Genomic DNA, 144,179 nt, shown 5'->3' on the forward strand with positions numbered 1-144,179 from the left:
GCCTACTCCTGCTCCTAATTCTTATGTTCTTACAATTGCCAAAAGAACCAGTGGTGACATGTTGCGGTCTCCTCTACATTGGGGAGACCAAACGCAGATTGGGTGACTGCTTTGCGGAACACCTCCGTTCAGTCCATAAGGGTGACCCCGAGCTTCCGGTCGCCTGTCATTTTAATTCACCGCTCCATTCCCACTCAGACCTCACCGTCCTTGGCCTCTTGCATTGTTCCACGGAAGCTCAACGTAAATTCGAGGAACAGCACCTCATCTTCCGATTAGGCACGTTGCAGCCTTCCGGACTCAATATCGAGTTCAACAATTTCAGATCATAACCTCGGCCCCTATTACATTTTTACTTACATTTTTTTCCACCCCTTTGTTTTGGGTCTTCCCTTCCCCCCCCCCCTTTCCTTTTTTTTTCTCTCTCCCACATGGCAGCTGTCTCTCACCCTGCCAGTACACTTCACACCTAATCTGAGCCGTCTTTTGTCTCCACTGTCCTATTACCATCTCGTCTGGTTTTGAATACCTCTTAATGTCTCTTTACTTCTTTTGTTCTATCGCAGCCTTGCCTTCGATCTATTTCATTTCCTTTCCAGTTTTGAAAAAGGGTTTCAACCCGAAACGTCGACTCTAATTTCTCTCCACGGCTGTTGCCTGGCCTGCTGAGTTTTTCCAGCATTTTCTGTTGTTATTTCAGATTTCCAGCATCTGCAGTATTTTGGTATCGTGACATGAGGAGAAATGTTTTTATGCAGTGAGTTGTTATGTGGAATGCACTGCCTGAAGGGATGGTGGAAGCAGATTCAATAATAACTTTCAAAAGGGAATTGGATAAATACTTGAAGGGGGAAAAAAATGCATGGCTATGGGGAAAGAGCAGGGGAGTGGGACAAATTGGATTGGTGTTTCAAAGAGCCGGCACAGACACGACGGGCCAGATGGCCTCCTGTGCTATGATTTTCAATGGTTCAAAGCAGTATTGCAGCCCAAGGGGTAAATCCTGACTGTGATAGTGTAAAATGGGCGATAGCGAGTCGGCAGCCCATTTTACATCGCGCTCAATTCGGGAGTGATGTAAAATAGGCTGCCCATTCCTAACCATCCGTTTTACACTATCGCACAAAGTCAAGCTGTACCCCCAAGACTGAACAGAATTCTACATTTTGCTCACCAGTTTCAACAGCAGTAATGCCTTTCAGAAAGATATTGAGCAAAGAATTGTGTAAAGACAGCAAAATTAGAGATGCTTTATTAATGGAGAGGACTTCTGATTACAATTACCCTTTGCAGATGTTGACACAATTTGAAATATTTACATTTATATTAAATGTAATTGGCAAGGATTCCAAGAGAGATTTCTGAGACTTTTATGCTTTTCATGTTAGGTGACATTATTAATCTTGGAGACCGTCAGCTCACTGTGCTACACATGCCTGGTCACTCCAGAGGTAGCATCTGCCTTCATGACCAGGAGAACCGCATTCTCTTTAGTGGAGATGTAGTATGCAATGGATGCATGATTGACTGGCTCCCTTACAGCAACATCAGTGACTACATCCATACTTGCAAACGTCTAATGACTCTAGTGGACAATAACCTTGTGAACAAGGTGCTACCTGGTCATTTTGACTCCTTTGATGCTGAAATACTTTACAATCTGGCTTCGAGTTACATTGCTAATGCTGGCGTGTGCCATAAAATTTCATCGTGTGCTATGAGATGCATTGCAAGCCTAGCCCTTTGGTTGAAGAATTTTGGCAGACGAGTGACACAATAAGATGAGTACCACAAAGTTTAACACTGTTTAAGCTTACAGGTTCCTTTTAAATAAGATTGATGTGTTAGGAAGGAGTATTTGTAAATCAAATGATGCTCTGTTCTTAGACAGCTAAGGTTAATACTTGCTAATTGAAGGAGGCAGTTTTGTAACCTATGCATAAGTAGGAGTAATGTCATGAAACAAAAATTCTACAAAACAATAATTTGGTAAAGTACATTGTGACTATACTGTAGTTATAAAAGAATAGAAATGAAAGTTGATTTAACAAAAGCTTTTTATTATAAAATTCATATTGTAGATCAATTTTGTATTTTATGAAAACCTGCCCTGAAACTTAGATCACCGTAATAACCATTCTTTCAATGCTATCCCTTTTTTTATTTGTGCAGTTTAATTTTAGAACATTAGATTGATGTAACATTTAGTTCCCTGCTAGAAACTCAATTTAAATGTGCCTTACCTGTTTTTGCAGGTAAGTGAACATAGTTATAAAAATGCCTGCTTAAATTTTATTAACGATTCTTTCTACTCCCCCCCCCCCCCCCCCCCCCCCCAACCATATAAAGACATTGTCCTGGAGAGGGGAAGGAAAATCTTGGTTGGCTTTACACTGAATATAAGAAAGAGCTGAAGATAACCACTTAGAGTCAATATATAGTGATGGACGAGGAAAACTGTGGTTCTACTCAAATAATCTGTGTCCCTATGAATTTCTCAATTGGTCAGGCAGCATACAAAGAATGACCTTGTATGATAAACAGCAACAATGAATGGCATGGTGCAGTGAGCTCAGTAAGCAGGCAGGCCCCTCGAACAGCAATTGGGTAAACTATTTTATAAATAAAAAACACAAGAAAAATTAGGGATGAGAAAAGACCATTCTGCCACTGAATCTTACTCCTCCAGTATATTAATTCTTTCATCTTTTACTAAGTAAATAGTTTTTCTTAATAGCTGTTCTAAATTTACCTTTTCACTACTTTTCATTTCATGTTCTCTGCTACTAATTTCTTGTCTTTCGATGATTTTGGTTTACCTGATAGGTTCTTCCCTAACTACTGCCTTTGATGAGTGAAGCTTCTGTCATCTTTCCTCATACAATTGAACCTCTATTATCAGCCTCAAAAGTTCCCTCTAGTAGATAATGGATTTTTGATAGATATTAGCTAATGGATACTAGTAAATAATGGAGTGTCCTTAAGATCTGATAGAGCAGTTCCCTAGGTATGGGATTGAAGACCAGTTTAATACAAATAATTTAAATTGAGTGTAATCTTTCTTGGGTTCTGAAGCTGATTCATGTTAGACAGGAGGAAATTGGTGATAACAGGCTGTAAAATGAGACAATGTGTTGTACAAGACTTTCTCCCACAAAACTGGATAATTTGGAAGGGAAATAGCTGGAGTGCAGATAATGGAAGTTCTGATGTTGTTCATCCCATTTATACTTGGGTTAGGTCTTGTTGCTTTTATATATACCTTTAAAAAAAAAACCTGAGTTCAGTAAAATTTACACCTTTGTGTTGTGACACTTGCAGATGTAAACCGAGGGCAATTTTCAGAGTTCAGTATGTTTTGTTAGTATTATTGAGTATTGTCATGGTCTTTCTTGATGCAGGGTGCTTAGGATGGACAAGGAGAATGGGTTAGGGCAGGTCAAGTAGTAGTAATAATAGTCTGAAAGGCTGGCAAGACCCTTTCTAGCTGAAGGCCATCCTGGAAGGGCTGGCTGTGAGAATATGACCAAAATGTGTGCAGTAGAGTCCCTGTTTGACCATAATTTCACCAGCATGCATCTGACAGCGTTGAGTGGAATTTGTCGAGTTGCAGTTGGGTAAGCTACATTTTGTTTAAATTCTGAACTGGCCTTTTCTACAATTAGGGATTGCAGCAGTTATCCTCTATATCATCCACAGTCCTTTCTCTTAAGCAGGTGACAAGGACTTACTCCCAAGGACTACATTGACTGTCAACATTGTATGTCAAAGGATAGCATGGAGAATAAGGAGGGGGTGTTTCCACGAGAGGAGCTCCGCTATAGAATAAGTCTAAATGGGATTGATTGCACTGTGTTTTGTGGAGAATAACAAGGTCCTGCAGACAGTGTCAGAGTTAAATTGTAATGGTAACTTTTATGATGTAAGTGCATCTCTGTAGTGTGGATACAAGGCTGAAGTTTATAATTTTGAATCTGACAGCACCTCTGCACACTGCCTGGCTGTGAATCCAGCTTTCTGGTCTGGGAAGAGCCCTGTGATACATTTAGAGCTCTGCTTCTGGCAGAGAACATTTAAATAAGCTCTGCTTCAGTTTATAAAGTGTCCCAGAGATACAACAGGCCCATCACGCACTATTTAAGGTTTAATTGACAAAAACTTGAGTTATACTTCATGAAGTGTTTAGCTGAAATGCTATGAGACTACCTCATCCTCTTTAATATTGCCTGGCTGTGAATCCAATTTTCTGGTCCATCGAAGCAAAGTTTCACTCACTTATGGATCATTGTGAAGTGGAAAGTGCTTTGCAGTGATGCAAAATGGCAGCATAACTTTGCAATAATATATTGCAAATATCTTGGCATACGTTCTGACTTCTACTATTCTGGTTATATATCCCATTCTTTAAGCATTTCAATTGTTTTTCCTCATTGTTTGGACATTTAAAGTGAAATATCTACTATTATTATTTCCAGTTGTCTTTCCAAGTCTTACTATGCCAATTCTATTCATTATATACTTGTGTGTATGTGTTTTTTTTACTGTTCGTACATTATCAGTGTTAAATTTCATTTGTGATGTATCTTCCTATTTGCATAATCAGTCTAAATAATTTTGCTATTCATGTTTCTCCACTGTTCTCGCTATTTTTGTTGAGTCGTGTTTAGGATGATGACAAGTGTGGATTTGAAAAGCCTATAGATTGGCCTATAGGAAAGGAACACAGGGGAAGGTGTGGAAAATCTGTTTTGAGATGCTGGGAAAGAATGAGACGTGGGAAAGAATGTCATTAATGACTTGATTTCAATATTGGATGCAAAAAAATGAAACAATCCACAGAAATTATAGATATTATTTATATTTCCCCTCTTGATTTTTTCAATTTTCATATTTCCTACAGATGGTATAATTGAAAACAAACATATTGTAAGTAAAATGAATAGTGTTCTGCAATTTGTACATAATTTTTTTCTTGTTGAAAATTAACATTTGCTTCTAGCTTTTTTAATTTAATTGTTATCCAAGCTGGAATAATCCAAACACAATTTGAGAAGCAACAGGGTAGTTGATCTATTTCCCAATCACATGATTACTATAATTCACCTGTATCTTTGTTGCTCATGAGTTACCAGTTCAGACTATTTGTGGGATATGAATCATTTCTCAGTCCTTCATCATCATGTATCCTGTACATACATAACATCAATATTTTAAAGCTGCAACCGAAAGTTCAACAGAAGAGTATTCTGGACATGTGATGCTAACTGATTGACTGATGCAAATCAAAACATGATTTAATATGCACTTGTGCTGCATCAGTGTTCCTTTAAGGGATAAAAAGAAAAATGGTTTCTCAAGTGAAAAGTAAAGCTTTGTCCCTCAGATTAAACTAGTTATAATAAATTCTCCAATGTTCTTTTTTTAACATGTCAAACATTTATAATAGTTCTGTTAATTAGGGCATTAATAAGTGTCATATACTGGTGTCTAATTTCTAAATTTATTTCATCTTTCAATGATTATTAATGTTGCAGTTTCTATTATTATTCAACTTCACTGTAGATGCTATATAAATAAATATTTTCCAGTCCAGTGGATGATATTTTTACCCATTTCTTTTCTCTCCGATAATACTGTTAGTTGTATTCATTGACTGCCTTATAGGAGATGCTTGGCAACTAAGTTAATGCTGAAAAAATATATAAAATGTACATTAAAAACATGTATTTTTAAAAGGATGGGGGTGTTCCTGCTTTGGTGTAGTGGGCAGAGACACAATGCTGTTATATATTGAACCATATGGACCAGGAAAGTGCTAGGTTAGAAACGTACTGGCTGGATTTTACTTACCGAGATGAATTGGGGGCGGGACTGCTGCCTTCCGGGTTCTAGTCCCGCCCTCAGTGACGTCTGATGACCTGACGCTATTTTGCCCTGATTGGCCTTGTTACGCTTGGTCTGTGGGCTTACCGGCCAATTAAGGGAAAGCCGGTGTCAGATGACGTAGTTGATGACGTTTCATCTGCCAGTTTTCTTAAAGGCATATGCACCACACTTGTTTGACAGATAATTTGACAGTGTTTGACAGCATTGAGGTGCTGCCAAACACTGACAATCACTGTCCTTGCACCCAGGCTCTCCACTTACTCCCTCCTTAGGATAAAACAGATGGCAGCTGCAGCTGAGATTGCAGAAGCCATCTGTCACTTCTCCCGATGAGTTGAGGCTACACAAACACTTCACAGCTTGTCACCTGCAGAAACATCTAATCACAATAAAAATTACTTTCATAACATTTCCTTACCTCTGATACTAACCATTGTCACTTTGCATCCTTCACACCACTTCTGCAGCTGTCATCCAAACACCAACATAACAACAGACCCACAGCTCGCCTCACTTACCCTAGCGGGGTTCCTTGACGTCGGGAAGCCCGCTGCAGCAGTGGAAAAATTGGAAAAAGCCTCTTAACTGCCTATTAACTACCTGTTAACAGGCAGTTAATTGTTATAATCCTCTTACCACTGCTAGGAGTCGGATCCCTGTGCAAATCGGGGACCCGACTCCCAGGAAGGTTGAATGGAGGCGGGTTGGGAGCGGGTTCGGAACCCGCTCCCATTCTTTTTGACTTTCCCAGCAGTCCTGCCTCCAAACCCACCTCCTCAGGCAGCCCCCAAAGTTTCAAGGTAGGATAAGCCCCATCAATTCTGCCTTCAGCTGTCCTAGCAGTTGCAACTGAGGATGCATTTCTAAGATGCTTGACCAATTTGACCTTGAAGAGATATAAGCTACTTCTATACCCACCCCATTGATAAGTTGTTCTAAAAACCAACCATTCTTAAGTAATTTTTTCTTGCATCTTGTTTGAATCTGCTTCTTTTCAGCTTGTACTGATGTCTTCTTGTTCTGCTATCCTGTACCAAATCAAGTATCCCTGTCATGTTTTGGGATTTTTTTTCACCATTTTTCCACAGAAAGGATTTGGAAAAAAGTTATATTTAAATGTTGGGGTTTTTAAAGTAAAGTGTATTTGCACAAGTTTAAAGAAAGCACTGACATAAAGGGTAATTAAGATGCTAATGCCCTAGGCTTCTAAATTTCCCTCAAGACTGTAGTTGATAATCACCTCACACCCGAGGAGACCCTGGTCCCAACAGGTGCTTGGCAGTGTTGTCTTCTGGCATTGGCCTCATCTCTGGATGTAAACAGAGAAAAATGGGAACAAAAACAGACATTTTTAAACAGAAAGTTGTTAGGGCAAGTTTTCGGCAATTTCAGAAGGTTAAGAGTGCAGGAGTGTAGTAGGAAGTTGTTTTGTTTAAGCTAAGAAGATGACCCACTGATGTGGGGAAGTGTAAAATTCTCGTTATTTTGTATTATTACTTGAAGTTAAATTTTACTGATTGAACTAAGTGAGTCAATCATAACTGTTGCTCTGTATGTTTGCTTGCTGTGAAATAAAGCAATTTAACAATTTGTATCCGACCTCATCTTATTAAATGTTTTCATGGTCTGCCTTAAGATTGGAGTGACTAGCAGTGCTGTACTTGAGAGAATATTTAAGATCCTAAACTTATGACACGCTGACTGATCCAATACATCCCTGAACCTTGTTAATTTGAATCCCTCCATATATCCTCCTCAGTCTTCTCTCCAGTGACAAGAGTCCCAGTTCTGAATCCATTCTCATGTTTTATTTTCTAGTTCCCTTATCATTCTAGTAGCTCTTCTGTATGCTTTGTCCAACTTAGCCGCTATCCTTCCTGTAGTGAGAGCTCCAAAACTGCACACAATACTCAAGGTGCAGTCTGTTCAATGCTCTATACAGTGGAAGGATAACATCCATCAATGTACACCTTGTTACTTTTTTATACAACTTAACATCCCATTTCCTTTCTTCACAGCAGTCAGACATTGACATATGTCTTGAAGATTTATCTACTATGACTCCCAGATCCCTTTCCTGATTTGTCTTTGTCAGTATTTTCCCATTAATCCTATAATCCCTCTGCTTAATGAATATCCCTAAGTGCATAAATTTGAATTTTATCTACCTTAAACTGCAGCAGCCAGTTGTTCGCTCACCTCCCCAAATAGCCACCCCCCCTCCCCCACATAGGTGTAATCCATGAACTTTGAGATGAAGCTACTAACTCCCTCTTCCAGATACTGAGTTGGTTTCAATCAGGATGGCAGTCCCCAGACTACAATGAAGAAAATGTAGCCATGGTTCCTGCTCCTAATTGTAGTCCAGAGATTTTCTGTAAGCTGCATGTATGTAGTCATTGGGGGAAGGACATTATTGAGCAGCCGTGATGTTCCTCATGGTTGAGTAGTAAGTGTACACTGTTCTGGCTCATTGCTGTGAGGTATCATAGGACAGCAGGCTCCTATATTTAGCATGAGTTGATGCCTTCAACATCAACAACAATTTGCATTTACATAAGTGACTATAATGTAGTAAAACATTCCAAGGTGCTTCACAGGAGTGTTAGCAAACAAAAGTTGACATCGAGCCACATGAGGAGATATTAGGACAGTTGACCAAAAGCTTGGCCAAAGAGGTGGGTTTTAAGAAGGAGAGGTTTAGGGAGGAAATTCCAGAGCTTAGGACCACAGCAGCTGAAGGCACGGCCACCAATGGTGAAGCGATTGTAATCAGGGATACTCAAAAGGCCAGAATTGAAGGACTGCAGATATCTCCGATAAATGGATCTTTTTCAGGTTGGTAGGCTGTAACTAGTGGGGTGCCGCAAGGATTAGTGTTGTGGCCTTAGCTATTTACAATCTATATTAATGACCTAGATGAAGGGACCGAGTGTAATGAATCCAAGTTTGCTGACGATACATAGCTAGGTGGGACAGCAAGCTGCGAGGAGAACACAAAGGGCTCAATTTTAATTCCCGAGGCGGGTTGGAGGCGGGTTGCATGGTGGGCGGGTTCAGGAGCCGCTTCCGGTGGGAACAGCTGCAGAGTTGTGATTTTTATTAAAGTACCTTGTTCATTTCATGGAGGCGCGCTGGCCGGTCCAATGAGTGAGATTGGGTCGGCTGGCCGCCTCTGATGACGTCATAATAGCAGCTGCTTTTAAAGCTGCCATCCAGCCTGAGCCATTCTATTGTGGTTTCCTGCACTTCTTTTCAAAGCTATGACTTCTTCCAGAGGGAAGGCAGCTCCTCGTTTTAATGATGAGTCCCTCCAAGTTCTTGTGGATGCTGTCAGAGGGTGCAGGGAGATTCTCTTCCCTCTTGATGGCCGGAGGAAGCCTCCTCACCAGACCAAGGCAGCCTGGCTGTGCATTGCTCAGGAGGTGAGCGCAAGGTTCATTTATGCACGCTCATGGATCCAGTGCCAAAAAAGGTTTAATCTTGTGAGAACATCAAAAGTGCGTATCACATCTCACTTGCCTTCACTCTGCTTCCCTTCTCATCACCAGCACACTGCGTTGTAAGCCTCCTCCTTCACATCCGACCTTACTCTTACTTCCCTTGCACCCTTTCCTATCCATCTCTGTCTCTGCACTGAATCACCTCAGCATCCTGCCTATGCACCCCTTAGACTTGCCATCCAGAAAAAGGGGTTCGTGAAATACAGGAACAAGTGCAGGTGTCTCTGGAAGGGTTTGCCTCCAGGATTAGTGAGAGTGTGGAGAGAATGGAGGAGTCAATCTCTAACATCAGCACTGCCATGGTGGAGGCAATGGTGCATCAACTCACCACCATGGATAGGATGGCTACCTTCGTGGAAAGGATGGCTACCTCAGTGGAAAGGATGGCTACAGCCATGGAGGAAATAAGTCGCCAGAGTCAGGAAAACATGGTGACTGTTCAGAATAGAATGACATCTCTGGAGGAGCGATGGGCAACTATTGAGCAGAGAGACCAGAGCTTCATGGACGTCCTTTTGAGGAGGACTGCCAGTGCAGATACGGGTCTTCATGGCCCCCCCTGAAGTGCAGCAAGGTGCTCTCCTGCCACTTGTCAGCACTGAGATGCAGCTGACCCATGAGAAGGATGTTGTTGGCAGGACAGAAGGAAGTGTGGGCTCCTCTCAAAGCGCTCACACGACCATGTCAGAGACCCACTTTGCAGAAACAACTGAGATGGCCATTTCAGCCCCTGCCCAGCCACAGGAAGAGCAGACTGTTGAAGAGCCCTCCCAAGCTCCCAAATCCAGAGGATGCCTGCCAAAGATGTCTAAGTAGGCGCAGCATCCTAGTCAGCAAGGTGCCTCTACATCTGCTGAAGCCACAGGGGAAGCACCACGTAGAAGCACGCGTAAGAGAAAGATTAAGCACCTATAATCACAAGGGGACTCACTTGGGTGATGCTTTTTTTCCTGACTCTTGCTGGTATATTTTGTCATGTGTTAAAGATAAATTATGTCAAACAGTTGATTGTATGGCCTATGTGTTCTGGGAAATGACAAAAGTGCATTGAGGGCTCAGGGCAACTTGCATTTGTAATGCTGATAGTAAAAGTGGTAGGAAATAAGAGGGTATAGCAGAGATGAAGTATGATGTTGGACAAGTATCGCCTGCAATTAAAGAGCCATATGGTGGCCACCTATGGTCGAAGAGTAAGCTTATCACAGAATCACAGAATCACAGAATCTACAGTGCAGATAGAGGCCATTTCGGCCCATCGAGCCTGCACCGACACATATCCCACCCTATCCCTGTAACCACATGTATTTAATCCCCTAACACTAAGGGTCAATTTATCATAGCCAAATCAACCTAACCTGCACATCTTTGGACTGTGGGAGGAAACCGGAGCACCCGGAGGAAACCCACGCAGACACAGGGAGAATGTGCAAACTCCACACAGACAGTCGCCCGAGGCCAGATTTGAACCCGGGTCCCTGGCGCTGTGAGGCAACAGTGCTAACCACTATGCCACCGTGCCCCCCTATGTGGCATAGCAGTGTGCATACCCTGGTTGATGGGCAACAGTGAACTGGAGGGATGCTGCATTGGTCACAACAGGGCACGCAAGGCTCCCCTCGTCCTACTCCTCTTCCCAGGAAGATCTGTGGTGAGCCTCGCGGCTGCTACTCCCCCGATTATGAGGACCATGATGAGAGGGCATAAATGTTTCCCATCCCCTTGCTATAGATTTCATTTGAGGTAACAATCTTGCAAGCGCACAGTCGAAGTGGCGTGACATTATTCCATTCATGACACACTGCAGATGGGTGTCAGCATGAACAGTCAGAAGGTCAGTAGATGTGCAAAATGTTATCCCATACCTACAACAGCAAAGTTGTTGCATTTGAATGTCAGCCATGTTTCAGGGGTGCTTTTAAAGCACTCCACCATGCATACAAATCATGTCCTCCAGCAACTTGTCTCCTTGAACCTGCCCTGTTTCTGACTAGTTGGGAAACAGGAGCCAGAAGCAGGAAAATGGGAAACCACTATAAAACTAGGATTAGCAAAGCAGTTAACAGGCTGTTAACTGCCTTAAATACTTGTCCCACCGGTTGGAGACGGGTCAGTTTAGGAGCGGTTAAACAGACACTCAGGAAAATCGGGTGGGGTGGCATGGAGGCGGGTTGGGTGTCGGAAGCCATTTTTCCCAACAGACCCGCCTCCTCAGGGCTATTAAAATCAAGTCCAAAGAGTCTGCAAAGGGATATAGATAGACTAAGTGAATGGGCAGTAAGATGGCAGATGGAGTCTAATGTAGGGAAATGTGAGGTTATTCACTTTGGTAGGAAGAATAGAAAAACAGAATATTTTTTAAATGGTGAGAAACTTTCAAATGTTGGTGTTCAGAGAGATTTGGGTGTCCTCGTGCAAGAAACACAGACAGCATGCAGGTGTGGCAAGCAATTAGGAAGGCAAATGGCATGATGGCCTTTATTGCAAGGGGGTTGGAGTATAAGAGTGAGGAAGTCTTATTACAATTGTACAGGGCCTTGGTGAGACCACACCTGGAGTACAATGCACAGTTTTGGGCTCCTTATCTAAGGAAGGATATATTTGCCTTGAAGGCGGTGCAACGAAGGTTCACTAGATTGATTCCTGGGATGAGAGGGCTGTCCTATGATGAGAGATTGTGTAGAATGGGCCTATACTCTCTGAAGTTTAGAAGAATGAGAGGTCATCTCATTGAAACATACAAGATTCTGAAAGGGATTAACAGGGTAGATGCTGAGAGGTTGTTTCCCTTGGCTGGAGTGTCCAGAACTAGGAGGCATAGTCTCAAGATAAAGTGTAGGCCATTTAAGACTGAGATGAGAAAGAATGGCCCAGTAATTCCGTTCCAAACGCGTGAGTACGGTCGGGGTACTCTCGCGTCTGGCCGGAGGAAATGCCGGTTTTCAGCATGCACAGCGCATGCGGGGAAAACCGGCATTTCCTGTCCTCTGAACGAAGGGGTTCAGAGGCACAGCGCGTGCGACTGCACAGGCAGCGCGTGCGCAGTGAACTTCGTCGATTTCATTCATGGATTCAGTGAGGTTAAGTCCTTACAACTTACACATGAAAAAAGCATGTGTAAAGTTGCTCCAGAGGCTGCGGAGGAAGATATATTTTATCGTGGAGCTTCTGAAAGGCAATATTTTTGTTTGGGAAAGGGAGGAAAGTTATTTTAAGAAATGATGAGGTAAGTTTTAAAGTTTAATTTTTTTTTATTTTTTTTAACGGGTTTTCAGTACTGTAGGTAGAAGGAGCAATTGTGGCTGTGTGAATTGAATTTGCTGTGTTTATTAAATGTGAAAATGACTGTTCTAAAATGAGTAATGTAACATTTCCAATATTTTTAAGAAAGAAACTTTTCATCAGTAATATATTCTTTTAAGTAATTATGTATGTATGTCCGTATATATTCCTTTACGTATATGTATATATTCCTTTACTTATGTGTATGAATGTATGTATTTAATTATGATTTTCCAATAAGTTCTCTGAAAGTCATAATTAAATACATACATTCATACACATAAGTAAAGGAATATATACATATACGTAAAGGAATATATACGGACATACATACATAATTACTTAAAAGAATATATTACTGATGAAAAGTTTCTTTCTTAAAAATGTTGGAGTCATTTTCACATTTAATAAACACAGCAAATTTAATTCACATAGCCACAATTGCTCCTTCTACCTACAGTACTGAAAACCCGTTTTAAAAAACAAAAATAAACTTTAAAACTTACCTCAGCATTTCTTAAAATAACTTGCCTCCCTTTCCCAAACAAAAATATTGCCTTTCAGAAGCTCCACGATAAAATATATCTTCCTCTGCAGCCACTGTACTCATGCTTTTTTCATGTGTAAGTTGTAAGGATTTAGCCTCACTGAAAGCATGAATGAAACTGGCGAATTTTACTGCGCACGCGCTGCCTGTGCAGTCGCACGCGTTCTGCCTCTGAACCCCTTTGTTCAGAGGACAGGAAATGCCGGTTTTCCCCGCATGCGCTGTGCATGCTGAAAACCGGCATTTCCTCCGGCCAGACGCGTGAGTACCCCGACCGTACTCACGCGTTTGGAACGGAATTACTGGGCCAACATTTTACATGTCAATAAAATGAAAAATTTAACAATTGCACGATTTGCCCCCTCGCATCTGCGACTGAGGGTCCAAGGAGGTGCATTGCGCAAGAGGTCATCGTCGTACATATCCTCACACTGTTCCCTTTCGGGAACTGTATGAAGTGGTGGAAGGATTTCTGGCCATGTTAATGCTCCTTCCGTGACCATAACCATCTTCATACCAGCCATTAGGGTGGTTAGTCCTATGGCGTGAGGGTTTTACGGGCTCCCATAACCCATCTGAGGGGGGGGCCACCCACACCCGCGGACGCAAGTATCCCGCTGGATGTCCACCCAGAATTTATAGTTGGAGCTCCGACTCCACTTGCCGGGACTGTCTGGAGCGGGGTTCGAAACCCTACTCCTTCTGGCCCAGCGGCGGGGATGCTTACCGCTACGCAAAAGGCCCACTCCGCGCAAAAGGTGACACCCATACGTTTCCTGCGCCTTTTCCCTCCCCATGACTGGAGCCCTATGCTGCCACTTGAAAGGCCAAGCTATCATCTGTCCTTTTTGCGGTGCCTTGGACTTCTCATTACCAATGATGAGCAGGCGCTGCGCCTCAACCTCGTTGAGGAGATTGCTGAAGTCATCATCAGTTCAATTGTGAGTTCTTTTAATGCCGTGAATTATGCTCATTCCAGCCATTTCACATTGCTAATCGGAGTGGGCCTTTGGCGTAGCGGTAGGATCCCCGCCGCTGGGCCAGATGGGGTAAGGTTTCGAACCCCGCTCCAGACAGTCCCGGCAAGTGGAGTCGGAGCTCCGGCTCTAAATTCTGGGTTGACATCCAGTGGGATATTTGCGTCCGTGGGTGTGGGTGGCCCCCCCTCCTCGTATAGCTTGTGGGAGCCCGTAAAACCCTCCCGCCATAGGACTAACCACCCTAATGGCTGGTACAAAGATGGTTACGGTCACGGAAGGAGCGTTAATCATGGCCATAAATCTTTCCACCACTTCATACAGTTCCCCAAAGGGAACAGTGTGAAGACACGTATGACGACGACGTTGCTAAATAAATAAATGGAATGAAAAAAATTCTTTCAGGGCTTTTAAAAGTCTTTAAATTGCTTTAATTCTGTTTAAAACTACTTCAGATTCTTCAAAATAATGTAAACGTTTTTAAAAGTTTATAAAAGTTACCAAAAGCTTCATAAATATACCAAAAACCTATTTGAAATGCTGCTCTGCATGTAAAAATGCTTAGCAGCTTGTGAGAAACATTGGGGGCATGTCCCATTAAACTGAGACCTCAAGGGGCGTGTCTCAGTTGCACAGTGCGCTACAGGCTTCGCGCTGGCTGCACTCCTGGGCGGCGTGACGTCAGACGCTGCCCGGGATTCTTCTGTTTCAAAAAGGAATTCCAGGCGTCCCTGGAGGTGAACAGCAGGCACGTCGGGTAAGTGCAGATCGGGGGCTTGCACGCGCGGCAAGCCCCCGATCCGAATTTCTGCCCCAATGTCTTCACTCAGAGGGTTGTGAATCTTTGGAATTCTCTGCCCCAGAGGGCTGTGAATGCTGAGTCTTTGAGTATATTCAAGGCTGAGATAGATAGATTTTTGGACTCTAGGGGAATCAAGGGATAAGGAGATCGAGCGGGAAAGTGGAGTTGAGGTTGATGATCAGCCATGATCTTATTGAATGGCGGAGCAGGCTCAAGGGGCCGTATGGCCTACTCTTGCTCCTATTTCTTATGTTCTTATCTCAGAGGGTTGTAGGGTTGAAGGAGGTTACAGAGATAGGGAGGGGCAAAGCCTCAAGAAAAGAGAATTGAAAACTGGGAGGTGGATGTGTGGTCCAAGTTTTGAAAGTTAACTGCAGAAAACATCTAGTTGGGTGGGACTTTTTCGAACTATTTTAAAGTGATGGTGAGAAATCAAATATCCATTGCTATACTCATTCTATTAATGAATTGATTTTGCTTCTGTGTTATTGCCACCTCTTAAACACTCATTGTAGTTTTCAGCCTGAAATATATAGGCCGGAATTTTCTGGGGGGGTCAGCGGGTTGGATTGGTGGCGGGTTGGGTGGGAAAGTGTTTTTTTTTGACAGCGGGCTGCGACCCCGCTGTCAACCCGCCGCAACGCGCCTTTCCCAATGTCGGGTCTGTCAGCGTTGAGCAGACCCGATGGACAGCGGCGGGCGACCTAGTTAAACTCATTATAATCTACTTAACAGGCTTTTTAAACTTACTTTTTAACTTCAACTTCATGGCCACGGGAACCACACTGTTCGGGGACCACATCTGTCAACCTGAGGCGGGAGTTCAGTGGCCATTGCTCCAGCTGATTACTTGACAGCTTCAAATGTACAGTAAAAGCTCCCACCTGACAGATCATTACCTTCCTCAGCCACAAGCTGTTTCTCAGTCCATTTCCAGCACAGATTCTGCAAGCTTTCCACTTTCCATCCACTCTTACCTCATTGGAAGAACTCTCTCACCATTGTCAGAATGCTTCTGTCATCTGTACTTCACCTGCCATCTATTCCACCAACATGGGTGCCCTTTATACTGTCTCACCTTGGTCCTCAGAACCCGACCACGATCAGCCTCAACACCAACAACACCAACCTTCTCTGCAATCACCTGATGCTGCACAGGACACAGGGCATCATCACCCGACCACATTGCTGCCTGGGAGGCCAGGGATGGCCTCACAATGGCCAGATTTACTTTACTTGATGCTGTACACCCTGGCTGCCACATGATGCACCAGGTTGGCACCACCCCACACCAATACGATAAAGCATCCCTACAATGCCCAAGCCATTCCTTTCACACCACCATTGCGGGGGGTACTGTATGCCTCACCATTCACTGCAACTCACTAAGTCATTTCCAAAGGTGTGAACAAATCTGTCCAAGAACGGAAAGTGTTGAAAATAAATGTTTCAATGTTTGACAGCACATTAACAGAAACTTTACATGAACTTTGGATAAAACAGCCAAGTGGCTACCCTTATGTGTTGTTAGTTGGTATGATTGCACTAGGATGAGGGTGAGTGTGAGGGGTGGCTAGTGAGATGGGGATGTGATAATCTAGACAGAGAGAGAGGGATGGGTGGAGGTGCAAAGTAAGTTGGTGTGAGTAAGGATGTGCAGGAGTAGGGTAGGTAAGGCAGAGTGATGGGGATGTGATGAAGGTGAGTGTGGCTTTGTACAAACGTTTTGTAATCTAATGAGATAATTGAAAGGTTTGCAGCACTGCACTCAGGTCCTCCTGATGACATCCCTGCTTGTGACCTTCTTTGCAACGTGCAATCAGGCTACGTTGTCTCCTGAGGAGGTCTCTTCCGCCCATGGGAAGGGAAGAGGACCTCCCTGTGTGCTGTGACTCCCTCCATAAGCATATGGAGGGAGTCATGGGAGAACCTGGGTGCAGCTCTGCACCTTTGTGCAGTGCTTGTCAGTGTTTGCAGGACCTCAATGCTGTAGAACACTGACAGCACAAATGTCAAAAGTAAGGTGGCCATGGTCTCTGTAAGGAAACCGGCTGATGATGCATCATGAATGACGTCACTAGACCCGCTTCCTCTAATTGGACCGGGAAACGCGCTGGGTGGGCTTAACAAGCCCTATCAATGGAAATTCATTTTTCAGAGCGGGATGGAGCCAGCAGTAAGGTTGGGACCTGGCACCGAAATCGCCTGCCCCGGACCCGCCGAGGTAAGGAAAATCTCAACCAATGCCTATTAATGAGTTAATTTCCCCCTATTTCACAGAGGTCAGGTGTTATGAGGTAATTTTTCTGTTCAATGCGACCAGCAAAACCAAAAAAAAAAGGCAGAACATGCATAGTTCAGGAAAGCTTTGATCTGCATGGTTTGACTGTTGTTTTTATTAACCTAATATCTCCTTATGTGGCTCGCTGTCAAATGTTGTTTTTGTTGTTGTACTTGGGTAGGGACATGTCCAGCAGGTTATTCAAAGTATTTAGCAAATATCAATAAATCAAGTCATTCCATTCAACTCAAAATGCTATGAAAGTAACAATCTGTCCAACTAAAGCAGTTGAGGGAAATACAATTTTAATATTTTATTTCCGTATATATCAAAAGGCCTTCTCCTGAGGTGTGAAAATTAACCAGATTGCAAAGTACAGTATATTTTATACAACTTGCAGAAACAGCTAGGAGTCACTGATCTTAACCCAGTGTGTGCAGTGACCAACAAGAGAGAGTTTAACAGACAAAAATGCTTCATTTTTTCATAGTTGCTTTTGCTGCTGGGACTCTGCTCCCACCTGATCTTTTGGACTTCACCACTCTGGGACTCTGCTGCCGAAACTCTGCTACTGGACAAACCTGGAGGTTACTGTCTATCATTGAAAGATAACCTTTATTTATTTGAAGTCAGTTCGTTTTCCTGGGCTATGATGGAAATGAGCATAGACGGAGCAGGGGAGTGGACCAAAGAAGCATTCGATTATGATTCTGCAATAGTGAGGAGTTTTGGCAGAAGACAGCAGGGCTATTTGTGCTCAGTAATATAGGGCTTCCCAACCCAATATGAGGCTGCTTGGGTAAAGTACTCCCTTTCAGGCAGGCTTCTGCCCTAAATACATTAAAATTGCTTATGTCCAAGTATCTTTCATGGAAAAAATTCCCACAGAATCCCGAACCATGACATTTTGCTTGACTAATTGATATTTTTGAGGAAATCATAGTATATATAGATAAAAGGAATATGATAGTAAGCTAAGTGCTTTTGTAAGCAGTGTAGTTTAATTAGGCAGCTAAAGATTGACACCTTGTCTAGTCAAGCCTGTCCTTGGATCATTTCGAGTAAGGAAGCACCCAGGCATTCTTGTTATCTTATGTTTTATGGGATGGTTTTAGGGCGACTTGCAAGGCAGAGGTCAGGTGTTATCTAGGAGTAGAACAGATGGCTATTAGGCAGAGACAAAGATCACAATTAATTGGAAGCCTTTCAGGGGAACATTTGATTGGAAGCCTTTCAGGGGAACATTTGATTGGAAGCCTTTCAGGGGAACATTTGATTGGAAGCCTTTCAGGGTGTATTTTTAATGTATTTAAGGAAGACGTAAAGCCTAGATTATTTAGAATGTTCTCCGAGCGGAACTGGACACGCTCAAGGCAAGGCATAGCAAGTTTGATCACTTTGTAACCTTGTGATGTTAACAGATTGTATCTGTCTTTAACTGACTATACTATAAATATAACTGTTGTATTTTAACTTCTTTATTTCTTGTATTGTAGTTTCTTTTATAACTGTAATAAAGATATATACTTTAGAAAAAGGTCCCTCTAGTCTGAATATTACAGACCAAATCTAATATAAATCACTTACAATGATGGATGTATATATGAAGCAGAAACTCTGCTCCTGTGAATCTATGAATGTTCATATTGTATAATAAAAATTTTAATCCAGAGAAACTACAGAAAGCTTAGAATTTAACAGCTTGTAGATTATACATGAAAGGGAAGATGGAGGAATGTAATGAGTTGCATAATTTTAAGGACCTTGCAAAGAATGAGATAGAATAAGAGAAGATGGGATAGGTATTGATTTCAACACAGTGAAGATGCAGGACAATTTCTTTTAAATCAACAGAAAAATATTTTTATTTATATTTCCCCCCTCTTTAGATTGCCTCCTAGACAATGGTATTTCTTGACCAAAAAAAGACAGGTGACTTGCCACAAGGCCTCTGCCGACATCACTCTGGTATCTGTGAAATGTACACAAGAGCAATCCTGTTATTACTGTCCCTCTAATTTTCCACTCCACACCATTCATTGGTTTTCCTCCTTCTGGAGAAAACCCCTTTATTGCAGACCTCCCACTAAAAGTCCAGTAGAGAATGGGAAAACATGAGAGGACACAGATTTAAGGTGATTGGTAAAAAGAACCAGAGGTGATGTGACGAAAATGTTTTAATGCAATGAGTGGTTAGGATTTAGAATGCACTGGTGGTGGTGGATACAGATTCAATAGTAGCCTTCAAAATGGAATTGGATAGTTTCTTGAAGGAGAAAAAAATTGCAGGGATATGAGGAAAGAGCGGGGGAGTGGGACTAACTGGATTGCTCTTCAAAAGAGTGGGCGCAGACTCTATGGGCCGAATGGTCTCCTTCTGTGCTGTACTATTCTGTGATTCTATGATGTGCAGGAATTGCAGGATCACATTTTCACTTCACAAACATGCTATTCTGACAGGTTACATTGAATAGTAAATGTAACCAAATCTATTATTTTAAGACTTCCAATCTTCTTAAATGTACATAAACTTCTGAAAGTGTAAGAAATTTGTTGGTAAGGTCAAATAAAAGAACTAGGATGGACCAAATTGTCTTCCTCATCAGTATACATCTTGTGAATTTGTAAAATGTTAAATGATCACATATAGTAGAGTAATGAAATGCTAAATGTACATAGAAGCAGTGCCATTCTTATTGTACTATTAACAAAATCTACCAGTTATATAGTCTTATAAAATTAGTCTAAATGTTTTTTCTGTGAAGGTCCTTACATAAATGCAATGAGGATGATATATAATAATTTTCATTGTTTTATAGTGTATTATTTTCATTCCATAAATTGCAACAGCAACAACTTGCATTTATATAGTGCCTTTAACATAGCTAATTGCCCCAAGGTGCTTCACAGGAGTATTATAAAACAACATTTTGACACCGAGCCACATAAGGAGAAATTAGGGCAGATGACCAAAAGCTTGGTCAAAAAGGTACGTTTTAAGGAGCGTCTTAAAGGAGGAAAGCGAGGTAGAGAGGCAGAGAGTTTTCGGGAGGGAATTCCAGAGCTTAAGGCCTCTGCAGATGAAGGCACGGCCACCAATGGTGGAGCGATTGAAATCAGGGATGCTAAAGAGGCCAGGATTAGAGGAGCGCAGATATCTCGGAGGGTTGTCGGCAATGTTCCCTTTAAGCTGTGTGGCTGTGCAGCACTCTGGAACTCCCACGTAGCCAGCTCACCGGCTTTTAAATGCAAAAACCGTGCATGTGTGGATTTTTGAATGGGCTGGGCAGCCCGTTAAAGGGGCCAGGAGGCCCAAAAAAAATTAGAGGGAGCATTGGTTGTGAAGCTGGAGGAGATTAGAGATTGGGAGGGGCAAGGCCGTGAAGGGATTTGAAAACAAGGATGAGAATTTTAAAATTGAGACGTCGCTTAACCAGAAGCCAATGTAGGTTTGTGAGGACAGGGGTGATGGATGAATGGAACTTGGTGCGAGTTAGGACATGGGCAGCTGAGTCTTGGATGACTTCAACTGTTATAGATTAGATTTACAGTGAAACCTTACTTAAAGACTATCTGAATGAAAAGGTGCACCCATCTATAATGACAGCTTAGTGACAGACTCAACAATATACTAATAATTTAGACTTGGTTGTGCATTGAAAAGTATTGACTGGAGGCAAGACCCTTCCTCACAAATAGGAAAGGAAAAGGTACTCATGACAGACGTTTTATTTTACTGTATTTTGTAGAAATAATATGTACATAGTTCTATGGTTTAATACAAGCAGAAGAAACCAAGCAGCAATTTAGAGTGTATGATGCCATGCTATTTTTCAGATTACTCTAACCCAACCACTCTTTTCCAGATGAGCTATAAAGCAGAATAAATGCAACTATTTTTTTTTGTAAGTGTTGAAATGATTAATAGACCTCAAATATAAGTTTCAGTTGAAATCATTCCACTTTTGGATCATCACCAAAAGAAAAGTAACATCTGGAGATGGAGACACTGCAATTTTCAAGTACTTTGATTTATCCTTCACTTTTGTTTGATTCCTTGCTCGGGTAATTTGCAATGAATTCATCTTGGCCCAAATTTGTGGTGGGTAATAACAGCGAACGAACAGCGTTTGTTATTACCCCTTTGAAACTGACCGCAACTTCAGGATGTAGTGCATGCGCATCTAAACGCGGAAATTCTGTGGTTGTGGTCAGTCATTCACTGCTCCGACACTGCGCTGCAGCACCCCCCACCCCCACAGCCGGCAATCAGTGTAATCTGTCAATTCAGGGAAACCGACAAAAACTTTGGCACTTCTGTGGTAGTACCGCTGTTAAATACACCACTAAAAGTTAGAGCTTTCTGGATTAGGTGTAACTAGGATTTTAACAGCGTATTGACTGCTAAACAAAGGTCCTGAAAAACGAATTTTAATTTTGTGGAGTGTCAAATTTATCCATTTGAATAAAAATTTAAATTTTTAAGAAACTTCAAAAAAAAATTAACTTTTTAAAAAAGGTTTGTTCATCTTTATTTCAGGTTTGCCTTTACCCCATGTGAGAGCCCCAATCTTTCTCTCTCTAACATTTAAGAAAAGTTAGGCCTGAATTTTTACCTTTACGACGTGTTGGCAGCCGTGGATCACATTGGGAACCCAGAAGTTGGCTTTTTAATGAGGCCACTGCAATTGAATCAGACTCCTGGGTTTCCCGACCAATTAACGGGAGCGGGCGTGATGACGTCACGTATGACTCGAATTCAACTGAGGAATTTAAAGGAGCAATTCACAGGTGACAGTTGAAGGTTGGTGCAGGTTGAAGATAGGTTGTTGGCGTAGAGAGTGGATTAAGGAAATGCTGAGTTGGTTGTTGGTAAATAATTTGATACTGCTGTATAATAAAAATTGCAGGCTCAATGAAAGAAAGCTGCCCCGAGATTCAGTGATGCCTCCCTGAAAATCCTGCCCCAAGGAGTCAGGGCCCGCAGGTGCGTCCTGATCCTTGCTGATGGGAGGAAGAGGCCAACTGGCCAGACAAAGAAGGCATGGCTGGAGATCTCGGAAGACGTGAGCAGCAGGAGTGTGGTAGGCAGGCGTGTGGTAGGCAGGTCCTGGATACAGTGCAGGAAGCGCTTTAATGACCTCATGAGGTCAGGAAAGGTGAGTACAATGCCACATCCAACTATATATTGATGCGCTTGTCACCCCAACCCCATCATTCTGCCTTCCCAAGCCTACTCCTGCACATCACTCCTCATACCAACCCACCTTGTAAGTGCATCCATCCCTCTCTGTCTATGCACCTACTCACATCCCCATCTGATTATCCACCACTGACACTCACCCTCCTCTTAATGCAATGTCACTCCTTCCCTCATAGTCACCCTCTACAGATGTTCCCCATCCATCCCACTCATTCCATGTCTCTCACGCAAAGGTTTCTTGTTTCCATCCTTGCAGGAGAAGAGAGAACACCCAGGAGAGGCAGAGAACTGGAGGTGGCCCTCCAGTCATGACCCCACTGACTGCAGCAGAGGAGGAGGCGCTGGAGATAAGCAGAGTTGCGGAGCTGCAAGCGGTGGAAGATGGAGCAAGGGGGATTGCCCAGCTACCTGGTGACAGAATAAAATATCACACAGCCACATGGCATATAAAATGTTACTCATGTTGATTTGATGTCAGCAGCCAGTGAAATATGATCATGCACATAATGGTAATTTAAAACATTCTTATCATAACAGTTCTAATTCATGTCTTTACTCACTCAGAGGCCCATCAAGTGTCCCCCCACTATTCAGCCAGAGGGGGAAGACGACTCCTCAGAGGAAGTCGCGGACTCTGAGGGTGCACCATCACAGGATCCATGTACATCAAGCACCAGTGCAAATAAACACACGTTGGTGGGTCTACCAAGTCAGAAAGTAGTGTTGTCACCTGGTGTCTCACACATCACGTGTGCAGGAGTAGATGGTAGAGACAGGGACAGTGGAGAGTCCTCATCGGAGTGCGCAGAACACTCCAAGCAGCGCTCACCTGGATGAAGATGCTGAACCTCGGGGGCTGTCGACAAAGCAACAGGAAATGAGGGAGGCTCTGGCAGGATTTTCAGCCACGATGTGCTTGCTTACAGGGAGAACGGAGGAGTCCATCTCCAGCATGATTGGCATGATGTCGCAGGCCATGATGTTTCATCCATGGAAAGGGTGACCACCTGCATGGAGCATCAAACGCGGCATTCAAACGAGTTCATGCTTGCTCTGACCAACAGCTTGCACACTCTGAATGCCACCTTAACAAGGATGGATAAAAACCTAGATTTGGCTGTTCACCGCCCCACAGATGTGCAGCAATGTGCTCTCCAGCTCCTCGTTAGCAGGGAATTGTGGGTGGGCCATGAGAGGGGACATGGAAGTGGGGACTCTGTTCAAAGTGCTCCCACTTCTCCCCCGTTTCCCCCCACCTCAGTCAGAGCCCCACATGCTGCCTCATGTCCCGATGGCCGAGTTTGTCCCTGCACAGGTGCAGGAGGAGCAGTGTTTGGCGGGGCGTGCTCCAAAATCCAGATGATGTTGGCCAAAAGTATCTAAAGAGTCAGAGCAGGGAAATGAGCAGCCTGCCTCTACCTCTGCTGAAGCCACAGAGGTTGCACGGTGTAGGAGTAACAGGAAGAGGAAGATTAAAGATTCTAGATGCACAAGGTTATGCACATGGGTGTGTAACAAAATGTTAGATTGTTAAGTTTCTGTTTACTTTTTGAGCCACATAGAATTATTTATTTGCAGCACTTTCCCGTCTTGTCCATTCTTGCCTGCTGCCGAGCGAGTGGCCTTGTCAGTTGGAGTGAATGGTAAGACATGACTTAAATTTGAGCAATGGGTGTGTGTGACAGGAATAGTTTGGTCCTTTTAGGACTGCTTTGTGGTGGTCGGGGGGGGGAAAGTTGGTTCAGCATCTAGGTGCCATATGGGTGCACTGGTGTACCTAACAAAATCGTGCCATTATGAGGCAATCCCAGGCCTCCCGGGCAGCAAGGTGTGCCACTGCTGGTCCCATGTCTACTTCAGGTTCCTCCTCCTCATCCTCCTCTGAAGAGACTCTGTGCTCTGCTCCTTCAGCAGCTCCAATCCTCACTGCTGTGCTCTGTATAACATACCACGATCATTCTGGAGACCCTGTGTATTGAAAGGCTCCTCCGGATCTGTCTAGGCATCTGAAGCGCATCTTCAGCATCCCGATTACTTGCTCTATTACAAGTCTCACCATCATTTGGCTTTAATTGTTATGCTCTTCGACCTCATTGCTTGGCCTCCTCAAGGGTGTCATCAGCCACGTCTTCAGCGGCTACCCCTTGTCGTCAAGCAGCCAGCCAGTAAGTCTGTCCAGGGGTGCGAAGAGCTGAAGGAGGGTGGACTGGCGCAGGATGAATGAGTCATGACAGCTCCCTGGGAATCTGGCACTCACATGCATGATGATCTTTTTGTTGTTGCAGACGAGCTGCGCATTGATGGAGTGGAAGCCCTTATGGTTCACGAACACTCCTGGGTGATCTGGGGTGCCTTGATGGCCACATGTGTGCAGTCAGTTATGCCCTGCACCTGTGGGAAGCCAGCCAGAGCCGCAAAGCTGAGCCCTCAGGCTTCATCAGTGGCAAAGTGTACATAAGTGCCTGCCTTGTCAAACATGGCATCGGTCACCTGGGTGATGCATTTGTGGACAGCCGACTTTGAGATCCTGCAAATATCTCCTGAAGATCCCTGGAAGGAGCCTGAGGCAAAGAAGTTGAGGGCGGTGGTGACTTTGACAGCCACTGGTAAGGCGTGTCCATCAGGTCCACTTGGCTACAAATGTCTGCCATGACCTGACACGATAGCCTGAGCCTCCTGAGGCACTGTTGTTAAGTCATGTCCAGGAAGCTGATCCTCTGCCTATATATCCTGTGTTGTGGGTATTGCCTCCTGAGAGCTGCACCCCTGTGCTCATCCCCTCTCCCCTGTGGATCGGCAGGTCAGTGAAGAGAAGGCTGCTGCTGCTCCTGCTGGTGTTTAAAGCAGGGACCAGGTACTGAATTTGGATGATCAGCCATGATCGCAGTGAATGGCGGAGCAGGCTCGAGGGGCCGAATGGCCTACTCCTGCTCCTATCTTCTATGTTTCTATGTTTCTATGTTGTTGCTGCTTGTGCTCATCTTGATCCTCATCTGAGGTCCAAGCTGAAATAGCATAAGTTTCACCCATGCTGATCTGGTATTTGACAGATGTAAAATGGAGCTCAGATGTACAATCCTCCAATGTAGTGAGAGTGACCTCCAATGTAGTGAGAGTGACTTCCAAAATTGTAGAAATCACCTGCAAACTCCTGAAAGCAAACTCTCATCACAAGTGGTGCCAGCAAAAACCTTTCCCTTAGGCAAGGCAGAGAAGTGTGAGTATTTACACGATTTAAAAAAAATGTCATTTGTTCAGCTCCCTCGCTGTCGCTGTGCTCTCACCTTACTTTCACTGGCGAGGTTCAGCAAGCCTGGGAATCCTGTGGACAGCCAGTAAAAGCTCCAACAACATGTAAAAAAAAGGCTCTCAATAGCCTCTTAACTATCTCTAAATTTTTTCAATTAGGTCAACCGCCTCTCCCAAGGGGGTTTCTCATGGGCTTGAATTAAAGGTTGAAGCCGGCTTCCTGACGCGCTGTCAATTTCAGTGCTTTTAACTACCCACCCGCTCCCAAACCCACACACTCTATAATGTTAAAATTCAGCCCTTTGAATCAAAGGAGCTTTTCATTTCCTGGTTCTTGATCTGTGAGAATTCTGCATTGTGTTTGGCTGCTTAGACAGATTGTTGACATCACAGCAGCTCATGTTAGGGATTCCCCATTAACTTACACTGCTCGTGGGCAGCACGGTGGCATAGTGGTTAGCACTGTTGCCTCACAGCACCAGGGACCCGGGTTCGAATCCGGCCTCGGGTGACTGTCTGTGTGGAGTCTCCCCGTGTTTGCGTGGGTTTTCTCTGGGTGCTCCGGTTTCCTCCCACAATCCAAAGATGTGCGGGTTAGGTTGATTGGCTATGATAAATTGACCCTTAGTGTTAGGGGGATTAAATACGTGGGGTTACAGGGATAGGGTGGGATATGTGTTGGTGTAGGGGTTACGGGGATCGGGTGGGATATGTGTCGGTGCAGGCTCGGTGGGCTGAAATGGCCTCTATCTGCACTGTGAGGTTTCTGTGATTCTGTTTTCTGTGATTCTCAACTGAGCATCGGAAAAGCCGAACTTCTCACCAGAGATCGCCTTTGCTTCGCCGCTGACCACAAATTATGGGCCACTGTTTTTATTGCTGTCACCCTTGTTTGTCCCCCACTGTCTCTTTGAAAACCTGCTGAATCATTTTCCTTCCCCCTGAACCATAAAGATAATGCAAAAAGGTACATGTTGTAAGCATCAGTGCAGGCCCCAAGGATTTTTTTTTGTATCAGACCAGCAGCCTGTTTGGAAGAGATGGGAGGGGCCCAGGTGTTTGTGATGGACAGGAGATGCCAGCCAGGCCTACAAACTGATTATGGGAGAATATCTGAGCAGACAGAGTTCTCTGGGAAACAATGGGCCAGGTAGGTGACTCATACGGTAACGGGCAGAAGATGGAGGGCCATTGGAAACTATTGGTAAACCACTTAACCTGGGATCGGGTAAGAAGTGCAGCCCATCATCTGCCATTAACACTAGCACCTAGATGGGATAGCCCCGAAAGGCGGGAAACCAGACAAAGAAGGGTGATTAAAAAGACATCCCTGCAATACACAGACCTTAATGAACTTTTAGGGTAAAAGGGAAGGCAGCTTTGGCCATTCTCGCTCTCTCTCGCTTGCTCTTGCCTTCACGTGCCCTCATCTCTGAACCAAGAACCGAGCACTCTGTCCGAGACGGAGAGAAGAAACCACCACGAGCGACAAGAGCCACGCCTTACTCTTCGACTGTAGGAACGAACCTCAAAACTGGGACTTGGATACTGCATCGGTGATACGGAACCAGGAGACATGCTCTACACAGGGAAGCAGCGAGCAAGAAAACGGACAATCAGGGTGAGCATTGTCCAAGCCCACACATCCTTAAGACCACCGGTACTGTGTGAGGGGGTGTTGTGTGTCCCAACCAATCCAGAGGGGCTTAGTGGGGAGGTTCTGTGTGTATTATTTAGTGTATGTTCCAGGGTTTGTGGGACACGTCCATGTTATACTCTGTATAGCAACACAGTGTGATTTTAGGCGTCTTAATACGAGACTGGACCTGTTCGACGGGCCAAGTTGTATTGTTTTACTGTTTGTTTTACGCCACCAGGCATTTTACGTGCTGGAGGCGGGTGTGTGTGTTAACCTTATTAAACACCATATGGTTGAGTCTGAAAAGCTTGTCTGTGTTCCAATCCTGTTCACCGTAATTCCTGTTGTCTAGAACTAAGTAGGAGAGGTGATTCGAACCACCAAGGCAAACCACCTACAGAATTGGCGACCGCAGCAGGATGATAGGTTGTGTGAACAGGATCATGGAAAGTTTAGAGGGCAAAAGATCTGCAATGGGGGACAGAAAATCCTCCTATGTGTTTGGTAAAGTTAATGTGTCTCAGCAGTGGGGGCTGGAGATGTTGCGTTCTCAGGATAGGGCTGCGGAATGGACAGGGAGCAAGGAGCATAAAAAGTCTAAGGAGAAAGCAATTTGGCTCCTGTGCCTGCAGAAACAGGTCCAGCTGCTCAGGGAGCAGGTTGGAAAGCTGCAGGCCGAGCTCAGAGAATCAGAAGAAAAGTCAGACGCAAGGGGGATAGCGGGTAATAGATTAATGGAGGAGCTGCATGAGGAAAGACAGGAGAAACGCGCACAGGAGGAAACCTCCCGTAACACCGGGGAGTACCTGCAGTGCCAGGTCACCAAGGCCAAGCTCAATGAGCAGGCTATAAGGGAGGAGAACGCCCGCTTAACGGGTAAAGTTGACGGGCTAGAGGGGCAGCTTAGAGACATAAAGGCAGCCTACAGGGTAGCCAGGAGCAGGGGATACGAGGATTTAAACCACGGGCCCTGCGAGGAAAGGATAAAAAGTCTGACCCAAGCCCTGTCCAAAGCGGGATGATTTGCTTAACAACCCCGGGGGAAGCTCGGGTGGACTGGGAAGAGGAAAGACAGGGGTCTGAGGATTGGGTCTGGGATAGGAAAGCTCGACTGGCACCGGAAGCGCCACCGGGACCGATGTGTCCTCTGCGGCAGCAAAGGTACGGTCCGCCTGCATAAAACGGTGACCAGGGCCCGCGGCAGAGCGATTACATGATCCTGTTTACCACCCCACAACTGCAGGCTATAATAGCAAGCATGCCCAAATTAAGAAAAGAAGGGGAACCCTCCATTCACTTCATGGAAGTGGAGCAAATTGGGGGGATCAATGTGTGTAGTGAGGGCGAAACTCACAGGCTGTGAAAATTGTAACCAGGCCCTGTCCGGAGCCACCAAGCTGGGGCAGTGAACCGCGGCAGGTTTAAAGGAGGAAATCTTGAGAGCCATGGGACATACCCAGGGTAGTCCGTTCTCCCGAGTGGAGAGAACACTGCAGCTGGCTGGCGAAGCACCACAGGCATTCGCAGACAGGCTATGGCCTGTATACGAAAAGGCCACGGGTGGGATACTAGACAGGTTATAGCTGCAAGGGGGCCCCAGGAATCATTCGTGGCAAACAGTTTGACTCCGAGGACCTCGCGAATACGGAGGCTGACGTGCTCCGTAAGATGAACCTGGCCTTTAAAACTGGTTCAGAGGAGGAGGTCAAACCCAATAAAGGCAAGGTACATGAGATAAAGGTCAGTGAGGGTAGCAAGAAGGAATGGTGTCAGGAAGGGGTTAGTGCAGAAAAGGCAAGGACTTGTTTTGGGTGTGGGAAGATGGGACACTGAAGGAGAGAGTGTCCGACCCAGAAAAAGGGGCATGGCTGAGGGGATCCTCCGGTGCAATAGGTACAAACTGTCGAGGTGAAGGGGGCGACCGGGGAACCGTTTGACGTTCTGGTGGCTGCCCTTCGGACGGTTTTTGTGCAGGAGAAAGGGAGGGTAGACGCTGCCGCGAGCAGTGTGATCCCGACCGCTCCCGTATGCCCAACACCCTGACGAGAGCGCGCCCAGCCTGAGTGCCTGTGTCCGCTCAAGTACGATGAGTGGGGCAGACCTTGTGTGAAGATGGGGGTGGAGACGGTACACGGGAAGTACTTGGTGGATACCAGGGCCTCGAGCACGGTTATCCATTCAGAGCGGCGGCAGCGGCGGACCTGCGAGAAACGACGCGGCGGCGGTGGTGATAAAAGCGGTGGCGAGGCTCAGGTAGGCCTCAGAGCGGCGGCGGACCTGCGAGGAACGAGGCGGTGGCGGTGGTAAAAGCGGCGGCGAGGCTCAGGTAGGCCTCAGAGCGGCGGCGGCGGACCTGCGAGGAATGAGGCGGTGGCGGCGGTGGTGATAAAAGTGGCGGTGAGGCTCAGGTAGGCTTACCAATCTCAGAGCTCCGAGCTCAGAGGGAGGGAGAGAAGTAAAAAGTAATCGAAGTGTGACATCACCAGAAAGCAGGTAAGTGATTGGCTGGTGAGTATTTCTCTCTTTTTTAAACTTAAACTCTGTGGTTTATAGTTTCTAAGCTCTCTGTGGTGTAGCGGGGACTGTTGGTAAACCAGGGCCCTTAAGTATATCATTTAACTGTAGTGTAATTGGTGGGATTGATTTGATTTAATTTAATTTGAATTAATTAAAGGGTAAGTCATGGCAGGAGAGCTCAGCCCCGTGGTATGCTCCTCCTGTGCAATGTGGAAACTCAGGGACACTGCCTGTGTCCCTGACAACCATGTGTGCAGGAAGTGTATCCAGCTGCAGCTACTGGCAGACCGCATTGCGGCATTGGAGCTGCGATTGGATACATACTGGACCATCCGCGATGCTGAGGACATCGTGGATATCACGCTTAATCAGTTGGTCATACCGCAGGTAAAGGTTGCACAGGCAGAAAGGGAATGGGTGACCAACGCGCAGAGTAGTAGGTGCAGGCAGGTAGTGCAGGAGTCCCCTGTGGACATCCCCCTCTCAAACAGATATACCACTTTGAATACTGTTGCGGGGGATGGCTTATCAGGGGAAAGCAGCAGCAGACAACTTCCTGGCACCAGGGGTGGTTCTGCTGCACAGGACGGGAGGAAAAAGAGGGGTAGAGCTATAGTAATAGGGGATTCTATTGTAAGGGAAATAGATAGGCGTTTCTGCGGCCGCAAACAAGACTCCACAATGGTGTGTTGCCTCCCTGGTGCAAGGGTCAAGGATGTCTCAGAGCGGCTGCAGAACATTTTGGAAGGGGAGGGTGAACAGCCAGTTGTCGTGGTGCATATAGGTACCAACGATATAGGTAAAAAATGGGATGAGGTCCTAAAAGCTGAATATAGGGAGTTAGGAGGTAAATTAAAAAATAGGACCTCAAAGGTAGTAATCTCAGGATTACTACCACTGCCACGTGCTAGTCGGAGTAGAAATAGAAGGATATTTCAGATGAATACGTGGCTAGAGGAATGGTGCAAGGGGGAGGGATTCAAATTCCTGGGACATTGGAACCGGTTCTGGGGGAGGTGGGACCAGTACAAACCGGACGGTTTGCACCTGGGCAGGGCCGGGACCGATGTCCTAGGGGGAGTGTTTGCTCGTGCTCTGGGGGAGGGTTTAAACTAAAATGGCAGGGCGTTGGGAACCTGAGCAGGGAGACAGAGGAAAGGGAAACAAGGATAAAAGCAAAAGATAGGAAGGAGAAAAACAAAAGTGGCAGTCAGAGAAATCAATGGTTTAAATCAAACATGGCCACAGTAAATAATAATTCTAAATGGTCCAAGAGCATTAAAAATACAAGCCTGAAGGCTTTGTGTCTTAATGCGAGGAGCATTCGTAATAAGGTGGATGAATTAGCTGCACGAATAGAGGTAAACGAATATGATTTGATTGGGATTACGGAAACATGGCTCCAGGGTGGCCAAGGCTGGGAACTCAACATCCAGGGGTATTCAATATTCAGGAAAGATAGGCAAAAAGGAAAAGGAGGTGGGGTAGCATTGCTGGTTAAAGAGGTGATTAACACAATTGTAAGGAAGGATATTAGCTCTGATGATGTGGAATCTGTATGGGTAGAACTGAGAAATATCAAGGGGCAGAAAACGTTAGTAGGAGTGGTATATAGACCTCCAAACAGTAATGCGGAGGTTGGGGATGGCATTAAAAGGGAAATTAGAGAAGCGTGCAATAAGGGCACAGCAGTTATCATGGGTGACTTTAATCTACATATAGATTGGGCTAACCAAATTAGTAACAATACTGTGGAGGGGGAATTCCTAGAGTGAATACGGGATGGTTTCCTGGACCAATATGTCAAGGAACCAACCAGAGATCAGGCCATCTTAGACTGGGTATTATGTAATGAGAAAGGATTAATTAGCAATCTTGTTGTGCGAGGCCCCTTGGGTCGGAGCGATCATAATATGATAGAATTCTTCATTAAGATGGAGCGTGAAGTAGTTGACTCAGAGACTAGGGTCCTGAATTTAAATAAAGGAAACTACAATGGTATGAGGCGAGAGTTGGGTAGGATTGATTGGGGAATGTCACTCAAAGGGTTGACGGCGGATAGGCAATGGCAAACATTCAAAGACTGCATGGATGAACTACAGAATTTGTTCATCCCAGTTTGGCATAAAAACAAAACAAAAAAGGTGACTCAACCGTGGCCAACAAGGGAAATTAGGGATAGCATAAGATCCAAGGAGAGGACATATAAATTGGCTAGAAAAAGCAGTAAACCTGAGGATTGGGAGCAGTTTAGGATTCAACAAAGGAGGACAAAGGGATTAATTAAGAAGGGGAAAATACAGTATGAGAGTAAGCTTGCAGGGAATATAAAAACTGACTGTAAAAGCTTTTATAGATATGTGACGAGAAAACAATTGGTGAAATCAAGCGTAGGTCCCTTGCAGTCAGAATCAGGGGAATTTATAATGGGGAACAAAGAAATGGCAGACCAATTAAATACACTATTTTGATTCTGTCTTCATAAAGGAGGACACAAATAACCTCCCAGAGATGTCGGGGAACATCGGGTCTGATGAAAGGGAGGAACTGAAAGAAATCAGTATTTGTAGGGAAATGGTGTTAGGGAAATTGACGGGATTGAAGGCCGATAAATCCCCAGGGCCTGATAATCTACATCCTAAGGAAGTGGCCCTAGAAATAGTAGATGCATTGCTGATCATCTTCCAACATTCGATAGAATCTGGAACAGTACCCATGGATTGGAGGGTAGCTAATGTTACCCCACTATTCAAAAAAGGTGGTAGAGAGAAAACGGGGAATTACAGACCGGTAAACCTGACATCGGTAGTGGGGAAAATGCTAGAGTCCATTATAAAAGATGTAATAGCAGAGCACTTGGAAAACAGTGACAGGATCGGACAATGTCAACATGGATTTACAAAAGATAAATCGTGTTTGACTAATCTACTGGAATTTTTTGAGTATGTAACTGGTAAAATAGATAAGGGAGAACCAGTGGATGTGGTGTTTTTGGACTTTCAAAAGGCTTTCGATAAGGTCCCGCATAAGAGATTAGCGTGTAAATTTAAGGCACATGGGATTGGGGGCAAGGTATTGACTTGGATAGAGAACTGGTTGGCAGACAGAAAGCAAAGAGTTGGAATAAACGGGTCTTTTTCTGAGTGGCAGGCAGTGACTAGTGGGGTACCGCAGGGATCGGTCCTTGGACCCCAGCTATTCACAATATATATTAATGATCTAGATGAGGGAACTAGATGTAATAGCTCCAAGTTTGCAGATGACACAAAGCTGGGTGCGTGTGTGTGCTGTGAGGAGGATGCCGGGAAACTTCAGTATGATTTGGACAGGTTGGGTGATTGGGCAGATGCATGGCAGATGCAATATAACGTGGATAAATGCGTGGTTATCCACTTTGGTGTCAAAAACAAGAAGGCAGATTATTATCTGAATGGCAATAGATTGGGAGAAGGGGAAGTGCATCGAGACCTGGGTGTCCTTGTGCACCAGTCGCTGAAGTTAAGCATGCAGGTGCAGCAGGCGGTTAAGAAGGCAAATGGTATGTTGGCCTTCGTAGCGAGAGGGTTTGAGTACAGGAACAAGGATGTCTTGCTGCAGTTGTACAGGGCCTTGGTGAGACCACATCTTGAGTATTGTGTGCAGTTTTGGTCGCCTTATCTTTGGATGGATGTTCTTTCCATGGAGGGAATGCAGCGAAGATTCACCAGGCTGATAACTGGGATGGTAGGAATGACGTATGAGGAGAGATTCGGTCGATTGGGCTTATACTCGTTGGAGTTCAGAAGAATGAGAGGGGATCTCATTGAAACTTATAAAATTCTGACAGGACTGGACAGACTAGATGCAGGAAGGATGTTCCTGATGGTTGGGGTCGCAGTCTAAGGATAAGGGGTAAGCCATTTAGGACAGAGATGAGGAGGAATTTCTTCACCCAGAGAGTGGTGAACCTGTGGAATTCTCTACCACGGAAGGCAGTAGAGGCCAATTCATTAAATATATTCAAGAAGGAGTTGGATATATTTCTTAAGGCTAAAGGGATCAAGGGATATGGGGAGAAAGCAGGGACAGGGTACTGAATTTGGATGATCAGCCATGATCTCATCGAATGGCGGAGCAGGCTCGAGGGGCCGAATGGCGTACTCCTGCTATTATCTTCTATGTTTCTATGTTTCTAAGGGACCCGACCAACTCACCCTGCTCTAGTAGGATCCCATTCAGTCTCGTGGGGTTCACAGGGAACGAGCAGGTGGGGGCAATGTCCAAACCTTTGGCCATAGATTTAGGATCCCTCCACACGAAGTGGAACTGCATCCTAATAAAGTGGGAACAGCCAGGGTCAGGAGTCCTGGGGGCCAACTTAATGTTAGCCCATCATATAATAGTGGATTTGAGGAATCACTGCCTTTGGGGAGCGGTGAGTTCCGATAAGGAGGGAGAAGTTATTATAATCCCTAAGGATGCGGAAGGAAGGGGTAGCATGTGCATGATGAAGCCTAAGGGGAGTTACGACCTGGAGCAATTGGTCAGTAATACCCCAGCCAAGTATCAGGTGAACATGAGAGACAATCTCGCATCGTTCGCCACGCACAAGCACGACTGTGGCCGGGTGACGGGGGTAGAAGTCCAAGTACACAGGTTCCCCATGTCACAGCCACAAAAGCAGTATAATTTCCCCAGAGAGGCAGAAGCCGACTTGGAAACGGCACTGGGATCCCTGGTAGAACAGGAGGTGTTGAGGCCGATAGCCACCCACGTGAACTCACCACTCTGGCCGGTTAGGAAACCCAACCAGTCGTGGAGGGCCACCGTGGACTATCGGGTGCTCAATAAAAACATCCCAGCCTGCGCGCCCAAAGTTGCAGCTGTTGCCGATCTGATAGGGAGCATTCCAGCGACCGCAACCACTTTTACGGTGCTGGATATCTCCAATGGGTTTTGGTCGATTCCTCTAAAAAGGGAAGACCAATACAAGTTTGCCTTTACTTTTAAAGGCCAACAGTACACCTGGGCATGCCTTCCCCAGGGTTTTCATAACAGCCCTTCCATATTCCACCAGTGTATGGAGGACGCCTTAAAGGGTTTTAGCCGACCTCAGCAGCTAGTACAATATGTGGACGACTTGCTTTTGTTCTCCGCCAAGGGGGAGGAGCATGGGCCACTTCTGGCCGAGCTGCTTCAGCTGCTGAGGGAGGCCAGGTTTAAAGTAAACCCGAAGAAAGCCCAGATCGGCCGCGAGGAAGTCAAATTCCTCAGGCGTGACAGTAAGGGCAGGGGAAAGGGCCATAGATGAGGCAAAAAGAAAGGCAGTACAGGAGTTACCAGTCCCCAAGGACGTAACAGGGGTAAGATCCTTCCTGGGACTCACAGGGTACTGCAGGGATTTTATTGAGGGTTACGCAGCAACGGCAGCCCCTCTGCTTCGCTCCTCCGCAAGGGAGTCGGGTAGGAGTGGGACCAGAACTGCCAGGAAGCGTTCACACGCTTCAAGGAAGATTTGCAGACAGCTTCTGCACTGGGGGCCATCAACGGTGGGGAAGAATTCTATTTAGAGGTAGCAGCCAACGGGGATAGCTTGAGCGCGGTGTTGCTCCAGGAGCGACACGGCAAGCTACGGCCCGTGGTCTACTCATCTAGGGTTCTCACCGAGGTAGAACAGGGATATTCCAACTGCGTGAGGCATCTCCTGGCCACGTATTGGGCCGTAAAGCGCTCACAGCTCTTTACGGGATCATCCTTGATAGTTCTACTCACCCACCATACCCCCACTCAGAATAAAGGATGGAACAGTGAGCAGTGCTCACATTGCTCGCTGGACTTTATTGCTCTCGTAGATGAATCTGAGAGTGCAGGGGTTGAGCGAGCCCAAGTTGGCAGCGAATTTGATTTACCCAGGTACAGCCCACATGTGTACGGTAGAAGGGGTGTGGGACGTGGATGTCGGGTTCCGGGCCGGGTTACATCCGACGGGCCGGGACATTTACAGGTCCAGTTCGGTAGCAAAGGGGGACCGCTTCACCGGGTGCGGGATTTATGACCCCGCGGCTAAGATAGCTAAGGCCCTTAAACTCCCCAGCACCCTGAGCGCTCAGCATGCCGAACTGGCGGCGGTGGTGTATGTGGTCACCCACCCCGACGAGTTCCCCACCCCCTACACCATCTGCTCGGATTCCATGTTTACATGTAATTCGTGCACCGAGTACCTGGCCATCTGGGCTCGGCGCGGTTTTAAATCCACGGATGAGAAGCTCCTAGCAACAGCACCGCTGCTAGGGAGGATTTTGGAGGTCATGGGCACCCGGGGAGATCACTATATACATAAGGTCAAGGCCCACTCTAAGACAGAGCCCAGAGGGGAAGGTAACCAAAGGGCCGATGAGTTGGCCAACCAGGAGGCCATGGAAGGAGAGTTCTGGGATCCCTGTGAAGTAGGCCCAGTAGCAGCAATCCAGGACAAAGGAGGAACACCGGGGGTAACTTTGGCCCTGGACTTAAAATAAGTCCAAGCCCTGGATTCCGTCCTTAAGGCTATCCTGGGGAAGAAGGAAAAGGGCGAACAGGTAGAGGGTCCGTTTGGAGCAGCGGACATTACCGTTAAAGAGGGGATGCTATTTAAAGGGGATCGGTGGATTGTTCCCAAGCGGTACCAGAGGGAATTCCTCCAGTTGGCCCACGGGGGCCCAGGAACGGGACACCCAGGGCCGGAAACTACCTGGCAGAGGGTAGAACAGGCAGGGTGGTGGCCGCAAGTCAGGGAGGATGTCTGTGACTTTTGCGCAGACTCCCTGGTGTGTGCAGCAAACAACCCCGATCCTCAGCGTAGGAAACTCCCCATAGGACACACAAGTGGGGTAGAGGGACCATGGCAGTCTCTCCAGGTCGATTATATCGGACCACTACCCACCACACAGGCAGGTAACAAATACTGTCTAGTCCTGGTGGACGTGTTCTCCAAGTGGGTGGAAGCCTTCCCTTGCCGAGCAGCCACGGCTTTGGCGATGGCAAGGATTCTGGTAAAGGAAGTGTTCTCCCGGTGGGGACTGCCACAGGTCTTGAAGTCCAACCAAGGGTGTAATTTCACGGGACAGGTAATGCAGGCCACCTTGAAGCTTTTAGGGATTGAGGGGAAGTGGCATGTGGCTCACAACCCAAAGTCATCGGGGGTTGTGGAGCACCTTAACCGGACGATTAAAGAAAGGCTAAGGAAAGAGACAGGGTCGTCCCCGGAAAAGTGGGATGAGGTCCTGCCGTTAGTTTTAATGGGTGTCCGGGCCAGCCTCTCCAGAAGCACAGGGTATTCCCCGCATGAGCTCATGACTGGGAGGGTCATGCGCACCCCCACCCACGTTTTGACATCGGTCATAACGGAAGCCCAAGTCCGGGAAGTGAACCGGGACAAGTTTGTACAGAATCTGTATGATAAATTAAAACAGATTCACTGGCAGGCAGCCAGTAACATGGGGAACCAGCACCGAAAAAATCGATTGCTGCTCGAGCCCCAGAAAACCCACGAGTGGAAGGTGGGAGACCAGGTAATGGTACGGTACTATGCCCGGGTAGGGGCATTTGAGCCACTATACATGGGGCCGTATAGCATAGTGGACAAGGCAAGCCCCATGGTGTACACGGTTAAACTCCCAAAACGCACAAAGTGGTTCCATATTAACCAGTGCAAGCGGTTTAACCCAGGGGAGAGAACAACAAAAGTAAAATGACACCAAGGCCCAATAATGAGCATGGTGGACACGGGTCTTCCTCCTATGATTTGGGATGACGATGACCCGGTGGTCGGGACAGTAAGGAGGAGCAGTAGGGTCCCACAGCCGAGGACACTGGACGCCTCCTTACACGCCGACCGTGAGCCACAAAAGGCCCCGGCGAGAAGAGCCTTAGCAGGGGCACCCGGCAACACGGGTAGTGATGTACATGGTCTTAATGTACATAGTTCTTGTATATAATGAAGCCAGACCTGTGGAGGTAAACCCTCTCACAGTAAGGGATTGTTGCTTTTTGTTTCATAGGAAGCCGAGGACGGAATGGAGACAGCCCTGAGACTGAGCGTGATCTTGATGTTGGCTGGAACGGGGCACAGCAGGAGAGGGGACACCGAGTCGTCCCTCCTCTATGGCTGTACTGGGGGGGGAGGGGGGGACCCACTGTGACTAAGGGGGGTAGGAGGGGGGACACAGATAGGATGGCAGCCTACTTCCATGAGGGAAGATGGCCAGGGTGGCTGGGGTCCAATTCGAAGAAATACTCCAGCCGCACCGGGTTCACGTACGGGGAGGCTTCCCTACCATGTCCCCAACTGAAGATCACAGCCACACGGGTTAGGGTGACCGAGAGCAAGCACATGTGCTTAAGATGCAAGGGATACATTCCCCTGAGACGGTGATGGTGGCGTAGGAAGTTGAGTCAGGACAAGGGGAACAGGTCAGCGAACTGGGAAAGACTGGGAACGACACGTACCGACAGATCACGGGGACGAAGGGGGAGTGGAAGTGTGCTGGAACAAGTGGTGGAAGGAGGAACAGGGGATTTATGTGTGCATGTGGGGGTCAGAACAGATCTGCCCAGTGGGTGTGTCGATTGCTTTCATACGGCAATGGCAGGATTCCGGGGCCGGTATGGGATGGGATCGGAGTTTGGATGCTTGCGTAGTCCCAGACCTTTCCAACACAATAAATTCCACGGAACTGGTAGTGCATGATACGGTACAGGAGACAGACGTTAGGTGTCCCGCCACCACACCAGGCTCAGGGAATGGTTTAGTTCTAGTCCCAACCGGGAAGGTTTTATTCCAGGATGTACATTATGCGGCTGCGTCGGTCATCTTAAATTTAACCCGGGTGCAGCTGCCCGAGTGGTGTCCAAAGGAGACTGAGCAGTTTTACGAAGCCCTTATTAAAGAAATGTTCCTCCAATTTTTTGAGCTCAGCTACGGGGATGTGAGTCGGGAGAAGCTGTATGGCATGGATGCGTACGATAGAGGCAATCTGGGTAGACAAAGGCGAGGGATGGTTAATGACATGGCCACGGCTTTTAGCACGGGCACGTCCCTCGTCAATAGTATGGATGATATCCAGCTGCAGATGCAGATTAATAGTTTAAAGGACCAGCTGCGAAAGATACTGGGGAAGGGAACGAGGTGGAAGGTTCGGAGCTAAAAGAAGACCAGGCGATGACCATTCATTTAAAAGAGGTCATTACTGAGCTGGAGACACACGCCAAGACCATCAACAATTTGATATGGGAGGACAGGAATGCCTTGGCACAGGCAGCCAGAAGTGATGCGTGTGTGTTGTACGGTGCATGGATGCTAAACGAGGGCTCAATAATCTGGAGGACTTCTACATGGACTTCAGTAAGGCTTTTGACAAAGTCCCGCATGGGAGACTGGTCAAGAAGGTAAGAGCCCATGGGATCCAGGGCAATTTGACATCTTGGATCCAAAATTAGCTTAGTGGCAGAAGGCAGAGGGTGATGGTCGAAGGTTGTTTTTGTGACTGGAAGCCTGTGTCCAGTGGTGTCCTTTGCTGTTTGTAGTGTACATTAATGATTTAGATATGAATGTAGGAGGTATGATCAGTAAGTTCGTAGATGAGACGAAAATTGGTGGCGTGGTAAATAGCGAGGAGGGAAGCCTTAGGCTACAGGATGATATAGATGGGTTGGTCAGATGGGCAGAACAGTGGCAAATGGAATTTAACCCTGAAAAGTGTGAGGTGATGCATTTTGGAAGGACTAACAAGGCAAGGGAATACACAATGAATGGTAGGACCCTAGGAAGGACAGAGGATCAGAGATACCTCTGAGCGTGGAGACCGAGGAGTTAAAGAGCGGGGAGCGAGAGCGGGGAGCGAGAGCGGCCCAGACACACCGGCGGCAGCAGCGAGAGTGGCCCTGGGTGGAATCTGAGCGCGGAGACCGAGGAGTTAAAGAGCGGAGAGCGAGAGCGGCCCAGACACATTGGCGGCAGCAGCGAGAAGTAAAAAGTAATCGAAGTGTGACGTCACCAGAAAGCAGGTAAGTGATTGGTTGGTGAGTATTTCTCTCTTTCTCACTTTTTTCCAAACTTAATTTTTGTGATTTATAGTTTCTAGGGTCTCGGTTGTGTAGTGGGGAGTGGTAGAAAACAAGGACCCTTGAGTATATCATTTAATTGTAGTGTAATTAGTGGTATTGATTTGATTTAATTTAATTTGAATTAATTAAACGGTAAGTCATGGCAGCACAGCTCGGACCCATGGCATGCTCCTCCTGCACTATGTGGGAAATCAGGGACACTTCTTGTGTCCCTGACGACCATGTGTGCGGGAAGTGTATCCAGCTGCAACTACTGACAAACTGCATTGCGGCGCTGGAGTTGCGAATGGATACATACTGGAGCATTCGCAATGCTGAGGACAACGTGGATAGCATGTTTAGGGAGTTGGTCACACCGCAGGTAAAGGCTGCACAGGCAGGAAGGGAATGGGTGACCACCAGGCAAAGTAGTAGGCGCAGGGAGGTAGTGCAGGGGTCCCCTGTGGCCATCCCCCTTTCAAACAGATATACCATTTTGGATATTGTTGAGGGAGATGGCTTATCGGGGGAAGGCAGCAGCAGCCAACTTCCTGGCACCATGGGTGGTCCTGCTGCACAGGACGGGAGGAAAAAGAGCGGGAGGGCTATAGTGATAGGGGATTCTATTGTAAGGGGAATAGATAGGCGTTTCTGCGGCCGCAAACGAGACTCCAGGATGGTATGTTGCCTTCTTGGTGCAAGGGTGTCTCGGAGAGGCTGCAGGGCATTCTGGAGGGGGAGGGTGAACAGCCAGTTGTCATGGTGCATATAGGTACGAACGATATAGGTAGAAAATGGGATGAGGTCCTAAAAGCTGAATATAAGGAGTTAGGAGGTAAATTTAAAAAATAGGACCTCAAAGGTAGTAATCTCAGGATTGCTACCAGTGCCACGTGCTAGTCAGAGTAGAAATAGAAGGATATTTCAGATGAATACGTGCTAGAGGAATGATGCAAGGGGGAGGGATTCAAATTCCTGGGACATTGGAACCAGTTCTGGGGGAGGTGGGACCAGTACAAACTGGACGGTTTGTACATGGGCGGGACCGGAACCGATGTCCAAGGGGGAGTGTTTGCTTGTGCTGTTGGGGAGGGTTTAAATTAAAATGGCAGGGGGTTGGGAACCTGTGCAGGGAGACAGTGTCTTAATGCGAGGAGCATTGGATGAATTAGCTGCGCAAATAGATGTAAACGGTTATGATATAATTGGGATTACGGAGACACGGCTCCAGGGTGACCAAGACTGGAAATTCAACATCCAGGGGTATTCAATATTCAGGAAGGACAGGAAAAAAGGAAAAGGAGGTGGGGTAGCATTTCTGGTTAAAGAGGAGATTAACACAATAGTAAGGAAAGATATTAGCTCTGATGATGTGGAATCTGTGTGGGCAGAGCTGAGAAATACCAAGGGGCAGAAAACGTTAGTGGGAGTTGTATACAGACCCCCAAACAGTAATGCTGAAGTTGGGGATGGCATTAAACGGGAAATTAGAGACACGTGCAATAAGGGCACAGCAGTTATCATGGGTGACTTTAATCTACATATAGATTGGGCTAACCAAATTAGTAACAACTGGCTGAAGTGCCCGGCGGTGCCGAGGCTCTTTCGAGGGCATGTTGTTGTTGGAAGAGAGAGAGAGCGACTGCGGGGGGGGGGAGAGAGAGAGAGAGAGTGAGAGAGCGCGACTGGGGGGGAAGAGAGAGAGCGACTGGGGGGTAGAGAGAGACTGGGGGGAAGAGAGGGCAGGTGGGGGTAAGGGGGGGCGGGTGGGGGTAAGGGGGGGCGGGGGGAAGGGAGGGCGGGGGGGAGAAGGGAGGGCGGGGGGGAGAAGGGAGGGCGGAGGGGGGAAGGGAGGACGGGGGGGGGAGGGGGGGAAGGGAGGGCCGGGGGGGAGGGGAAGGGGAGAGGGGAAGGAGGGGGAGGGGAAGGGGGAGGGGAAGGAAGGCGGGGGCGGGGGGGAGGGGAGGGCGGGGAGGGGGGAGGGAGGAGGAGCGAGCGGGGGGGGAGGGATGGGTGGGGGGAGGGAGGGAGGGAGGGGAGGAGGGGGGAGGAGGGAGGAGGAGAGAGGAGGGGGGAGAGGAGGGAGGGGGGGAGGGGAGGGGAAGGGGGAGAGTCCCCGAGCCCCCTGATCCCCGTGCCCCCAAACTCCCGAGCCCCCTGGTTGGCCCCCCCGAGACTGGCCCACCCCCCATGGCTCCCCCCCCCCGAGGCTCCCCCCCCCCCCCGAGGCTCGCCGCCCCCCCCCCGACCAACCAAGCACCGAACTCCGGAGGCGCGATCTTCCGAGCACCGGCCTCCCGAGCTGGCTTCAAGATTGCGGCTGTGCGAGACAGCCGGCGGGCCCGGTTGCCAGGGTAACCGTTGACACTCACCAAGCCCCGCTCCCCGGCCGAGCCAGAGAGAGAGACGCCGCGTCTGAGCTGCTCCTGCTGCGCGCGCACCCTTTAGTAAGGTAGTGGCGCTGGGCTGAGGCCCGCCCCTCCAGCCTTCGAGTGGGGCCGGGGGGTGCCTAGCTCGGGCGTGGGTGCGGAGGAGAGGCCGAGGCTTCGAGGCCTACATGGAAAAATGGGGAAAGGTAGGAAAATTAATGAGATTAGATAAGTTAATCACTTTCTAAATCATTTTTTTTTTAAACAATGTGTTTTAAAAGCAACGTTTTTTTTAAAGACGCAGAAAGCGGGAAAAAGAAAGGAAAAGTTTGGAATCAAGATGGCGGCGACTCACCTCGGTTCAGAACGATAAGGCCCGCCCACACACGCACCGACTGGCCCGGCGGCACACGCCAGCAACCCGGCGTACGATTGGTCGAGCTCGAGGTCACTCTGTCGCTAATGAGCGGATAATGAGATGCTAATGAGCGGAATGTTAAGGATTTTCGGATACCGCGGGCGCGATTTTAGCCCGGCCGAAACGTAAATACGCTTAAAACCGTCTCGGAAGCGTAAGCTTTCTTTGGGGGTAACGTGCGCATAGGTACGCCCTGTAACTTTCGAGCGCATAGCCCGACAGACGCACACGCGATGACAGACAGGTGCACACGCGATGACAGACAGACGGACAGACAGACAGATCGACCGATTTATATATATAGACTAGCTGAAGTGCCCGGCGGTGCCGAGGCTTTTTCGAGGGCATGTTGTTGTTGGAAGAGAGAGAGAGAGCGACTGGGGGGAAGAGAGAGAGCGACTGGGGGGAAGAGAGAGAGCGACTGGGGGGAAGAGAGAGAGCGACTGGGGGGAAGAGAGGGCGGGTGGGGGGAAGGGAGGGCGGGTGGGAAGGGAGGGCGGGGGGGAAGGGGCGGGGGGGATGGGAGGGGGGGAAGGGGTGGGGGGGAAGGGAGGGGGGAAGGGGGGAAGGGGGGGGCGGGGGTGGACGGCGGGGGGGGAAGGGGGCGGGGGGGGGGCAGGGGGGAAGGGGCCGCTCTCGGAGCCCCCGCCCCGCACTCTCGAGAGCCCTGCTCTCCAAGCCCCAGCCGCCCCGCTGTCCGAGCCCCGCCCGAGCCGAGCGCGGAACACTCACCAAGGCCGAGAGCACTGTCGAGAGCGCCACCCCCCCCCCGCCCGAGCCGAGCGCGGAACACTCACCAAGGCCGAGAGCACTGTCGAGTGCCCTGCCCGAGCCGAGCGCGGAACACTCACCAAGGCCGAGAGCACTGTCGAGAGCCCCGCCCCCCCGCCCGAGCCGAGCCGAGCGCGGAACACTCACCAAGGCCGAGAGCACTGTCGAGAGCCCCGACCCCCCCGCCCGAGCCGAGCGCGGAACAGAGACGCCGCGTCTCACCTGCTCCTGCTGCGCGCGCACCCTGACCCTCGTGGCTGACCCCGTTGCCCTGGGTAATGTGACACGGGGGGGCGGCGGTGAGGAGCTTAGCAGAAGCCCAAGCACCTAGCTCGGGCCTGGCTGGGCAAGAAAGGCCCAGGCTTTCAGGCCTAAGAAAAAAACGGGGAAAGGTAGGAAAAAGAATCTTCAGGTTAGAGAAAATATTTACAAATGAGTGATTTTTTTAAAAACAATTTAATAAATTCAATTTTATTTTGCTGGAAATGTATATTTGAAAAGAAAGACGCAGAAAGCAGGAAAAAGAATGGAAGCAAGATGGCGGCTACTCACCTCGGTTCAGAACGATAAGGCCCGCCCACACACGCACCGATTGGCCCGGCGGCACACGCCAGCAACCCGGCGTACGATTGGTCGAGCTCGAGGTCACTCTGTCGCTAATGAGCGGATAATGAGATGCTAATGAGCGGAACGTTAAGGTTTTTCGGATACCGCGGGCGCGATTTTAGCCCGGCCGAAACGTAAATATGCTTAAAACCGTTTTGGAAAGGTAAGCTTTCTTTCGACGTAACGCACGCGTAGGTACGCCCTGTAACTTTTGAGCGCATAGCCGCCCAGACGCGCACCTGCAGACAGACAGAAGGACAGACAGAAGGACAGAAAGACAGACAGAAGGACAGACAGAAGGACCGATTTATATATATAGATACTGTGGAGGAGGAATTCCTAGAGTGTATACGGGATGGTTTCCTGGACCAATATGTCGAGGAACCAACTAGAGATCAGGCCATCTTAGACTAGGTATTATGTAATGAGAAAGGATTAATTAGCAATCTTGTTGTGCGAGGCCCCTTGGGTCGGAGCGATCATAATATGATAGAATTCTTCATTAAAATGGAGAGTGAAGTAGTTGACTCAGAGTCTAGGGTCCTAAATTTAAATAAAGGAAACTACAATGGTATGAGGCACGAGTTGGCTAGAATGGATTGGGGAACGTTACTTAAAGGGATGACGGTGGATAGGCAATGGCAAACATTTAAAGATTGCATGGATGAACTATAGCATTTGTTCATCCCTGTTTGGCATAAAAATAAAACAAAAAAGGTGACTCAACCGTGGCTAACTAGGGAAATTAGGGATAGCATAAGATCCAAGGAGAGGACACATAATTTGGCCAGATAAAGCAGCAAACCTGAGGATTGGGAGTAGTTTAGGATTCAGCAAAGGAAGACAAAGGGATTAATTAAGAGGGGAAAAATAGATTATGAGAGTAAGTATGAGGAACATAAAAACTGACTGTAAAAGCTTCTATAGATATGTGAAGAGAAAACGATTGGTGAAGTCAAGCGTAGGTCCCTTGCAGTCAGAATCAGGTGAATTTATAATGGGGTACAAAGAAATGGCTGACCAATTAAATACATACTTTGGTTCTGTCTTCACAAAGGAGGACACAAATAACCTCCCAGAAATGTCGGGGAACATAGGGTCTAATGAGAGGGAGGAACTGAAAGAAATCAGTATTTGTAGGGAAATGGTGTTAGGGAAATTGATGGGATTGAAGGCCGATAAACCCCAGGGCCTGATAATCTACATCCTAAGGTACTTAAGGAAGTGGCCCTAGAAATAGTAGATGCATTGCTGATCATCTTCCAACATTCGATGGAATCTGGAACAGTTCCCATGGATTGGAGGATAGCTAATGTAACCCCACTATTTAAAAAGGGTGGTAGAGAGAAAACGGGGAATTATAGACCGGTAAGCCTGACATCGGTAGTGGGGAAAATGCTAGAGTCCATTATAAAAGATGTAATAGTAAAGCACTTGGAAAACAGTGACAGGATCGGACAAAGTCAACATGAATTTACAAAAGGTAAATCATGCTTGACTAATCTACTGGAATTTTTTGAGGATGTGACTGGTAGAATAGATAAGGGAGAACCAGTGGATGTGGTGTATTTGGACTTTCAGAAGGCTTTCGATAAGGTCCCGCATAAGAGATTAGCGTACAAAGTTAAAGCACATGGGATTGGGGGTAAGGTACTGTCTTGGATAGAGAACTGGCTGGCAGACAAGAAGCCAAGAGTTGGAATAAACGGATCTTTTTCTGAGTGGCAGGCAGTGACTAGTGGGGTACCGCAGGGATCGATGCTGGGACCCCAGCTATTCACAATATATATAAATGATCTAGACGAGGGAACTAGATGTAATATCTCTAAGTTTTCAGATGACACAAAGCTGGGTGGGCGTGTGTGCTGTGAGGAGGATGCCGAGAAACTCCAGTATGATTTGGACAAGTTGGGTGATTGGGCAGATGCATGGCAAATGCAGTATAATGTGGATAAATACGAGGGTATCCACTTTGGTGGCAAAAACAGGAAGACAGATTATTATCTGAATGGCAATAGATTGGGAAAAGGGGAAGTGCAACGAGACCTGGGTGTCTTTGTGCACCAGTCGCTGAAGGTAAGCATGCAGGTGCAGCAGGCAGTTAAGAAGGCAAATGGTATGTTGGCCTTCATAGCGAGAGGATTCGAGCACAGGAGCAAGGATGTCTTGCTGCAGTTGTACAGGGCCTTGGTGAGACCACATCTTGAGTATTGTGTGCAGTTTTGGTCACCTTATCTGAGGAAGGATGTTCTTGCCATGGAGAGAGTGCAGCGAAGATTCACCAGACTGATACCTGGGATGGCAGGAATGACGTATGAGGAGAGATTGGGTCGATTAGGCTTATATTCGCTAGAGTTTAGAAGAATGAGAGGGGATCTCATTGAAACTTATAAAATTCTAACAGGACTAGACAGACTAGATGCAGGAAGGATGTTCCCGATGGCGGTGGAGTCCAGAACCAGGGGTCACAGTCTAAGGATAACGAGTAAGCCATTTAGGACTGAGGTGAGGAGGAATTTCTTCACCCAGAGAGTGGTGAACTTGTGGAATTCTCTGCCACACAGGGCAGTTGAGGCCAATTCATTAAGTATATTCAAGAAGGAGTTGGATATATTTCTTGAGGCTAAATGTATCAAGGGATATGGGGAGGAAGCAGGGACATGGTGCTGAATTTGGATGATCAGCCATGATCTCATTAAATGGCAGAGCGGGCTCGTGGGGCTGAATGGCCTACTCCTGCTCCTATCTTCTATGTTTTTATGTGCATGTACATAGATCCCTGAAGGCAGCAGGACAGGTAGATAAGGTGGTTAAAAAGGCATATGGGATACTTGCCTTCATTAACCAAGGCATAGAATATAAGAGCAGGGAGGTTATGATGGAGCTGTACAAAACGCTAAGTAGGCCTCAGTGGGTGGTAGAGGAAGGAACCCTCACAACATTCAAGAAGCATTTGGATGAGCACTTGAAATGCCATTGCATACAAGGCTATGGACCAAATGCTGGAAAATGGGATTAGATTGGACAGGGCTTGATGGACGGCGCAGACACGATGGGCCGAAGGGCCTCTTCCTGTGCTGTATAACTCTATGACTATGACTCTATGACTGTATGCAGTTCTGGTTGCCACACTATAGGAAGGATGTGATTGCATTGGAGAGGGTGCAGAGGAGATTCACCAGGATGTTACCCAGGCTGGAGCGCTTCAGCTATGAAGAGAGACTGGACAGGCTGGGATTGTTGTCTTAGAGCAGAGAAGGCTGAGGGGGGACCTGATTGAGGTGTACAAAATTATGAGGGGCATAGATAGGGTAGATAGAAAGGAACTTTTCCCCTTAGTAGAGGGGTCAATAACCAGGGGGCATAGTTTCAAGTTAAGGGGCAGGAGGTTTAGAGGGGATTTGAGGTAAAACCTTTTCACCCAGAGGGTGGTTGGAATCTGGAACTCACTGCCTGAAAGGGTGGTAGAGGCAGGAACCCTCACAACATTCAAGAAGCATTTAGATGAGCACTTGAAACGCCATAGCATACAAGGCTACGGACCAAGTGCTGGAAAATGGGATTAGAATAGACAGGGCTTGATGGCCGGCACGGACACGATGGGCCAAAGGGCCTCTTTCTGTGCTGTAAAACTCTTCGGGCTGGATTTTAATTCAGGGGCGGGCTGGGGTCGTGTAATCTGCATTTTGTGTTATCCACCCGAATCTAATTCGATGTGGGAGATTGGTGTGATTTTAACGTAATTGGCCAATTGAGTTCCAACATGTGGGAACCCATGGCAAATGAGTTTTTCCAGTCTGAACGTCGCCTCCGATGTTGTCATCATTGCTGCTGCATTTAAGGTCTGCAACAAGCCTTGCTTCTTCTGCAGACTGCCAATCTTTTGGCCTTTCATGCTACAGGGACCTGGAGGCAGAATGACCAGCGAGAGACCTAGGTCTGCTCCCAGGTTTGATGACGTTGCCTTGCAGGCTTTAGTTGAGGGAGCAAGAGCTCATAAAGAGGTGCTCTTCCCTTCCTCAGGAAGGAAGAAGCCTCCCCAGCAGACCAAGGTTGTGTGGATCCAGGTGGCAGAGGAGGTCAACTCATTATCAGTAACCCACAGAACCTGGATTCAGTGCAGGAAGAGATTTCATGACCTTCTGTGCACTGGAAAAGTGAGTATGAATTTCCCATCACCCTCAATCTGATCCCCATTGCCTTTCCTCACCAGCACTCAGCTTTACCAATCTCTTCCTCCACATCCCACTTGACACTGACATCCATGCACTCTTACCCATTCCCTCGCTCTCTATGGTCACATTCACCTAACTATTCGACTATGCAGCCCTCATACTCCCTATCACGGTGATGCTATGAAAACAACTGACAACACACAGGGAGGGCCCTTGGTTGTTGTGTATGTACCTTTAAGAGAATAACTGGTCTCAGACTGCAGTACCGGCAGTGACCACCCCTGTATAAAAGGCGCTAGTGAGCCTCTGTAGTTTCAGTTTCCCGATTGACTTCATTCAGTAAAGACTTGTTTTGTTCAACTCCTGCTGTCCGTGTCTCAATCATTCACAGACATAATACTGGCGACGAGCAGCTACGAACTTACCTACAGTCTGCACCACCTCCTGGGATCCATTCCTGCAGCGAAGTGAGCAGAGGTCGAGGCCAGAAGGAAGAAAGAAGCAGTAGAAATGGGCGTCGACCGTGGGCATCCGCCCCTGTGTTAGCGGAGTTGAAGATTGCTGGAGAAGCTGTCGAAAGCGGGGCCTGGTTCCTGTCGACGGTGCTTCAGCTAATCGGGCTGGTGGCAGGTAGTACACTGATCCTTCCTGGGCTGCGGCAGTCGTGAACTCGAGCGGGTGGCTTGCAACGGGACCGAGCAGCGTTGTCGGGAAGAGGAGAGAGAGAGGGTGGAGCACACAGGGCGCGGCCGGTGCTACGAAGCCGGGCTGCGTATAGACCCGAGAAGAGGGAGGCAAGAGTCCCACAGGGTTGTTCCACGACGGGAAAATAATTAAAAAAAGAAATATTAAACGCGCAGGAAACCGCGAGGAGCTGCAGGTTGCAACGGAAACTGCGGAAAGCAGCGCTAGCAACAGCGGGGAAGAAGGCAAAGTGCGGGAGGCACCATTTTGTTAAATCGGGGAAGAAGGCAAAGTGCGGGAGGCGCCATTTTAGATTTTCAAGATGCCAAAGACTGGCTGTATCACTGCCTTTGATAATACAATAGAGGACTGGACCACGTATGTGGAAAGAGTTGAGGTATATTGCGAGGTAAACAAAATAGCCGATGAGAAAAAGACATCGGTATTGCTAAACTTAATGGGCACTAGAACGTACGGCCTATTGCGGGACCTGATTACTCCAGCCAAACCAAAGGCGAAGAGTTTTAACGAAATTGTTGCTGTCCTACAGGAACACCTAAACCCTGCACTGCTGTTGATAGCAGAAAGATTTAAATTCCACAGGCGAACTCAGCATAAAGATGAGAGCAATGCTGAGTACCTTACGGAACTATGCAACCTATCAAAGCACTGCCAGTTCGGAGCAGGACTGGCAGATACCCTACGGGACAAATTTGTCTGTGGACTCCTGAGTGAAGGAACACAGAAGAAGTTACTGTCAGAGAAAGAGCTGACGCTAGATAAGGCTTTCAGCGTGGCAATATCGTACGAAGCAGCAGCCAGGGGAGCTGTGGAAATTCAACAAAAGCCACAGGAATACGGCACCCACGAAATGACATGGGGATTTGCAAAATGTTATCGCTGCGGCAGAACTAACCATGACCAGAAGGACTGCTGGTCCAAGGACAAAATATGCAGGCAATGCGGAAAGATGGGACACATTGCACGAGTTTGCAGGTCTGGGAAGAAGACCAGCGACAACAAAAAGTATAGTCAGGAACCATACAAGAAAGTACAAAAGATGACGGACAGTAGTTCCAAAGACCAGATGAGCGATAGTGAATCCGGGAACAGGAGACTAAGCTATCTCAAACTTCACAATGTCATCACAAAAGAGGATCACCGAACCATTTGGGTCACCCTCATGATAGCAGGCTCCCAAGTTAAAATGGAATTGGATACAGGATCAGCGCTAACCGTCATGAATCGATGAGACTACAAGCGGCTATTCTCACACATACCCTTGAGAGAGACATCCATCGTCTTGACGACGTATACGGGGCAAAAAGTATACCCCAGAGGAAAAATAAGGGTGCCTGTCGAATACAACGGCAAGAAAATACGGAAATTGTATCTCTACATACTGCAAAATGGTGGACCACCGTTATTGGGACGTGAATGGATCAGGAAGATAAGCTTAGATTGGCACTCCATTCATGCAATGACGGTGGACGGTAAAAAAGATGAAGACGTCACTCCTGGACGATTGTCAACAATCTTAGCTAACGCCAAAGAAGTATTTCAACAAGAACTGGGCACTCTTAAAGGCGTAACCGCCTCGATAAAAATAGAAGAGAATGCAATTCCCAAGTTTTTCAAAGCAAGATTGGTACCATATGCAATTCGCCCAGCCGTCGAGGCAGAGCTGGAGAATCTGGAGAAGGCAGGCGTGTTGTCTAAGGTCGACTGGAGCGAGTGGGTGACACCCATCATTCCTGTCATGAAGAAAACGTTAAGCAATAAGTCTGAGGAGCCAAGGAAGGTTCGCATCTGTGGGGATTTCAAGGTGACGGTGAACCCAGTCCTTCACACAGTACAATATCCTCTTCCAAGGATAGAAAACATCTTCGCCTCACTGTCTGGAGGGAAGCGTTTTACAAAAATTGACCTAGCACAAGCATATTTGCAGATGGAGGTTGAGGAATCCTCTAGGAAGTATCTCACGATAAACACTCACAAAGGTCTTTACCAGTATCATCGATTGGTATTCAGAGTAGCATCGGCTCCGGCGATATGGCAAAGAGCGATGGAACAAGTCCTGCAAGGGATTCCGGGGACTCAGTGTTACTTGGACGACATCCTTGTGACAGGTGAAGATGATAGTGAGCACCTTAACAACCTAGAACAGGTGCTCACTAGACTACGGGAACATGGGCTACGAGCCAACCGCTCCAAGTGCGAGTTTTTTAAGAAACAGATATTGTATTGTGGCCACGTGATTGATGAAGAGGAGTTACATAAGTCCCCTGACAAAATTGAAGCGGTTGTTAAGGCCCCAGCGCCTGAAAATGTTTCGCAACTGAGGTCATTCCTCGGATTGGTGAATTACTACCATAAGTTTTTGCCGAATTTGTCGACAATTCTGCAGCCACTGAACGCCCTGCTACGAACGGGAGTAGCATGGAAATGGAGCAATGACTGTAAGCAGGCCTTTCAGAAGAGTAAGGACTTAATCACTTCAAGAGAAGTATTGGCTCACTACAACACAGCACTGCCGATCAGACTGGCGTGTGATGCGTCTCCCTACGGCATTGGGGCGGTACTGTCACGTAAATTCCTTGATGGTTTAGAGAGGCCGATAGATTTTGCGTCACGCTCGTTAACTTCTGCCGAGCGTAACTACGCCCAGATTGACAGAGAGGACCTCAGCCTAGTGTGGGGGGTGAAGAAGTTCAATCACTACCTGCACGGTCAAAAATTTACTCTACTAACCGATCATCAACCTCTTGTCTCCATTTTCAACCCTCAGAAGAGCGTACCGATAATGACAGCGCAACGGCTGCAGCGGTGGTCCCTTTTCCTAGGGGCACACCAATATGGCATTGAGTACAAAGGAACTAAACAGCATGGGAATGCTGATGGATTGTCATGCCTACCGTTGCCGACGGTGGAAGAAGAAGACCTTGCAGTGGATCCAATGGAGTTATTCCACTCGACCATAGTCGAATGTCTCCCTGTGACGAATGCAAACATAGAAAAGGAAACACAGAATGACCCGACACTATCACGGGTCTATGATTTAACGGTGAAGGGATGGCCAGCACATGGCGAACCACTGCTGCCAGCATTCTCGCTGAGAAGAGAACAGCTGTCAGTGTGCAGAGGAACCTTGATGTGTGGATCCAGAGTAGTAATTCCACCTAAGTTGACGGATAGAGTGCTCAATGAGCTTCATGAGGGTCATCTGGGTGGGGTAAAAATGAAGAACTTAGCCAGAGCGTTTGTGTGTTGGCCGGGAATCGATAGAGAAATCGAAGAGATGACCAAGAGCTGTGCAGGATGCCAGAAGGTCCAAAACGCCCCACCACATGCTCCTCTGCATCCATGGGAGTGGCCCTCATCTCCATGGCAAAGGGTGCACATTGATTTTGCTGGTCCCTTCATGGACTCGATGTTTTTAATTGCGGTGGATGCACATTCAAAGTGGCCAGAGGTAATAAAAATGTCCTCAACCACCACGGAAAAAACTATCACAGTTTTACGAACCATATTCGCCAGGAATGGGCTGCCTGAACAGATTTGCTCTGACAATGGACCACAGTTTGTGTCTGAAGAGTTCCGGAGGTTCTTAAAGAACAATGGTGTTAAGCATTACACATCTGCCCCATATTATCCAGCTACTAATGGATTGGCCGAGAGGTTTGTTCAAACATTCAAGAAGGCTATCAAGGCAATGTGTAATGAAGATATACCCCTACAACACAAGGTGGACAACTTCTTGTTTGCCTACTGGAATGCGACACATGTGGTTACCAACCAAACTCCAGCCATGATGTTCTTCAATCGAAGACTACGATGCCGCTTGGATTTGGTTAAGCCAAACGTCCGAAGAGATGTGGAGAACAGGCAGTTTCAGAATATGAATGAAAGGCCGACCAGGAGTTTTAAAATAGGTCAACCAGTTTTGGCCCGGGACTACCGCACTGAGAAATGGCAGCCAGGAACGATTTGTACACGGCAAGGACCTCTCATGTATACCGTGGACGTTGGAGAGAGCATTGTAAGACGCCATGCTGACCAGATTCTAGAGTCACTGGAAAACGTCAACTCCACACCACGATCTGATACACCTGACAATGAAATCGACGTACCAATTGCAGCTACCGCAGAATCGGTGATATTGGAAGCAGATGAACCAAACAACGACATTAATCCCGACTCAACCTTGCCAGAAGAACCTGATACCCCAAAGAGGCGTTATCCAGACAGAATCAGGAAGCCTCCTCAAAGACTGAACTTATAATTGCTTAAACTTAACCAATGTATCTAGCAACCGTAATTGTGATTGTAATTAGTTACCATTTAGTTGTTAAATGAATGTTATGTACTGCTTATCTAAAAGGGGAGGAATTGTTGTGTATGTACCTTTAAGAGAATAACTGGTCTCAGACTGCAGTACCGGCAGTGACCACCCCTGTATAAAAGGCGCTAGTGAGCCTCTGTAGTTTCAGTTTCCCGATTGACTTCATTCAGTAAAGACTTGTTTTGTTCAACTCCTGCTGTCCGTGTCTCAATCATTCATGGACATAATATTGGTTTTGCCACCTCACTCCATCTTTTTCTCCTTCTAAGTATTTATGCTATGGAATCTCTACACTCACTCCTTCATTCTCACTCAACCTCCACTTGTCTCCCTCGTTGCAGGAAAAGAGAGCTCACAATAAGCGAGAAAGAGCGAGGACAGGAAGAGGGCCACCCTCGGTAGCCCACCTCACCCCCTGGGATGAGGCGGTCCTGGAGATCGTAGGAGTGGAGGAAGATGTGCAAGTGGGGGACGGACAGAGGGGTGCATCACAGCAAGCTGGTGACAGAATAGTTTTCCATCTCTCTCATTGACATTGCACGAGTCGCTGATAATGATTCTGGAGCTCTAACAGATGGACTAATGATCATCTGCAATGTGCATGTAACCTTGGCATCACATCTCTGACTCTTTCCTTTACTCCCCCACAGGACCATCGCAAGCACCCGTCCCCACTAGCCAGGAGGAAGAGCATGAGCCTCAAGACTCCTCAGAGGAAGCTGCAACCTCTGAGGGCACAGCGTCAGCTGAATTCAGCGCAGCCAGCACCAGCGCAGACACTCACACCTCGATGGGACCTTCGGGACATAGAGTGGTGTTGTCACCTGGTGTATCACAGCTCACAAGTGAGCATCAGCAGATTGTGGAGACAGGGACAGCAGTGGAGAGTCCTAGTCGGAGGGCGCAGGACTCTGCCAGCTTGGCTCAGCTGCATGTCGACCCTCTGCCTCTGGGTCCATCCATAAGATCAGCTGTGCTGGAACTTCAGGAACAGATGCAGGAGTCTCTGACAGGTTTTGTCTCCAGGGTCGCTGTGAGTGTGGAGCGAATGGAGGAGTCCATAGCGAACATGAGCAGAGCCTTTGTGGAGTCATTGGTGCATGAACGCATTACCATGGAAAGGATGGCAACCTCCATGGAGGTGATAAGTCGCCAGAGTGCAGAAAACATGGTGAGTGTTCAGAATAGAATGACATCTCTGGAGGAGCGATGGTCATCTATTGAACAGAGAAACCAGACCTTCATGGAAGTCCTTCTGAATAGGACTGCCAGTGCAGATACGGGTCCCCATGGCCCCCCTGATGTGCAGCAAGGTGCTCTCAAGCCACTTGCAAGCGCTGAGGGGAATCTGACCCATGAGGGAGAAGTTGGTGGCAGACATCAAGGAAGTGGGGGCTCCTTTCCAAGCGCTCACACTTCCATGCCACTTCAGAGCCCTCGGTCAGAGCCCCACCAGTGTCCACACCCAACTGAGATCGGCGTCTCAACCTCTGCACAGCCGCAGGAGCAGCAGACTTTTGCCGAGCCCTCACAGGTTTGCAACCCCAGAGGACGCCCACCAAAGGGGTCGAGACAGGAGCAGCAGGAAAGTGAGCAAGGGGCCTCCACATCTGCTGAAGCCACAGGGGAAGCACCACGTAGGAGCACGCGTAAGAGAAAGATACTGCACAAATAGTCACAAGGGTAGTCACTTGGGTGAAATTTGATGTTTTCTGTGAAAAAGCCATCAGATGAATAATGTAAATAAAAAATCTGATGGCTACTGCTGTAGTTGTGGCATGTGTCATTTCGCGAATGGGACTTTCACATTGAGGGCTTAGGATTATTTGCAATTGTCAGTATGGTGGTCAAATTGCTAGGAATCCATTGGTCCTTGGCCATTGTCGATGCTCAGGTAAGAAGCTGCGAGGCAAAAGTGCTTGATTGGCTAGGCTAAGCAAATCTGGCCAAGATGAGTGCGTTCCTTGCATCCCGGGCAGCAATGTTCTCGCGTACTGCTGCCGCTGGTTGATGGGCCTCTGCAAGATGTTCGTTTTGGCTCTCCTCCTCTGCCTCCTCCTCCTCATCTGAGGAGGATATGTGACAAGCCACTTAGTCCTCAGGAATCTGCAAGCCACGACGTTGTGCCATGTTGTGAAGTGCACAGCAAACCACAACGATTCTGGAGACCCTGGTTGCTGAGTACTGCAGGGCCCCACCTGATCTATCCAGGCATCTGAAGCGCATCTTCAGCAAACCGATGGTTTGCTCGATTATGGCTCTGGTGGACATGTGGCTGGAGTTGTAGCTCTCCTCAGCTTCGTTGGATGGGCTCCTCAACGGCGTCATTAGCCACGTCTTTAGGGCATAGCCCTTGTCTCCAAGTAGCCATCCGTTAAGTTGGTCTGGCGGACTGAATAGCGGAAGCACACTAGACTGGCGCAGTATGAAGGAGTCATGGCAATTGCCAGGGTACTTGGCACAAACATGCAAAATGTCCTTCTTGTGGTCACACACCAGCTGAATGTTAAGGGGGTGGAAGCCCTTGCGGTTGACAAAAATACCTGGATTGCGATAGGGTGCCTTAAGGGCCACATATGTGCAGTCAACGACGCCCTGCACCCTTGGAAAGCCTGCCAGATTAGCTAATCCAACCACACGCGCTGTGACACTTGCTTGATCCTTGGTGAAATGGATGTGATTGTGCACGATGGCAAAGAGGGCATCAGTTACCTGTGTGATGCAAGTGTGTGCGGCCACCTGGGAGATGCTACTGATCCCTGGAATGAGCCTGAGGCAAAAAAGTTGAGTGCGGTGGTGACTTTGACGGCCACTGGTAAGGGTTGTCCACCTGGTCTTCTGGCCTGCAGGTCTTGTTGCAGCATTGCGTAGATGTTACCCACTAACTCTCGCGAAAGTCGGAGCCGCCTTTGGCACTGCTGCTCAGACATGTTGAGGTAGCTGACCCTGTGTCTGTAGCCCCTGTTTGGGGGGTATCTCCTGTGCCGACAGGCTTCCATGCGCCTGCCCCTTCTGGCCTGTGCAGCTTCAGGTGGGTGAGCAGCAGGTTGGCGCTCCTGTTGTTGCTGCTGCTGTTGGTGCTGCTGCTGTTGGTGCTGCTGTTGTTCCTGGTTCTGCTGGTGCCGCGGCTGGTCTTTGTCCTCATCTAATGTCTAGAAGGGAAGGAAATAAATGGCTACCATGCTTCTGCTATATGCCTCAGTTGAGGAAGCGCTCAGTGAAGGTGGCGAGAGGGGTTTCCCAGGAGGTCACACTGGAGATGGGTGTCAGGCTCCAAACTTCCACAGCTGTGGTTATGCCTTCTAAAAGTTCCCCCAGACCTGAGACTACAATGTCCTGCCAGCTGCAAATGATGGCTGATCAAATCTCCTCTTTAATGGTTGAGCTGCAGCTGATAGTCAGCAATCCAATTGTGCTCCCGCCAGGTTTCACTGTCGTGTTTCAGAACAGGAGTGTTTCACGTGGGAAAAGGGTTAAAATCACAAAGGCCTTTCAAAATGGCATTATAGAGGCAATTTAGTGCTTGTTAAGGGCCTTAACTGTCTATCCCGCCTCTTGGAGGCGGGACAGAGACGGGACCATTAGACACGAATTAATGAAAATTGCTTGGAGGCGGGATTGGGCCTGCCCGCCAGTTTTTGCAATTTTAACCCCCCACACGCCTCCAATCCCGCATCGACGGCCCAATGAAAATCCTGCCCTGTGACTCTATGACTTACAACAAGGTTGCATCCCGTCATGGATTAGCAACCTGCACTTCACAGCGCTCAGCCCGTATCATAATTCGATCAGCCCGTGCCAGCTCCGATTAGCTTCCGAAGCCTACCCAGTCCCAGTTGATTGTGGACGGTCCATCCACACGGTTATGGGGATTGTACTGCGGATGCCAGTAATGGGCGGGTCATCGCAGCCAGTGCCGGTATACCGGGTCGATATATTGGCGTCTTGACGGACGGGGTGCATGTGCGGTATCATGGGACCCCACCATTTGTTATAAAGTGGGAGCACGCCATGACCAGCACTGACGTCAAGGGGTGCCAGAGGAGGGGTGCACACATGATATTGTGTCCCCAGCACCTGAATGCGTTCGATCGACCAGTGTGTGGGTTTGAATTGGAAAGTGCAGAGCCCATTAATTGCACCATGGAGGTGATGGCCCAAAGCCATGTTCCACCTCAGGTAGCATACGCAGGCGGCGGGACGTACTGCGTCACGACAAGCGTGGACCAGTATCGGGTACACAACGACACTTGGTGCCCGGTCACCGATTCGACTTTCTGCTTCAAACCCCACACAGAAGTTCAGGTGGCGCAACAGTGCATCCGTCCCATTTCAGTGCCATCCACAGTACACCTCATGGTTAACAACACGGTACAGAATCTGCAGCAGTACGTTACACATAGAAACATAGAAGATAGGAGCAGGAGTAGGCCATTCGGCCCCTCGAGCCTGCTCCGTCATTCAATTCGATCATGGCTGATCATCCAAATTCAGTACCCGGTCCCTGCTTTCTCCCCATACCCCTTGATCCCTTTAGCCTTAAGAAATATATCCAACTCCTTCTTGAATATATTTAATGAACTGGCCTCCACCGCCTTCTGTGGTAGAGAGTTCCACAGGTTCACCACTCTCTGGGTGAAGAAATTCCTCCTCATTTCTGTCCTAAATGGCCTACCCTTTATCCTTAGACTGTGTCCCCTGGTTCTGGACTCCCCGACCAACGGGAACATCCTTCCTGCATCTAGTCTGTCCAGTCCTGTCAGAATTTTATAAGTTTCAATGAGATCACCTCTCATTCTTCTAAACTCCAGCGAGTACAAGCCCAATCGACCCAATCTCTCCTCATACGTCATTCCTGCCATCCCAGGTATCAGCCTGGTGAATCTTCACTGAACTCCTTCCATGGCAAGAACATCCTTCCTCAGATAAGGCGACCAAAACTGCACACAATACTCAAGATGCGGTCTCACCAAGGCCCTGTATAACTGCAGCAAGACATCCTTGTTCCTGTACTCAAACCCTCTCGCTACGAAGGCCAACATACCATTTGCCTTCTTAACCGCCTGCTGCACCTGCATGCTTATCTTCAGCGACTGGTGCACAAGGACACCCAGGTCTTGTTGAACTTCCCCTTCTCCCAATCTATTGCCATTTAGATAATAATCTGCCTTCCTGTTTTTGCCATCAAAGTGGACAACCTCACATTTATCACGTTATATTGCATCTGCCATGTTGCTGCCCAATCACCCAACATGCCCAAATCACACTGGAGTTTCTCGATATCCTCCTCACAGCACACACGCCCACCCAGCTTTGTGTCATCTGCAAATTTGGAGATATTACATCTAGTTCCCTTGTCTAGATCATTAATATATATTGTGAATAGCTGGGGTCCAAGGACCGATCCCTGTGGTACCCCACTAGTCACTGCCTGCCACTCAGAAAAAGACCCGTTTATTCCAACTCTTTGCTTTCTGTCTGCCAACCAGTTCTCTATCCAAGTCAATACCTTGCTCCCAATCCCAAGTGCCTTAACTTTACACACTAATCTCTTATGCGGGACCTTATCGAAGGCCTTCTGAAAGTCCAGATACACCACATCCACTGGTTCTCCCTTATCTATTTTACTAGTTACATCCTCAAAAAATTCCAGTAGATTAGTCAAGCACGATTTACCTTTTGTGAATCCATGTTGACTTTGTCCAATCCTGTCACTGTTTTCCAAGTGCTCTGCTATTACATCTTTTATATTGGACTCTAGCATTTTCCCCACTACCGATGTCAGAATTACCGGTCTGTAATTCTCCATTTTCTCTCTACCACCTTTTTAAAATAGTGTGGTAACATTAGCTACCCTCCAATCCATGGGTACTGTTCCAGATTCCATCGAATGTTGGAAGATGATCAGCAATGCATCTACTATTTCTAGGGCCACTTCCTTAAGTCCCCTAGGATGTAGATTATCAGGCCCTGGGCATTTATCGGCCTTCAATCCCATCAATTTCCCTAACACCATTTCCCTACAAATACTGATTTCTTTCAGTTCCTCCCTTTCATCAGACCCTATGTTCCTTGGCATCTCTGGGAGGTTATTTGTGTCCTCCTTTGTGAAGACAGAACCAAAATATGTATTTAATTGGTCTGCCATTTCTTTGTTCTCCATTATAAATTCCCCTGATTCTGACTGGAAGGGACCTACGCTTGACTTCACCAATCTTTTTGTCTTCACATATCTATAAAAGCTTTTACAGTCAGTTTTTATGTTCCCTGAAAGCTTACTCTCATATTCTATTTTCCCCTTCTTAATTAATCCCTTTCTCCTCCTTTGTTGATCCTCAGGATTATTGCTTTTTCTGGCCAATTTATATGTCCTCTCCTTGGATCTTATGCTATCCCTAATTTCCCTTGTTAGCCACGGTTGAGTCACCTTTTTTGTTTTATTTTTATGCCAAACTGGGATGAACAAATTCTGTAGTTCATCCATGCGGTCTTTGAATGTTTGCCATTGCCTATCCACCGTCAACCCTTTGAGTGACATTCCCCAATCAATCCTACCCAACTCGCGCCTCAGACCATCGTAGTTTCCTTTATTTAAATTTAGGACCCTAATCTCTGAGTGAACTACTTCATTCTCCATCTTAATGAAGAATTCTATCATATTATGATCGCTCCGACCCAAGGGGCCTCGTACAACAAGATTGCTAAGTAATCCTTTCTCGTTACATAATACCCAGTCTAAGATGGCCTGATCTCTGGTTGGTTCCTCGACATATTGGTCCAGGAAACCATCCCATAAACACTCCAGGAATTCCTCCTCCACAGTATTGTTACTAATTTGGTTAGCCCAATCTATATGTAGATTAAAATCACCCATGATGACTGCTGTGCCCTTATTGCACGCTTCTTTAAATTCCCTTTTAATGCCATCCCCAACCTTCGCCTTACTGTTTGGAGGTCTATATACCACTCCCACTAACGTTTTCTGCCCCTTGGTATTTCTCAATTCTACCCATACAGATTCCACATCATCAGAGCTAATATCCTTCCTTACAATTGTGTTAATCCCTTCTTTAACCAGTAATGCTACCCCACCTCCCTTTCCTTTTTGCCTATCTTTCCTGAATATCGAATACCCCTGGATGTTGAGTTCCCAGCCTTGGCCATCCTTGAGCCACATTTCCGTAATCTCAACCAAATCATATTTGTTTACCTCTATTTGCGCAGCCAATTCACACACAGAATCACACAGAAACCCCACAGTGCAGATAGAGGCCATTTCGGCCCATCGAGCCTGCACCGACACATATCCCACCCGATCCCCATAACCCCTACACCAACACATATCCCACCCTATCCCCACGTATTTAATCCCCCTAACACTAAGGGTCAATTTATCATAGCCAATCAACCTAACCCGCACATCTTTGGACTGTGGGAGGAAACCGGAGCACCCGGAGAAAACCCACGCAAACACGGGGAGAATGTGCAAACTCCACACAGACAGTCACCCGAGGCCGGATTCGAACCCGGGTCCCTGGCGCTGTGAGGCAACAGTGCTAACCACTATGCCACCGTGCCATTCATCCACCTTATTACGAATGCTCCTCGCATTAAGACTTAAAGCCTTCAGGCTTAGTTTTTTAACGCTCTTGGACCTATTAGAATTATTATTTACTGTGGCCATGTTTGATTTAAACCGTTGATTTCTGTGGCTGCCACTTTTGTTTTTCTCCTTCCTTTCTTTTGCCTTTATCCTTGTTTCCCTTTCCTCTGTCCCCTTGCTCAGGTTCCCAACCCCCTGCCATCTTAGTTTAAACCCTCCCCCAGAGCACTAGCAAACACTCCCCCTAGGACATCGGTTCCGGCCCTGCCCAGGTGCAAACCGTCCGGTTTGAACTGGTCCCACCTCCCCCAGAACCGGTTCCAATGTCCCAGGAACTTGAATCCCTCCCCCTGGCACCATTCCTCTAGCCACATATTCATCTGAAATATCCTTCTATTTCTACTCTGACTAGCACATGGCACTGGTAGCAATCCTGAGATTACTACCTTTGAGGTCCTATTTTTTAATTTACCTCCTAACTTCCTATATTGAGCTTTTAGGACCTCATCCTGGTTTTTACCTATATTGTTGGTACCTATATGCACCACAACTGGCTGTTCACCCTCCCCTTCCAAAATGTTCTGCAGCCGCTCTGAGACATCCTTGACCCTTGCACCAGGGAGGCAACACACCATCCTGGAGTCTCGTTTGCGGCTGCAGGAACGCCTATCTGTTCCCCTTACAATAGAATCCCCTATTACTATAGCTCTACCCCTCTTTTTCCTCCCGTTCTGTGCAGCAGAGCCACCCCTGGTGCCAAGAAGTTGGCTGCTGCTGCCTTCCTCTGATAAGCCATCCCCCCCAACAGTACTCAAAGTGGTGTATCTGTTTGAGAGGGGGATGTCCACAGGGGACCCCTGCACTACCTGCCTGCGCCTAGTACTCTGCCTGTTGGTCACCCCTTCCCTTTCTGCATGTCCAACCTCTACCTGCGGTGTGTCCAACTCCCTAAATGTGCTATTCACGACGTCCTCAGCATCGTGAATGCTGCAGTATGCTTCCAATCGCAGCTCCAGTGCCGCAATGCGGTCTGTCAGTAGCTGCAGCTGGATACACTTCCTGCACACGTAGTTGTCAGGGACACAGGAAGTGTCCCTGAGTTCCCACATAGCGCAGGAGGAGCATACCACATGGCCCGTCTGTCCTGCCATGACTTACCCTTTAATTAATTGAAATTAAATTAAATCAATCAATCCCACCAATTACACTACAGTTAAATGGTTTACCAACAGTCCCCGCTACACCAGAGAGACCTTAGTAACTATAAACCACAGAGTTAAAGTTTAAAAAGAGAGAAATACTCACCAACCAATCACCTACCTGCTTTCTGGTGACGTCACACTTCGATTACTTTTTACTTCTCTCCCTCCCTCTGAGCTCGGAACTGCAAATTAGTAAGCCTACCTGGTCTCGGAGCCGCTTTTAACCGCCGCCGCTCAGCCGCCTCGTCCCTCACAGGTCCGCCCGCCTGCCGCCGCTGCTCTGAGGCCTACCTGGTCTCGGAGCCGCTTTTAAACCGCCGCCTCGGTCGCCTCGTCCCTCGCAGGTCCGCCCGCCTGCCGCCGCTGCTCTGAGGACTACCTGGTCTCGGAGCCGCTTTTAAACCACCGCCTCGGTCGCCTTGTCCCTCGCAGGTCTGCCCGCCTGCCGCCGCTGCTCTGAGGCCTACCTGGTCTCGGAGCCGCTTTTAAACCACCGCCTCGGTCGCCTCGTCCCTTACAGGTCCGCCCGCCTGCCGCCGCTGCTCTGTGGCCTACCTGGTCTTGGAGCCGCTTTTAAAGCGCCGCCTAGGTCGCCTCATCCCTCGCAGTTCCGCCCGCCTGCCACCGCTGCTCTGAGTTCGGGTACAAGATACAGCCTCTGCCCGAACACCTCACAAAATTAATAAAAGCTGTTGAGCTGTCACAAAAACATTTTTACGTGCTCGAACAGCGAAACCGGGACACGGGAGGAAATTAAAGGGATGATTTCCCCGCCCTGGTGGGACATTGGGTTAAATGTCGAGATCCCTCCGTGGATCTTGTAATTATACAGAAGAGTTTGGTGGTATTGTATTTGTTATGTTTCTCCTGTAAAAAGTGAAGCAAGGCACTCCGAAGTCATTGGCAGGCCCTGATTAAAGGGTAACCAGGAGTTTTGTTCTCTGTAAAAAGTTGTATAAGTATGTTTTTGTGATTAAAGAACAGAACCTGGGGATTTTAAAGGTAATGAATGGCTTGGTTGGGGCTCACAATGCTTCTACACAGTGGAAGAAGACAAGGATGCTTGATATTCCAGTGGGGACATTGAACTATCAAAGGGGGGTCTGTAAGCATCAGCGCAGGCCCCAAGGATTTTTTTTTGTATCGGACATTTTGTATGATTATTACTGCTGATTGACCAGTAGCCTGTTTGGGGAAGATGGGAGGGGCCCAGGTGTTCATGGTGGACAGGAGATGCCAGCCAGGCCTACAAACTGATTATGAGAGAATATCTGAGCAGAGTTCTCTGGGAAACAATGGGCTGAGTAAGTGACTCATACGGTAACGGGCAGAAGATGGAGGGCCATTGGAAACTAATGGGAAACCACTTAACCCGGGATCAGGTAAGAAGTGCAGCCCATCATCTGCCATTAACACTAGCACCTAGATGGGATAGCCCCGAAAGGCGGGAAACCAGACAAAGAAGGGTGATTAAAAAGACATCACTGCAATAAACAGACCTTAATGAACTTTTAGGGTATAAGAGAAGGCAGCTTTGGCCATTCTCGCTCTCTCTCGCTTGCTCTTGCCTTCACGTGCCCTCATCTCTGAACCAAGAACCGAGCACTCCGTCCGAGATGGAGAGAAGAAACCACCACGAGCGACAAGACTGTAGGAACGAACCTCGAAACTGGGACTTGGATAATGCATCAGCGATACGGAACCAGGAGGCATGCTCTACACAGGGAAGCAGCAAGAAAACGGACAATCGGGGTGAGCATTGTCCAAGCCCACGCATCCTTAAGACCACCGGTACTGTGTGAGGGGGTGTTGTGTGTCCCAACCAATCCAGAGGGGCTTAGTGGGGAGGTTCTGTGTGTATTATATAGTGTATGTTCTGGGGTTTGTGGGACAAGTCCATGTTATACTCTGTATAGCAACACAGTGTGATTTTAGGCGTCTTAATACAAGACTGGGCCTGTTCGAAGGGCCAAGTTGTATTGTTGTACTGTTTGTTTTACGCCACCAGGCATTTCACGTGCTGGAGGCGGGTGTGTGTGTTAACCTTATTAAACACCGTACGGTTGAGTCTGAAAAGCTTGTCAGTGTTCCAATCCTGTTCACCATAATTCCTGTTGTCTTCGTAATAAGGGAACATCTATAATTATGGGGGATTTTAACTATCATATTAATTGGACAAATCAAATTGGGCAGGGCTGCCTTGAGGATGAGTTCATTGAGTGTATTAGGGATGGGTTTCTTGAGCAGTATGTAACTGAACTGACCAGGGGGCAAGCAACCTTAGATCTGGTCCTGTGTAACGAGACAGGATTAATTAAAAATGTCCTAGTAAAGGATCCCCTTGGAATGAGTGACCATAACATGGTTGAATTCCATATTCAATTAGAGGGTGAGAAGGTTGGATCTCAAACAAGTGTGCTAAGCTTGAATAAAGGAGACTATGAAGGTATGAGAGCGGAATTGAGTAGAGTGGATTGGGAAAATAGATTAAAGGGTAAGACGATACATGATCAGTGGTGTACATTTAAGGAGTTATTTTACAACTTCCAAAAAAAATATATTCCACTGAGAAGAAAAGGGTGTAAAAGAAAAGACAGCCATCCGTGGCTAAGTAAAGAAATTAAGGATAGTATTCGACTAAAAACAAGGGCATATAAGGTAGCCAAATCTAGTGGGAGGATAGAGGATTGGGAAAACTTTAAAAGACAGCAAAAAATAACAAAAAGATTGATTAAGAAAGGGAAGATAGATTATGAAAGTAAATTAGCAAAAAATATAAAAACAGATAGTAAGAGTTTTTATAGTTATATAAAAAGAAAAAGGGTGGCTAAAGTAAATGTTGGTCCCTTAGAGGATGAGACCGGGAAATTAATGGTGGGAAATATGGATGGCAAAAACACTGAATGAATATTTTGTATCAGTCTTTACAGTAGAGGACACTAAGAATATCCCAACACTGGACAAACAGGGGGCTATGGGGGGGCGGAGCTAAACATGATCAAAATCACTAAGGAAGTGGTACTCGGTAAAATAATGGGACTCAAGGCGGATAAATCACCTGGACCTGATGGCTTACATCCTAGGGTCTTGAGGGAAGTGGCAGTAGGGATTGTGGATGCATTGGTAATAATTTTCCAAAACTCCCTGGACTCGGCAAAGGTCCCGGCAGACTGGAAAACTGCTAATGTAACACCCTTATTTAAAAAGGGCAGTAGACAGAAGGCTGGAAACTATAGACTGGTTAGCCTAACATCTGTGGTAGGTAAAATTTTGGAGTCCATTATTAAGGAGACAGTAACAGGACATTTGGATAATCATAATTTAATTGGACAAAGTCAACATGGTTTTATGAAGGGGAAGTCATGTTTGACAAATTTGCTGGAGTTCTTTGAGGAAGTAACATATAGGGTGGATAAAGGGGAACCAGTGGACGTAGTGTATTTAGACTTCCAAAAGGCATTTGACAAGGTGCCACACAAAAGATTATTGCTTAAGATAAAAAATCACAGGATTGGGGGTAATATTCTGGCATGGATAGAGGATTGGCTATCTAACAGAAGGCAGAGAGTTGGGATAAATGGTTCATTCTCAGACTGGCAATCAGTAACTAGTGGTGTTCCGCAGGGGTCAGTGCTGGGTCCCCAACTCTTTACAATCTATATTAACGATTTGGAGGAGGGGACCGAGTGTAACATATCAAAGTTTGCAGATGATACTAAGATGGGAGGGAAAGTAGTGAGTGAGGAGGACATAAAAAACCTGCAAGGGGACATAGACAGGCTAAGTAAGTGGGCTGAGATTTGGCAGATGGAATACAATACTGGAAAGTGTGAGGTTATGCATTTTGGCAGGAAAAATCGTAGAGCAAGTTATTATCTTAATGGCAAGAAACTGGAAAGTACTGAAGTACAAAGGGATCTGGGGGTCCTGGTGCACGAAACTCAAAAGGTTAGTATGCAGGTGCAGCAAGTGATTAAGAAGGCCAATGGAATGTTGGCTTTCATTGCTAGGGGGATAGAATATAAAAATAGGGAGGTATTGCTTCAGTTGTACAAGGTATTGGTGAGACCGCACCTGGAATACTGCATACAGTTTTGGTGTCCATACTTAAGAAAGGACATACTTGCTCTCGAGTCAGTAGAAAGAAGGTTCACTCGGTTAATCCTGGGGATGAGGGGATGGACATATGAGGAGAGGTTGAGTAGATTGGGGCTCTACTCATTGGAGTTCAGAAGAATGAGAGGTGATTTTATTGAAACATATAAGATTGTGAAGGGGTTGGATCGGGTGGATGCGGGGAAGATGTTCCCGATGATGGGTGAAACTAGAACTAGGGGGCATAGTCTTAGAATAAGGGGCTGCTCTTTCAAAACTGAGATGAGGAGGAACTACTTCACTCAGAGGGTGGTAGGTCCATGGAATATGCTGCCCCAAAAAGCTGTAGAAGCTACATCATTACATAAATTTAAAACAGAAATAGACAGTTTCCTAGAAGTAAAGGGAATTAAGGGTTACGGGGAGCGGGCAGGAATTTGGACATGAGTCTAGGTTCGGAATGGTCATGGCCCTGTGGGTAGCGGAGCGGGCCCAGGGGCCGTGTAGCCTGATCCTGCTTTGTGCATTGAGTGCTGCTGGAGTTTTGGTAAGTGGGAGAAAAATCATTTAAGTGTATTTTGTGAATTTTAGTGTGTTAAGAAGTCAATTATTTGAAGTAAGTTTAATTTTTTAAGGGTATATTAAACTATTGGGCAGTTTAAACCAGAAGTAGAATCCGGGTATAAAAGGGGAGGGGCTAGTGCTGTGCACGGAGTGCTTTGTGCATTGAGTGCTGCTGGAGTTTTGGTAAGTGGGAGAAAAATCATTTAAGTGTATTTTGTGAATTTTAGTGTGTTAAGAAGTCAATTATTTGAAGTAAGTTTAATTTTTTAAGGGTATATTAAACTATTGGGCAGTTTTAACCAGAAGTAGAATCCGGGTATAAAAGGGGAGGGGCTAGTGCTGTGCACAGAGTGCTTTATGCATTGAGTGCTGCTGGAGTTTTGGTAAGTGGGAGAGTTCGGGCAAGCGGGAGGTGAGGGTGTGTTTTTTGCTCTGTTTTTCCCCCCACTCCCAGGCTTAGACAGCACTGCGGAGGCGGAGCAGCGCGACGAGTCAACCAAACAGGCCCTACAGACAGTATTCAAGGAGGAGGTTGGTGATCAGCTGGTTGGTTGGTTTTCTTCCTTCTCTTCTCTTTTATACCTTTAAGTTGTTAAGTCCTATTGAATAGTGATGTGATATTATCATCTATATCCGGGCAGGGTCTTCATAACTAATAATAAGAAATTTAATTAATTATATAGAATGGAGCAGGTGATGTGTTACTGTTGCGAGATGTGGGAGCCAGTGGACCCCATTGAGGCTCACGGTGATTACATCTGCGACAAGTGTTTGCTGCTAGAGGAACTCAAGTTCCATGTTATGGAGCTTGAGACCGAGCTTCAGACACTGCAACACATCAGGGAGGGGGAGAAGTTCCTGGACTCTATGTTTCAGGAGATGGTCACACCTATGAAGTTAATTACTGCAGGTGTAGTCCGTGGTCAGGGACAGGACGGTGTGACTACGAGTGAGGAAGGTACAGGGATCCAGGATGTAGTGTTGAAGGAGACGCAGCCCTTGCTCTTGTCCAGCAGGATCGAGGTTCTTACTCCCTGTGAGGGCGGGAGCGGGGACTGCAGGGAGGATGAGCAAACTGGCCACAGCACCGTGGTACAGGGGGCCATTCAAGTGGAGGGAGTAAAAAGAAATGTTGTAGTGGTAGGGGATAGTATCATTAGGGGGATAGATAGGGTTCTCTGCAGTCAAGAGCGGGAGTCCCGAAGGCTGTGTTGCCTGCCCGGTGCCAGGGTTAAGGACATCTCTTCTGGGCTGGAAAGAAACTTGGAGTGGGAGGGGGAGGATCCAGTTGTCGTGGTCCATGTTGGTACAAACAACGTAGATAGGACAAGGAAGACGGTTCTGTTAAAGGAGTATGAGCAGCTAGGGGTCAAATTAAAAAAACAGAACCTCAAGGGTAATAATCTCTGGGTTATTACCTGAGCCACGAGCGAATTTGGCTAGGATAAATAAAATTAAAGAGTTAAATGCGTGGCTCAAAGACTGGTGTGGGAGAAATGGGTTTTGCTTCTTGGGACACTGGCACCAGTACTGGGACAGGAGGGAGCTGTTCCGTTGGGACGGACTCCACTTGGCCAGTGCTGGGACTAGAGTCCTGGCGAATCATATAACTAAGGCTGTAGAGAGGGCTTTAAACTAATTAGTGGGGGGGAGGTTTCTAGAGAGCAAATAATAGAAATGACAACAGAGAAGGTCATAGACTTAGGTAGCAGTGGGGGAATTAAAAAACAGAAACGTGTCAGGAAGGGACAGAAGGTATGGAGTAAAAAGTAAAGTACTAAAAAGGGAAAAAACAGGAACTAAGTGTTACAAAACATATTTGAAAGTTCTTTATCTGAATGCACGTAGCATTCGTAACAAAATGAATGAGTTAACGGCACAAATAACGACATATGGGTATGATCTTGTGGCCATTACAGAAACATGGCTGCAGGGTGACCATGACTGGGAATTAAACATACCAGGTTATTTAACAATCAGGAAGGACAGGCAGGAAGGGAGAGGAGGTGGGGTGGCTATGTTAATAAAGGAAGGAATCACTATAATACAGAGAAATTATATTGGGTCAAAGGTTAATTGATGTACACTTTAAGATAAATGCTGATATAGCAACTCCGTCTTTTTAATTTTTGTACAACCAGCCTTTGCAAAATATTTGACATCCCTCTGTGGGATTATTGTCTACATTGTGCCTTTTTGGAATGTTTCCGACTAATGATCCTTGCCTGCAAGAGTAAATTGGTCCAAGTCTCCGCCTGACAGAAAGCAGTCGGCTGCCTTCACCCGATTGGCCATGTCCGACTTCCCAGCTGGCGTTTCATTGGCGAAGGGGAGGGCACGAGCCGCCGCGGCCTCTGGGTAAGAACTGCCACTCCTCGAGCTGCCACTGACGGTTGCATTGTCGGTAAACATCCTTTGATTGACAGCGCTGTTAGCCAATCAAAGAATTGGCTGGTCCGGCTGGCCGATAATAGGCAGCAGGTGGCCAGATTTACCCAATCAGTGCTGAGGAGAGGTGGTGCTTGATGCGGGCAGGTCGCCCTGGTGCTGTGTGGTGTAGTTGAATCGGCGAAAGGTCCGCTGCTGCAATGAGCTTGTCGTTGAGGTAGGTGCGCTGTGTTGTTGGGTGTTATTGGCACTGGAGCAGTAGATAAAGGCCCCGCTTTTTCCTTCCAGAGGGCTCTGGTTCATGGCGATCTTGAAGTGCCGGCCCCTTTAGGTGGCCTATTTCCCCAGCTTTTGCCAAATCCCGGGGCTGCGGCTTCACTGTTCGCGATGGCCTTCGGTCTGAGAGCTGGGGATGTCGGGCAATTCGGCAAACTCTGCAGCTGCCCCACGGAGCCCTGGCGGGGAGGAGACTCTCTCGGACAATAACAACAACTTGTATTCATAAAGTGCCTTTAACGTAGTAAGAGCAGGGAGTTATCCCCGGTGTCCTGGCCAGTATTTATCCCTCAATCAACATCACTAAAACGTTATCTGGTCGTTATCACAGTGCTGTTTGTGGGAGCTTGCTGTGGACGAATTGGCTGCTGTGTTTCCTACATTACAACAGTGACGACGTTTCAAAAAGTACTTAATTGGTTGTAAAGTGCCTTGAGAGGTCTGGTGGTCGTGAAAGAATGCATTTATATAGCACCTTTCTTCCAAACACACTGGTTGAATCTTAATGCCTTCAGGGCAACCAGGAATGGGCAATAATACTGTCTTCCCACTCCCATCCCAAGAATTAAAAAAAAACTCCGGCACACACTTGGCATTGGGTGGCGGTCTAATATTTAGTGTCGCATACTAAAACACAAGTACTGTATAAATAATTATGCTTGGGACACCCGTAGAAGTTTGTTGTAGTTACAGATAGGAATCGTTTCGTTGTTAACTGGACTATCCATGAAGAAAATAACTTAAAGCAAAACAGGTATATTTATTGCCACCCCCCCCCCCCCCCGCCAAAATGAAGGAACCCTTTTTTTTTCCTGCCTTTTAAAAAAAAAAAAAACACTTCATACCATTACACAACTCAAAGGGGAACAACAATAGATCAGTTTCCAAAGCTGCTGACCCTTGTTCATCCATTTCTCCCATGGCATTACTTTTCATTAACTGAATTCAAAATAGTACCAGAATACAAGTTACCTTGTCCCTCTCCACTCACACTTGGAACTACATATACTGACCTAGTGATGATTCTCTCCTGACCCTCCCAGGCAACTATGCTATTGCAGCTGGTGGTATAGGTAGTTCATCTTTAAACCTTTCATTTGTAAACCTATGTGGAATATTTTTTCTCTTTTTTAAAAAAAAACACAATTAAACTCAGCATGAACATCCACATCTTTTATCTTGATCTGCACAAAAGATCTTGAAACACGAATGGGAAAATTTTGCAAAGGATCTAGGCCATTGACTAGTAAGCTTCTGATGATGTAATATGAAAGCATGGAGCACCACACTTCATTCATTAAATTGGCTAACTAGCAGCTATGATACTAACTGCAATCATACCAAGAACCATATGATTGACCATCCTTAGTTGCCCTTCAGTAGGTGGTGGTGGGCTGCCTTCTTGAACAGCTGCCGTCCATTTGGTGAAGGTGCTCCCACAATGCTGTTTCGGTAGGGAGTTCCAGGACTTTTGACTCTGACTACGAAGGAATGGCAGTATAGGTCTAAGGCAGGATGGTGTGTGACTTGGAGGGGATGGTGTTCCTAGGCACCTTGATGTCACGGACATCCATGACTAATGTTTGAGTTAGTCTTAATTATCATTAACTGCTTAATTGAGATCCTTTGTTAAAGGTTTTGGCAGAGATATGCCTGCTGTGAAGCTGACTCCCCTTCCATAAGGGCATCCTATTGAGCTCAGTTACTAGTAATCCAGAGGCCTGGATTAATGATCCGGAGACGAGAGTTCAAATCCCACCATGGCAGCGGGAGATTTTAAATTCAGTTAATTAAATAAATCTGGAATAAAAAGCTAGTATCAGTAATGGTAACCATGAAACTATTGGATTGGCATAAAAACACATCTGGTTCACTAATGTCCTTTTTTAGGGAAGGAAATCTGCTGTCTTGTATGTGACTCCAGACCCATAGCAATGTGGTTGACTCTTAACTGCTACTCGGTTGTAACAAACCTCTACGAAAAAAACACTAACAGCACTGGGAGTACCATCACCATATAGACTGAGGTGGGTTACGACCACCTTCTTGAGGGTATTTTGGGATGGGCAATAAACGCTGGGCTTGCCAGTGACGCCCATATCCCAGGAACGAATAATTAAAAAAAAATCCGAATGGTTAGTCCATTGCTCACGGTAGAGAGTACAGCAATGTTAATATGTTTGAAAAACCTTATGGAAATCCTCCTTGGGTTTGTTGAAAAGCATTGCTCTTGTCTGCCATTGGCACTAGTACAGAAAGCACACGCACAGTCTGCCTAAACTGACTGCTGACTAGAGTACCAGTGAATAAGAACAGGAGTAGGCCATGCGGCCCCTCAAGCCTGCTCCATCATTCAATACGATCGATCATGGCTGATCTTTGCTCTCAACTCCACTTTCCTGACTGATCCCCATATATAGAAACATAGAAGATAGGAGCAGGAGTAGGCCATTTGGTCCCTTGAGCCTGCTCTGCCATTTAATGAGATCATGGCTGATCATCCAAATTCAGTACCCTGTCCCTGCTTTCTCCCCATATCCCTTGATCCCCTTAGCCTTAAGAAATATATCTAACTCCTGCTTGAATATATTTAATGAATTGGCCTCAACTGCCTTTTTGTGGTAGAGAATTCCACAGGTTCACCACTCTCTGGGTGAAGAAATTCCTCCTCATCTCTGTGTCCTAAATGGCTTACCCCTTATCCTTAGACTGTGACCCCTGGTTCTGGACTCCACCGCCATCGGGAACATCCTTCCTGCATCTAGTCTGTCTAGTCCTGTTAGAATTTTATAAGTTTCAATGAGATCCCCTCTCATTCTTCTAAACTCCAATGAATATAAGCCCAATCGACCCAATCTCTCCTCCTACGTCATTCCTGCCATCCCAGGTATCAGTCTGGTGAATCTTCACTGCACTCCCTCCATGGCAAGAACATCTTTCAGCAGATAAGGTGACCAAACTGCACACAATACTCAAGATGTGGTCTCACCAAGGCCCTGTACAACTGCAGCAAGACATCCTTGCTCCTGTACTTGAATCTTCTCGCTATGAAGGCCAACATACCATTTGCCTTCTTAACTTCCTGCTGCACCTGCATGCTTGCCTTCAGCAAATGGTGCACAAGGACACCTAAGTCTCGATGCACTTCCCCTTGTCCCAATCTATTGCCGTTCAGATAATCTGCCTTGCTGTTTTTGCCACCAAAGTGGACAACCATCCATTTATACTGCATCTGCCATGCATCTGGCCATTCACCCAACCTGTCCAAATCATACTGGAGTTTCTCTGCATCCTCCTCACAGCACACACGCCCACCCAGCTTTGTGTCGTCTGCCAACTTGCCGATATTACATCTAGTTCCCTCGTCTAGATCATTAATATATATTGTGAATAGCTGGGGTCTTAGCACCGATCCCTGCGGTACCCCACTAGTCACTGCCTGCCACTCGGAAAAAGACCCATTTATAACAACTCTTGCTTCCTGTCTGCCAACTAGTTCGCTATCCAAGTCAGTACCTTTATCCCCAATCCCATGTGCTTTAACTTTGCATGCTAATATCTCATGCGGGACCTTATGGAAAGCTTTCTGAAAGTCCAAATACACCACATCCACTGGTTCTCCCTTATCTATTCTACCAGTTACATACTCAAAAAATTCCAGTAGCTTAGTCAAGCACGATTTACCTTTTGTAAATCCATTTTGACTTTGTCCGATCCTGTCGCTGTTTCCAAGTGCTCTGCTATTACATTTTTTATAATGGACTCTAACATTTTCCCCACTACCGATGCCAGGCTTACCGGTCTATAATTCTCCATTTTCTCTCTGCCACCTTTTTTGAATAGTGGGGTTACATTAGCTACCCTCCAATCCATGGGAACTGTTCCAGAGTCTAGAATTTTGGAAGATGACCAGCAATGCATCTACTATTTCTAGGGGCCACTTCCTTAAGTACCCTAGGATGTAGATTATCAGGCTCTGGGGATTTATCGGCCTTCAATCCTGTCAATTTCCCTACAAATACTGATTTCATTCAATTCCTCCCTCATTAGACCCTATGTTCCCTGACATCTCTGGGAGGTTATTTGTGTCCTCCTTTGTGAAGACAGAACCAAAGTATGAATTTAATTGGTCTGCCATTTCTTTGTTCCCCATTATAAATTCCCCTGATTCTGACTGCAAGGGACCTACGCTTGACTTCACCACCAATCTTTTTCTCTTCACATATCCCTTGCTTCCCCTAGAGTCCAAACAGCTATCTCTCAGCCTTGAATGTGTGCAATGATTCTGCATTCACAGCCCTTTGGGGTAGAGAATTCCAAAGATTCACAACCCTCTGAGTGAAGAAATTCTTCCTCATCTCAGTCTTAAATGGCTGATCCCTTATCCTGAGACTATGCTCCCCTAGTTCTAGACTCTCCAGCCAGGGGAAACAACACTTCTGCATCTACCCTGTCAATCTGCCTAAGAATCTTGTATGTTTTAATGAGATCACCTCTCATTCTTCTAAACTCAAGTGTATAGGCTCAATCTCTCCTTGTAGGACAACGCTCTCATCCCAGGGATCAATCTAGTGAACTTTTGTTGCACTGCCTCTAAGGCAAGTATATCCTTTCTCAAATTAGGAGACCAAAACTGCACAGTACTTCAGGTGAGGTCTCGCCAAAGCCCTGTACAATTGTAGCAAGAATTCCTTACTCTTTTTTTGCTCAGAGCCTTGAGACTGAAATTGGTGTACTCTTTTTTGAATTGGAAGTAGTATAATAATTTTGTTAAATTAAAGCCGTCAGTGTAGATTTTGCACTTTGTGGACCTTATGAATATAATACAATGTTGCAGTTTACAATTACTGCACCATAACAGCAAATTGTAGTACAGGTATTTGGTTAATTTTTTGCATATCTTTGTCATAACTATAGACTGCCCTGGGGTTGTTCCTAGTATTGTGAAATTCTGCACTAGAAATAATGAGGTAACAGTAGCAGCTGGGTTTAAATAATATGGTAGCGCAAGTAGCAAGACTGTGATTTTTAATGAAGGTCTCAATGTCCATAAACCATAAGCTGTGGCCCTATGTTTTATGATGTAATCTGAGGCACTTTATTAAATTGTTGTCTTTTTACTTGCTTACAATCATACATTATTCTAAATATTGTGTGCTCTTAATTCCAATCCATTGTTGAACCTCCTGAGCTCCTCTGGAAATTTTAGCTGGATAGGACCATAGGAAAGCTTTTCAGATTTGCTGATTTTTTTTTTTTTTAAAGCTACATGAAAATATATTGGTTTAATTCTCTTTGCAGTTGCTGACATGCTGTATATTTCCAGCATTTTCTGTTTTTACTTTTAGACTTCCAGCATTTAGTTATAAAATGTATTTGTACTGGCTTAACTCTCTTAGTAAATGGATTTTAAATCTTTAAGGGAAATTATGGTTGATCACTAATTCCTTCACTTGGATTTATTGTATGGGCATTCTACATAAATCCTACCAAGCATCAATTTTAAAACCTTTCGTCTAATGAATGATCTGAAATTTCTGCTCAAGTACAAGGTCGATGTGTATTCTGGCCTCTCGCACATCCCCAATTTTAATTGCTCCAACATTGGTGGCTGTGCCTTCAGCTGCCTAGGCCCGAAGCTCTGGAATTCCCTCCTAAAACACCTCTGCCTCTACCTCGCTTTCCTCCTTTTAAGACGCTCCTTAAAACCTACCTATTTGACCAAGCTTTTGGTCATCTACCCTAATTTCTTATGTGGCTCAGTCAATCTTTTGTCTTATTACACTCCTGTGAAGCGCCTTGGGACGTGGTGCTATATAAATACTTGTTGTCAACAGCTGCACGCACTGGCGTGCTTTGGAGAGGGCAATAAGAAGCGGCGTCGTCCAAAATCACTGAGTGTGCGTCAACTAGGTGTGGCACATCGATTGACGTCACACTCTCCTGGTAATTAAAATACTTGTGGCGAGCGCAGGCAATGGCGGCCGCCGCATTCCGCACTGGAAGTGGGCAGAAGCAATGCGGCCGCCATTTTTTTCTTCAAAACTGGCCTTAACGGTCGTGCTAAAGTTCGAATTTCTAGGCCATAGAATCTTAATAAATAAAATGTCCCAATTTCTGGCTTTCTCCATAGTATTACACTTTTTTATTTTGGGCCAACGTCCATGATGCAAGTTTATATGCAAAATTGAATATTCAGAGTGTTCTACTAGTCCTAGTTCATTAGCTGCCTGACAAAGCAGAAATTCAGACAGAACCCTCTGCTTTCAAGTCTAAACCTGGAATAGAGAGCAATAATGCAAAAATAACCTTAAAGACAGAAAATGCTGGAAATACACAGCAGGTCAGTCAATATGTGCAAGCATGCCCAAGGTAGCTAAATGCAGAGTAATGGTCTCTCTCTACTCTGCCACAGAAACATGCCCTTTTTGATGTTTTTTTTCCACACCAGCTATCATGTGGCTATTCTGAGTGAAATTGCCAATTAATGTCAAATGGGACAGTTTTGTAGTATAAGCCTATGCCTACCAGGAACAGGACTGAGACTGCCCAAACTTGTATATCCTAATAAAGCCCTGGCAGCTACCAAGCAGAGCTGACTAATCCTATCAGGTTGACCACCTCTCCAATCTTCTTCAGCCCCCCCCCCCCCCCCCCCCCCCCCCCAGATCTCTCTGCTCCTCAAATTCTGCCCTCTTGAGCATCCCTGATTATATATCCACTCACCCGTCGGTGGCTGTGCCTTCAGCTGCCTAGGTCCTAAGCTCTGAAACTCCCTCCCTAAACCCCCTCCTCCTCTCTACCTCGCTTTCCTCCTTTTTCAGACACTCCTTAAAACCTACCGCTTTGACCAAGCTTTTGGCCATCTGCCTTAATCTTATGTGGCTCGTGTCAAATTTATTTGATGATACTCCTGTGAAGTGCTTTTGAGATGTTTTACTACGTTAAAGGCACTATATCATTGCTAGTTGTAGTGATTCTATGTATGCCAAAAAATCAACTGTCATGACTAGGGTTGACTCATTGCTAATTTGTGCAAATGAGAATTTGGTTAAATATTGTGCGATGGGTGGGGGAGGTGAAGGGAGGGAGGGCACTATGATTATTTCTTTAGAAATCAAATGATGTGTAATAGTTACTAAATTTCAAAAAGTAATTTAGTATAAGTGCTTGTGAAGGGCACTATTATTGCTGTTGATGTGGCTCAAATTTTGGTTTTGAGCAGCCATTTTTTGAAAGTTTAATTTTTGTTACCCTGTCTTTCAGAACAGAGCTTGCCATAGACAAGTCAAAAAGAAAAAAGCGACGAGAATTGACGGAAGAGCAGAAACGGGAGATTAAGGAAGCATTTGACTTATTTGATACAGATAAAGATAAAGCAATAGATTATCATGAACTGAAGGTGCATTTTGGTTTGAATCCATACTTGAAAGCTGAGTACTGTACATTTAAGTACTGTAACTGTTTATTACCTTCCTGTTTGACTAGTTGTATCTACAGTAATCAGCTGCTGCTTCAGACAATTTGTAATAATATTCTGCTGTGTGGAGTACATGTTGTAAAGTTGAGCTCACTGATAATTTTATAGCAGCCCAGGAGGAAGAATTTCTTGCTACTCATTCTTGCAATAATACTAGCAAAGTAAATGCTCGAGTATTATCTAAGTGTCATACTGATTCATTTGCCAATAACCAGCTGCCTGCATTTTCAGCATAAGCAAATGTATGTGGTGAAATAAATACATATTTTTCTTTGTGACTGGTAGTTCAGATGCAAAACTTTTGGCATGGGTTTTGAACTACAAAGAAAATGAGTTAGTTATGTAGACAAGAGCAAGCTTTGCAGTCACTGTCCCAGGTTGCGCGGGATCACACTTGTGGACTGAATGGAGGTGTTCCGCAAAGCTGGCACCCAATCTGCGTTTGGTCTCCCCAATGTAGAGGAGACTGCATTGTGAGCAGCGAATACAGTATACTAGATTGCAAGAAGTACAAGTAAATCGCTGTTTCACCTGGAAGGATTGTTTGGGCCCTGGACAATGGGAAGGGAGGAGGTAAAAAGAGCAAGTGTTGTATCTCCATGCATCATCCATATTATCTCAATTTTTTTTCAGTTCTGACAAAAGGTCAACCTGAAATGTTAACTCGGTTTCTCTCTCCACAGATGCCTGACCTGCTGAGTATTTCCAGTGTTTTGTTATTTCAAATTTCCAACATCTGCAGTATTTTGCTTTTCTATGGCCAGTGCAATGGTGGTTAATTAGTCAGGTTGTGTACTCTTTCATTAAGCTTTTCTTCTGAAGCTTAACTTTTTTTAGTAGTGTGCAAAGTAATCGAGTGTTAAATCCATCAATTTGAGTATTCATTCCTTTGGTGTGTACCTATGTTTCTGAGCCATATTTACTGAATGTTACCAATAGGTTATAGAGCCGTACATTGCTATTGCGACTTGTGTTCGATTTCCATATGTGGGAGCTTGCAAGTGCAATTCGCCTACGGCAGTCAGGAAAACACTCCCCAATGGAGGAAATCATGCTACCTAAGTGAGAGAATTATTACTGATTATCATCTCTCTTGGATGAATCATCATCTATTATGAAGATAGCTGGAATGATCGTGTCCGAGTGTTTGCACATTCATCTTGTTCCAGCTGATCTGCAGAACAAGTCTAGATGCCTCTTGATCAGCAATGTGTAGGGCTTTGGAGAGGGTGTACCCCATTTCAGCCAAGGCTGCTATATCCTCAGAAGTCCAGATCTGTATACAGTGCATATAATCATTGCTTAGGCTGGTCCCACATCCACTTTTTTCTGTTGTTGACTTCATGATATCGTTAACACCTCGCAAGAATAAGGTTTGGGTGAGAACACAGCCCTGACTTACTCCAGTATTCAGGGTGTGATTTAACACTTTGTGAGTCGAGCTTTTTTCAAATCTATTTATGGAACATATGATAACTCATTGTATTTGCATTGTTTGCTTCCTGCTGTAGTGTAATATCTGTTCAATGGTGGACCTATTCTGTGAAACCAGCCTGTTTGCTGCATTTGTCTGGGGGTTCTTTGTGTGCAAGTGTTACCCAAGTGAATACTTTAGCCACTCAGCAGTGGCTAATATTCCTGTTGTTGCTGCACTCTGCTTTGGATACCTTGCTTTGGCAGCACAAGTGAGGAACAATTTCATCAGTCCATACTTGTGTAAGCAGCAGGTGCAGGTGATTTTATTGTGTTCATCTTTGTGTTCTGGAATGATGCCACATATTGGTGGCGTGGTGCTTTTCCATTCTTCAACTTGGCTAAGGCTTTGTTAATTTCAAGGGTGAAGGGCATTTCTGGCTCTATTGATCAACTCCTGAGGTGGGACTCTGGGTGTGGATGTGAGCAGCTCTTGGCTGTACTCCCTTCATCATTACAATCTGTCAACAGGTCTCCATAGGCAGTTGCTATTTTTCTGCAGTCTTGCATAATCTTCACCATGTTTTTGGATATCATTTGTGTTGCTGTTTCTGCCTCTTAATAGTTGTCAGGTAGGCCTCCTAGTCTTTTTTTTTTTAATGGTTGTCTTGTTCTGTCTTAACTCCTGAGCTGTGGTTGCTAATGGACCAGTGCTTTGGATCTTTGGTAATCTATAGCAAGAGCTACACTTTGGAGATGTTATCCATCATGTCTGCTTCAGTGAGCTCTGCCCAGAGCACCTAGGGCTTGCTATACTGACTGAGACTTATTAGTGTTCACGACAGAAGGTTCACTCAACCCGTACGGCAGAGCATCTGAGTATTCCATGTGCCTATCTGTATCTGACTCTTGCATCATAGTCATAGTTCATGCATCCATAGTATTCCATCTGGATTAATTTCTACTAGTAGACTCTGCAACCATTTATACCAGCTGATTTTTGAGTGGTTGGCCGTATGCAACAGTCCCAATAATCTGTTGTACTGATGAGGACACTTGCAGAATTGGCCATTTGAGCCTTCATATACTCTCTAACGAGCATGTGCAAGTCACATCGTCCATCATCGGCTCCAAACATGACCTTTCTACCTATGTAGCATAGCTCTGCTTCTTCATTGGCTATTTCCTGTTCTGCCCTGCTAGGAGGTGTGACGAGTTATCCTACCAGAAAACTCCAGGTATTTCTATTAAATGTTTAACAGCGAAGACTTTTTTTATACTTAAGAAATTGAAGCTTTGAAACCAGTCACCGTAGTATTTGAATACAGAAATTGTGCTAGCTATTCAGTTGCGACATTTATAGGAGCATGATCACTCTGCCTTCTCCAATATATGGTATGGAATTGTGGACTATAACTGCCATCTGGAATGTTGATAGATTGTAGGTTGAGCAAAGGTCATTGATGAGACACTAAGTTAAATGGATATTAATTAAGGTACTTGTGTGTGTTAATTGCATTTGTTTTACCATTTTATGTTGTACAAAAGGTCTCCAATCTTTGGGGCATGGTACAATGCAGAGTATGTGCCACATTACAAATTACATTACTTTCAGATATAGTTGAAGGTTATATGTGTTGTATCCGTGTGTTAATGAAGACATGGAATGCAGGAGTTGGTTTACAGGTGTTTACTGAACAAAGTCTGGAGGTGAACTAACAGATACAAGACACTATACAGGCTTATATAGCCCGAGTGGCCATTACCGGCATTACAGTACACAGGGGCTCTTAAAGGCACATACACCACAATTCCTCCCCTTTTTAGACAACCAATACATAACATTTTATTAAGTAATCATTAATTAACATGTTACAAGAATCTACACATTTGCGGCAGTTAATCACGTATAAGTCAGTCTCTCTGGAGGCTTCCTGACTCGGTCTGGATAACGCCTCAGTGGTGTAGTAGTTTTTGGTGGTGTAGTAGGTTCTTTTGGCAAGGTCGATTCGGCTTGAATGCCAGTGTCGGGTTCATCTGGTTCCAGTATCACTGGATCGGAGGTAGATACTATGGGTATCTCTGCTTCATCATTAGGTGTATAGAGTTGTGGTGTAGGGTGTCCCTTTTCGGATGACTCCTATGATCTGGTCAGCATGGCGCCTTATTATGCTTTCTCCAATGTCCACGGTATACATCAGCGGTCCTAGTCGTGTGCAAATAGTTCCAGGCTGCCATTTCTCGGTACGGTAGTCCCGGGCCAAAACTTGTTGACCTATCTGGAAGGTTCTAGTTGGCCTTTCATTCATGCCTTGAAATTGCCGGTTCTCCACGTCCCTTCTGATGTTTGGCTTGATCAAATCCAGCCGACATCTTAGGCTTCTATTGAAGAACATCATGGCAGGAGTTTGGTTTGTAACCACATGTTTGCATACAGGAATGCAACACAAGAAGTTATCTACCTTATGCTGTAGATTTATGTCTTCATTACCCATGGCCTTTATGGCCGCCTTGAAGGCCTGGACAAAGCTTTCAGCCAATCCATTGGTGGCGGGATGGTATGGGGCGGACGTGTAGTGCTTAACCCCATTGTTTTTTAAGAACTTCCTGAATTCTTCGGACACAAATTGCGGTCCATTATCAGAACAGATCTGTTCAGGCAGCCCATTCCTGGCAAATATGGTCCTTAATACTGTGGTGGTTTTTTCCGTGGTGGTGGAGGACATCTTTGTTACCTCCGGCCACTTGGAGTGTGCATCAACCACGATTAAGAACATTGAGTCCATAAATGGACCAGCAAAGTCGATGTGTACCCTTTGCCAGGGAGGTGAGGGCCACTCCCATGGATGTAGAGGGGCTTGTGGTGGGGCATTTTGGACCTTCTGGCATCCTAGGCAGCTCTTGGTCATTTCTTCGATGTCTCCATCGATACCTGGCCACCACACAAACGCTCTGGCTAGGTTCTTCATTTTCACTCCACCCAGATGCCCCTCGTGAAGCTCCTTTTAGCACTTTATCCTGGAGTTTGGGTGGAATCACCACTGGATCCACACATCAAGGTTCCTCGGCACACTGACAGCTGTTCTCTTTGCGAGAATGCTGGCAACAATGGTTCGCCATGTGCTGGCCATCCCTTCACCGTTAAATCGTAGACTCGTGAGAGAGTCGGGTCATTTCTCGTTTCCTTTTCAATGGCAGAATTTGTTACTGGTAGACATTCCACTATGGTTGAGTGGAACATCTCCACTGGGTCCACTGTAGGTGCCTCTTCTACCGTTGGCAACGATAGACGCGATAACCCATCAGCATTCCCATGCTGTTTTGATCCTTTGCATTCTATGTCATATTGGTGTGCCCCTAGGAAAAGGGACCACCTCTAGCCTTTGTGCTGTCATAATGGGAACACCCTTTTTAGGGTTGAATATGGAGACGAGGGGTTGATGGTCAGTCAACAAGGTAAATTTTTGTCCGTGTAGGTAATGGTTGAATTTCTTCACTCCCCATACCAGGCTGAGTGCTTCCCTGTCGATCTGGGCATAGTTACGCTCCGCTGAGTTCAATGAGCGTGACGCAAAAGCTATCGGCCGTTCCGAGCCATCAGGGAATCTATGCGATAATACCGCTTCTACGCCGTAAGGGGATGCATCGCACGCCAGTCTGATTGGCAGTGATGGGTTGTAATGAGCCAAAACTTCCTTGGACGTGATCAAGCCTTTGCGTTTATGGAAGGCACGTTTACAGTGTTCGCTCCACTTCCAATTTACTCCCGTTTGTAGCAGTTTGTTAAGAGGGTGCAGAAGAGTTGACAAGTTCGGTAAAAATTTATGATAGTAATTTATCAATCCCAGGAACGACCTTAATTGTGAGACACTTTCAGGTGCTGGGGCTTTTATGACCGCTTCAATTTTTTCAGGTGACTTATGCAACCCTTCCTCGTTAATTATGTGGCCGCAATGATATTTTTCTGGAAAAATTCACACTTGGGGCGATTTGCTCGTAGGCCCCATTCTCTCAGCCTAGTGAGCACCTGCTCCAAATTGGCAAGGTGCTCATTGTCGTTTTCTCCTGTTACAAGGATGTCGTCTAGGTAGCATTGAGTCCCCGGAATCCCTTGGAGGACTTGCTCCATAGCTCTTTGCCAGATAGCTGGAGCTGATGCTACTCCAAAAACCAGTCGATTGTACTGGTACAGGCCTTTGTGTATTTATCGTGAGATACTTTTTAGAGGCCTCTTCAACTTCCATCTGTAGATATGCCTGTGCCAAATCAATTTTGGTGACACGTTTCCCTCCGGATAGTGAGGCGAAAATATCTTCTATCCTCGGAAGAGGATACTGTACCGTGTGAAGGACCGGGTTTACAGTCACCTTGAAGTCCCCACAGATGCGAATTTTTCTCTGTTCTTCAGATTTATCATTATTCAATGTTTTCTTCATGACCGGGACGATGGGTGTTGCCCACTCGCTCCAATCTATCTTGGATAATACGCCTGCCTTTTCCAAATTCTCCAGCTCTGCCTCGACTGCTGGACGAATTGCGTATGGCACCGGCCTTGCCTTAAAAAAACTTGGGAATTGCTGCATCTTCCACTTTTATTGAGGCGGTGATGCCTTTCAAGGTTCTTAGTTCTTGTTGAAACACTTCTTTGACGATTGCCAAGATGTCTTTTAATCGTTCAGGTATGACGTCGTCGTCATTTTTTTTTCTTACTGGTCACTGTCAGTGCCTGAATGGAGTGCCAGTCTAAACGTATCTTCCTGATCCATTCACGTCCCAACAGCGGTGGACCACCATCTTGCAGAACGTATAAATACAACTTTTGTATTTCCTTGCCGTTGTATACAACAGGCACCTTTATTTTCCCTTTTGGGTATACTTTCTGCCCTGTATATGTTTTCAAGATAATGGACGTGTCTTTCAAAGGTATATGCGGAAATAGCCGCTCGTAATCCCGTCGACTTATGACGGTTAGGGCTGATCCTGTATCTAGCTCCACTTTAACTGGGGACCCTGCTATTGTGAGGGTAACCCAAATGGTCTGGTAATCTTCTTTGGCAATTACATTATGTAATTTGAGAGAGCTTAGTCTCTTGTTTCCGGAGTCGCTATTGCTCTTCTGGTCTTTGGAGCTACTGTCCGTCATCATTTGTACCTTTCTGTACTTTTCCTTATTGATTTTTTTTCTGTCAGTGGATTTTTTGTTTCCAGATCGGCATACACGTGTAATGTGTCCCATCTTTCCGCATTGCCTACATGCTTTGTCCTTGAACCAGCAGTCCCTCTGGTCATGGGTGGATCTGCCGCAGCAATAACATCTCTCGAAACCCCGTGTCATTTCATGGGTGCCGAAGTCCTGTGGCTTTTGCTGTATCTCTGCAGCTCCTCTTGCTGCTGCTTCGTATGATAGTCACACTGAAAGCCTTGTCCAGTGTCAAATCTTTCTCAAAGTAGCTTTTTTTGTGTTTCTTCACTTAGGAGACCGCAGACGAAATTGTCTGGTAGAGAATCTGCCAGTCCTGTCCCGAATTGGCAGTGTAGGGTATCAACAATCTCCTTAAAATTCTTGTCCATTGGTTTGGCTGGAGTGATTAAGTTTCGTAACCGCCCGTATGTCCTTGCGCCCATTAGATTTAGAAGTACCGATGCCTTTTTATCTTTTATTTCATTCGCTGTGCAATATTTCTCCACTCTTTCCACATATGTGGTCCAATTCTCTACATTACTATTGAAAGCAGTAATATTGCCAGTCTTAGGCATCCTGAAAAAAAAATGGCGCCTCCCGTGCTTTCCTGCCGCTGCTGACAACGCTGTTATAGAGTCATAGAGTAATACAGCACGGATAGAGGCCCTTCGGCCCATCGTGTCCACGCCGGCCATCAAGCTCTGTCTAATCTAATCCCATATTCCAGCATTTGGCCCGTAGCCTTGTATGCTATGGCATTTCAAGTGCACATCCAAATGCTTCTTAAATGTTGAGGGTTTCTGCCTCCACAACCCTTTCAGGCAGTGAGTTCCAGACTCCAACCACCCTCTGGGTGAAAAAGTTCTTTCTCAAATCCCCTCTAAACCTCCCGCCCTTTACCTTGAATCTATGCCCCCTAGTTATTGACCCCTCTACTAAGGGGAAAAAGCTCCTCGGCATCCATCCTATCTATGCCCCTCATAATTTTGTACACCTCAATCATGTCCCCCCTCAGCCTCCTCAGCTCCAAGGAAAACAAACCCAACCTGCCCAGTCTCTCTTCATAGCTGAAGCGCTCCAGCCCTGGTAACATCCTGGTGAACCTCCTCTGCACCCTCTCTAACGCGATCACATCCTTCCTGTAGTGTGGCGACCAGAACTGCACACAATATTCCAGCTGTGGCCTAACCAGTGTTTTATACAGCTCCATCATAACCTCCTTGCTCTTATATTCAATGCCTCGGCTAATGAAGGCAAGTATCCCATATGCCTTTTTTACCACCTTATCCACCTGTTCCGCCGCCTTCAGGGATCTGTGTACTTGCACACCCAGATCCCTCTGACCCTCCGTCTTGCCTAGGGTCTTTCCATTCATTGTGTATTCCTTTGCCTTGTTAGTCCCCCCAAAGTGCATCACCTCGCACTTTTCCGGGTTAAATTCCATTTGCCACTGTTCCGCCCATCTGACCAACCCATCTATATCGTCCTGCAGACTGAGGCTACCCTCCTCGCTATTTACCACCCTACCAATTTTTGTATCATCCGCGAACTTACTGATCATACCCTTTACATTCATATCCAAGTCATTAATGTAGACCACAAACAGCAAGGGACCCAGCACCGATCCCTGTGGTACCCCACTGGCCACAGGCTTCCAGTCACAAAAACAACCTTCGACCATCACCCTCTGCCTTCTGCCACTAAGCCAGTTTTGTATCCAATGTGCCAAGGCACCCTGGATTCCATGGGCTCTTACCTTCTTGACCAGTCTCCTGTGCGGGACTTTATCGAAGGCCTTACTGAAATCCATGTATACCACATCCACTGCGTTACCCTCATCCACACACCTAGTCACCCCCTCAAAAAATTCAATCAAATTAGTCAGACATGATCTTCCCTTGACAAAGCCATGTTGACTATCCCTGATTAATCCTTGCCTCTCCAAGTGGAGACAAATTTTGTCCCTCAGGATTTTTTCCAATAATTTTCCTACCACTGATGTTAGGCTCACTGGCCTGTAGTTCCCCGGTTTTTCCCTACTACCCTTCTTGAATAATGGTACTACATTAGCGGTTCTCCAGTCCTCTGGCACATCCCCTGTGGCCAGAGAGGTCCTGAATATATGTGTTAGAGCCCCCGCAATCTCCTCCTTTGCCTCACACAGCAGCCTGGGATACATTTCATCCGGGCCTGGGGATTTATCCATTTTTAGGCCAGCTAAAACCGCCAATACCTCCTCCCTCTCGATGTTAATATGTTCGAGCATATCACAGTCCTCCCGCCCTATTTCTATGTCTACATCGTCCTCCTCCATAGTGAAAACAGATGCAAAAAATTCATTTAGAACCCCTCCTACATCTTCCGGCTCCACACACAGATTGCCACTTTTTTCCCTAGTTATCCTCTTACCCTTAATATACTTATAAAACATCTTCGGATTTTCCTTTATTTTGCTTGCCAGTGTTATTTCATGGCCCCTCCTTGATCTCCTAATTTCTTTTTTAAGTATCCCCCTGCACTTTTTGTACTCCTCTAGGGCTTCCTCCGTCTTTAGCCTTTTGTATCTACCAAAAGCCCTCCTTTTTTTCCTAATCCATTCTCGTATATCCCCTGACATCCAAGGTTCCCTGTGGTTTTTGGAACCACCCTTGACCTTTACGGGAACATGTTGCCATTGTATGATCTCAATCTCCCTTCTGAAAGCCTCCCATTGCTCCGATGCGGATTTTCCTACAAGTAGCTGATCCCAGTCCATTTTGGCCAGATCCTGCCTTATCCTATTAAAATCGGCCTTCCCCCAATTTAGAACCTTTATTTCCGGCCCATCCCTGTCCTTTTCCATGGCCACCTTAAATCTTACCATATTATGGTCACTATCACCAAAGTGCTCACCTACTAGCACTTCTTCCACTTGGCCGGCCACATTCCCTAGAATTAGGTCCAGTACCGCCCCTTCTCTTGTAGGACTTTCTACATGCTGGCTCAAAAAGCTCTCCTGGATGCACTTTAAGAATTCTACACCCTCTGAGCCTTTCACACTCTGACTATCCCAGTTAATATTGGGGAAGTTGAAATCCCCCATTATTATTACCCTATTATTTGCACATTTCTCTGAGATTTGCCTACATATCTGTTCCTCTATCTTCCCCTGACTGTTTGGAGGCCTATAGTACACTCCCAGCAAAGTGCTTGCCCCCTTTTTTTGTTTTTAAGCTCCACCCATATGGCCTCATTAGAGGAACCTGCTAATATATCATCCCTCCTTACTGCAGTAATTGACTCCTTAATTAATATTGCGACACCCCCTCCTCTTATACCTCCCCCTCTGTCTCGCCTGAAGATTCTGTACCCCGGAATATTGAGCTGCCAGTCTTGCCCTTCCCTCAACCATGTCTCCGTGATAGCAACAATATCATACTCCCATGTGTTTATCAACACCTTCAGTTCATCCACCTTATTTGCAAGACTCCTTGCATTAAAATAGATGCCATCCAGCCTTGCCCTTATATATTTGCCCTGTCTACCAAGCTGACTTGTTTTTTTCTCTATAATTGGCAGCACATCCCCCCCCTATTTCAGCTCCCCTCTGTATCCCATCCCCCTGCCAAGTTAGTTTTCGGCTTTTTTTGTTAACACGTATTTTTAATAGGTGGAGACTCGTTCCCGCCAGACTCTCTGGGACTTTTCCCTCCCTCTGCTTGGTCCGAATGCTGACCTGCTTTGCAGCGCCGACCGTCTCCCGAGTGCTCCACCCTCCGTCTCTGTTTGTTTGCCTCCGCCTTCGCTGCTCGGCCCCGCTGCAGAGCCAGCCGATCGAGCCCCAGCCCGCCGCCCAGGAAGGATTATTGCAGTACCTGCTACCAGTTTGGCTAGCTGGTGAAACCACAGCTTTTCCCTTTCTTGTTTTTCTTCGACTTTTGTCTGGGGAATTGATCTCCTTGAGGTGCTGCCGAATTGCAGGTAAGTCTGTTTCCAATTCGTCGCCACTGTTGTATTCGTGTGTTAATGAAGACATGGAATGCAGGAGTTGGTTTACAGGTGTTTACTGAACAAAGTCTGGAGGTGAACTAACAGATACAAGACACTGTACAGGCTTATATAGCCCGAGTGGCCATTACCGGCATTACAGTACACGGGCTCTTAAAGGCACATACACCACAATATGGTTACACATTTGGGTGGAATTACCTGACGAGTATGGGTCATTCCTACACTTGTGCTCGAGGGGGTGGTTGAGGCTGTACTGGCACATGGTATTTTTAAAAAAGCTTTTGAATTGTGCACTCTGCTAGAATAATGGGAAAATAAAGTTGGTCAAAATCAATGATAAATATTAGAATTGTAATGTCATAAAATTTAATGTTTAGAATGATCATATTTTAATATTGGATTGTGTATTTTCTACTGCCCTGTTAGGTTGCGATGAGAGCATTGGGGTTTGATGTAAAGAAGGCTGATGTATTGAAGATACTGAAAGATTATGATAGAGATGGCACTGGAAAAATTTATTTTGAGGACTTCAATGAAGTTGGTAATTATGCTCGTGTTTTCTGTTGCTTAAACCTTTATGCAAGTATGTTTTATATTGTAATCCCTTAAGATGACTACGGTCATGTTGCTCTACTGTACCATAGTGGTATCATGTACATTCTACTTTACTATTCCCCAGATACAAAATCATACTTCCTATCTTCATGTTATTACATAAAATTTATAGCACAGAAACAGGCCATTTGGCCCAACTGGTCCATGCTCCACACAAGGCTCCTCCTACCCTCTTTGTCAACATAACCTATTCCTTTCACCCCTTAAATGCATCAGAGACACACTGGCAGCAGTGTTGCTAGAGATAGAGTTTAAGGTTAGGCTTCTGATATTTTGTGGGCCATTATGGACACAATTTGTACCTCGTCACACCTTGGTGCATTGATGCTGCAAGTGCCCAATAACACTGCACTGTAACTCTCTCATGACAAGTTCTTGATCTTTGAGGGGTATCAAGTGGATAGAGGCAAGAAAGTCCGTCTCTCACTCTTGGAAAATGGGCGGGGGTGAGGTGGAAGTACATTCAATGTAAAATTATCTCCTCCTTCCCCAAATTTCTCCTTCTTTAAACTTCCAGCATTTTGTCTGACAGAAAATATGGTTGCCATTGTTCTAGATGTGTATCCAGCATATCAAATTGATTTGGGATTTGTGTGATTTTAAGTTTTTGATTGTTTACACTTATTAGTGGTGCAGATCAAATTGTTTTCAAGGAGATCATGAAATTGTGTTCTCCCCAGTTTCCTGGTTTTCTCAGTCTACTCACCATGTTCAAGCGGATGGGTGATTCTTAGGCCTTTTATTTGTTAAAATATACGCAAGAATGATCCAGGTTTGACTTGCTCACTTTTGTAATGTCAATAGCACTGCTGTTGGGAAGAACTTGTCTGTGTGAAGGATCAAGTCTCTGTTTCACCTCTCCAGTGGCACAGGGTGTTGATACTTTAGCACACTGCAATACAGCATTGCCTATAGGAATTATTGTAAAAGTTTGCCTGCTGAGAAGGTGACACCAATTGCCTCTGTATTGTGCTAGTCTTCATTCTGATGAAAAGTGGAATACTTTGACATCAATTAATGTAGATTACCTGGGTTTGTACTTTAATTCAATATAGTGTTTTCCCACAGTTGACCATAAGTTTCAGGGACTATACTGATAAGTCTGTAAACCTTGCAAGCCCACACTTGAAACTGTAAAGTTTTATTAAAAAAAAAAAGTACTGGAGAAATGAATGGGACTTAAAGCTGATAAATCCCCAGGACCCAATGGCCTACATCCTAGGGTTTCGAAAGAGGTAGCTCTAGAGATAGTGAATGCATTGGTTGTCATTTTCCAAAATTCCATAGATTCTAGAACGGTTCCTGTGGATTGCAAGGTAGCAAATATAACCCCACAATTTAAGAAAAGGGGGGTGGGGGAGAAAATGGGGAACTACAGACCAATTAGCCTGACATCAGTAGTAGGGATAATGCTAGAATCTATTAAGGACATGGTAACAGGGCATTTAGAAAATAATAATAGGATTGGGCAGAGTCAACACTGATTTTATGAAAGGGAAATCATGTTTGATGAATCTGTTAAAGGTTTTTTGAGGTTGTAACGAGCAGAATAGATGAGAGAGAACCAGTGGATGTAGTGTATTTGGATTTTCAGAAGGCATTCGATAAGGTGCTACACAAGAGGTTATTTAAACAAAATTAGGGCTCATGGGATTGGGGTAATGGACGGAAAACAGTAGGAATAAACGGGTCATTTTTGGGTTGGCAGGCTGTAACTAGTGGGGTACTGCAAGGATCAGTGCTTGGGCCTCTGCTATTCACAATCTACATCAATGATTTGGATGAGGGACCAAATGTAATATATCCAAGTTTGCTGATGATACATTCCCACCTAGCTTTGTAAGTTGTGAGGAGGATGCAAAGAGGTTTCAAAGGGGTATAGACAGGCTAAGTGAGTGGGCAAGAACATGGCAAATGGAATATAATGTGGAGAAATGTGAAGTTATCCACTTTGGTAGGAAAGATAGAAAAGCTGGCTTTTTTTTTTAAATGGTGAGAGATTGGGAAATGTTGGTGTTCAGAGGGACCTGGGTGTCCTTGTACATGAATCACAACGTTAACATGCAGGTACAGCAAGCAATTAGGAAAGCAAATGGTATGTTGGTCTTTATCACAAGCGGATTTGAGTATAAAAGTAAAGATGTCTTACTGCAATTATATAGGGCCCTGGTGAGACCACACCTGGAGTATTGTGTACAGTTTTGGTCTCCTTATCTAAGGAAGGATATACTTGCCATAGAGGGAGTGCAACAAAAGTTCACCAGACTGGTTCCTGGGATGGGGGGATTGTCCTATGAGAAGAGATTGAGTAAACTAGGCCTATATTCTCTAGAGTTTAGAAGAATGAGAGGTGATCTCATTGAAACATACAAAATTCTTACAGGGTAGATGCAGGGAGGATGTTTCCCCTGGCTGGGGAGTCTAGAACCAGGGGTCACAGACTCTAAGGGGTCGGCCATTTAGGACTGAGATGAGGAGAAATTTCTTCAGAGGGTGGTGAATCTTTGGAATTCTCTACCCCAGAGGGCTGTAGAGGCTCAGTTGTCGAATATAGTCAAGACAGATATAGATTTTTGGATATTAAGGGAATCTAGTGATGTGGACAGTGAAGTACATCAACCATGATCTTATTGAATGGCGGAGCAGGCTTGCGGGGCCTACTCCTGCTTCTATTTCTTATGTTCTTAATCCTTTTTTAATGAGACTCATTGTATTAAAATTAGTCTTGTATTTCATTTTATATCAAATATGCTGGGTTTTTTTTATTAGTGACTGACTGGATTTTGGATAGAGATCCACAGGAAGAGATGCTAAAAGCATTCAAACTGTTTGATGATGACGACTCTGGTAAAATCAATCTTCGAAATTTGCGTCGTGTTGCAAGAGAGCTTGGTGAAAACATGAGCGATGAAGAGCTACGTGCCATGATTGATGAATTTGATAAGGATGGAGATGGAGAAAGTAAGTATTGAATTTTTAAATGTCGCTACAGTAATAAAATCTTTTCCATATAGATTAAATATTTATCAACTGAGAAAATGACTGCATTTTGCATGATTGTTGTTAATCTCTTTGTTCAATCTGATGTATTCTGGCAAGATGCAGAACTTGCATTGTTGTCTGATTTTTCATAGTTTGTGGCATTTTCATTGACGTTGCAAGGTTGTGATTTACATAAAGTTACTGGAAACATTTATTTAGTGTATTAGTGGCTGGTAAGAGGTTGGCTAAAGCTGAAGTATTTGACATTTCAATTGAGTGGCACATAAAAACATTCTCACATTCAGTTTTTATGAATAGAACTAAAGTAGTTGGTAAACCTCAATTCTAAGAAAATAATGGGGGTCAAAGGTACTCTGCCTTTGTATGAAAGGATAGGGTTCCGATCTTTAATTTGGCTATGCTTTTGGGGCCTGCTGAGCTGAGGCCAATGAATCAATTTCAGGGAGGTTACCTTGGTAAAATCGTAGAAATTACAGCACAGGGGAGAGTCTTGATTTGAACAGTTGCTATCTCAACTTGTATTATCTACTCTAAACCCGGTTCCTTGCAATTTTCCTATAAACTTTTATGGTCACTTTCAAATACTTATCCCATTCACTTCAAATAGTGTTGTAGTCTCTGCTTCAATAGTCAATTGTGGTAAAGAATTCCATATTCTAATACAGGTAATCTGAAATTCTAAATCAACTGAGAATCCTTACTATGTTTTCACCAGTTGGCAAATCTTTTAAGAAAGCAATTTTTCACCCTTTACCCTCTCGGAACCCCCTTTTTCTAGCCACCGTTCTTGATCTAATATAACGGCCCGGATTTTCCAGGGCCTATGACCGCGTACGCGGCCGTAAGTGCCCTGCACTTGACAGATCGTACGCATACCCAGGAAATGGACATTCGCTGGCAGAGTTGAACTATTTGCCCAGCGAATGCCCATAAACCTGGGAAAAGCAGGCATAAGGCCGCCTTGCCAGCGTAAGGGTGAAAATAAATATTAAAATTAAAAAATCATTAACATTCAAAAACCTGTAAAATAGGTGTTATTTTTGGCCCCTCGCAAAATGTTTACATTTATTTTTCAAAAAGTTCACAATGTTTAAATTGTATTTTAAACATGTAATTTTTATTTCAGTGTTGTGTACATGTATTTTTTGGGTGACTTCATATTAAGCTTATGGGGATTCTGTACTTAAATGGAATCCCCATATGCATAATGGAATCCCCTTTCTGATTGGTTGGGCTGGCCCATGTGATCCCAGGAACACTTGCAAACCACATGCGCCCCTGGGATTCGTGGGCCTCTACGCAGGCGTATGCTTGGACGGTCCAGGAGCATGAGTCTCTGTGGATCCAGGACCGTCAGGTAGGTGTAGTTTTATTGTGGTTTGGAGGCATCCGCTTGTGGGAAGCCTCCGACTGCAAATTCAGGCCCAACATCTCATTCTTGGTACCATTTTAATCATCATAAAATTGGGTGCATACAATTGGCCTGACCAATCTCTTGTGTAACTTCAACATCTTTGCTTTTATTTTTTTTCTCTACCTTTTTTTTTAAAAAGAGCTTTGGGGTAGAAATTGGTATGAGTTGCGCCAGTGTTTTTTTGGACATTGATCATGCCATATTGGACCTTGCTGTTTTTATGTGTCCCTGGTTGCTGCCAGAAATCAGCATTGGACAATTTAAATGTGCAGAGAAGCTGCAAAATTTGTGAAAAGCTATGTGGAGCATAATGCTGTTGATGCTCAGACTAGCTTTTCCAATTCTACAGCACCTAACCAGCAGTTCCTTCTTTAAAGGGACTGCTGGATGCAGACAAAGAAATTGTAGGGAATTTTTTTTTAACATCTGTGTAGCTGGGAGGATCACTGCTGTGTGCAACTGAAACCCGTGCTCACTTCCCCCCCCTGCATGTTCCTCCGATTTCTCCCTCCCAGGAATTTTGAGGGCTGCTTCCGGTGAGGATTTCTGTCATCTGGTGAATTGCCACTGGAGGCACGATAGGTGTCAGAAGCCATCCTCTATTAAAATGAGGTCCAAGGTCCAATTTTTGAATAACCCCCCATCCTCCAGCTTCTGGCTTGTTTGTACCTGCAGTGTGTCACCTATTATGGCCAGAAAATGAGCCCAAAGCCATTCCTATCCCTCTGTCTAAATCGCTGTGTGTTTTAACAGAATGGTAACCCTGTAGAGTGGAAACAATGTGACATCACTACTGTTGAAGGTATTAAAGCCAATTAGGGATGTCCTTTCACTGGAGGCCTCTGACTGCAACTTACTGATGTCTCACTCCACCTATAAACGTTAAGTGTATTTACAGACCTTTCAGCAAAATCGAGGAAAATTTAACAAGGCGTTGGTCTCTGTGGGTCTCCTTGGGTGTAGAGTGTAATCCTGCTTACTCTGACTCTAAGGTTTATTCTGCCCTTTTCACATTATTGTACTAAAAATCTCATTACCTGATGAAAGAATGCTCTACAATAGTGCTTTGAATTTTTTTTCTTCCTAGTACCTCGTTCTTGTGATAACAAGTATTTAACAAAACAATTACTTTTCAACATAACTACAATTTTTAATATTTTGCATTATTCTTCAGTTGAGTATGTTGGTCTTGCAGTTTAATCTGATAGTCCCATGGAGCATTGTTCTATAGGGAGCAGTACTCTGTGTTTGTGCCATGGCTCAAGTATCTTTCGGGCACTATTTCATTGATCCTGGTGCCATTACTTCTATGTCAATGAATTCTCTGACTGCTCCTTTCTAGTGACTGGGGCATCTGCCAGATGGCAACAGCAATAACTTGTATTTATACAGTGCCTTTTAATGTAATAAAATGTCCCACGGTGCTTCGCAGGAGTTAATTATAAAAAAAAAAAAAATTAAAAAAAAATTGACACTGAGCCATCTGAGGGGATGTTGGGCCAGATGACCAAAAGCTTGGTTGAAGAGAGGTTTTAAGAAGGAAAGAGAAGTGTGGAGATTTGGGGAGGGAATTCCAGAGCCTAGGACCTAGGCAGCAGAAGGCATGTCTGCCAATGGTGGACCATTTAAAATCGGATGGTCAAAAGGCCAGAATAGGCGGGAGCGCAGAGGTCTGGGGGGATTGTAGGATGTTAGAGATGAGGAGGGGCAAGGCCATGGAGGGATTTGAAAACCAGGATGAGAATTTTAAAATTGAGTCATTGCTTAAGTTGGAGCCAATGTAGGTCAGCAAGCAAGGTGGGTGAGTGGGACTTGGTGCGAGTTAGCACACGGGTGACACAGTTTTGGATGACCTCCAGTTTTATGGAGGGTAGAATGAGGGAGACCAGCCAGGAGTGCTTTGGCCTAGTCAAGTCTAGAGGTGATAAAGACATGGATGAGAGTCTTGCCAGCAGATAAGCTTGAGGTAAGGGTGGAGACTGGCGATATTGCAAAGGTGGAAATGGGATGTCTTGAGGTAGGAAGCTCAATTCGTGATCAAATATGATACCAAGGTTGCGAACAGACCAGAGAGAGATCAGATCAGTGGAAAGGAAATTGAGTTTGTGGCATGAACCGAAGACACTGGCTTCAGTCTTCCTGATATTTAATTGGAGGAAATTGCTACTCTAGTGCTTGATGTTGGACAAGCAGTCTGATGGTATAGAGACGATGGAGGAGAGGTAGAGCTGGGTATCATCAGTGTACATGTGAAAACTCACTTTGTTGCTGGATGATGTCACCGAGGAGCAGCGTATAAAGGAGGGGGCCAAGAATAGATCCTTGGGGGACACGAGAGGTGATTGTGCGGGATCGGGAATAGAAGCCATTGCAGGTGATTCTATGGTTACGGTTGGAAAGATAGCAATGAAACCAGGTGAGTGCAGTCCCATCCAGCTGGATGACTGGAGAGGCATTGGAGCAGCATTTTGTAGTTAGCCATGTCAAAGGGTACAGACTGGCTGAAGGATGAGGAGGGAATAGTTTACCTTTGTCACAGTCACACAGGATGTCATTTGTGACCTTGGTAAGAGCAGTTTCAGTACTTTGGAGGGATTCAAACAAGAAGTTCTTGGAAAGATGGGCATGGATTTGGAGGTGACAACACATTCAAGAACCTGAGTGGAAAGGGAGATTGGAAATGGGGCGATCGTTTGAGAGGGTCAAGTGTTTTTTTTGAGGGGATGATGGCAGATTTGAAGGAAAGGGGGCCAATACCTGAGGAGAGAGAACCGTTAACAATATCCACTGAAGGAGTGCTTGTGTCTGGAAACTTCAATCAATAACTAATACAAACACTTGCAAATATTAAAATAGAAGTTGCCAGGAATGGAGAGAGTGAGAAAATTTGGGGCACTGAGATTGATCCAGACAAAATTGATAAAGTAATGCAAAATTGAAATCCGAAACTGGAGATGATACATAAAGCAACAGTAATATGACTATAAAAGGTAATTAACAGAAAATTAGAAATACAAGATGGAGAAAATTTAAAGAAGAAATAATACAGAATGCTAAATATTCTGTTCCTTTTTTTGAGTAAATTAACATTTAGCTATTGCATTAAAATAAAACTACTTGGTTCTCTCCAAGTCTATTAAAGTTCACCAGTTTGAGATCTCACCATTTATTAAAAAAAAAGTGGTTTTACCCAAAATTGTAACTAGTAATTGATTCACTAATAGATTAGTTGCCTCACAATTGTAAAAGTTTGTTCTAGGCCATATAACATAATGGTCATTGTGGCATCGTGGATGGTCATGTGGTTGTTACTTGAGTGCTAGGCACATGTAAAGACACCAGTGTATGTTGCTGAATGGACTGTAACTGATGATTAATATATTTTTACAGGAATTTTTACATAGTATATCTTGCATCTGCTTTGACCTACTGTCAGTTTCCATTATATTCAATTCCAATGTCCACATTTTATAATGGAAACTCCCTAACGCTTGCCAGGCTGCAATTACATCTTCCCCTGTTGGATATGCTGGAATATCACTGGCAAGGGATGTAATTGCAGCATGACCAGTTTACATGGGCATTTTTCATTATAGGTGTGGAAATAGTAAGTTTCAATAGAAATATAAAAATACAGACAGAATGTATGACTTTAAAATGGGGACTGAATTCCATGTGTGCCCTGGTCCAATTATCCCCTGCCTGCTCACTGAAGGCTACACTTGGTCTTTATTCCCTAGTGCAACACCATGGGAAATCAACAAGTATAATTTAATTGTGTATCTGGTGTGCATTGTGGGACAAAAGTATCTGCACAGCAAGAGAAATGTCTATAGGATGCGAATCATGTTTGGGTTTTTGGTGAAAGTGCTTTTGAGTGGCTTAAATTTCCCAATGTATGCTGATTGGCTCAAATTTTAATAAGTACATCTTTTATTTCCAAAAAAGTTTCCCTCAATCAAATAACCAGTGAACAACCAGAAAGTAACCTATGGGGGGTGGAGAAACACCTAATACTTGCCCATAAAAATACCCATTGCCTCACTGCTTCAAATGACCTTGCTTTGTTTGGGCATTTTTGAACCTGTCTTCTGCTCCATTTCCTGGAGCTTGAATCCTTAAGCTGGCCTTGGTCCTGATATTTTATGGACTCCTACATGCATGATCAGAGAGCATTCTTTATTGCTGCCTCCCAGAAATGAAATTGTAATATACAACAACTTTTTCGCTGTCAAGTGGAGATGGGTTACAGCCAGCCCTGACCCTGAGCTTAATGGTTTCGCATCCTACAAAAGAGACCCAGCACCAGCTCCAACCTTGAGGTAATGAAGGACTGTCAGGATCTATTTAGGCATGTGCCACAGGTGTGTGGTATGAACAAGGTCAGGAGGAGGAAGGACTTGCCAAATCTGCTTCAGACTCCCAAATCTAGTCTGACATTCTAGCCCAATTACACATTTGAGCCCTTGACTTCTGATTTTCTCACTTGCAAGTGTTGCAGTAGTTGCTGGACAGTTTTGCTTACCTTGCTGTGTACCTTAGCCTTGCAAAGAGGAGCAAGGCATTTAGTTCACTGGTAAATAAATATGTATGACAGCCATACAGAGATTAGTAGATATACGGAAGAGGAGAAAGAGACTTGCATAAAGACGGAAGTAAGCATCTGGGACACAATGAAATAAATGTCACTTGGAAAGAGTGTGATGCAAAGAATTGTAAAGTAAAAAAGATGAATAAGACAATTACTGACAATTTTGTTTTCTCAATGAACATTTTAATTGGCTTGTTTAGGGGTTAGTCTAGTTACCTTTTTTTAGGTAGACTCATGTCACACCCTATAGGCTTCTGTTAATGTTGCTCTAACTTAGCTCCTCAGAAGTATGTAACCGATGCCTCCAGGTTTTCATTGTGTAATGTTGATCCTAATAAGATCAGGAACTCAAGTGTGTGTAATGATTGGGGAGAATCTGCATCCTGAGTCTCTGGTACAGCATGAAATTTGTATGTGCTATTCTAGATCACCCAATCAGTTGATTGGTTCAAAATTGGGGGGGGGGGAATTTGAAATTTATATCTCTTGGTGACCTTGTGATAGGAAACTGTTATCCCCAAAAATTGTGTGAATCATAAGTGTTGTAACGTTTCATAATCATTGGGGCTTGTGGAAAGTGTGAGCAAGATGTGACAAACTAAGAAAATGCAAAATAAGAATGAACTATGATTAAACAATTTGCCACTTTTATAACCATGCATGCATGGTGCATCAAGTAGCTGGGTTGATATGTTCCTGTCATCTAGTTAGTCTAGAACCTCTTGATGATTTTGTTAGAAAAGTATTCAAAATATACTCTGTATTTTATTGTCCTTAGTTAACCAGGAAGAATTCATTGCTATTATGACTGGAGACATCTAATCTTTTATGGAGAAATTACTGCAGAAGTATTGAACAATTTCATGATGTCATGATTTTTTAAATTGTCGCTGCCCAAGCACTGCATAAGAGGAAAAAGAAGCACAGAACACCTGAGGATTGCTACTCCATATCCTCAGCATAAAACTAAACCGATGTATTGAATATTGCTTCTGAAAGAACTTTTGTCATTATTCCCAGAATTGTGTATATTTGTCTTGGCAGTTTGTATTTATAAATTGTTTAGAAACAAAGTATTAAATGTAATTTTTTTTCTGTCATTCACTGATAACTTTAGCATAAACATGTTACACTCGGTCCATTCCTGTGGATATTTTGATTACTTTTCAATGTGATTTTTATTAATGCTACTGTGAAGTATGTTGCAGGTAGTCTTTCATTAATAAAAATGATTCACAACATGCATGTGCCAAAGTTTGTAAGTTTTTGTGTGCAAATTTTGTACTCTTAAGGTGAGGGGAAGTTGGAAAACTGAACATTCACTTGCATACCAAATGTCATCTGCCATTGTTGTCAGCAAGCACTTGGTTGAACAGAGCAAAGTTCCCTTTTAATGTAGCCCAATGAGTGCCTCAACCCCAAGCTCTGAGTGCATCACTGAAGTTTTCAGTTTCCAGAGTAAAATGACCAAATTGGAGCCCACTAAGAACTGCATTGAGACCACTCCAGCTCATTTCACTATTTGTCCAGATGAGGAAGTCCTTCAAACATTCAAAAGAACCTCAACAGTTTCTCCCATTAAGTATCCAGTTGTTTCTTTTTTGGCTTCACTATTCTGTTGAAGTCTATTCCATGTGTTTATCACTGAGAGGAACTTTGGGTTCAAATTAGCAAAAGGTAAATTTAACTGTCCTACTGGGCATTTAGAAAATCACAACCATGTTGACTGTTCAATTGTATTATGAAAGGGAAATAGTGTTTGACAAATCTATTCGAGTTCTTTTGCGAAGGTAACTAGTAGGCTGGATAAAGGGGAACCAGTAGATGTAGTGTATTTGGATTTCCAAAAGGCATTTGACAAGGTGCTACATAAAAGATTACTGCATAAGATAAGAGCTCATGGTGTTGGAGGTAATATAGAGGATTGGCTAACAGAAAACAGTTGGGATAAATGGGTCATTTTCAGGATGGCAATCTAACTAATGGGGTGCCACAGGGATCCGTGCTGGGGCCTCAACTATTTTCAACCTATTAATGACTTGGATGAAGGAATCGAGTGTATTGTAGCCAAATTTGCAGCAGATACAAAGATAAGTGGGAAAGCAAGTTGTGAGGTGGACATTAGAGTCTGCAAAGGGATATAGATAGGTTAAGTGAGTGGGCAATTATTCGGCAGATGGAGTATAATATGGGAAAATGTAAAGTTATCCACTTTGGTAGGAAGAATAGAAAAGAAAAATATTTAAATAAAGGCTACAAAATGCGGCGGTACAGAGGGATTTGGGTGTCTTCGTACATGAAACACAAAGTTAACATGCAGGTGCAGCAAGTAATTAGGAAGGCAAATGGCATGTTGGCCTTTATTTCAAGGGGGGATAGAGTATAAAAGTAGGGAAGTCTTGCTAAAACTGTAAAAAGCGCTGGTGAGACCACAGAGTACTGTGTACAATTTTGGTCCCCTTAAGGTGGGATATACTTGCATTGGAGGCAGTTCGGAGAAGGTTCACTAGGTTGATTCCTGGGATGGAAGGGTTGTCTTATGAGGAAAGGTTGGGCCAGTACTCATTGGTGTTTAGAAGAATGAGGTGATCTTATTGAAACATAAGATTCTGAGGGGGTTGGATAGGGTGGATGCTGAGTGGACGTTTCCCCTAGTCAGGGAATCTAGAACGAGGGGGCATAGTCTCAGAATAACGGATTGCCCATTTAAGATGGAGATGAGGAATTTCTTGAGGGTTGTGAATCTTTGGAATTCTTTACAGCAGAGCGTTGTGGAAGCTGAGTCATCGCATATATTCAAGGCTGAGATGGACATATTTTTGAGCTACAAGGGAGTCCAGGGTTATGGGGAACGGGCAGGAAAGTGGAGTTGAGGCCAAAATTGGATCCGCCATGATCTCTCTAAATGGCGGAGCAGGCTCGAATGGCCTGCTCCTATTTCTTATATTCTACTCTTAATTTAGAGTAGTCAGGATTTACCATTTTCGTTCTACACCAGATCTTTTTAAGCTAGTAGACAGACTTTTATTGCATCAGCCTGGATTTGCACTGTACCGTCTATTGTAATGGTCTTCAATATTAGTGATTTTCAGCACATTGATTATGAATGGTCAGATATCTAACCTGTAAACTTTACCGTATGTAAAGGGAATCTAAACAGTCATTTATTATCCTAACTAGCTGCTTTCCCATGACATTGCTCAAAACAAAGTATTTTATATATTAAAAAAAATAGATGTGCTACAAGCAGATCTCTTAGAGTTGCTCAGTGTGCCAGAGGATACACTGTTTTAGAATGGGGTGTTTATGCTGTGTAGGAAGTAACAGTCCACTGATTTACAGACTGAAATATGGCAAATTTACTTATTATTTGGTATTCTATGAATTAAAAAAATATTCTTGTGAGCAAGGCCAGCGTTTATTGCTCACCCCTAGTGCCCTTGAGGGAACCGCTGCACTAATGGTAATATGTCTCAGTCTGGATGATGTGTGACTTGTAGGGGAACTTGGAGGTGGTGGTGTCTGCTGCCCATATCCTTATAGATGGTAGAGTTTGGGAGGTGCTGTTGAAGAAGCCTCGAGTTGCTGCAGTGCATCCTGTAGATAATGCACACTGCAACCACAGTGCACCAGTGGTGGATGGAGTGCTGCTCAAGCAGACCACTTTTATTGGGGTTTTTGACTGAATTACACAACTGTCGAGCTGCAAATGAGTGGCTATGTATATTACATCTTTTTGAGTGATTCAGTTAGCTCATCGGCAAACCATGCTGGTGAAATGTTAGTGTTCTGCCTTTTATAAATAAAACGTTGGCCGTGAAATTGCGGTCAGAGGCTTCCTGCGGGCAAATGCCTCCGATCCACAAGAAAAGTACGCATCTACCTGGTGCCTCCATATCTTCGGACTCTTGCAGTCTTGGGCCTGCAGGCATATGTCTGCGTAAAGGCCCAGGTATCCCAGGGGCACATGCAGTTTGCAAGGAGTCCTTGGGCTCACGTGCGCTGGCCCAACTAATCAAAAAGGAGGATTCCCATTATGCTTAAAGGGATTCCATTTATGTACGGAACCCCCATAAGCATAATAGGAATGGCATAAATACATTTTCACATAACCTAAATAAAAATAAATCACCATGCTTAAAATGAATTAAAATACAATTTAATTAAACATTTAAAGCAAAAATTTAATTTTTTGAAAATTAAATTTACACATTTAAAGGGGCCAAAATTAACCTAAACTAGTTTTAAAGGCTTTAGGATGTTTAAATGATTCAGAAAAAATGATTTTAATATTTAAACCCTTACACTGGTAAAAGGCCCTACGCCTGCTTTTATCAGGCGCTAGAGTTTTGTGGGCATTCACTGGGCAATAGTTGGGCAAATAGCCCAACTCTGCACCAGCGCATGTTCATTTTCTGTGCATTCGGATGATCTGTCAAGCTGTGCATATGCAGTCATAGGCCCCATAAAATCCTGGCCAATATGTTTAGATAGGGTTTTCCATTATAAAAGCATAACATAGGAAATAAGATTATATATAGGAAGTGTGTGCCATACAGATTTTTGAAGGGAAGCTTTTTGTAAATGAATTGAAACTGCTTTGATGTCACTTTGTCAGTGAATTCATTCCTTGTTGCAGTCGCATATGGTCATGAGATTTCAGTTATATTGTTCCCAAAGACTAGTTATAACTTTAAAAAAGCCATTGTTCAAAAGAATCAACAATTTTATATGAACTATTTAGACTTTGCAATAAAAAAACAATTTCTAAATTTGCAGATGACACCAAATTGGGAGGGATAGTCAACATTGAGGAGGACTGCAACAGATTACAAAAAGACACTTGGAGAGGCAAGGATTAATCGGGGATAGTCAGCATAGCTTTGTCAAGGGTAAATCATGTCTGACAAATCTGATTGAATTTTTCGAGGGGGTGACTAGGGGGGTGGATGAGGGAAATGCTGTGGATGTGGTTTACATGGACTTCAGTAAAGCTTTTGACAAAGTCCCGCATAGGAGACTGGTCAAGAAGGTAAGAGCCCATGGGATCCAGGGTGCCTTGGCGCGTTGGATCCTAAACTGGCTGAGTGGCAGGAGGCAGAGGGTGATGGTCGAAGGATGCTTTTGTGACTGGAAGCCTGTGTCCAGTGGGGTACCTCAGGGATCGGTGCTGGGTCCCTTGTTGTTTGTGATCTACATAAATGATTTGGATGAGAATGTAAAAGGTATGATCAGTAAGTTCGCAGATGACACGAAAATTGGTGGGGTGGTAAATTGCGAGGAGGAAAGCCTCAGGCTACAGGACGATATAAACGGGTTGGTCAGATGGGCGGAAAAGTGGCAAATGGAATTTAACCCTGAAAAGTGCGAGGTGATGCATTTTGGACGGACAAATAAGGCAAGGGAACACACAATGAGTGGTAGGACCCTAGGAAGTACAGAGGGTCAGAGGGACCTTGGTGTACATGTACATAGATCTCTGAAGGCAGCGGAACAGGTAGATAAGGTGGTTAAAAAGGCATATGGGACACTTGCCTTCATTCGCCGAGGCATAGAATATAAGAGCAGGGAGGTTATGATGGAGCTGTACAAAACGCTGGTGAGGCCACAGCTGGAGTACTGTGTGCAGTTCTGGTCGCCTCACTATAGGAAGGATGTGATTGCTTTGGAGAGGGTGCAGAGAAGATTCACCAGGATGTTACCTGGGATGGAGCGCCTCAGCTATGAAGAAAGACTAAACAGGCTGGGGTTGTTTTCCTTGGAGCAAAGAAGGCTGAGGGGGGACCTGATTGAGGTGTACAAAATGATGAGGGGCATAGATAGGGTAGATAATGAGGAACTTTTCCCCTTAGTAGGGGGGTCAATAACAAGGGGGCATAGATTCAGGGTAAGGGGCAGGAGATTTAGAGGGGATTTGAGGAGGAACTTTTTCACCCAGAGGGTGGTTGGAATCTGGAACTCACTGCCTGAAAGGGTGGTAGAGGCAGGAACCCTCACAACATTCAAGAAGCATTTGGATGAGCACTTGAAATGCCATTGCATACAAGGCTATGGACCAAATGCTGGAAAATGGGATTAGACAGGACAGGGATGGATGGGCGGCGCAGACACGATGAGCCGAAGGGCCTCTTTCTGTGCTGTAAAACTCTATGACTCTATGACATTAATAAACATGCAGAATGGGCATATAATTGGCAAATGAACTTCAATATAGATAAGTGTGGTGCAGTAAATTTTGGTAGGAAGAATAAGGAGGTCACACACTCCTTGGAAAATAAGAATCTAAATGGAGTTGAGCACAAATCACTAAAAGTTGCAATGCAGGTCAATAAGGTCATAACAAAAGCAAACAAAGCACTAAGGTTTATTTCTAGAATTGAAAAGTAGAGAAGTTATGCTAACCTTGTTTCGAACCTTGGTTGGACCACACTTGGAATACTGTGAACAGTTCTGGTCTCCACATTATAAAAAGGATACAGTGACACTGGAGAAGGTTGAAGGTGCAAAAATGATTTACTAGAATAATACCATAACTGTGGTTATATCTACCTGGAAAGGATGAACAGGCCGGGGTTCTTTTCCCTAGAAAAGAGAGGACAGGGGTGACCTGATGGAGGTCTTTAAGATTATGAAGGGTTTGATAGGGTAGGTGTAGAGAAGATGATCCACTTGTGGGCGAGACCAGAATTAGGGGCCATAAATATAAGATAGTTACTAATAAATTCAACAGGGAATTCAGGAGAAACTTCTTTACTCAGAGAGTGGTTATAATGTGGAACATTCTATTACAAAGAGTAGTTGAGGCGAATAGCATAGATGCATTTAAGAGGAAGCTAGATAAACGCATGAGGGAGAAAGGATAGAAGGATATGTTGATTGGGTTAGATGAAGAAGGGTGGGAGGATGCTTCAGTGGAGCATAAATACCAGCATGGATCTGTTGGGCAGAATGGCCTGTTTCTGTGCTGTAAATACTATGTAATTGTCTCCCATCATCCGGTAAACGTCAGCTCATCCAAAGTGCTGCTGACCATATCCTATCCTACACCAAGTGCCCACCCATCATTCATGTCCTTGTTGACCTATATTGGCTTTCATCTGTGAACACCTTAAATTTAAAAGTCTCATCCTCGTGTTTGAATCCCGTCATGGCCTCTCCCCTCCCTATCTCTGTAACCTCGTGCAGCCCTATAACCCCCTTATGTCCCTCAGATTCTGGCCTCTTGTATATCCCTCCATTCTTTCACACTACCATTGGCAGCCATGCATTCAGCCGTTTCGGCCCCACATTCTGGAATTCTGTCTCTAAACCCATCTGCGTCTGCACCTGCCTCTCCTCCTTTAAGATCCTCCTTGAAACCCACCTTTTTGTCTAAACTTTTGGCCACCCTTCATTATGTCTCCTTTTTTGGCTTGAAATCTGTTTTTGTCTGATTACGCGTCTGTGAAGCGCCTTGGGACATTTTTCTACGCTAAAGGTGCTATATAAATACAAGTTGTTTACTATTCCAATTCTCTCCTGGCCGGCCACCTCCACATCCATCATCCATAAACTTTAACTCACCCAACACTGTAGCCAGTAACCCGATCCCACACATCTCCACCTCTTCCGTCATCCCTGTGCTTGCTGAACTACATTGGCTCCCCATTCCCCAATGTCTCAAATTTTGAAATTTCAGCCTTGTGTTTAAATCCCTCTATGGCCTTGCCTCTCCCTATTTCTGTGCCCTCCTCCACCACTACAACCTACCTCCCTGAACTCTCAGCTCCTCTATCTCTGACCTCCTGTGGATACCCTTCTCCCTTCAAGGCATTATTGATGGTCGTGCCATCAACCACTCTGGAATTCTCTCCCTAAACCCTGCCTCTCCAGCTTCCTTGCCTCCTTTAAGACTTTAATTAAAACCTACTTATTTGACCAAGCTTTTGTTCATCCTCCCAATCTCTCTTTCATTAACTTAGCATCCATTTTTTCCTATGCCACTGTGAGGTGCCTTGGTACTACACTAAATAACAACATGCAAGTTGTTGTTATTTCCACTGGTGCTGAGAAGACTAAAAAGATTTAGTAAAGGTTTTTAATTATGAAAAGTTTTGATTATAGTGACTAGGGAAGGACTGATCCCTTTGGTTGGGGAATTAATGATGAAGGGTCATCAATTTAAAATTGTCACTGAGAGTGAAGGAAGAGGTTGGGAACAACGGCCACGAAATTCAGCTCCGTAGCGCCTGTTTTTTTGGCGCTATGGGTGCTGTTTTGGGTCCAAAATGGCGCCCACACCATGCATGCACACTTCTGATGCAGGCCGCGCTGGACGCCGTTTTGGTGAGGTTGTTAGCGCGGGCGCTGGGAGAATGCGGCAGAAGTATGCAGAGTAGGCAGATCGTGATGTCAGTCAGCATGTAGCTGATTTGACACCAGCGCTGCCATTTTCGATCTCAATGCTGTAGCTAACGCCCTTTCTTAAACATGCACAGCTGAACATGTGTTCAGCAGCAGGAAAGACCCCCACCAGCGCTATTTTCAGGCTAGTTGCTGATTGATTTCTACTGGCTCTTGGTGAGTTTTTAGAAGTGTTAGATGGTTTGTTATCTTATTTGAAGTTGCTGAAGTGTCCAGGAAGTGGTGTGGCAGGTCATTTCAAGGCTTCTGTTCAGACCAGTTGCTCCTAGACATGGGTGCAGTAGTTTGTATCCCCCTTGGCCTGCAGCATGATAGGGAGAATGAGCAGAAGTGACACAGAGGAGGACTCGAAGAGGGAGCAGAAGGAGGGGGAGAAGGGCTCTCAGCAGGAGGCCAGATCCACCCAGCACTTCTCCTATCTCAATCTCAGTGAGGAACAGTATATGCGACATCTCCGCTTCATTAAGGAGGTGCTCACAGAAATTTGCCACCTGTTGCAGGCAGCACTGCAGCCTCGGAGCAGAGTGAGGACGGCATTGCCAGTGGTTGTGAAGGTGAGCGTGGCCATGAATTTTTGTGCGTCGGGCTCCTACCAGGCTGGAGCAGGCGATATTTCCAACATCTCCCAGTTTGCCATGCATTGAGGCTCTGTATGCAAAGAGAGGTGACTACATTTTATTCTTGCCAGAGAGAAGCAAGAGGAGTGAGCATGCAGCTTTGCCAGGATAGCAGGCTTCCCCATGGTGCAGGATGCCATTGACTGCACACACATCGCTTTGCGAGAACCGCATGTGAATTCGGAGATGTACCACCACTAGAAGGGATTCCACTTCCTCAATGTCCAGCTGGTGTGCGACCATACTCAGCGCATCATGCAGGTCAATGCCCGGTATCCTGTCAGCAGGCATGATGACTTCATACTGCGGCAGTCCGCTGTACCACCTGCATTTGAGCCACCACGTCAAACCAGAGGGTGGCTTCTGGGCGACGGCTATCCGCTGACCACCTGGGTCATGGCTCCAGTGCGCAACCCAAGCGTGGCAGCATGCATATAACGAAACCTATGCTGCCGTACAAAATGTGATCAACCAGACCATTGGGGTGCTTAAACAAGCTTCTGCTGCCTGGACCACTCTGGAGGAGCCCTGCAGTACTCGCCAGAGCTCGTCTCAAGATTGGTCGATGTCTGTTGCATGCTGCACAACCTCGCCATCATGAGGGCACAGCCCATGCCACCAGGTATACAACGAAGAGCTGAGAAGGAAGAGGAGGAGGCGGAGGAAGGGAGGAAACAACCAACTCAGCCACTTTCTGGCTGGGCTGTCCGTGATCGACTCATCCAACTGCGGTACCAGTGAAGGCAACCCCAATTACCCATTCACCAACAGTCCCACACCTTACCTTCTCTCTGTTACTGACTATTATACCAAGAGGTTGGCTACAATTCTCCAATAAAAGCCACCGCAAAACAAACATTTCACACCAAATTTATAAATCAAATCATTCAATATTACATACCAAAGTAAACTAATCACCCTGTCTTCCGTGTGCCTTTGCCTGTTCTAGTGACCTACTCAGGGCTACCCCAGTGGCTGCAGCATGGCTGGTGCAATGCTACTGACTTTCAATGGGGGAGACTGCAGATGCCTTTGGAGGCCAACCGTGAGCATCTCTGGGCCTAGAAGGCCTGGCTTCAGACTACACCATTTCGCCTTTGGTTCTTCTGCCAATCACCTTAAATCTGTGTCCTCTGGTTCTCGACCCTTCCATCAATGGGAACAGTTTCTCTCTATCTACTCTGTCTAGACCCCACATGCAGATCCCGCATCTAAGCTATCCATTAAAGTACGTGGAGTGTCAGTATCTGAGCTGGTGGCTGCGAGTGTGAAATCGAGTGATGGTGCTATATCTTCAGCATCAATGCTTCCTTCCTCTTCCAGTTCTTGCTCCTCCACCACTGCCTGGCCAGGTTGCAGTTCTTGGCTATCTGAAAGGAGAAATGCACATGGCTAGGGTTGCGGTGAGGGGTGGGCTAAAGCAAGAGGTGCATCTTACATCATCTGCAGTTTGTAAATCAGAAGAGATTGTGGGATGAGGGGGACGTGGGATGTGAGTAGGAGAATTAGGTATGAGGATACCGTCATCATTGATTGTTCCAGCCCCGCTACTGGCTATGGGATCAGCAATGGCCACTCCAATAATCTCCAGCACCGTCTCCTCCATGGGGAGTTAGGTCATGCAGGCAGGCTAGTCTCCTTGCTGCCTTTGGTTATGAGTCACCTTGTCCTACAAGAGACAAGGAAGTGTGCCAGTGAGTGTGATGTGTTTGAGTGATGTGCCTCTCATGGTTAAATAGCTGGCAGTGTGTGCAAGCTGTGAGATGTGGGTGTGAAGCTTGCAGCAGTGCTAAGAGGGTGAGGTGAAGCTATGAATGTGAAGTATGAGTCGTGATTGATAGAGATTGTTGGTAGGTGAGTGAAGGGGGGAGGGTGGGTGGTGAATTGAGCTGTGTCTGAGCCTAGTGGTTCAGTTGTAAGGATATGGCATTTGAAGATGAATTCACTGACCTTGACCACTCTTGTGACGCCATTAATCTTCTTGCGGCACTGCCTCCATGTCCTCGGGGCTACAATGCTGACCATGATGGCTATCTGCTCCCACTGCCTTTTCACAGTTTGTCTGGAGGGCCTCCTGGCCCCCCTGTGATTAGGGGACCTGTCTTCTCCCGTCCACCTCCTGCGCCAAAGCCTCCAGTGCTGCGATGGAAAATCTTGGGACTCGCCCTCTCCCCTGCTGTGCCATTAGTACGTCTTCTTCATGCTCAGAATGCCTTCCCCAGCCACTTCCAGCACCTGCTCCAGTCAGAATGCATCTCCCCTTTAAGAGGTGTAGGCTGGCTTTAAATACTGCAGGGTAGCTGGCCTCACAAGAACTTGGGCCACCTGCTAGGCGTGCAGCCACTCAACAGCGTGTTCAACACTGGGCTGCATGCTACTATCATTTAAATTAGCAAGCAGCATGAAGTTTACGTACTGTCTACATTGGACTCAACAGTAACTGTGCCCGTTTTCGGGGGCTATTGAATTTAGCACCCAACGTCTTCATGCAGAGAGTTGTTGGAGCATGGATTGCTTTGCTACAGGGAGTGGTTGAGGCAGAGACCGTTGCATCTTTTAAGTGAAAATGGTTAAATATTCAAAGCAGAGGAAGATACAAGGCTAAAGGGAGAGCACGGAACAGCAGGATTAGCTTTGGCTTGCTCTAACAAAGAGCCGGCAAGGCCTCCTTCCTTGCTGTAAACTTCTATGGTCGGAATTTTGGCGAGGTTGGTGGCGATCTCTGCCCCGCTGCTGGCTCCATCCCACTGCCTAAAATGAACTTATGTTGATGGGGCTTGTTAAGCCCGCACAGCGCATTTCCCGGGCCAATTAGAGGTAGCGAGTCTGGTGACGTCATTCATGACGCGTCATCTGCCGGTTTCCTTACAGAGACCATGGCCACCTTACTTTTGACATTTGTACTGTCAGTGTTCTACAGCATTGCGGTGCTGCAAACACTGACAAGCACTGCACAGAAGAGCACGGCTGCACCCAGGCTCTCCCATGACTCGCTCCATATGCTTATGGAGGGAGTCACAGCACGCAGGGAGGTTCTCTTCCCTTCCCATGGGCGGAAGAGACCTCCCCAGGACACCAACACAGCCTGATTGCACATTGCAGAGGAGGTCACAAGCAGGAATGTCATCAGGAGGACCTGGGTGCAGTGGTGCAAACCTTTCAATGATCTGATTAGATCACGAAACGTTAGTATAAAGCCACACTCACCTTTATCTTGCTGTGCCTCTCATCACATCCCCATCACTCTGCCTTCCCTACCCTACTCCTGCACATCCTTACTCACTCTAACTTACCTTGCACCTCCACCCATCCCTCGCTCTCTATCTACATTATCACATCCCCATCTCACTAGCCACCCCTCACCCTCATCCTAGTCCAATCATACCAACTAACAACACACAAGGGTAGGCACTTGGGTGTTTTATCCAATGTTCATGTAAAGTTTCTGTTAATGTGCTGTCAAACATTGAAACCTTTATTTTCAACACCTTGCATTCTTGGACAGATTTGTGTGCACCTTTGGAAATGACTTAGTGAGTTGCAGTGAATGGTGAGACATAACGGTATCCCCCGCAATGGTGATGAGTGTGAAAGGAATGGCTTGGGCATTGTAGGGATGCGTTATGGTATTGGTGTGGGGTGGTGCCAACCTGGTGCATCATGTGACAGCCAGGGTGGACAGCATCAAGTGAAGTAAATCTGGCCATGGTGAGGCCACCCCTGGCCACCCAGGCAGCAGTGTGCTTGGGTGTTTGTGATGAAATAACTGTGTTCTGATATTTGTACTTGCACTTGTAATGTCTGGAATGTTCCACTAGGGGGAACCACTAATGCTCCTCCCTGGCCCCGCCCCTCTTCTAGTATGTTCTACCAAGGGCTCGGTCGATGATGGACTCTGTTAACTCTGCCATGATTCTTATTTAATAAAAGGCTTCAGTCTTAAGCTTCAACTTCGGATTCGGGCAGTTATTTGGCACATCAATTTTATTAAATAACAACTTTTGGAAGATGGATCGATTTTTGAAACCAGAGCGTCTGGATATCGATCCCCATTCGGCAGATGCGTCGAAGAAATTTACGCATTGGCTCCGATGTTTTGAACACTTCATCGCATCATCGACCGATCCGACGGTTAACAAGTTGGGTCTTCTAACCAACTTGGCAAGTCATCAAACTTACTCTATAATTGAAGATATTACTACATATGAAGAGGCCCTCGCAGCTCTTAAAGCCCAGTGCCTTAAGTCGGTTAACGAAGTATACGCCAGGTATCTCCTGTCTACTCGCAGGCAATTACCCGAGGAATCTCTGGACGATTTCCTGCAGGACCTTAAGGCTTTGGCTAAGGGTTGCAACTACAAGGCTGTCTCTGCCATAGTGTATCAGGAAGAAGCCATCCGCGATTCTTTCATATCTGGCCTCCGATCTAATTATATTAGACAGAGACTCCTCGAGAACGACTCGTTAGTTTTAAAAACGGTTGTCGCTGCTGCTCGATCGTTAGATGTAGCCCAGAAGAATTCAGAAGTGTATGCATCAGCCCATGCATCTCTCTCAGCCTCGTGTGTTCCGAGTATGGAGGCATCCATAACACCAATGGAGCCCCCACTTAATCCTATTGTTGCGGCTGTGCCCCATGGGTCTAAGTGTTATTTTTGTGGCCAATCTAAACACCCCAGGCAAAGTTGCCCAGCCAGAGAGGCTACCTGTTTTAAATGTAAGAAACGAGGACATTTTAGTAAAGTGTGTAAGGGTAATCCTGTACCCGATGTCTTCTCTGCTGCCGCCTATTGTTTTACTCTAGCCTCGGCTATGGTTGACCAGACCATACCGTGTTCCTTGTCAAAATCTATGATGGACATTAAGATTAATGGCCGTCCTACTGGGTGTTTGATAGACTGTGGCAGTACTGAAAGTTTTATACACCCCAACCTTGTTAACTCCTGTTCATTGAAGGTGTATCCTACTCGAAGTGAAATTGTGATGGCGTCCAAATCCCTTACTTCGGAGGTAGCTGGATATTGTAAAGTCACATTGACCTTTAAGGATACGGAGTATAAGGATTTTAAACTCCTCATATTACCTCAGTTGTGTGTGAACTTAATATTAGGCTTGGACTTCCAGTGTCAGCATGAGAGCGTTACCCTTAAGTATGGTGGATCCCAGCCTCCGCTCACAGTCTGCGGCCTTTCTACTTTAAACGTAAGCCCGCCTTCTTTGTTTGCGAACCTTGCTCCTAATTGTAGACCTATAGCGACTAAGAGTCGACGGTATAGTTCAGAAGATAAAACATTTATAAAAGAGGAAGTGGAAAGGCTTCAACGGGAGGGAATCATTGAACACAGTGGTAGCCCGTGGCGTGCCCAGGTGGTGGTGGTTAAAACTAATGAGAAGAAAAGACTTGTGGTCGATTATAGCCAGACTATAAACTTGTATACCCAATTAGATGCCTATCCTTTGCCTCGTATTTCTGAGATGGTGAACCAGATAGCTCAGTACCGCGTGTTCTCCACCATTGATTTAAAGTCTGCCTACCATCAACTCCCCATCAAAATAGAAGACCGACCTTATACGGCCTTCGAAGCTAATGGGCGCCTGTTCCAATTCCTTCGGGTGCCCTTTGGAGTGACGAATGGGGTATCCGTCTTCCAACGGGAGATGGATCGTATGGTGGATGAATACGCGTTGGAACATTCCCGTACCTGGACAATGTTACCATCTGTGGGCGTGACCAACGGGAGCATGATCAAAATCTCGCGAATTTCCTAGAGACTGCAAAGAGGTTAAACCTGACCTACAACGAAAACAAGTGTACCTTCAATACTACACGTTTGTGTATTCTTGGTTGCGTTGTGGAGAATGGGGTAATCGGGCCAGAACCTGAAAGATTACGCCCACTTAAGGAATTACCTTTACCTCACACTGTAAAAGCCTTAAGAAGGTGTCTGGGGTTCTTCTCGTACTATGCCCAGTGGGTGGCTAGCTACTCAGATAAAATCCGACCTCTTATTAAGTAGACGTCTTTTCCGCTATCGGCGGAAGCTCAGGAGGCTTTCCTTAATATCAAACGGGACATTGAGAAGGCAGTGGTATGTGCCATGGATGAGAAGATCCCATTTCAAGTGGAAAGTGATGCATCTGATTTTGCGTTGGCAACAACTCTTAACCAAGCTGGTAGACCAGTAGCCTTCTTCTCTCGTACATTGCAAGGACCAGAAGTTCGACATTCTTCAGTGGAAAAGGAGGCACAGGCAATTATTGAAGCAGTCAGGTATTGGAGACAATGGCCCAGAAATTCCAGAACGGGGCTTGCAGCGCGTGCAAGCCCCGTATTTACACTTACCCCACGCTACTGACGATCAGCTCCAGGGACGCCTGGACTTGGTGAATGAAAAAGAAGAATCCCGGGCAGCGTATGACGTCACGCCGCCCAGGAGTGCAGCCAGCGCGAAGCCAGGAGCGTGCAGTGTAAGTGAGACACGCCCCTTGAGGTCTCAGTTTCACTGGACACGCCCCCAATGTTTCTGTCAAGCTGCTAAGGATTTTTACATGCAAAGCAGCAGTTTAAATAGGTTTTTGGAAGTTTTTTGAAGATTTTGGTAACTTTTATAAACTTTTTAAAATGTTTACATTATTTTGAGTAATCTGAAGTAGTTTTAAAGAGAATTAAAGCAATTTAAAGACTTTTAAAAGCCCTAAAAGAATTTTTTAAATTCCATTTATTTATTTAGCAATGTCGTCGTCATACGTGTCTTCACACTGTTCCCTTTGGGGAACTGTATAAAGTGGTGGAAGGATTTATGGCCGTGATTAACGCTCATTCCGTGACCGTAACCATCTTTGAACCAGCCATTAGGGCGGTTAGTCCTATGGCGGGAGGGTTTTACGGGCTCCCACAAGCTATACAAGGAGGGGGGGCCACCCACACCCACGGACGCAAATATCCCATTGGATGTCAACCCAGAATTTAGAGCCGGAGCTCCGACTCCACTTGCTGGGACTGTCTGGAGCGGGGTTCGAAACCCTACCCTGATCTGGCCCAGCGGCGGGGATCCTACCGCTATGACAAAGGCCCAATCCGATTAGCAACGTGAAATGGCAGCATAGGGCTCCAGTCACGGGGAGGGAAAAGGCACAGGAAACGTATGGGTGTCACCTTTTGTGCGGAGTGGGCCTTTTGCGTAGCAGTAAGCATCCCCGCCGCTGGGCCAGAAGGAGTAGGGTTTTGAACCCCACTCCAGACAGTCCCGGCAAGTGGAGTCGGAGTTCCAACTTTAAATTCTGGGTGGACATCCAGCGGGATACTTGCGTCCGTGGGTGTTGGTGCCCCCCCCCCCCTCAAATGGGTTGTGGGAGCCCGTAAAACCCTCCCGCCATAGGACTAACCACCCTAATGGCTGGTTCAAAGATGGTTACGGTCACGGAATGAGCGTTAATCACGGCCATAAATCTTTCCACCACTTCATACAGTTCCCCAAAGGGAACAGTGTGAGGATACGTACGATGATGACCTCTTGCGCAATGCACCTCCTTGGACCCTCAGTCGCAGATGCGAGGGGGCAAGTCGTGCAATTGTTAAATTTTTCATTTTATTGACATGTAAAATGTTGGCCCAGTAATTCCCTTCCAACTGCGCGAGTACGGTCGGGGTACTTACGCATCTGGCCGGATGAAATGCTGGTTTTCAGCATGCACAGTGCTTTTGGGGAAAACCGGCATTTCCTGTCCTCTGAACGAAGGGGTTCAGAGGCAGAACGCGTGCGACTGCACAGGCAGCGCGTGTGCAGTATAATTCGCCGCTTTCATTACTGCTTTCAGTGAGGTCAAGTCCTTACAACTTACACATGAAAAAAGCATGGGTACAGTTGCTCCAGAGGCTGCGGAGGAAGATATTTCTTATCGTGGAGCTTCTGAAAGTATGTATGTCTGTATATATTCCTTTGCGTGTTATGTATATATTCCTTTACTTATGTGTATGAATGTATTATTTAATTATGACTTTCAGAGAAAGTAACTTATTTGAAAATCATAATTAAAAACATACATTCATACACATTAGTAAAGGAATATAAAACATACATATATATACGTAAAGGAATATATGTGGACATACATACATAACTCATTCTCACATTCCATTCACACAGCCACAATTGCTCCTTCTACCTACCGTTCTGAAAACCCTTTAAAAAAAAAAAAAATTTAACTTTAAAACTTACTTAAAATAACTTCCCTCCCTTTCCCAAACAAAAATATTGCATTTCAGAAGCTCCACGATAAAATGTTTCTTCCTCCGCAGCCAATGAACCACTTTACACTTGCTTTTTTCAAGTGTAACTTCTGAGGACTTACCCTCACGGATTTCATGAATGAAATCTACGAAGTTCACTGCGCAAGCGCTGCCTGTGCAGTCGCACGCGCTCGAGGTCTGGAAATGCCGGCGTTCCCCGCATGCGCTGTTCATGCTGAATGCCGGCATTTCCAACGGCCAGATGCGTGAGTACCCCGAGCGCACTCACGCCTTTGGCCGCGAATTTCTGGCCCATTATCTCGCTGGCCAACGTTTTACGCTCATTACTGACCAGCGATCTGTGGCCTTTATGTTCAACACTAAGCAGAGAGGCAAAATCAAAAATGATAAGATTTTAAGATGGCGAATAGAACTGTCAACATATGACTATGATATTCAGTACAGGCCTGGAGTATTTAATGAGCCATCGGATGCTTTGTCATGAGTATGTGCTAGTCTAGGTACAGATAAGCTTCAAAGTCTCCACGACGCACTCTGCCACCCTGGGGTTACCAGAATGAACCACTTCATTAAGTCCCACAATCTACCCTACTCTATTGAGGAGGTCCGGACAATGACCAGAACCTGTCATGTTTGTGCTGAATGCAAACCCCGCTTCTATAAGCCGTCCGAGCCAGCTCATCTTATTAAAGCAACTCGACCATTTGAGCGTTTGAGTCTCGATTTTAAAGGTCCCCTTCCATCGAGTGACCGTAATGTCTATTTTCTTAATATTATAGACGAGTACTCTCGGTTCCCTTTTGTTATCCCCTGTCCGGATGTGACTAGTGCTGTTGTAATTAAATGCCTCTGCCAACTGTTTTCCTTGTTCGGCATGCCTAACTATATACATAGTGATAGGGGTTCTTCCTTTATGAGCGAAGAATTACGACAGTTTTTGCTATCGAAGGGGATTGCAACGAGTAGAACTACCAGCTATAACCCTCGTGGTAATGGGCAGGTCGAGAAAGAAAATGCGACAGTGTGGAAGGCTATCGTACTGTCTCTGAAGTCACGAGGCCTGCCGACCTCTCGCTGGCAGGATGTCCTGCCAGACGTGCTGCATTCCATAAGGTCTCTTTTGTGTACAGCGACGAATGCTACCCCTCATGAAAGGATGTTTAGTTTTCCAAGAAAAGCTACTAATGGAGTATCGTTACCCACATGGTTGACGACCACGGGCCCTGTGTTGTTGCGCAGACATGTGAGAGGCCACAAGACTGATCCACTGGTGGAGGAAGTACAACTCCTCCGTGCTAATCCCCAGTATGTGTATATTCAATATTCGGATGGGCGAGAGGATACGGTCTCTATTAAAGATCTTGCACCTGCTGGAGCTCGAAAAGAGTTCGACTCTGAGAGTAGAGTTTTCAATCGTGGTATTGGACCTTCAGAGACACAAACCCTCAGTGTGGAAAATACTGATGATTCTGGGAATTCGAATGAACCGGAGTTAGTACTCCGGGAGGAGCCTCAGCAAGAGTTACGTCATTCCCAGAGGATTATCAGACCTGACAGACTGAATCTATAGCAGGGGGTGAATGTGATGAAATAACTGTGTTCTGATATTTGTACTTGCACTTGTAATGTCTGGAATGTTCCACTAGGGGGAACCACTAATGCTCCTCCCTGGCCCCGCCCCTCTTCTAGTGTGTTCTACCAAGGGCTCGGTCGATGATGGACTCTGTTAACTCTGCCATGATTCTTATTTAATAAAAGGCTTCAGTCTTAAGCTTTAACTTCGGATTCGGGCAGTTATTTGGCACATCAGTGTTGATGCCCTCTGTCCTGTGCAGCTTCAAGTGATTGCAGAGAAGGCTGTTGTTGTTGTTGGTGCTGCTGGTGTGCCTGGTGCTGCTCCTGGTGTTGGGGCTCATCATGGTTGGATTCTGAGGACCAAGGTGAGAAAGTATAAAGGGTAGCTATGTTGATGGACTAGATGGCAAGTGAAGTAGAGATGACAGAAGCATTCTGTCAATAGTGAGAGAGTTTTTCCAATGAGGTGAGAGTGGATGGAGAGTGAAAAGTAGAAAGCCTGCAGAATTTATGCTGGAAATGGGCTGAGACACAGCTTGTGGCTGAGGAAAGTGATCATCTGTCAGACGGGAGCTTTTACTGTACATTTGAAGCTGTCAAGTAATCAGCTGGCGCAATGGCCATTCAACACCCTCCTCAGGTTCACAGACGTGGTCTCCGAACAGCGTGGCTTCCATGGCTATGAAGTTAAAGTTAAAAAGTAAGTTAAAAAAGCCTGTTAAGGGTCTGTTAAGTACATTATAATGAGTTTAATTGGGTTGACCGTCGCTGCCCGTCGGGTCTGCTCAGCGCTGACAGACCCGACATTGGGAAAGGCGCATTGCGGCGGGTTGACAGCGGATTCCCGACCCGCTGTCAAAAAAAACACTTTCCCACCCGACTCGCCACCGATCCCGCCTGCTGACACCCTGGAAAATTATGGCCTATGATCCAAAGATGAGTGAAGTTCACAAACAATATAGATATTCAGATAATCCAGGTAAGTGCAATAGCAGAACACAGGCGACCTTGTAGCTGGTATTGGTCCAATTTCAACTAGTGCTAATGATTTTGGACTCTTGTGCAAATGTTGGTGCAAGTATAATGGAGCAGGCGACTATCGGCACTGGTAGCACAGCTCCATATAGTATTGTACAATTCTATCAGTCATAATGCAATATTCTTGGTAGTTGTTGAAGATTTTATTATGCTATGGAATAGCTCAGACTCACCTGTTGGCATTTGTTTCTCAAAGTCTCCATCAGAATAAGACTTGACACAGTCATCTCCATCTGCACCTTGTTATACAATTTAGCACACACAAAAATAAATCTCTTGACTGTGCAATATTGGTTTTAAAATTTAAAGACCAGATTGGTAGTGTTAATTTATCTTTGTGTATATTTTGCTTAATTAAGAACATTATAAAGGAAGAGATTCTGTTTTTCTGTGAGAGTGAATGATAACTCCAGTCTTAGTTCAACCTTTGAATTATTGCTGGAATGCTCTGTACAGCTACTTAATGTCAAAAATAATGAATGGTGTGTATTAGTATTTTCATATTTCAATATTAGAGATACTCATGGCCCCCAATCTTCATGCCATTTCATTATTCATTATTTTTTTAATCTGTCCCTTTTCAAAAAACAAAAGCATGCTACTTGGATAAATAAAATTCCCTCTGCTCCCTTCCATTACCCAAGTGTTCCAGTCTTATCACTCCTCTCCTGAAATCACTGGCCTAGAAATTCGATAGTGTCCATTTTTGGGCGCCTTACCGCAGAGTGCTAACAGCCCACGCTCAAATGTGGACAGCGGAGGAGTGTCGGATTTTGGTCTTTGGACCTCATTATCATGTAGATGACGCTACGGTAGGAGCCTGCGCAGGTTGACGCACCAATTTCCATGTAAGTGATTGCGTTGCATAGCGAGAGTCTGGAGCAGGAACGGGTGGGTCTCGGAGTCCGTGATCGGAGGGCTGTCGGGGTTGGAGGAAGATTGGGGGGTGCCTGCAGTATTGTTGGTGGGTTGGAAGTGATGTTGGGGAGGGCTAGGAGTTTGGGGTCGGAGGAAGATTGGGGGGGTGCCTGCAGTATTGTTGGTGGGTTGGAAGTGATGTCGGGGAGGGTTAGGAGGTTGGGGTCGGAGGAAGATTGGGGGGTGCCTGCAGTATTGTTGGTGGGTTGGAAGTGATGTCGGGGAGGGCTAGGAGGTTGGGGTCGGAGGAAGATTGGGGGGTGCCTGCAGTATTGTTGGTGGGTTGGAAGTGATGTCGGGGAGGGCTAGGAGGTTGGGGTCGGAGGAAGATTGGGGGGTGCCTGCAGTATTGTTGGTGGGTTGGAAGTGATGTCGGGGAGGGCTAGGAGGTTGGGGTCGGAGGAAGATTGGGGGGTGCCTGCAGTATTGTTGGTGGGTTGGCGGTGATGTCGGGGAGGGCTAGGAGGTTGGGGTCGGAGGAAGATTGGGGGGTGCCTGCAGTATTGTTGGTGGGTTGGCGGTGATGTCGGGGAGGGCTAGGAGGTTGGGGTCGGAGGAAGATTGGGGGGTGCCTGCAGTACTGTTGGTGGGTTGGCAGTGATGTCAGGGAGGGCTAGGTGGCCATGCCCAGGGTCGAAGGGAGATTGGGGGGGCCTGGAGGTCGGAGCCGGGAGTGAGTTCGGAGACCTCGGGACTGGGTGTGGCAGTGATAATGGTAAGTACTTCCTTTTTTTAAATTCCATGCTGTTTAGCGTTGGTTTTCCTGGAGGCAATCAGCGCTGGCGCTGGCTACCTCAGACGCAAAGCAAATTTGAAAGAGGGAGCAGAATCAGGCATTAGGCCCCTTATTTGAATATATTAATGACCTAACACCTGCTTCAGACGTGGGTAAACAACACCTCTTGTTTGGCCCTTACCAAAATGGCTTCCGGCACATCCCACACCAGAACTGTGTGTGTGTGTGCGGGGCGGGGACGCCATTTTGGACTCAAAATGGCACCTGTAGCGCCGAAAAATCGGGCACTATGGAGTTGAATTTCTAGACCACTGACTCATGCTTGAGGTATGATTAAACAGGAGAACCCCCACTCCCCGCCTCCTGTTCCTTATGTGAGGCTGAGAATAGTGCATTCGCAAGTTTGTTTGATTGTGGGACCAGATCCTCATCTAGTATCCACAGACATGCACTTCCTGCATTGGTGACTCAATAGTGTTTAGTCACACAAACTTTGTTTTCCACCCCCTCCCCCACCCCTCCCGCACCCTGGTGATGTTCAGATCAATTGTAGCACCCTTACTGGTGTGGCTGAAGTTAGCTAAGCCAGGGATCAAATTTGGGGCCTTGCTGATCTGTATGGTCAATACCACACCACCCACAACATTTAATAATCTAATAATTGATTGAACAACAGCATATTTCGAGGAAGGTGCCAGCAAAATTGCCCATCCAAGACTTCATTTTCAGATCCAAACATTGGGAAATTCAAAATAAATATTTCAGATTGCAGCCTTTTTACAAAATAGCCTTTCTGTCAGGTTTTTTAAATTTTTGTATAGTTTGGAAGCATCCTACTCTCCAGACCATAGTACCACAGTGAATGTAATGTTCAGAATTTTGAGGCTGATGGAGCCGTCATCTCAGATCCCAGTCTGCCATACCTTATGGTTCTTTCTGACTCAGACACAAAGGAAGTTGGTACTTTAGTGGGCAGACAACATCATAGTAGTTGAATTGATAAATAAACTGGAAGGGAGAAAGGGTTCCCCCCCACCCCCAGGACTGAGGGCAGTGTGTTTTTAAAAATAATAATCCATTGCTTTGTCCATGAAACAACATCACCATTTCTGGTAATATTCATAAATTTTATAAACTGATTGGACCATGTATTGGAATGACTGATCAATTTATTCAACAATCTATGAAAGAAACATGAGTGAAAATTTTCACCTAATGCCATGAGTGTTTAAAAATAAACAATAGTTTTCTTTACTTTTAAGTATCAAGGGTTTATTAGCACCATATACTGTATCTCAAAGTAACACTAATATGGCACAGTAATTCAAAAGACAATGTCCTAAAGTATGTATTCTGATATAAGTACAAAGCATATAGATGTTTCTGTTTAGAAAGAGTTATGCTCTTTAACAATTAAACCTGCAAAGTTTACTGAGCATCTCTTGCTGGCATCATTTCAATGAGATGTAGCAGCAAAACTCAGAAATTCAATCATTTTCCCTAAAAGAAGATCCAGTGGGATTTCAAGTGGAAGCCAGGAGGCAGTACCAGTACATTTTACATCTTTCATAGAAACATAGTCAATCTCAAGGCTGGAAGAGACCAGAGGTCCACTTGGCTGCAGCTCCTGCAAGATACTTTTCACCTATCAAAATATGCTTTTTTTCATTCTTACTATCAACATTAAACTTGAAACATTGGGCTGGATTTTCGCTATGGGGGCGCATTGGGGGTGGGACTGCTGGTTGTTGGGTTTCAGTCCCGCCCCCAACGACGTCCAGCCAACCCACACTATTTTCCCTTGATTGACCTTGTTACGCCCACCCTGCGGGCTTAGCCGGCCAATTAAGGGAAAGCCGGTGACAGAGGATGTCAGCGTATGATGTTTCATCCATCAAAAAAGTTTGACAGATGAATTGTCAGCATTTGACAGCTTTGAGAAGCTGTCAAACACTGACGATCTCTGTTCTAAGGTGAGCCCTTGTACTGAAGATTCACCAAACCTCTCTCCTCAGCAGAAATCAGATGGCTGTTGCATCTGAGAATGCAGCAGCCATTCTGCCATCTCTGCCGTTGAGATGAGGCACCTTGGGATCTCCAAGGGTTGAAGCCTGCAGGAAGAAGCAAAGGTAAGGAAACTTTTTCTAACACTTTGCACTCACCTCTCCACACTTGCACCCATCACTCACCACCACAGCGGACTTTTCGACCCCTCTCAGCCCCGCAGACCCACTGGTCGCCTCGTTGACCCTGGAGAGGTTTGCAGCCGCCGGGGAGCCCGCACTTGCAGGGGCAAAATGGGGATAAGCCTCTTAGCTGCCTGTTAACTACCTGGTAACAGGCAGTTAATTGGCTGTAATCCTCTTCCCGCCTCGAGGAGATGGGTCCCTGCACGAGTCGGGGACCCGCCTCCCGGGAAGATGGCACGAAGGCGAGTTGGGAGCTGGGTCAGTACCCGCTCCCAGTTTCTGCCATTTTCCCGGCAGTTCCGCCTCCATAGCCGCCTCCCCAGGGCTGGCAAAACTCCCCCCATTGTTTGAGAATTAGTCATATCCACACAGCGCAGCAAACATATAATAATGGTATTTTTAAATACGAGACCATAATCGTAGCCTGTATCTCAAGGCGGCTGGAATATAAAGGGGTGGAAGTTATGCTACAGTTGTATAAAGCTCTGGTTAGACCTCATCTGGAGTACTGCATTCAGTTCTAAGCACCACATCTCAAGAAAGATATATTGGCCTTGGAGTGGGTGCAGTGCAGATTTACCAGAATGATTCCGGGGCTAAAAGGGTTAAATTATGAGGACAGGTTGCATAGACTAGGCTTGTATTCCCTTGAGTATAGAAGATTGAGGGGTGATCTAACGGAGGTGTTTAAGATGATTAAAGGAGTTGATGGGGTAGAGAGAGAGAAACTATTTCCTCTGGTGGGGGAACCCAGAACAAGGGGGCATAACCTTAAAATTAGAGCTCGGCCGTTCGGCTATGATCTAATCGAATGGCGGAACAGGATTGAGGGGCTGAATAGCCTGCTCCTGTTCCTATGTTCCTACTTTTAACCAGCTAGATGTTTGGTTGAACTTAACCAAAAAAAATCCTGAAAATCCAAAACAAAAATCAGATACTGGGGATACACAATTAAAAGTGGTTTATTCTTCTACTGGAAGTACTTTGAAAGGACAAGTAATGTCTTGTCAGTCTCTCCCTCCAGGCTGCTGATTCCCACGAAGACTGAGGATTAAATGACGACCTATCAAACAGAACAAGTATGCCTAATGTCCAGTTTCTATTTATGTGCACTCAGTCCTTAAGGCTGCTGATATTTGAAAACATTTGGACATAAATATTTACTCATTTCTATCTGTTTAGTGCTGAGAATTTTTTATTTATACATTCACGGGATGTGGGCATCTCTGGCAAGGCCAGTATTTATTGCCCATCCCTAATTACCCTCGAGAAGGTGGTGGTGAGCCACCTTCTTGAACCGCTGCAGTCCATGTGGTGAAGGTGCTTCCACAGTGCTGTTAGGTAGGGAGTTCCAGGATTTTGACACAGCGATGATGAAGGAACGGTGATATATTTCCAAGTCAGGATGGTGTGTGACTTGGAGGGGAACTTGGAAGTGGTGATGTTCACATGTGCCTGCTGCCCATGTCCATCTATGTGGTAGACGTCGCTCATTTGGGAGGTGCTGCTAAAGAAGCCTTGGCGAGTTGCTGCAGTGCATCTTGTAGATGGTACACACTGCAGCCACAGTACGCCGGTGGTGGAGGGAGTGAATGTTTAAGGTGGTGGATGGGGTGCCAAACAAGCGGACTGTTTTGTCCTGGATCATGTTGAGCTTCTTGAGTGTTATTGGAGCTGCACTCATCCAGGCAAGTGGAGAGTATTCCATCACACTCCTTACTTGTGCCTTATGGATGGTCAATAGGCTTTGGGGAGTCAGGAAGTGAGACACTTGCCGCAGAATACCCACCCTCTGACCTGCTCTTGTAGGCACAGTATTTATGTGGCTGGTCCAGTTAAGTTTCTGGTCAGTGGTAACCCCCAGGATGTTGATGGTGGGAGATTCAACAATGGTAATGCCGTTGAATTTCAAGGGGAGGTGGCTAGACTCTCGTGTAGGAGATAGTCATTGCCTGGCACTTGTGCGTTGCAAATGTTACCTGCCACTTATCAGCTCAAGTCTGAATGTTGTTCAAGGTCTTGCTGCATGCAGGCATGGACTGCTTCATTATCAGATACGAGCATGACATCTGATGGGACTTGGTGGCTTCTTGAAAAATAGTGAGTTGGACATGATGACTTGATCACCATTTGTGATTTCTGGTGTGTAATGTCGCTGTTTTCTTTTTTGGAATCCCATTTGGTATCCTGCACCCACATTATTGCTTCAGCTATTCTTAATACTTGCTTCACCTTTTTTTTAATTGAAGAATGGAAATACCATATCAAGCATAAAACCTAAGAACAAAATAGTTTCAATGGACATAAAAGAAAAACTGGAACACATTGGAAATCATTATATAAATCCTGGGAGATACCAGTGGAAAATTTAAAAGAGGAGGAGCTCAAACTCCAAATCCCTGAAGAAAGCTAGCTGTGACTGCATGGCCGTCTTCTTTAAATAAAATACAAACATTCAAAAATGGTCATTACTTTTTACTATTTTTTACCAACACCAGATGGCACTCTTTCTCCTTAGTTATCAAAATGTCTTAGCTCTCAATACTGATCAACAATTAAAACATTTAAGCCTCTGTACTCATTATTTGTCTGCAGGAGAGCAGAATTTAGCTTTATATCAATTCATCATATTACAAACTGTCTGTTACACTTCAGATGTTATACTGTCTATCTGTACCACACACTTCATTTGCTCACATTTTGTAAACATAAACATTAACAAATCACAATTCAAGCGTTTTGTAACTTACCAATCAAAATCAGAACAAAAGTAACCAACTAGGAACCATCAAGCATTTTACACAAGATCAAATCAACAATCATTAGTCTACAAAGTCTACCAATATTAGAGAGCAAAAGCACAGCCATTCAAATTGCTCTGACTAGTTTTGGGAGCTAAGGTTGATGATTGTTTGCTTCTTATAGATTACGGCAGTAATTTTGAGCATGTAATAATGTCCTTATGATTTGACTCCATCTGTATCTATATGTGCGTGTGGAAAGCTGCTACATTGGATTAAGAATTTGCTGCATGCCTGTAGGCAAAAAGTTGGTTTAAAAGGCTGTGGATCTGATTGGAGACCAGTCACCAGCGGTGTCCTGCAGGGATCATGTTAGAGCCTTTAATCATTACTATCTATATTACTGACCTGTGCACTGTGGAGAAGGCTAAACAAGCAGAGCTCAATACTAGGGGAATGGGTCTGCATTTGTCAAACGGTATTTAATTTCGACAAGTTTCTGCAGCTTTATGCATGTGGGCAGGACCAACACTAAGCATATTTACACATTACAAGGAACAGAACTGAAGCCAGTGGTGAATGAAAAAGATATTGGTATTATCGTTCATAACTCTAAATGTGTACGACCAATGCAGAGAAGTTATGGCTATGGACTGCATTCACAGGATTATTCACTACAAAATGAAACATACCATTTTGTCCTTGTACAAGACTTTGCTTAGGCCTCATTTAGTATACTGTGCCTGGTTTCCCCCCCCCTTGCATGGTGGGTGATATTGAGGCTTTGGAAAACGTTCAGAGAAGGGCCACAAGAATGATTCCGTTTATATCACCTTAGCTACTCAGATAGGCATAAGAGACTGGTTCCATATACTTTAGAGAAACATAGAAATTTGATAGAGGTCTATAAAATAATGAAGGGACTGGATTGTATGCAAACTGACAAATTATTTTAATTTGATAGGTTGTGGAGGACTGGGGTCAAGTGTATAAAGGGAAGGAATAGGTTAGATGTTCGGTGGTTCTTCTTTTCCCAGAAAATAGTAGTCACGTGGAACAGGCTTGTACTGTGGGTATTAATTCATTGGATTCCTTCAAGAGGTAGCTGGACCCTCTGGGTGAGGTGGAGGTCACATCATGAAAGAGGTAGGTACCAATCAATATAAATCATGCTCAATGTTTGCATTTCATAATATTTCATAACTAGTTAAAGGACTAGTTTCAATCGCCTAGTGGGATCGGAGAGGAACTTTCCAGATTTTTATTTCCTAATTGGCTGTGGGTGTTTGATTCCAGGAGACTACATGGCATCAAAGGGGTGGGGAGTCTCTTGACCTGATGCATCAGGCATCACAACTGCACAGGACAGGCTAGATGGACCACCTAGTTCTCTCCTGTCCGACATTTCTGTCTGTTCATAAGTGATGTCTGTGAACTATATAAATAATTGTGGTTTGCCATTTAGCTTAACTCTGGCTTTTAGTCCCTTGCTTGTTTTCTTGAATTTCAACAACGTTTCGAATAAAATCTGATTCATACAGATTTTCTCCTGTTTTGATTGTAAATATAGGCCTAGAAATTTGGCTCCTGTAGTGCTGCAGGTGTGTCCAAAATGGCTTCCGAGTCGCAAGCACACAATTCTGGTGTTGGTCACAGCATGAGCCATCTCGGTAAAGGCCAAACAAGAGGCGTCCATTACCCACATCTGAAGGAGGTGTTAGGTCATTAACATATGCAAATAAGGGGCCTAAAGCCTGATTCTGCTTTGGTTTGCATCTGAGGCAGCCAGCACCTCTGGGAAAACCAACGCTAAACAGCATGGAATTTTAAAAAAGGTAAGTACTTACCATAATCAACGGCGCTCCCGGTCCTGAGATCACTGACCTCACTCCCGACTCTGACCTCCAGGCCCCCCCTCCCCCTCCCCTCCCCCGGGTCTCACCCCAGGCCCGACCTTCTAGACCCCACCTGACAGCACTCTCGACCCCCCCAACAATACTCCAGATCCCCGTGATCTTCTTCCCCGACCCCTGACAGCCCTTGGATCGCATTCTAAGACCCAACCGTTCCTCCTCCAGACCCCTGTGATATTCTTCCCCGTTCACTTACCTGAAAATTGGCACACTAACCTGTGCGGGTTCCTACCACTGCGCCACCTGCATGATAATGAGGTCTGATGCCCAAAATCCTGGGCTCCTCGGACTTCCCAATTGAGCCCAGGCTGTTAGCATTCTATGGGTAAGGTGCCCAAAAATGGACGCTTCTGAATTTCTAGGCCATAGAATCTGAAGAACAACCCCAATAATGGGCTTTTGGGGTTCAAATTTCCTGCCCAATTTTCTCCTATTTCTATGCTAAAATCGAACCTCCAAGGACCCAAAAAAATGCAGGTTATTAAATTGGCAATTAAAAGCAACTTTAATGATCCCTAACTATACTTCACTGCTGCATTCACACACCCCTATTAGTCCTTTCCACCATTCCTAGCTACATCACGATGTTGCCCAAATCATAATCCTGCTCCACCAGTCATCCACTTACCCAATAACTGTGCTTTTGCTAACAAACCTTCTACCCCCAAATGAAACCCACTCTGTTGTCTGCCTGAATATCCCTGCTCACCCACTGGTCACCCATCTTCCAGAGTCAAAGCCCAAGAAGAAAGAACACTGCATCCAGAGACATGCACCTTCAAACCTCATGAAGATTGACCAACATTCCACAGGGAGAAACATTCTGTACAATTAACATTCCTCCTGTATTTCACACAGTACTTACAACTCAACTATTTTCCTTGCCTTCTATAATATCTTGGTTTAAAGAGTTCTTTTTCTACTTTCTAACAAACTTCATAGTATTTATAATCCTGCTTTATGCAAACTCATTCTACTATTTCAATCTTCCTCTTTTTTCCCACTATTTTGTCTTCAACTTCGACTTTCATTTTCTACCACTCAATATACAAAATTGATCATAAATTATGTATACAACTTAATTGCCAATTTATTTTAACTTGTAAATTTCTACAATTTCTGTATTCATAAATAAAATGTTATTTCCATTTATGTAACTCTACTTAATATGTTATAAGATATTTAATATATATATGTGCATATATATATAATATTGATTATATTGTGATGAATATACAAAATACATATCCTCCCTGTACTCCTCCCCTTCCCGCCCCCTTCCCCTCTCCCTATCCTCTTCATTCTCTCACGTTCCTCTCTGTTTTTCTTCAACCACCTCTATCCCTATCCACCCCTCTTTACTTCCTCTCCCCAAGTTTATTGTTTACACTTAACAGTCATTTCACTCTGACTGTGAATGACCCCTTTTAAATTGTTCTAGGTGCCTTTAGGGCCAATGAGAGCTCACTTCCTTTGCTAAAATCCATTAGTACCATTGATGTTTTATTTCGGGGGCGGCGGGGGGGGGGGGGGGGGCAGCCAGACAAATTTTACAGCTGCACCCAAGGGTCACTTCTAACAGTGCCCTTTTAGGTGGGTATCGGGCGGCAGCAGTTTGGCGCCTGTTTTACACCCCACATGTTTTTCCTTTCCATTGACTTCAATGCCTATTTTACTGGCGGGAACAGTTAAAACCGACTCCCTAATTTTCTACGTGTGGCAAAAATAGGGTTGTGCTGGATCCTGTAGCACAGAAGGCAGATCTTGCCTGATTTCCCAATATGAGCGTTTCCCTCTAATTTGAATAGGCTACAGGCACAGGAAAAGCTTTCCCAGTGAATTTGGCCTATAGCACATTGGGCTTGGAATCAGAAAATCCAGACAGGGAGCGGCTCCCGAAAGGACTGCAGCTAGCCATTATAGGGGAAGTTGTGGTAGGGACAGAAAGCCTATTTGATCACAATGGCACAGTGGGGACGTGTGCTCAACACTGCGCCCTTTGATGCTGAAGAGTCAGAGTTCCTGCTGCAGGAAGGGCACCAAAGGACAGTGAACCTATTTGGGGCTGAAGACCACCCTCCAATAAAAGTACAGGGGCAATCTGCCTCGAAGGTCACCAACCGAGTCCATGCAGTCACCCAGGTCTTTCCACCTGCTCCAACAAATGCTCTTCCTGACCCCACAGAGATACTGCGGCCCTCTGCTAGTAGCTGGGTAGCCCCCCCACCCAGTGTGTCTCCACCCCTTATTTTAATGCTGACTTCTGGCTCGGCTCGCTCATGGAGCCACCAAATTTTGGTCAATCAAGTGAAAATCGAGTCGGTGGGCCACAACTCGATGGAGAGGGGACTAGAACCCCAAAAGTTGTAGTCCCGCCTCCTACACACCTCCATTGATAAAATCCAGCCCATTATGTTTGCTCCTTGGTTACTGACCATTGATGTGTATAATTATATTTCTGTAGTCAGGTGCCACCTGAACATTAATTTAGTGCAAAGCCTTTCTTTACACATAGGCCATAATGTTAATATGAATAACCTTGATGCTCACATAGATGTCAGCTGTGAAACCTTCCACGCAATGGAAACCTACCACACAGTGAAAGCTCTGTCCAGCTGATGAGTAAGTGATGAAGGTATTGCTCCTGGTAAACACAATGGCCTAGAAATTCGATCGCGCTGCACTTGTTTCACAGGTGAAAAAGTTGCCCATCATATTGGATTGGGCTGCTCAGTAGGCATTCAGGGTGTGTGCTAAAAGCCTCATTATAATATTTAAATAAGGGTCCAATGCTTGTTTTAGAAGCCTTCTGTGAAATTGGACTGTCCCAACGTCTGACTCGCCACGTGATAAACCCGCCCAGCAAATCATGGCGCTAACAGGCAGTAAGAACCCCGCAGGAGCGTTATTTAAAGGGCTCATCCACTCCATACAGATTAGTTGCTCATTGTCCCCTTAAGCGGCTGGTTAACTTTTGGGCCTTTTTTGCAATTTTTTGAATTTCACAACTGCATTCTGACTTCAGGAACAACTTTGTGCTGGTGCTGGACTGATTTTGTCTACTTTGGAAACAATTATATATCAGTTTGCCTTTGGGGCTAGAGGAGGAAGGGGAGCAGCGAAGAAGATAGGAGAGAGCAGTCACAGCTGGTAGAAGAGGGTGAAGGTGGGCATTGTAAGCTCCCCTAGGGTCCAAGGTGCCATAGGCTGCACGCATATTGCCTTGTGTGCTCCCCATTACCAGCCTGGTATCTTTCTCAATAGAAACGGATTCCACTCCCTGAATGTCCAGATTGTTTGCGCCCACAAGAAGCACATTATGCAGGTCTGTGCCCGGTCTCCTGGCAGCAGTTATGATTCAGTCATCCTGTGCCAGTTCTCTGTGCCACCTTTATTTCAATCAGTCCGTCATTTCACAGGTTGGCAAGCAGGTGACAAGGGGTATCCCTTCCAGAGATCACTCTTGACTCCTGTCAGGAACTCAGGCACAGACACAGAGCTGGCCTTGTCGCCACCAGAAATATCATCAAGCAGACCATTTCAACTGGGTGAGCAGAACATCTTGGGTGTTCTCTCACCCTCAGTCAGATATTCAGGCGAAAGACATAATTTTCCTCATTATTCAATTTTAAATGCGGCCCATGGATGGCAGTAGTGCAGCACAATTTTTGCTGCAGAACTTGCCTGTTGGGTAATTGGGCACACTACAAATCAGGTGCACTTAACCATGGGCCTACTTTCCTAATCCCTGCCCACTGCCTGCGCGGCTTCACACCCCATGTGGAACCTTGGGAAATCTACCCTCTCATCTTTATTCTGCTGAATTCAGTAAATCTTTCATCATTAGCACAGTTTGAGTTCTCCTGTCATATGAGTTCTTCAGATACTCTGCAGTTAACAGCTTTCTGAATAGGTGGAACATTTCTAATCCTCAGAGGCTACACACAGATGCAAATATGAAGTTATTTTTTCTTTGGCTGGGAATTTAGAACTTCAATCATCAATGTACTTAGTAATACTGACACTGACCTTAGTTCTACAGTTGGAGCTTCGGCACGGTTATGTTTGTAAGCCCTTTTGCAGACTAAGAAATAGCTAAGCTACCATTAGGTCAACCAGTTAATGGTTATATTTATTCAGTAATTGCTATTTTTATGCACATTGTCTGTCATCTTTGTGGTAGAACAGCAATGTTACATTACATGCAAAGTCCCAGTTAGAACAGCATCTGACCAGAGTGAGGTCTATATGATGTTACTGTGGAGTCTTGAAGTTGGCTAGAGCAGAGGTATATAGCATGCATACATTGTCGACATAGTCTCTGTGCTTAAAGTCCGCCCACGCATCTGTAAATAGTGCAATTTACAGGAACAATTGTTTTATTAATCCTCTTCCAGTGATACAGACCTTACCGCAGCCTCAAGTCAGTATTACATTAGACATTGTTAATTTTGGGCAAGTTTTATCTTTGTAATAGCACAGTCAGCTGTGTAACATTCTATTCCTCTTAATTAAAAGTTGCTTAATTAAATTGTTTTGCACTAAATTCCCATTTGCTGTTATTTATGTTGCTTATTTCAGATTATTGGATAATTCAATTATTTTTAGTGTAAAAAACTTCAAATTATTAGGAGTAGACTATATAAGCAAATCTGGATATATACACATAGAAACACAGAAAGATAGGAGCAGGAGTAGGCCATTCGGCCCTTCGAACCTGCTCCTCCATTCAATGTGATCATGGCTGATCCTCTATCTCAATGCCATATTCCTGCTCTCTCCCCATACCCCTTCATGCCTTCTGCGTCTAGAAATCTATCTATCTCCTTCTTAAATATATTCAGTGACTTGGCCTCCACAGCCTTCTGTGGTAGAGAATTCCACAGGTTCACCACCCTCTGAGTGAAGAAATCTCTCCTCATCTCAGTTCTAAACGTCCTACCCCGTATCCCGAGACTGTGACCCCTTGTTCTAGACCCCCCAGCCAGGGGAAACATCCTCCCTGTCTAGTCTGTCTAGCCTTGTCAGAATTTTATACGTTTCAATGAGATCCCCTCTCATTCTTCTAAACTCCAGTGAATACAGGCCGAGTCGACCCAATCTCTACTCATGCGACAGTCCTGCCATCCCAGGAATCAGTCTGGTGAACCTTCGCTGCACTCCCTCTATGGCAAGTATATCCTTTCTTAGGTAAGGAGACCAAAACTGCACACAGTACTCCAGGTGTGGCCACACCAAGGCCCTGTATAACTGTAGTAAGACATCCTTGCTCCTGTACTCAAATCCTCTTGCAATGAAGGCCAACATACCATTTGCCTTCCTAACTGCTTGCTGCACCTGCATGTTTGCTTTCAGTGACTGGTGTACAAGGACACCCAGATCCCTCTGTACATCAACATTTCCCAATCTATCACCATTTAAATAATAATCTGCCTTTCTGTTTTTCCTACTGAAGTGGTTAACTTCACATTTATCTACGTTATACTGCATCTGCCATGTATTTGCCCACTCACTCAACTTGCCTGGCAGATCCATGGCATAGCAGAAGCCAAACTAATCTGCCTATCGCTGACCTTAGGAGATGCACTTAGGTCAGCAGGGCGGAAGTTATGCACTGCCATATTTCTGGAGTCATTGCTGTCGGAGCAGGAATTCTTGACTATGATATTTTCCGGCCTTGAGATGTGTTTCTGTGCCCTGACCTGTTGCTACTATAAAAGCAAAATATAGAATACATATACCATCCTTTAATCTGCCCTTTGTCAAGGAGCATTAGAGGCTCTAGTTGGACAGGCCCATACAAGGTTGCACCAGTCTCATCTGTTATGGGCTCTAAGTCTATAGCCTGTAATTTTTTTGTCGGACTTCTGTTTGAAGTTGTCAGATCACAACTTCTCTGCATGCCCTTTTTCTTTTCTTTGAGCTGTCCATCCAAAATGGACCATATAATCTATCCACTGTTGTCACGAACTGCTGACTGAAATTCTCCCAATCAATTTCCTTTACACATCCAACTCTTCAACGAACTGATCACTCGTGCAGTCAAATAAAATTGCTTGTAATGCAATCCTGTATAGAAAATTTCATAATATAAAATGTTGCCCATACAGAGTACAAAGATCTCAGGTTCAATCTGTGTACAGTTAGCCGACCTCCATTGGAGTGGCAATTAGGACTCAGGGAGGGAGAAATTCAGTTGGTTAGTGCCTCCCGCTAATGCAGTAGCGCAGGGATGAGGTGCCGCACGCCAAATCCAGTTATCTCTTAGCGCCGCTGCTAACAGTTAGCGCCTGGGGCTTTAGTGCCAGGCAGATCGTGACGTCAGTGATCGTGCAACGCTCACTGAGCGCATGATCTGCCAAATTGATTATCGCCCCCTGCCTTAGCACCTCGCCCCGACAATGACAGGAAGAGGAGGCGTCAGGCAGGCAGATGGTGGCTCCAGGCGTGCTATTTAAAGGGATCAGTTGCAGCTTTCTGGTTAGTGCTGTTTCACTGCTTCCTTGTCAGTTTGAGATTGTGCAACAGTTTAATTGAGTCATTTAAAGGTTTTTTTACTTTCAGGAGTGTAGTGGCTACTCAAAATTAGTGACATTTATTCTGACAAAATTTCAAAGTGCTACACTTGGTTACATTAATGGGGGCTGTATTGGCAGTTGACCTCGCCCTCCAGGATCTACTGTGGAGGGAGCAGAGGCAGCGAGAAAGATTAGAACATGTGGCCAGAGGGAGGAGGAGGAGGACCATCAGGGCTCTCAACAGGAGACCTTACCCTCCGAGGGTATTCCGAGAGCCCTTCTCCTACCTCCAATTAAGCAAGGAACAGTGTATTAGGAGGCTCCGCTTCAGCAAGGAGGTGGTCACGGAACTCTGCCACCTCCTGCAACCAGACCTTGAGCCTCAGATCAGGGCGACCATGGCTCTCCCAGTGGCAGTCAAGGTCACCGTCGCCCTCAATTTCTTTGCCAGTGGATCCTTCCAGTCTGCCACAGGAGATATAGCTAACATCTCGCAGTTCGCTGTAGATCGCTGCATCTGGCAGGTCACAGAGGCTCTCTACAGTGGGAGAAGGGACTACATTTCCTTCCCCATCACCAGAGAGAAGCAGGACGAATGTACATGTGGCTTTGTCAGGATAGCGGGCTTCCCCATGGTGCAGGACGTCATTGACTGCACCCACATGGCTTTGCGGGCACTGCATAACAATCCTGAGATCTTCCGTAACTGCAAAGGCTACCACTAACTTAATGTGCAGTTGATGTGTGACCACAGACAGTGAATCCTCAATGTGAATGCTCGCTTTCCTGGCAGCAGCCACGATGCCTTCATCCTGTGCCAGACCAGTGTTCCAGCGCTCTTCCAGCCACCACATCAAGCTCGCGGCTAGCTGGTCAGAGACAAGGGCTATCCACTCTCCACCTGGCTCATGACTCCCCTCCGCAACCCCAACACTCCTGCTCAGCACTCATATAATGAGAGCCATGCCGCCACCAGGAACATAATTGAGCAAACCATCGGAGTGCTCAGGCAACGGTTCCGCTGCCTTCACCACTCGGGAGGAGCCCTCCAGTACTTGCTAGAGCAGGTGTCTTATTTCATCGTGGTCTGCTGCATGATCCACAACTTGGCCATCATGAGGGCCCAGCCCTTGCCAGCAGGGATTGCAAGACCACCTCAGGAGGAGGAAAAGGAAGATGAGGAGGAGGAGGAGGAACAGGAGCGAGGGAGGCAGCAGCCACTCAATCGGCCTTCTGGATGGACGGTCCGTGACCGCCTCAAAAGACTGCGGTGCCAATAAATTAAACCCTAGATCCCCATTGCTCACCACATCCCCATCATTCCATCCTTGTTGCAGGTCATATCACAGCGCAAAGCTGAAAGGAGAGACACCACAAAATCATCCAAAGCCAATTAATAAATTTATCAATAATCAGTGAACACATATTTACAACAACAATATTAGCTATTCATCTTTGTGCAATCACTTAGTGCCCCTTGTTACAGTGCCTTTGCTTACTCAATGCTCCTACGAAGTGTTGGCCCAGTGGCTGCAGCAGGGCTGTTGGAAGGCTGCTGAGTGTCCATGAGGGAGACTTCAAATGGCCTTACAGGATGCCCTCGAGCAGCTCTGGGCCTGGAAGGCCCGGCTGTAGACTGCACCACCTCAGCATGGGCGGCAGCAGTCTGGGCTGGCTGGATGACAGGCAGTGACAAGGGCAATGGCGGAGTGCCAGTGGTGGAAGCAGGAATGCTGTCATCCTGAGAGAGGATAGCAGCTTCCTGCTCCACTGACCCACTGCCACTCCCCCGGGGCAGCACCTCAGCATCATTACCATTCTGCTGGAACTCAGACTGCTGGCTTGCTGCGACACTGTGAAAGCCCCAGTGGACGGGGGTCGACCCAGCCATGAAGGCAGCAGTCAGAGCTTGCGTGGCATCAAGCTGAGACTGCAGGATAGCAGTCTGAGAATCGATGGCACCAAGCATAGTCTGCATTACAGCACTAAGACGTTGCGTGGCTTCTGCCTGTGCTGCAATGGAAGCTGCGACATCGCTCATCACACACGATATGAGGTCTGGATCGCCACAGTCACTCTGGGAGTCTACCATCCTTTGCAGACTGCAAATGATGGGCTCCATGGTGTGCGCAGAGCTCTGTGCAATGTTGGAGGCGGACTCCTCCATGCTCCTTACCATTGCCGAGAGGCTCTCAGGCACCCTTGTCATTGTACCTAAGATCTCCGCGTGCATGCCTATCTCCCTTCTTCTAAAGGCCTCCCCATCGAGGTCCTCATCTGAGTCCTGTGCAGCAGAACCCACGTGCGAATTTGCCCTCCGGGGAGCTGGCTCCCGAGCTACCCTTTCCCCCTGGCCTTGCTGCAGCCCGCTCGTCTCTGGTGCATCACCATGTGCAGATCCCGCTACTATACTAGCCTCTAAAGATCGCGTAGTGCCAGTATCTGAGCTGGTGCCTGTGGGTGAGTCATGCAGTGACGCGGTGTGTTCTTCCTCCTCCTCTTCCTCTTCTCCCGCCTCGCTCTCTACGGTGCCCTCAGGGACAGGCTGCTCAGCTGCTTGCTCATTATCTGAAAGCATAAAGGCACAAGAGTCGGGTTAAGGTAAGGGGAGGGGGGCAGGAAAGGAGAAAGGCATGAATACAGTATGATTAGCTGGAAAGTGGGAAAGGCTTGTGGGGTGAGGGGGAAGTGGGATGTGAGAAGAAGGAGTTTTCCCCAAGGGGGTCAACATCGCTGGTGGCCAAGCGCCCACCACCTGGTGCCCAATGATTTGCAGCACTCTTTCCTCCAGCGCAGACAGTGGTTGGGCATCAGGTTGTCCCCCGCCTGTGCACTCCTGCTCCTTCCAGTTGTGAGCGACTTTGGCCTGCAAGAGAAAGGAAAATGTGTAAGTGAATGTGGAGCAATGTGTTTGGGTGATGTGCCTGCCATAGTTGAATAGCTGTCATTGTGTGCAAGGTGTGAGATGTGGGGGTGCATGTTGGTAGATAGAGATTGTTGGTGGGCGAGTGCTAGGGGTGTGGTGCTTTGGGCAGTGTGTTAAGATTGTGATATGTAGCATTTGTTGAAGCATTGATTCACCCTGACCACCCGAGTGAGGCTGTTAAATTTCTTCCTGCATTGTGTGTGGGTCCTGGGGACCACAGTGCTGCCCGAGACCTGCTGAGCTACCTCCCTCCACATGGCGTGGATGACTTATGGTGAAGGCCTCCTGACACTTGCTGGGTAGAGCACCGCCCTCCGTCTCTCCACAGTGAAGACCACTGCCTCCAATGCTTGGTGGCAGAATCTGCGAGCTCTCTCCCTGGGCCGTTGATCTGCCACAATGCCACCTCCTTCAGTGGTCCAGTTCCTTCTCCTTGGCCTTCTGCTGCTTTCTGAGACAACTGCAGAACCAGCAATGCTGAGAATAAAAGAACATAAGAAATAGGAGCAGGAGTAGGACATTTGTCCCTTTGAGACTGCTCCGCCACTCAATAAGATCATGGCTGATCTTCTACCTCATCTCCACTTTCCTGAACTATCCCCATATCCCTTCAATCCCTTAATATTCAAGAGAATGAGGTTCTGCAGCATGATTGAACCTCCCTTTAAGAACTGGAAAGAGCCTGAGGCAATGATGACTAGCGATTAGACTGCACCTGAAATTGCTTAGCGCTTTGAGTGTACTCTTTTGAGCAACCCATAAACAAATATACTGTAACTAATAAAACATTAAATGAAACTTAACAAATTAAATTAAAATTCCATTGCCAGTGGTGATAATGCATTCCAGTCCCCGCGGTGCCCACCGGTCGCGGAAGGCCTCGAGCGTGCCGACGGACACCGCGTGCTCCATCTTCAGGGTCACCCGGGTGCGAATGTGGCCGCGGAAGAAAGGCAGGCAATCGGGCTGAATGACCCCCTCGACCGCCCGCTGCCTGGACCAGTTGATGGCCACTTTGGCCAGGCCCAGGAGCAGTCCTACAAGGAGGTCCCCTGACCTGCCTGCTCCCTCCCGCCACCCCCCCCCCGCATCGGGTGGCCCAAGGATCAGGAGTGTGGGATTGAAGTGCAGCCAAAAATCGAGGAGCAGCCTCTTCAAATAATGGAAGAGGGGCTGCAACCTCTCACACTCTAAATAAATGTGGAACATGGAATCCTCCAGGCCGCAGAAAACGTGCTTTGAGTCTAACACCACAGAGCTAGGTCATTAGCGCTTGATTTAGCATTCCAGTCCTTTCTTTGAGTGATAACACTTAATTTAGTGTGCACTCTGAATCATTAGCGCCTGGCGCTAAATCTCTAACTTTTCAAAAGTTAGCACCCAATCCTGGGCTATAATGAATTTCTCCCCCAGGACCTTTCACCTTGGGAGAAGAGTAAGCAAAAGGTTTATATCCAGTGCTTCTGCTGGAAGGTGTTCATGTGTGGATGGGAAGTGAAACCAAGATTTGATTTGTTGTGACGGACTCAGGCCTAGAAATTGAGTGCCCTTAGCGCCGATTTTGCGGCGCTAGAGGGCCTAGCGCTGCATTTGGCGCCGGCGCCGAAATTGCCTGGGGCCCTTACGCCGCGGTAGACCGGTAGCGCTGCGCCGGCACCGATGACGTCATCGGTGTGCGCAGCGTCCCGGTTGCCATGACGACGGGCCCCAGCGCCGAAATTCAGTTGCGGCCGCCTCGCCCGTGGCAGCCGCAACTAAGACTCTGGCAACAGAGTCTTCCCCGAGTTTGCGCCGGCGCATTAAGGTCGCGCTGCGGCCGGCCGCTTTCCCGTCGGCTGCCTGCCCGCACCTCCCTCCCCGGACTCCTCCACCCCCCCCCCCGCGGAACAGATGCGTCTGTCCTGCAAGCCCGGCACTTGTCCGAGGTGCCGGGCTCATTTTTTCAATATTTGAACGGACAGCGGGCGGGTGCAGGCAGCTCCTCCTTAACTGAAGGAGGAGGCCTGCACTTCCCCAGCCTGCCGCACCGCATCGGGTGCCGCAGCGCCGGATTAGCGCCGCAATTCGGCACTCAGCGCCCATTGGGAGGCGCTCACGCCCGCCAGTAGCGCCGGCAGCCGTCTGGGCACGGCGCTACTGAATTTTTGGCGCGCGCAAGGGAATTAGCGCCGGCGCTAAATTTCCGGCGCTAAAGCCCTGGCGCGGCGTCAACTCAATTTCTAGGCCTCAGTGTTTTGAATCGTTTTTGCCTCCCAGCACCATTACAACAACAACAACTTGCATTTATATAAGTGCCTTTAAAGTAGTAAAATGTCTCAAGGCGTTTCACAGGAGCATTACCAAACAAAATTTGACACCAAGCCACATAAAGAGATATTAAGATAGATGACAGGTAGGTTTTAAAGGGTGTCTTAAAGGAGGAGAGAAAGTTTGATTGGCAGAGAGGTTTTGGGAGGGAATTCCAGAGCTTAGGGCCTAGGTAGATGAAGACACGTCTGCCAATGGTGGAGTGATTAAAATCAGGGATGCGCAAGAGGCCATAATTGGAGGCGTGCAGAGATCTCGGAAAGTTACAGGGCTAGGGGAGGTTATAGAGAGAGGGGCGAGGCCATGGAGGGATTTGAAAACCAGGATGAGATTTTTTAATCGAGGAGTTGCCAGACTGGGAGCCAATGTAGGTCAGCGAGCACAGGGTGATTGGTGAATGGGCCTTGATATGAATTAGGATACAGGAAGCAGAATTTTGGATGAGCTCAAGTTTATGCAGGGTGGAAGATGGGAGGCTGGCCAGAAGAGCATTGGAATAGTAAAGGTAACAAAGGCATGGATGAGGGTTTCAGCAGCAGGTGAGCTGAGGCAGGAACGTCATTGCTTACTGGCTTCAGTGCTTTTCTCACTGGAAATTCCCCCCACCCTAAGATGCTTGGGAGAAAAGCAGGTCCAACAAAGGGATGCCAGGCAGGCTAGACTGCAGGAGTGGTACTCTGTACTCTGTAACCACCTACTGACTCCTGCACATCCACATCTGCAAACAGAGGTGACCAGATCTTGCTTTGGCAGGTAATTAGTGCATGCAGAGGCTCCAGCTTCGAAGGAAGGCTGTGACTAAAGGTCAAAGAGCACTGTGTGGGCCTGACTAACTCTTGGTTGGTAGCTCGTTGTTCAGAAGTACCCCGAATCAAGCTCATATGGTACGTCATGAAACAAGGTGTTCATCAAAGCTGGATTTACCACACCTGCCAGGATGGCACCAACCATATTGGAAGGTGTTGTTGTATCTACCTCGAAATTACTTTGGGTAACTATCTTCTCAGGGCCTGGGTCAGCAGATAGCCAGATTTGGTGTAGTGCCATCTGCTGCAAGGACACTTGCAGCTGCCATACAGCATAAGGCTGACATATGGTTAACTTTGGCCTGAAACACGGCTCCACCTCCTTGCAGACCGAGGGTGGAAACTAATAATGGCATGTAAGATTCGCAAAATTGAACATTGTCCTATAAGGGTCTATTGGCAGAAGAGGCCTTAATTTTAAAGACTGTTTTAAAAGAAGCCCAGGAAAAGGGGCATACAAAATGGCCACCAGACCCCGTGACCAGCTTTTTGGGACACTTTAAAATGGTTCCTGCAGTCCCCAGACAGCCTTTGTGGATTCAGCCCACAGTAAGTTCTGGAAGGCCGTTTCAGAGAAAACGAGACCAGACAGAACCACATACATATGGATTGGATGCAGATCTAGTCAGATCGGCCTGTAGATAAAGGCCATCTAGATGTTTACCCAGACAAAGGAAAACAGTTTCAAATTCATAGGGGGAACATCAAGAACCGTTAAAGACATCAGAAGGACTTTAAAAACAATACAGGGTCATTCCAGACCAGAGATGGCCGTTATCGGCCATCCCAAAATAGTTTAAAACATAATAACTGCTCTGCTGTGCTACAAGCCCGCCAAAAGTTAAACAGAGACTAACCTTGGTTTGGCGGGAGATAAAGACCTCTTTTGAGAAGTATATCTGGGGACCCGGGGTAGTGATCAAAAAGCTTCAGCTGGGCTTCTACATCTTTACATTGCCAGCCATTGAAAAACGCAGCGCTGTTCAGTGCAGAGTTCGGGTGGAGACGACGGAGGATCGAGGTTTGAGATGGGAGGCCGAGTCAGCATCTAGCCCCGGGGTAAGTGTCGGGAGATCATTGACCAACCCCGGGACGCTGACAAAGATAGGTCGAAACCTATATGAAAACGGTAAAGCAACTGGGCTGTGCGACGAAACCCATGCGAAGATGGTAAAACAGTTGGTTTCTCCCCGCACCGACGTCCAGGCCTGCTGACATCCAGCCTGTCCGTGACCTTCACCTCGAGGAAGAAGAGAGAGTGTCGCAGCCCGCAGCGCTGACCACGTGGAGACAGGACGCCTGAAAGGAAAACGCAGACCTTTTTCAAAACTCTATACTTTCCAACTGGATTGGTGAGCATGTTTCTGGCCCCTCACAATCTGATCTAGATAGGCTTAGGGGGTGGGCATTTAAGGGGTAATTTTAACAATGAGTTGTTGCCCCTCGATGTTCCGTGTGTTTCCCCATTTCGTGATGACTTTTGTAAAGTATAATATGCCTGTATATATCTTAGCCAGTACTGTATTATGATTTGTTTTTCCCTCCCATGTACCTTATTGGCTTGCAGTCTGACCTGTTCCTTTATGCAATAAAGTTTCATTTCGTTTTCATTGAACCTGGTCTATAGAGTTTTCTCTGCATTGTAGTTCCTGCCTCAAAGTCCAGTGTCTAGAACCTAAGGGGTGAGTGGGTCGAACCACTCAAGGTTTTACTGTGCAAGAGAGAGGGAGGCCTCTGGAGAGAGAGAGACCTCCGCGATCTAAGAAAACCCCTTACAGGCATGGATTGGATGAGATAGGGTGCGTAGGAGAAAGGAGATAAGGGAGTGGGAAGAGAATGCCCTGTCGGTGATAGAGACCTTTGAGGTATCCAAACCACAAAATCGATGGGATGGCCATGTTTTGTGAGCAAGGGAGATGATGGGCAGGATTTTCATTCGGCTGTGGAGGCGGGATTGGAGGCGTGCGGGGTGTTAAAATCCCAAAATCGGGGGTCCCGAACCCATCCCGTCACCAACCCGCCTCCATGCCAGTTTTAAAAGAGGCGGGTACCCGCCCCGCACTGGGACTCGCCTCCCCGAGGCGGGAAGGGGATTAGTGCCAATTAACTGCCTGTTAACAGATAGTTAACAGGCAGTTTTTAGCCTAATCCCTATTTTTAATGTTGAAGTGTTGGATTCCCAAGTTAGGGGAGGCGGACCGTCAGGATGAAGGGCTTGGAGGGTCGAGATGTCCGGTGTTCAGGTGAGTGATGGGTGCATGAGTGCAAAGGTAAGTGTGTTTGGTGTGTGTAAAGTGTTTAAATAAGTTTTACTTACATGTACTTACCTTTACAGCCTTCCTTCCTTCCAGTCTCGGGAGTCCCTCATCTCACTGGCACAGAAAGCAGAATGGCTGCGAGATGTCAAAAATTGCAGCATTCAGCTTTCTGTTCCGGGGAGATCTCTAAATCATCCTGAAAGGAAGGAATTAACTTAGAATACAGATTGTCAAAAGGTCTTGACAGATGAAATATCAATCTGTGACGTCACCTGTTGCCAGGTGGCCCCTAATTGGCCTGCTGAGCCTGCTGGGCGGGCTCAACAAGGTCAGTCAAGTCAAAATCACGTGGGTTGGCTAGAACTCGATGGAGGCGGGACTACAATCCCGAAAGTTGTAGTCCCACCTCCTACCCGACTTCTCAATGAAAATCCAGCCTGATGTGTTAGTTGAGGTTGTAGGTGGCAAGGAGAGTGAGGAAGTCAGTTTAGATGGTAAAGAGTGAGTTACAATGGAGGTTGGAATCAACGATGGTAAGGAATCACGCTGAAGAGACTGAGGGTAGTCAGGAAGGAAAGGTATCCAAACCACAGAAGGAAAGGAATTGGTTGATGAAGGCACCTCAGGGCCTGATGGAGGGCAGAAGTTGAAGGTTGCATGTAGAGTAACACGGTGCCACCTGCAGCTTTCAATACACATTGCAATTCCTTACCATAAGCACCTGTGCGAAACTTAACTTTTTCTGCACATGTGCAGCCAGTATGTCCTGTGGATGAGTGGACATTATCCTGTTTCACCGCACGTGCAGACTCTCTACCTCTCTTTCCTCCTTTACGACGCCCCTTAAAATGTACCTCTTTGACCATCTACCCTAATATCTCCTTGTGTGTCTTGGTGTCAAATTTTGTTCTATAACGCTCCTGTGAAGCACATTGGTATGTTTTACTACGTTAAAGGCGCTATATAAATACAAGTTGTTGTTGTTGTCTTGTTCTGCGCATGTGCGGCCATTATGTACTCCAGTGTACGTGCATCATTGCCAGGGTAACAGTAGAATGCAGCATTTTTGGTCATTGGTGTTCATCATACAGACTGAGGCCAGCTGTAGGCCATCTCTCCATCAGCTGTGGGCCCCAGTAGACCTGCTACTCCACATTTGCGGCCTACAGGTTAGAGTGCTGTTGGGGTTCAGATTCAAAGTTGTTCCTTCTCCAGGGCTTTTACATTGGGTTGTTTTTTGAATGATAACAATAACATCAGTAATAAAAACAAACTTGAAATGGATGCAGTAATTGTATCAATTAAATATGCAATTAAAACAAAGATTAACTGAAAATAACATTTTTAATTGCGAGATTGATCGCGATTAATTGTTTTAATCCCTTGACAGTCCTAATAATTTTATATAAATGTCCTGTTGCTCATTATGTTTTTTTTTGGCTACAATACCTGTATCACTCAACATACCAGTTGCATGACCTCAGAGTGGAGCGATAGATTTATTAGCACCTTGCCTGGCATTGCAAAGAAATTGAAAAACGTAAAACACAAACATGGACATGTCATTCCTTTGCACATGAACAAATCCTGAAGCAAAAAAAAATGATGAATCATTTAATGTTTAAACAGCTTTAATAATATTTAGTCTTTGACCTATAGGAAATCCGTTTTGAAACTTGGGGGCTCATGAGAAGTTAAGCTCCACATGTGAAAGGTTATTTAGTGTGCACAGAAGACTGATAAGTGGCAAGTAACATTTCGCACCACAGAAGTGCCAGGCAATGACAACCTCCAACAAGTGAGAGTCTAACCAACTCCCCTTGACATTCAACAGCATTACCATTGCTGAATCCCCCACCATCAACATCCTGGGGGTCACCATTGACCAGAAACTTAACTGGACCAGCCACATAAATACTGTGGCAACAAGAGTAGGTCAGAGGCTAGGTATTCTGCGGCAATTGTCTCACCTCCTGACTCCCCAAAGCCATTCCACCATCTACAGGGCACAAATCAGGAGTGTAATGGAATACTCTCCACTTGCCTGGATGAGTGCAGCTGCAACAACACTCAAGAAGCTCAACACCATTCAAGACAAAGCAGCCCACTTGATTGGCATCCCATCCACCACCTTAAACATTCACTCCCTCCACCACCGGCGTACCATGGCTGCAGTGTGTACCATCTACAAGATGCACTGCAGCAACTCGCCAAGTCTTCTTCGGCAGCACCTCCCAAACCCGCGACCCCTTCCACCTAGAAGGACAAGGGCAGTAGGCACATGGGAACACCACCACCTCCAAGTTCCCCTCCAAGCCACACACCATCCTGGCTTAGAAGTATATCGCCGTTCCTTCATCGTCGCTGTGTCAAAATCCTGGAACTCCCTCCCTAACAGCACTGTTGGAGTACCTTCACCACACGACTGCAGCAGTTCAAGAAGATGGGTCACCACCACCTTCTCAAGGGCAATTAGGGATGAGCAATAAATGCTGGCCTTGCCAACGACGCCCACATCCCATGAACGAATAAAAAAAAGTACACACAGCAATTCTAGTAGCTCCTCTTTATCAATTTTTATCTCATCCAGTATCCCCACTACCTCCTCTTTCACTATGACTTTGGCAGTATCTTCTTCCTTGGTGAAGACAAATGCAAAGTTCTCATTTAGCACCTCAGCCATCCCCTCTGCCTTCATGCGTAGATCTCCTTTTTGGTCCCAAATTGGCTCCACCCCTCCTCTTACTACCCATTTACTATTTATATGTATTTTTGTCCACGTTTGGACCAAGGTTGTAATGAGGTCATGAGCCGAGTGGCCCTGGCGGAACCCAAACTGAACATCAGTGAGCAGGTTAGTGATGAGTAAGTGCTGCTTGATAGCAGCGTCGACGACATCTTCCATCACTTTGCTAATGATTGAGAGTAGACTGATGGGGCGGTATTTGGCCGGATTGGATTTGCCCTGCTTTTTGTGGACAGGACATATCTGGGCAGTTTTCCACATTGTTGGGTAGATGCCAGTGTTGTAGCTGTACTGGAACGGCTTGGCTAGAGGCACAGCTAGTTCTGGAGCACAAGTCTTCAGCACGACAGCCGGGATGTTGTCAGGCCCATAGCCTTTGCTGTATCCAGTGTGCTCAGCCGGTTTTTGATATCATGTGGAATGAATCAAATTGGCTGAAGACTGGCTTCTGTGATGGTCGGGATCTCAGGAGGAGGCCGAGATGGATCATCCACTCAGCACATCTGGCTGAAGATGGTTGAAAATGCTTCAGCCTTGACTTTTGCACTTGCGTGCTGGGTTCCGTCATCATTGAGGATGGGGATATTCATGGAGCCTCCTCCTCCCGTTAGTTGTTTAATGGTCCACCACCATTCATGACTGGATGTGGCAGGACTGCAGAGCTTTGATCTGATCTGTTGATTGTGGGATCTCTTAGCCCTGTCTACAGCTTGCTGCTTCCACTGTTTAACATGTACAGTATGTAGTCCTATGTTGCAGCTTCCCCAGGTTGGCACCTCATTTTTATGTATGCCTGGTGCGCACCTGGCATGCTTTTCTGCACTCCTCATTGAACCAGGCATGGTCCACTGGCTGGATGGTAATGGTAGAGTGAGGGATGTGCTGGGCCATGAGGTTACAGATTGTGGTGGAACATAATTCTGCTGTTGCTGATGGCCCACAGTGCTTCATGGATGCCCAGTTTTGAGCTGCTCGATCTGTTCTGAATCTATCCCATTTAGCACAGTGGCAGTGCCACACAACATGATGGAGGGTGTCTTCAGTGTGAAGATGGGATTTCGTCTCCACAAGGGCTGTGCGGTTGTCACTGCTACCAATGCTGTCAGGGACA

At 46.0% G+C, this 144,179-nt stretch overlaps 2 protein-coding genes and 1 pseudogene across 2 annotated transcripts in view; all 3 read left to right on the forward strand.

Moving 5' to 3' along the window:
- The window catches only part of mblac2 (metallo-beta-lactamase domain containing 2), a 13,362-nt gene extending 11,038 nt beyond the window's left edge, over nt 1-2,324 (forward strand). Inside the window, exon 2 of the mRNA XM_085989154.1 lies at nt 1,389-2,324. Within this exon, the coding sequence (XP_085845280.1) occupies nt 1,389-1,780 (392 nt within the window). The 3' untranslated portion in view covers nt 1,781-2,324. The remainder of the gene's footprint in view (nt 1-1,388) is intronic.
- A 36,737-nt stretch (nt 2,325-39,061) lies between these two features.
- On the forward strand, nt 39,062-64,183 carry LOC147124544 (uncharacterized; annotated as a pseudogene).
- A 5,079-nt stretch (nt 64,184-69,262) lies between these two features.
- On the forward strand, nt 69,263-98,369 carry cetn3 (centrin 3). The gene is made up of 5 exons (XM_085989166.1): nt 69,263-69,379; nt 76,705-76,840; nt 87,930-88,044; nt 90,888-91,079; nt 97,905-98,369. Exons 1-5 carry the CDS (start codon nt 69,363-69,365, stop codon nt 97,946-97,948), a joined length of 504 nt encoding a protein of 167 aa, XP_085845292.1. The 5' UTR covers nt 69,263-69,362; the 3' UTR covers nt 97,949-98,369.
- The last annotated feature ends 45,810 nt before the right edge of the window (nt 98,370-144,179 follow it).

Source organism: Somniosus microcephalus, chromosome 1, assembly GCF_052327205.1.
Source record: "Somniosus microcephalus isolate GS21.2 chromosome 1, FLI_Smic_1.0, whole genome shotgun sequence".
NCBI classification, from domain to species: Eukaryota; Metazoa; Chordata; class Chondrichthyes; order Squaliformes; family Somniosidae; genus Somniosus; species Somniosus microcephalus.

Bases quoted from the DNA above. Each gene is read 5' to 3' on its own strand.
- cetn3 (XM_085989166.1), top strand. The intron at 76,841-87,929 runs GTGCATTTTGGT...CTGCCCTGTTAG, and splicing joins TAGATTATCATGAACTGAAG to GTTGCGATGAGAGCATTGGG. The intron at 91,080-97,904 runs GTAAGTATTGAA...TATTGTCCTTAG, and splicing joins TAAGGATGGAGATGGAGAAA to TTAACCAGGAAGAATTCATT.